This window comes from Aphis gossypii, chromosome X, assembly GCF_020184175.1.
Source record: "Aphis gossypii isolate Hap1 chromosome X, ASM2018417v2, whole genome shotgun sequence".
NCBI lineage: Eukaryota > Metazoa > Arthropoda > Insecta > Hemiptera > Aphididae > Aphis > Aphis gossypii.
The window spans coordinates 54464840-54609018 of record NC_065533.1 but is presented as its reverse complement, the minus strand read 5'-3'; the positions used below and the strand labels follow the sequence as shown (position 1 = coordinate 54609018).

The 144179-nt window shown below is 27.7% G+C and overlaps 8 protein-coding genes across 15 annotated transcripts; 4 read left to right on the top strand and 4 right to left on the bottom strand.

The window, feature by feature from the left end:
- Window positions 1–17058: 17058 nt before the first annotated feature.
- Window positions 17059–26359, top strand: LOC114129969 (chitin deacetylase 1). Of its 2 annotated transcripts, none has more exons than XM_027994843.2 (9): window positions 17059–17243; window positions 19710–19848; window positions 21226–21338; window positions 23023–23172; window positions 23259–23374; window positions 23796–24097; window positions 24633–24922; window positions 25006–25229; window positions 25655–26359. In XM_027994843.2, the coding sequence occupies exons 1-9, from the start codon at window positions 17180–17182 to the stop codon at window positions 25946–25948; spliced, it is 1692 nt and encodes a 563-aa protein (XP_027850644.2). In that variant the 5' UTR covers window positions 17059–17179; the 3' UTR covers window positions 25949–26359. The 2 variants fall into 2 exon arrangements, with proteins under 2 accessions (XP_027850644.2, XP_027850643.2); XM_027994842.2 differs by lacking the exon at window positions 21226–21338 and adding an exon at window positions 20600–20730.
- Window positions 26360–51337: 24978 nt separating this feature from the next.
- LOC114130879 (uncharacterized) lies at window positions 51338–56790 on the bottom strand. Its single transcript, XM_027995950.2, has 3 exons — window positions 55376–56790; window positions 52100–52277; window positions 51338–52030 (listed from the first exon to the last, which is right to left on the bottom strand). Exons 1-3 carry the CDS (start codon window positions 55483–55485, stop codon window positions 51773–51775), a joined length of 546 nt encoding a protein of 181 aa, XP_027851751.1. The 5' UTR covers window positions 55486–56790; the 3' UTR covers window positions 51338–51772.
- Window positions 56791–59830: 3040 nt separating this feature from the next.
- Window positions 59831–67936, top strand: LOC114130878 (glycerol kinase). Its single transcript, XM_027995948.2, has 13 exons — window positions 59831–60323; window positions 61437–61517; window positions 61629–61694; window positions 61881–62139; window positions 62596–62683; window positions 62925–63072; window positions 64962–65071; window positions 65640–65745; window positions 65845–65955; window positions 66320–66576; window positions 66884–67089; window positions 67278–67406; window positions 67517–67936. The coding sequence occupies exons 2-13, from the start codon at window positions 61464–61466 to the stop codon at window positions 67618–67620; spliced, it is 1638 nt and encodes a 545-aa protein (XP_027851749.1). The 5' UTR covers window positions 59831–60323; window positions 61437–61463; the 3' UTR covers window positions 67621–67936.
- A 461-nt stretch (window positions 67937–68397) lies between these two features.
- LOC114130881 (52 kDa repressor of the inhibitor of the protein kinase-like) lies at window positions 68398–71918 on the top strand. Of its 2 annotated transcripts, XM_027995953.2 has the most exons (4): window positions 68398–69144; window positions 69228–69391; window positions 69680–69772; window positions 71631–71918. In XM_027995953.2, exons 1-4 carry the CDS (start codon window positions 69047–69049, stop codon window positions 71678–71680), a joined length of 405 nt encoding a protein of 134 aa, XP_027851754.2. In that variant the 5' UTR covers window positions 68398–69046; the 3' UTR covers window positions 71681–71918. The 2 variants fall into 2 exon arrangements, with proteins under 2 accessions (XP_027851754.2, XP_050061291.1); XM_050205334.1 differs by lacking the exons at window positions 68398–69144; window positions 69228–69391 and adding an exon at window positions 69400–69574 and having other exon boundaries at window positions 69653–69772.
- Window positions 71919–72533: 615 nt separating this feature from the next.
- Window positions 72534–74933, bottom strand: LOC114130880 (geminin-like). The gene is made up of 5 exons (XM_027995952.2): window positions 74736–74933; window positions 74551–74651; window positions 74344–74477; window positions 74093–74265; window positions 72534–73149 (listed from the first exon to the last, which is right to left on the bottom strand). The coding sequence occupies exons 1-5, from the start codon at window positions 74766–74768 to the stop codon at window positions 72991–72993; spliced, it is 600 nt and encodes a 199-aa protein (XP_027851753.1). The 5' UTR covers window positions 74769–74933; the 3' UTR covers window positions 72534–72990.
- Window positions 74934–78525: 3592 nt separating this feature from the next.
- Window positions 78526–83451, top strand: LOC126552766 (poly(rC)-binding protein 3-like). Its single transcript, XM_050207673.1, has 9 exons — window positions 78526–78987; window positions 79756–79812; window positions 79874–79990; window positions 80049–80306; window positions 80896–80976; window positions 81048–81132; window positions 82037–82214; window positions 82717–82842; window positions 82976–83451. Exons 1-9 carry the CDS (start codon window positions 78865–78867, stop codon window positions 83262–83264), a joined length of 1314 nt encoding a protein of 437 aa, XP_050063630.1. The 5' UTR covers window positions 78526–78864; the 3' UTR covers window positions 83265–83451.
- Window positions 83452–89205: 5754 nt separating this feature from the next.
- On the bottom strand, window positions 89206–120877 carry LOC114130882 (retinoic acid receptor RXR-alpha-A). Of its 3 annotated transcripts, none has more exons than XM_050206183.1 (8): window positions 120213–120877; window positions 97198–97324; window positions 93210–93362; window positions 92978–93143; window positions 92126–92278; window positions 91919–92051; window positions 91615–91839; window positions 89206–91541 (listed from the first exon to the last, which is right to left on the bottom strand). In XM_050206183.1, the coding sequence occupies exons 1-8, from the start codon at window positions 120229–120231 to the stop codon at window positions 91276–91278; spliced, it is 1242 nt and encodes a 413-aa protein (XP_050062140.1). In that variant the 5' UTR covers window positions 120232–120877; the 3' UTR covers window positions 89206–91275. The 3 variants fall into 3 exon arrangements, with proteins under 3 accessions (XP_050062140.1, XP_050062139.1, XP_050062141.1); XM_050206182.1 differs by lacking the exon at window positions 120213–120877 and adding an exon at window positions 113988–114475; XM_050206184.1 differs by lacking the exons at window positions 97198–97324; window positions 120213–120877 and adding an exon at window positions 95527–95851.
- A 4337-nt stretch (window positions 120878–125214) lies between these two features.
- LOC114127862 (EH domain-binding protein 1) lies at window positions 125215–139777 on the bottom strand. 4 transcript variants are annotated; one of them, XM_027992202.2, is made up of 23 exons: window positions 139238–139776; window positions 135991–136127; window positions 135209–135416; window positions 133936–134117; window positions 132660–132751; window positions 132465–132569; window positions 132277–132391; window positions 131465–131534; window positions 131168–131346; window positions 130687–130862; window positions 130452–130623; window positions 130228–130378; window positions 130090–130160; window positions 129965–130025; window positions 129818–129904; window positions 128790–128897; window positions 128434–128616; window positions 128238–128345; window positions 128044–128164; window positions 127872–127971; window positions 126649–126722; window positions 126476–126590; window positions 125215–126389 (listed from the first exon to the last, which is right to left on the bottom strand). In XM_027992202.2, the coding sequence occupies exons 2-23, from the start codon at window positions 136092–136094 to the stop codon at window positions 126308–126310; spliced, it is 2664 nt and encodes an 887-aa protein (XP_027848003.2). In that variant the 5' UTR covers window positions 136095–136127; window positions 139238–139776; the 3' UTR covers window positions 125215–126307. The 4 variants fall into 4 exon arrangements, with proteins under 4 accessions (XP_027848003.2, XP_050062498.1, XP_027848004.2 ...); XM_050206541.1 differs by lacking the exon at window positions 139238–139776 and adding an exon at window positions 139123–139234; XM_027992203.2 differs by lacking the exon at window positions 128790–128897 and having other exon boundaries at window positions 139238–139777.
- Between the last annotated feature and the right edge of the window lie 4402 nt (window positions 139778–144179).

The window sequence follows — 144179 nt, the reverse complement described above, 5'->3', positions numbered from 1 at the left end:
AAACATTTTTTTTGTGATGTTTTGTGTCTTTACTTTTAAAATATTCGCCCCGTGTATAGATATACCTAGGTGCGAGTATTTATGTTATAATGACGGAGTTATTTTATGACAACCTACCTATAATCATGATAATATGCGTAATAATAATACCTACACATGCGTATTATATACTGCTATTATTATTTACGATTCACTTTGCCTGCGAGGGGTCGTTATACCGACGATGGTGAAAAACGAAAAGTCGCGTCACTCGTCTAATGGCGGTGATATATTATAAATATATTAATATCTATTATTATGATTATTATAATACGCGTATACACAATAACATCGTACTTTCTCCGAAGCGGCTGTCAAGGTTTACCGCCCCCGGTAAGACGTCGAATAATTGCTCATCGCGCGTAGTTGTAGGTATACCTATCTCATAATAATATATACACTCACACTTACGCTGACACGTCGTATTTATTTCGTCTATTGTTATTGCTATCATTATTATATGGAGTAAATGCGTTAGGTTAGGTACCACCGCCGTCCGCCGACGACTTTGGATATTATACGCTGCCGCAGACGTCGTCATTGAGTTTGCGCAACAAACTATTTAAGCAAAATAGATTGTATTTGAATAATACGATTTCGCGTCGGTCACAGATTTGTATGATGTGATTGGCTCTACGACACATACTTGTAGTATGTCTATATAAAATCTATAACATAAGAGTATTATATTGTTCGTGTATACAGGGTGACTCACTAAGCGTACCCACCCATTTTCTTTTAAAATAATTAATTTAGATTTTAATTTTTTGGAAATTTCAAATATATTATATTGCTTTATTAATATGACTATATTTTGAATATATTTTGAAATTATTAAGGTTTATTTATTGATGATGATCCAAATTGCTGTTTTGTGAGTGAGAATCTACTTTTTACAATGTCAACCATTTTAATGGATCTTTTTTTTTGAAAATTTTAATCTAGGTAGTTCAAAATTTAAATGAGTAATTGTTCAGTTATTTAAATTTTAAGAATATAAAAGTCCTTAAAATGGTTTTACAAAAATATAAATTCGATATAATAGTGAATCAAGTATTTATTATGCTTGAACCATTTTTACAGATTATTTGGGTATGTTAATTACCTAATTATAGTATTATTTTATTTTATTTATTATATTTATGTCACTAAAATTTTCATAGTCCCTATATTTCCCGATCGTATTATCACGAACATATTTTATCCTTGATAAACAAAATTGAATAACATAAAAACTACTCGTTCAAATGTTAATCTCCACACGTTAAAATGTTCAGAAAATGATCCTCTAACTAATTTTCTATATAAAATAAAAGTTCTCATTTAAAAAAATAACAGAAGTTTGTTTGTATAAAAAAATCTCTAAGCAATTTGAAAATACGGTGTTTAGTAGGTATATGTTTAAAAATTTCAAAAATGATAATAAAAAAGGGACGAATATGCTAGTTGAATCACCCTATATATTATAAAATGTGTATCATGTATTTATGTTATGTGAAATAATACCTGCTAAACAAAGCATGTGTAATTTATCCAAGGGCGGTACTTAAAGGTGTATATACAAATATCATTGTACCTATTTATATATTATGATATCGTTAGTTGTTACACATCATACTGACATCATTATTATTATTTTAGTTTTAAGTAGAGCAATGGATGTATTAGTTTTAATATTTTAACAACTACGTGTAATTTTTTTTTCAAAAGAGCCAAAATATTTTGTAAATTAACCTAAGTCTATAAATAGTGCTAATAGGTATAAATAGTCGATGAAAATATATACATTCTTTGTTTTTCCGTAAGCTGAACGCCATTATCAATATAAAACTAAAATGGAACTTTAACTATTAACAACTGTAAATAAGATTAAAGATCTAAGTATAATATGTAAATCTCGTGCTCTTCTTTTTAATAACCATATTGAATCTATGTTCCTGTTTAAGAACTTGACTTTACTAAACGAACGTGTGGTTTTACGTGGATCGGAATTTCTAAAAATTCTATTTTTCCCACAAGTTCATTCTATCATAGAATTTGTATTGATTTTATAAGGATGTATTTTTTCTGTTGTCTGATATCTCCTTCATTAGATTTAAAGCCTAAAAGTTTCAATTTAAGAAAACATAATAAAGGTTAGGATTAAAGTTACAAGATTTGTATAAATTATTATTGTATAGTTAAAAATGTAATATTATAATATTAAAGACTTAAAAATGTAATGCTTACTACCTTTATCTTTCACATAAGATTTACATATAGCTACTTAAAAAAAAACAAGCACAATTATTATTTTTTATAACAGTTTTATTTATTTGATGTTCTAATTTTAATGGAATTACATATAAAATTGTTAAAAAACGATTTCTCAATTAAACTACAAACTTCCATTAATACTTATAGTACTTATACCTATTATTATTATTTTATATGTCATTTTTAAAGTATTTGGACTAATTTTAAGCTATTTATATCATGAACCTATTAACATATGTAGTTTTACAATATATATATATATATTGATATTTACTTATATCTAAGCTATAAGTAAATAAGAATAACATAACATGTGATAAAGGTTATAATGTTATAATAAAAATTACGTAATGTTTTTGACAAAAAATAGTTTAAACTACTATATAGTGCCTATTAAGTACTAAAACAATAATAAATTACTAAATAGTACTTGTACTTACCTAATATAAATAAATTATATAAAATATTTTTAAAAATAAAAGATGATGGTGTGTCCTGCTCAAAATCATTTTTACTATTTATGCAATCATTTAGGTATCATTGAACTTGAAATAAATTAACAAGTACATTTCAGTGACCTACTCAATGACGAGTTAATCTAGTAATCTACTATACAGCAGATAAACTTCCTCAGTTTTTATTATGATACATTGATACTTTTTTTAACATAAATAAATAAACATAGTTATAAATTTGTATCTATCGCATCATTATAGTTTCAATGGAAAAAACAAAACCTTGGAATTTTTTTTAAAAAGTTTAACAATGAATTGTGATTAATGCAATTATATATTTATATTATGTTCGGTAAATTAGCTAATACTCATTACCTAACACTTACATATTATGTTAAGTAGCTGAATAAATTAATAATATACTTAGTTAATATATATATATATATTAGTAAACGATCATTATCATCATCGTCCATCAAAAACGAACAGATAGTTATGAAATTGTTTTTAAATATTACCATATAATCATTTTATTACTTGTGGACAATCCAAAAGCGTGCAGTACCCGTCATTGGATAGGTTTTCAAATTAAAGTCGACTTTCATACTTCTTCCAAAATTTAATTAACAAACGACAATCATATATGTATCGATATATATTAAATATCACTACATTATATTTTGGTAATTTGTATTGAATAAACATAATATCTTAGTTTTGAATTTAAATATTGTTAAATTTATAACTAATTAGTAATTATTTATTTAAAATTGCAGATGTAGTTCTGAAATTAATCAAAAAGGTATTATTAAGAAATAAAAATGTATACAAAATATATATATATGTCAAAGTTAAAATTATAAAAAACTAGCGGCCTGTGAAGCCAAGACTGTATTTCGATCAATAAAATAAATTAAAAGTTGATGTTCTGAAAAAATATAGCCGGTCAATCTTTACTAAAAACAAGTTTAGGCTCACTGTGACTGCAAATAAAATATATGATGAACATAGATTAGTTGAAATATACTTATATTTTCATGTTTTTTGGTATTTTTTACATTTTAGTTGTAAAATCAAATATATAATGAAATACGTATAGTATAATTTAAGTATATACATTATACATTTTTGTACAGGGCGTAATTATCTATGAATTATGATAATTAATGTTTATCTCTATTAGTTTTTATAACGCTTATAATGCGTTCTAAAATGTAAAATGTTTGATAGATCGTATGTATTAAAATTATGCTACAGTTTAATAGTGTTTCTCGTTTGAAATACCTATAATATAAAAATACAAAATAATGACCTAAGGGTGGAATTGAATTCTAGGATACAAATAAAAAATAGATATTATATTATGTTTGGTTCAAAGATCTTATAAAAAGACTGTACAATATTCATGATACAACCATGAATTTGATACTCATCTGGACATGGCTGTCAAGAAATATTGTAAAAACAAGACTGTTAGTGTTTGAAAGAGAAATTATAAGAATTTATGCACCATGTATTGACTCTAACACTGGGGAATAGAGAAAACGTCACAATAATGAGCTGAAGAACAACTTGTTTCAATGACCATAACAAAATAAATTACGAAAAAAAGACTATCTTAGACCATACTTATGTTTTGAAAAAAAAAAGACTTACTCGTAAACACTAGGTTATTAATGATGATCCGATTAGAAAAAGACTCTTAGGCAGGCCACGCTCAATGTGTGAAAATTAGCATAGATATCAAAGCAACAGAATCTGACATACACATACAATTGAGAGAAATGGTAGAGTATTTGGATGGATGATGGAAAAATGTTTTGAAGGCTGGTATTGAGGTTGAAACCGTAGAAAGACGCAATAAAAAAAAAAAATAATATTAAATAAATAAATAAAAATGTTTGAAAGATGAGTTTTTTTTTTTTTTTAATAAAAATTTAAATAAAGTACTCGATATTATATACTATAAGGACATTATTGCAAAAAAATTTAGTATAGGTCTTAAATGTAAAACATTTCAGAAAAATTATTTTTTTTTATCCGACACTCGATCGTCTAAAAAAAACATTTTTGTTGTAGTTATTATACCGTTGTTAATACTTTTCAAAATATGTTTTCGTAAAATATTCCATTCTTGGTTGGCGTATATAAAGTGTAAAATTTAAACTATACTCAACATTTATCTGACGTCTCAAGTATCTACATGCAATAAGTATATTATTCTCTATTACTTTTAAGGGTCGATTTGTTTATTTTGTATCACACATCGCATTACACTGCAATCAACGCGTATATTATTGATCGACAATTATGGACTTTTCGGCACAGTTTCTAAACCGTAAAAAAATCGCGCCTTCGGCTCTGTAGTTCTATTTATATTTAATAAAAGTGCCACGCTTGATGGCGAGGGCATCGAGTGTTTTACATTCTATCGATCAAAACCTATAGTACGCACTATAGGGCAGAGCGTTAAAATTAGTAAAAGATAATAATGTATACAAGTGCGAAACATATATATATATATATAGAGAAATATATAAGTACAGCTGACTACGATATTACAGCTACCCACCTGTATAAGTATATACTCGCTCGTGTAGCTGTACAACGCTCATTGTGTGTGTATGTGTATATATACATTGTAAATATAAAATAAGAGAAAGTGAAAACTCGCACAACACGTTCTCTCTATAGCGAGCTGTATCCATACCTCGTTGTAAGCAGCTCTCCGCATGTTATCGATTCGTATAATAATATAATAATATATATATATATAAGTATATTATTTCTTTTATTATTATTATTTTCGTTATTATCGCGTCGAGGGGGTAAGAGGAGTACTCGCGCTCGACCGGTCTTCGCAATGCGTGCTTGCGTGCCGCCGCAGACGTCGCCTCCCGGGTCGTGGCGCCCACTCGACGGCGGCGGCGGCGGCGGTGGATTCGTGCACGGCCCGAGATATGCGCGCGATATATTATATTGCGGGAAAAATAAATTACCTAACAAATCGTCTCCGAACGACTATACGCGCGACCACCGACTCTTATAATATTCGTGGGGACCCAAAAAACCAAATGGAATTATCTGCAGTATAGATGGTAAACGTCGTATATTATTATAATAATATATATATATAATGTACGGCGGAGGGCGGTTTTCGTATATCAAACTGGTACACGCAGCAATTAATTTATTTTGAATATTATACATATACAGCACTCCTTCACTAAAAACATATATACATATAATATAATATAATAATAGTAATATATTTTTATAATATTATTTATATTGTAAGATTAGCATAAAGCCCTAGAGGCAACCCAAAATCGATTCGTCTGCAGCCCCATAATAATACACTCGGCCAACTCTCGGTTTTCAACAGATCGTGCAAGGCGTGCGGTACAAAATATAATATTATATCGAACAGGCGTATTGACGTATTGTCATGTATGTTACACTATACGCTTAAAGTCATTAATTTTTTTGTGTATGAGCCACGAGAAGTTTAAACAGCTAGTGAACGATATAGTGCACGTTTAGTTGATAATAATATTTTAGGTTTAAACACACAGTATGCATGAATTGTGTTTGATCAAACAACACGACTGCATGTCTGCAGTGACAGAAAGGACGCTTTCAAACAATTCAAAAACAACGGGCCAAGTGGTATTTGACGAATATTATACTAAAATAACTATATAGAAAATGTACCTGCTAATATTGCAGGAACGAAGTGTTATTATTTTATATTGATTGGATTCTGTTTTGGTGTTTTTTAGAATCGATGGTTTTATTGCTGGATCAACTACTCGTCTCATTATTTCAGGACTAAAGAGTTTTACTTACTTTACATTCAACAAAAAGTTAAACACACTTTTGATATTATAAAAATATTACCTATGTTTGATTATTACTATTATTCGTATGTTCAAAATGAATTTGTATGTTGTATGACAGTCTATTGTACAATACGCATAGGTACGTTTATGATTTTACACTTTACGATAAAGGAAACCTACATTTTTAAAACATTATTTGTGTTATTGTTATGAAATTTTTTGAGATATTTTTTCAAGTCTAGCGACTAACCACAAACTGTTTTATCATATTATTCGTATTTATAGATACCAACTTTAAATTATTATCCACCCCGCTCCAGTACAACAATAAATTGTACCTACTTACCCGAGTTCCATCAATGATAATCTCACGATAATTATAGAGTCAAGTTGATTTATTTTAATAATATATATATTATATATATGTATCTACTATCTATATTCTATAGCCTATTAACTATTTTACATGTACCAATCTGAATTACACTTCTTCACTCTTGAAGACACTTCTTTCGTATTTTTATCTCACAGTTTAAGTATAAAAAATAAGTTACAGAATCCATGAGTCATTGTCGATAATTTAGGCATGTAATTTTTGCTAAAACAACTAATCCTAAATTATGTTTACCAATTGTTTAGCTTAAAGGTATGGATAAAAAACAAACATTTTTCAAATTAGATTTTAAATATTTTTAATGAATAATTATAGCCTATAGGTAAGTATTATACACACGCACTTTATTGTACCTATTATACCATAATGCATTAATACCTATAGCTTATAAACAATTTTAATCAATTTAAATAAATTAGTCATGAACAGCGGTAATAATTAAAAACTAAATTATATTTTAAAGCTGTAGTATTCCATCTCAACAATAAATTCATTAATAAATTGTAACCATTAAATAGGTACTTGATGTTTTAATATTTTTAATTGTTATTGAAATACATGATGTGGACTGTAAACAGTGTAAACACTGATACACTAAATGATACTAAATCAAAATTGTATTCAATGCTTAAAAATTATATTTTATGATATAATCTATGTAGATAATTACGATAGGTAACATAAAAATAAAATATACATATCTACATAAACATAAACATACACGCATGACACATTCACTCATCATTATAGATTACTGCTATGAGATCATAATTATATTAAGCAGGTACCTACATTGGATTAACCGCAATTAAGAGTCATATATAAGATTAAAACTATTTTGGTACTTCCCTCTTCGTTCGTGTCCATCAAGGTTTCGTTTAAGACTTTCACTTTTATAAGTCGCACATTTTTCAATATACCTAACCCTAAGTATGTAAATATTTTCTCAACATTAACAACCATGATTTTTGAATATAAACTATAATTTTAAACAAGCCGGTTCAGGAAAAGACTATTTTTTTTCACGTTTTAGAAAAAAAACTGAAACTTGTTGAATTGCCCTATTAATCAGTATAGGTAATGATATACAGGTATAATCAATGTATTGTTATAGTTGTCCGACACTTAGGAGCAATCTGACAGCAAGACACGGGCCCAGCGGCGGCGGATTAATCCGACCGAGAGCCCCAAAAAACCCGTAGAAAGCGTACGTTAACCCCGATAAACCGCACGTCGTTTCTCTACAGGCCGCCACGGTCACTTTCGGTGACGCGGGCGAAAGTCGATTGATCATAAACTACCTACATCGAGCGCGTATGTTTATGCGTGTGTAGTGTGTGTGTGTGTGTGTGTGCAATATATACAGCTTGTCTAAATGGTTCTTTTAGTCAATAAAAACACCACGAAAACGTTTATTATGATATAAGGTGATATGAGATAATACGTTATCTGTAGTGTGTTCGAATAAGATATTTATAAAATTAAATTAACAAAAATCTTAGAAAAAAAATGTTCAAGCTGTAATCAAATATACGTTTTTATTAAATTCGATTGTATCCAAAACAAAAATTAAAAATTACCCCCGCATATTTAAACAAACAGTGTTTCGACAAATGTTTTTGTAATTTGTTATTTTTAATCAGGCTATCTGTAGCTAATACTGAAAAATAAAAATAGCTTATTTATAAGTTTTTTAAACATGATTATAACATATTATGATGTATTTAATATTAATAGCTTTAAAAAAAAATTTAGTCGAAAATGTTATAAAATTATTATAATACCGGATTATTTCTAATTTCTAATGTATAATATTATTAGTATATTCTCAAGAGTGACATATTGTTGTAACTCCATAAAAATTGTAATAATTAGTAACGAAGTAATATTTATTGTTTATTGTTATACAATTATTTAATTATATTATCTAGGTATAAACGTAGTATGATTTAAACATGTTATTGAGTTTATTGACATGACCATTGACCATCGATCACGTTATGAGATAGGTACACCTTATGTTCTTATAATTCACATATTGTATATAATATTCTGAACACGACAGCATTATAAACCGTATGAAGTTCAATTTTATTAGACATTTATGATTTATTCATCTAATATAACAAAACGGTTTTCATTATCAAATTGGCCGATTCAGCTATTTTAAATTTTTTTAATTCAATTTTATATTTCTAATTTAAGATAAAAAATAAAATTGACCAAATATTCTACAATAATCTTGCATACCATACTTCGATAATATGATATAGAGAGGTAATCACTATAGGCGTTGACTCAATGTCACAAGTTCACAGTACTTTTATTCTTGATGATTATTATTCTGATTTTACACTTAATTCTTGAGATTAAAAATTATCTTCAACACACTACCTATGACATACAATTTTATATTATTATTTGAATCGACAAGACACCATCAAAATATAGTTGTATTTTTTTTCCTCTGATTACCTCAATTTCATATTTTGTGCTCTTCAATAATGTATCTACCGGCTGTTTATACTTTTACTATTTACGCTATAATAGTAATAATATGATCCAATACTTTTAGTAATTTCATTATTTCATTGTATTCTATAATGTAGATAATGAAATAGAGTGAGTTAGTGGGTATATCCTATCGAATAGGTACCATAAATAATATGCTTTCTAGATCAATGTTATTATTAATTCGGAAAAAACACAGTGTTCTTTTCATTTTCTATCGAATTAAATATAGGCGCTATACTATATAATATTATACATATATTATATATACCTATACTAATCAGAACGTGACGTAGGTATATTATCATTTAAATTACAATTTTTTTGGTAAATGATATGCAATAAAAATCTTGAATAAACTGATAAATTTCAAATGCGAATTACGTGACATACTGACATCGCAGTAAGTAGGTTGTACAATAATACATGTCTGCAAAAGTTAATTTGAATAACTTCTGATAATACATTATTTTGAGGAATATGTTAATATCCAAAAAAAAAGAAATCCATACAAATGTGCACATTACGAAAATTCAAACGATTATATTGTTTAATGCAAATTAGAGTAGGTACAGTTTCTCAATAGACACTATAAGCAGTGTTTATAATATTATTATGTTGGATATCGGGCTAGCCCGTTTTGTTGAAATTAAATAAATATTACGTGTTATATAATATTATGCGTATGTCTAATTAATTTCACCCGATTCGGAGTATATTATAATAAATTTACATCAAACAACATATACGTAGGTATTGTATAGTGAGTTTCGTATAGTGTACGAAAGAACCGAATTAAATGGAATATAATATACGATCGTTGAGCAATCGTCTGCAGGTCGCGTCAAAAGTTCTCGCGGGGATGTGAGATTTAGCTCGTCATCTTCTCGCCAAGGTCGGAGGCCATGCGTTATTTTCTATCACGCCAAACGGCAACGACGACAATATAAATAATATATAAAGTGTGTACTAAAAAGTAAAAAATAAACCCACAACGATAAATAATAATAATTTCATACGTCGACATTTTATGCGCCTTCCTTCCTTTCTTTCATTCTTATTATTCTTTTTTCATTTCTCTCGTTTTCGAAACATCACCGAACAGCTCCCGCGTGTAATTTTTTTCGCATTAATAAAGGTAACTTCGTGTAGGTAGGTACCTACAAAATATTGTATTGATGAATACCTACGAGCTGATATAAAACACCATATCAAGTCGAGACCAGAATTTCTACAATAGTGTCACAGCTATCACAATACACGGGCGTATACTATCTATAAACAATATATATATTTATACATAATATTGTAACACATTATGCATATAATAACAACATTATTATTATATATTAGACAACCGTCATAATCGTTGTGGCCCGAACCACGTGGGCGCAACCGACCGATATATTGTCGACGCCGCTATATATTATAATATAATATTATAATGTTATTATGCTGCTGCTGCTGCTGCTGCTGCTATTATATGAACGTACTACCTATATACTACCTTCTCTCTGCTATTGTGCATGAGATAACTTAAAAGAATAAAATATATCTTTTTTTGTGGGCAACACGCGGTGTGCGTATATTTTATACACATATATAGATTTACAGGCATTAAGGTGTATGGGTAATGAGCAACGACGTGTTTATGCCAACAACAGTAGGTAACACTTATATATATATATATATCACTATGCATAATAATAATGATAATCCTGTTTTTTTTAACACCGTATACTGCTTACATACGCGGTTATCTAATAGAATTTTTTTTTTCAATCTCAACTAAAAACCACCAAACGTGTTATGAAAACTTGATTAATTCGCACTTTTTTACGATATTCAAACGACAAATACCCTAACGCACATATTACCTATGTATATGGTCAATAAGTTGAATATCGCCCAAAAACAGTTCTATTGTCCAAGGTTATAAACACGTTTTTATCCATGAAATTTAATGCATAATATTATGTATGTTTAATTTACGTATTTCATTTGAAATCATAGCAAAATGTAGGTAGGTACCTAATTGAGTATAACACGCCATAATTAATAAAAAAAAAAATATGATTATGATAATAAAATCGAATATTAAACATACCTATTAATAGTTATAACTATAGTTATCAATAAATCGTAAAAGCTAAATTATTAGAAATTAATGTGAAAGTATCCCTATGGTAAGCACTATGGTAGTAAACGAAAGTAGATAAAATTGGTAAAACTATAAAGAAAATTGTGGGTGAAAGTAAAGTAAAATACAAAAATTTGGATGTAGCCAATGACTATGAAAGTATGAAACATCAAACAATTAGCAAAATCGATATTATGCGTGTGACATAATAGGTATAAATGTATAACAATTAATAAATATTCTAGTTTTATTAATATTTTATATAGGTAGGTAATCAATATAAATAGTTTAAAAATTAAAGTTTAAATTTGCTTTAACATGCGTTTAAAACTTTTATTTTAAACCATGGTACATCTATTATCCATACGTATAACTAAGTTAACTAACCTTACTCGCTAATATTTTGCTGTAGGTAATCAATGCGCACGATATTAATTGGACACCATTTATGTTCACGCATATTTATTTTTACATGGTACTTGATGAAGACTATCTATCGAAAAATATTACCTTCGCCCTTTAACCGCTGTCCAAATGCGAAAGTGCACTTTATAATTGCTTAACAACATGCAAAGCTATGTTACAGCATATTGCAACAATTCACAGGATTGTTTTTTTCTTATACAGCAACGTGCAGTTAAATGACCCTGAATGGCTGAGTGGTATTTTCATGACTCATTCAAAACCTTTTCTGAAAATTTAACAAGTATTTTAAACTGTTAAGATTTCATATCTTAACCTTAACATTTAATTGCAAGACGCAAGAAATTACTCTGAAATTACAATTACATATATACTCGGTATACTCATGTCTCGTTATTTTTTTGTATTTCAATTGGTAAATCTTGGTAATTTTAATTGTAAATCATAATACTTCCTTAATATTAATTTTAATTTTAATTATATTAATTTAAAATAATACCCAATACAGATTGTAAATTATTGTAAATAATATGTTACTTTATTTTTAAAATGTACATTCCTATAACCTATACATAATTTCTATAGTCATTATACTTTCAATTTGCATACATCGAAATAACTTTAAAATACTTAAAAACAATTAATTTCACTTACGATGACATTATCGCTAACTTAATGTCATATTAATTCCTTACTAACTTTGTATCAGCTTGAGTATTATACTCGTGGGTTACAGGTAAAAATAATATTATTGTAAGGTATATAATATACGTATATTATTATGTTTTATATTTAAATATAAACACGTGTTTGTCGTTTGACATAAAATGTTCAATTAACATGAGTATATTAAGTATAATGTCTTGTAAACAATGTTTAACAAATATTTAATTTTAATTATTAATTATTTTATTTATAATGTAAGTTAGTAAATGAATTATTGTAAGTATATTGGGTTAATGTTCATTAACTAATGACTATATAATATAGTCCTAGAGTTCAAGTGCCTACAAACCCCTACTACCTACATTAATCTAAAAAATAGTAAAAAATATTCGATCATTGATTTATACGTTTGAACATTTATGTTGTAAAATCATAAAAGGTAAAAATAAATCAATGCTTTTAAAACTACTTTTTTGTCTATGAATTTTACAGATGATCGGAATAAAATATTAAGTTATTGGTTTATAAGGTATTTGAGAGAATTAAATGGTATTTTTTTGTAATTTTCACATCCTTATAAATTAATGTCCATAACAATTATTAATATTCTATAATTATATTATACATTGATAATTGTCATGTAAGTTTAATTATTATAAAACAATTGTATTCATAATTTTTAAATGGATGCTTTACTTCAGTTCTTCACCACACCCTGCATATACGTATGCAATACATACTGTGTATATCTTATAATAATATTACTATATTACATATTTATACATGTTTTTTTATCTATTACTGCATGACTCGTATTCACGGTAGTACATAAGACATATATATAAATATTACTTATTACTATAGTAGTTATAGGTTTATATTATTATTAGTCGATACTTGATAAAAGGGCATACGTCTACCAGGAAGCAGTATTACCTATAAGTTATAACTCACTATATATTTATTGTCATGTATGGTGTACACATGTTTGTATTAATTAACAGAGTCAATATTATAAAATCTACACTACTGGTTTCGCCCATCACATATTATATTAGTGTGCAACTGCTTTTTATAAAGTAGGTAGCTCAATAGATGAAAAAATATATAAAAATACAATAAAATAAAAAATAAAAAGTAAAAACCATAATAAGTTGTAGATAATTATGTATAAAAACATCAGTAAACAGTTGATGAACATTTTTCTTTATTATTGAATTAAACCATTTTAAATGATAAAAAACATTCCGAAATTCCCTTTGTACAATATATATTCACATTTATTATATCTACTTTATTTATTCCATATGTACTGTACATAATTAGAGAAATATCAAAAGGGTTAAAAAATAATATGCCTAATGCCTATATATTATGTAAGTATACCGTACACGTTCCTAAATTCTAAAGTATAATAATCGGTGTCATACAATACTAAAATATAGGTAGGTTACATTTTGGCTTACCAAATCACGTTTGAGTACCATCTATATATATTTTTTTTAATGTCGCAAAAACTCGTAACACATTTGGAGGGCACTACAATGTATAATATAAACTATACATATATGATATATATTTAGTATATAAAATTTATATACTAAATACATAAGTAGGTTTTTATGCACGTAAAGACTGTAGTATGGTAGTAGTTAGAAATTATATATTATCATGAATATGAATAAGTAATAGCAATTTTGTAAACACGATAAGCCGACGTTGCACACAAACTTTACGATGTAAATCAAAAAATTCTGTAAACCTATCATACACACGTAGCTGCTAAACAGAACTTACTATGATTATCATAGTAAATTACGATTAAATGTAATAAAGCGGGATATCAAAAACAAAATCGAAGATTCATCTTATATATATTTAATTCTTATTATATTTTATTAATTATAAATTATAATACATATTTGAGGTGGTAGTGATGCAACATTTTTCACGTACCTATGTTTGAATAGTATCATAAATATTATTAATAGATACCTTATTATATATTACGTACTTACAAGTTATGGATGTCTTCAGCAGTGCCCTCACCACTAGCACACTCTACTTAGTGCTTATACTTATCTAGCACCTTATTAGATATCGTTAAATATATACTTTGTTCAAATACCATGAGATCGGAAACAATGAGTGCTGAAAAACATACTCACTTTAGGTGCTCAAAGATGTGCCAGATTTTCATATTGATATGATGGAGAGAACTGAGACTCTGAATGAAGCTGAAGAATCATATGTTGAGTTTTCTACAAGTTGGTAGCAAAAGTCATCTTATCTGTCAAAGAGGATGAAAAGCGTGCTAGACAACTTGTAAAAAAGCGAATTTAATGAAGCTGGACAATATTGCTATCATGATAATGTTAAAGGTGCTAACCAAGACGTTTCTTCGACCCTTCTCATATGACAACACGGGTGATATGACAATCGCGGCAGATTCACATAATATAGAAATTTTTACTTCATTAAATTATATACTTATACGTACATATGTATATATATTAAACGAATAGGTTCCAGCCACTACGGATCATGTATTGTAATTATTTATGAAGATAATTTTGTATAATTTGGCTGTTATTTTTATGCAATAAACGATCTAAGTGAATTAAAAGTAATATTATCGTGGTTTCTGCCTCAGTTGTGATACTGCAAGCAAAATATATTCCTATTATAGTATAACATATTTATAAATAACATATGTGGCTTCTATAGTTCCCAACAAAAAATATATACTTATTTTATTTTAATATACAAACGTGGAATCTATTTAAAGGTATTATAAGCGCTTAAACGTTATGTGGATTTTGAATACCGAACAGGTAAACTTTATCAACCGTTTAATTACATCGCTAAAAAATTTTGCAATGTACATACGAATGGCACTATAATTATTAATTACTATTTAGTTATGGATATAATAATGTGTTATACGTTTTTTAAAGAGATTATATAACTCAATGTATTATTTTTAATTTAGAATTTTAAATATACCGAATACTGTTGATTTATATAAGACAATTTTATGCGACTAGGACCCTTTGGTAGTTAAATACTTATATAATATGAGCTCTGTTTTATAAAATATATTTTATTTGAAATATTTACTGATACAATTTTATTAGGTACTAAAAAATATAAAATAGCTATTTTTTTAAATTTAAGTAAAAATTTAGAATTAAAACATTAAATATTAAGTATGTACGTGCAATAGTAGCTGATAAATGATAATATTATATTATATACAAGTAAATATTCTGACTTTATGTGAAACATTAAATACCTTTGTTATATTAAAAAAGTCACCAAGTCATAAATTTGTAGCTTCGTTAGCTATAATATTATTGTGTTAATTATTCGCCCTGTAGTTAACAAAAGTGTAGTTTTCGAAGTATACTATATATAAACTTGCGTTAAAGATTATAGAACATAGGTGGTACTTTCAGTATACCATAAAATAACAGAGTTAGATACGTGTAAGACAATAAAATATATTAACGCGTTTAAAAATACCAATCTATAAGGATGATTAGAGCATGAATTTGTATTAGCCATACTTTAAGGATATTTTAAGGCGTGTTAATGTTTTTTTATTTAAATATTAGTAAGATTTGTATAGGTATCGACATAGTTTTGTTATTAAAGTTTCACAGTAAGTATATATATATACGTTTTGAGTATATTATCGATTGATAAGTATATTATTATGTACTCAAACGTTCTTAAACTGTGCTTTTCTTTAATCCGTAAAAACCCGTTAAAGTCCCCGACTTTGAAAACATCGCTCCTAGCGCGAAAAGTTAACCCGTCACACGTCATATATATACCTACGCATATAACATTATTATAATATTTTAACTACAGACCATCGCCGGCCGTTTGTTATGTACGTAGTTATGAATGTTATGATATAGGTATTATATTCGTGTATAATATCGCGTCACTCGTAGAAGCAGCAGCAGCAGCAACAGCGACGACGACGACGACTACAACAACAGCAGCACAGTAGCAGCAGCCCACCGCACGTCGAGGCAGGCGCCTCCGCGCGATGGTATACCTAATAACAACATAATAATAATATTAATATCGTACGGTGGTCAAGGCGTCGCGGCGGTGAAAGTGCTCGCGTGCTGGCGGCGCATGCGCGCCCGAGACGGCGTGCGAAACGCATTCGCGGCAAACGGTTTGTGGCGGGGGAGGCGAAAAAGACCCCCCGTCAGCGGGAAAATCGGCCACCGAGCTGCTTCCCCACCAGCTAGGCGTACTTACCATCGTGTTACACGGTGTTTATATACGTTGCGCCGCTGGTATAATATCGTGACGCCGCCGCGGAGAAGACAGGGGAAACGGCGAACGGATCGTGACGGGACCGAGGATATCTACCTATACACCGGCAGTGTTGGTCTGCGTCGCTCATTACACGAACCCACACGCAGTAGCGATGACGGGAAAAGCTGCTCTGGCCGTCGTGCTCCTGATGTGCCTGTCGCAGGCCATTGACAACTGTAAGTATATAACATGCATCACATAATATATACATAATATATTGTTATAAATACGTATTATATAAGACGACAACGGTTCTATATTATATTATAATATAATATTATAGCGAGGATAAATGATAATGAGCGATAATATAATATTATACTTGCCTACCTATATATTTTATAATATATACACGATATTGTACGATATTCGATTTTTTGCGATCCGAAATCACAGAATCCTCTTCGTTCACGAGATACCTATATATATACTATTCGCCACTGCAGTAACATGATTGATAGATATTTCAATCCAGCTATACAATATAATACTTAAAAACGTAGTATAGGTTCACGCTCCAAACGCGTTCAAAAATTTCTGTCCTCTACATATATTCCCCGGCGGTCACAGCGTCGTCGTTATTTCTGTAGGGCATTTTTCCGAGCACAAGACACACATTTTTAGTACTTTCTGACATCTACATAATATAGAGTACAAGAAAATCTAACGTGCGAATTCTGCAAAACAAACTGTTGCAGTCGTCAGACGACATATGTTTATATAATATAATATTATACATATTTTTATCGTTTTCGATTCGCAACGAACAAAATCACGAGATAGTCTGATAGTTATAATTATATGATGACCTATAACAAAGAAAATTTTAAATTTTACATAATATCAATAAAGTGGTCTAAAAAGAAAGCAACTCGTGAGTAAAATAGAAGTACCTAGTAGAGTTCGTTGCTCTCGATCGTTTTGTTGCACAACTACGATTTATACAAATATATTATTATCGAATACACACGAAAACAGGCACTGCAGAGTTATTCAAACTATTTGGACATTATTTATCGTATACACATCATTGATAAAAAGTTTTTTGTGCGATCTGTTTTCATAATTTCTATCTGTTTTCTGAAAACAAATGTTGAGTTCCATACATTCCATATTATATTGAATTAAAATATTGTGTTGCTCATGTTTCCTGTATTTGATTATTACGTTTTTTTTTTTGTATTATACAACTAGTAGCCGGGATCACTTAAATTCTCGGAAATACTAGATGTTGTAAACAGATTCCCGTTAAAATTTCATTTTTTTTTTTTAACACATTGAATTAATTAAACACGAACGCTCGGCTCGTATAATATGAGAGAAATTGTGTACAGATATTAATTATAAATCATTTTTCCATTATGACGTCGTTTACGATTAACATGTACGGGAGTCTGCAGTGCAAACCTGTCAGATTTTTCCACCTCATCGTTCGAGAAAGTGGTCCAAGTTGGAATGTATCGATTTAATTTATTTATGCATCAAACACAAGCTATAATATATCATATTATTTATTTTAATATATACTATAGCAGGTATATCTGATAATATACACATATTTGAGTGGGTCTATCTGGGAGTATGATTTGTATATGACGCGCGATTCGGCCGATTATTTTCTCTTTTCGTCACTACTCGAACCACATATACCTATACCGGTGTAATATCAACGATTTCCAACGCCTTTTACTTGCGCGTCGCCTGAACAATGGGCACCACGGTCATACTACGTGACTTGGCCGCTACACGTTCAATGAGCCCAACCTGCAGACTCTACATATAGAACTGTACTATTATATTATTATTGTGTTTTGTTCTGAGAAATAATAATATAATGACACTCTTGTATATAAAACAGCTGAAATACAAAGTATAACATGTCAAACGCACCCACACACGACTCACACACACACACACACACACACACACACACACACACATATACATTATTAATACATACACATAATATAATGTTCACGTACTTATTATACGACATAATATTGTAAAGTATATTATAATAATTGACGATTTGTCAGAACTCGGTGTGTATATAATATGATATATAGTAGAATTTATTAATGTGTTATCTATTCACCGCGTGTTATTGGCACTGACGCCAACGGCCAACCTTGATCAGTAGACTTAAGTCTTGATCAATTGTTTTCTTATAAGTCTTTTTGACTTCAAACAGTATATTATATAGAAATGTCTTTATACAACTATGCGTCTGTATACGAATCACTATACACAGATCTTCGTCCTGAAATGCAATAATAGGTATATACTGACGACTGATCCGATTAGCCACGCGCACCACTGTGTTATCTGTGTGACTTTAAGAGAGCGAGAACTTGCGAAGTTTATGAACAGCTCATGTTATATTATTAAGTCGTATTAGAGTAAGATGTTTGTAACATTTCAGCACTTTAATCAATAAACTCACTCTTTTTAATACTAAAATCATAACGTTGTCACTGCGAATAAACCTCGGATCACTTGGAATTCCGAGTGGAGGGATAAATGATAGATTAAAATTTTAATATTTTATTTCATTTAAATAGTATGACATAGAATAATTGATAAAATCTTATACCTTATTTGAAAATTAGTACAATAGAAACATTGAATTTCGTTTTATGCAGGCAATGGATTTATGATGCCAAGAGAGAAACGTCAAGCTGATGAAGGTGACGAACAATCAGTAGATGAACTGTGTAAAAACCGACCAGCTGATGAGTACTTTCGTTTAACCATCGAAGGTGACTGTAGAGACGTCGTGAGGTAAATATTTAAGATTGTGATTAAAATGCATTTAAATACATCAAACTCGTGTCTAATAAATAATATTATTTATATCAACTAATAAATTGTAATAAATAGATGTGTCAATCACTTATAACTTTATGTGAAATGTTGAAAACATTGAATAATAATTATTTATCCCGTTACATCATCGTATAGCTATGGCTATACCCGGTGAACGTAAACTTTACCATGACGTCGTTTTTACAATCGATTAACCTCAAAATAACGTCGACAGATATACTATTTGATTTTTAAAAATGTCTTTTAGTTTAAACAGCAAACACGTTTTGCTTTAACTTAATGCAAGTCATTTTTACGAGAAAAAATTAATATATCTATATAGTATATAATAATAAAAAACAAACAGTAATGCAAAGGTATTAGAAATTTCAACAGCTATAATAAATACCCTAATAAATTATATCCATCTACATTTTAATGATATACGAATTTAAACCAACTTTTATATTTAGTTTTGTTATTACAAATTATTTTTTCTTCAACATTCGTGTTTATTTTATCAAAACATAACTATATAACTATAAATATTATATAGTATAATACTTACTAAAAACAAACAAAAGATTTGTTAGAAATTTTTTATTTTTTTTTTTTGGTAAATCTTACCAAATTAAAATTAACTGTACGTTACACGTAGGCCGATTCAGTGCATGTCCAAAAACTTTGTATTTTTTTTATTGGTATGATTGATGCCCTGATTGAATAGGTGTGATCAAGCAGGCGAGAACGGCATTACCCGTCTCGCAGGCGTCCGATGCCCTCAAGGATTAGCTTTTGACATTGATCGTCAGACTTGCGATTGGAAAACTCGTGTGAAAAATTGTGACAAATTAGATAGTAAGTACGACGAACGGTCGGAGAATGTGGTCTACGGGCTTTAAGCGATACACGTATCACTACTGTTGTTATTTGAACCAATATAAAACAAAATTCAATTTGCCCTGGTGCTAATCTTAAGTCTGCGCAGCTCGAAATACACATCCATACTATATATATACTAAGGACATTACTATATAGTATTATAATTGCCTCGAATATCATAAATACGCCTTTGCCCGTGTTCGTTGTTTTTACTAACAATACCTAACATAACCATTATAATATAAAGTCGATAGGCATAATATATGTTTTTATATAATATATAAATATATTATATTTAATGGTGTCTTATTTACATGAACCTTACATGCATTGCATCTGTTTGTTTTGGCTAAAATAAATTAATTTTCAGCATATCACCGATTGAACGTCATAAAAAAAAGTGAAATTAAGTTAAACTTGACAATGTCTTTTTTTAACATAAAAATAGCATGAACGCATTTTTTCCTTCAGGTGCACTAAGGCTGGTATAAAACAAATCACTTGTCCGTCTGGTTTGGCGTTCGACATAGATAAGCAGACGTGTGATTGGAAGGGTAAAGTCACCAACTGTAACCGTTTGGACAGTAAGTGGTGATATCACTGTTTAGAGGTGAAGGACGAGAGTGTGAACTGTACATTGCAAAAAAAAAAATAAATAAAAAAAATTAACATATCATAATATGTTATTATTATATCTATTATTCTATGTGAATGTATGTGGTTTACCAAAGAAAATTAGTTGAGTAGTTTTGAAAGACCTGTGCGCCAAACACAGGTAGGCTTTTTTAAATTAATCCCGGAATCGTGTTTTTCTATCTTTTTTTAGAAGATGCATGTAGCTTTAGTATGTATAGGTATTATTATTTATCAAATTTATTTTTAGTTTTAAAACGGTTAATATCTATTTATTTACTTTGCATGTGCTTTATTATTATTAATCTAACAATTGTTTTTATAAATAAGACTAACAGTAACATGGCTTATAGCTTGCTACATCATCATTGCTAAATCATGATTAATAATTAACTATACATAAAACATTCAAAACATTACTTAATGTTCAAATTTTTTTTTACAATATGAGGTATTGCTTTTTAAAAAATAAATGTTGATATCAAAAATTGTTTATCAATAAAAAAATAATAACATTTTTCCCTTTAAATATTTACATGAATACAAGTATCAGTTATATATATTATATATGCATAATAAATTACTAATATACTTTAAAAATCTTAAGATCACGATATTCAATCAAATCACGAATCTCGTGCATGCTTGAACGTGACTTACATTTTTATGTAACACATAGACAGATACGCAATCACATAAATCCAGTTCCATTTAGTTGCTTAGAGAAAAAGTTAATTAAATTAAAAACGAGTTTTAAAAATAAAAACAAACTTAAATCATCGAATTGATCAAACAATTAAAAGTGTACATCGATTTCTGGTTTTTAGACTTTGGTGTTTTATGTCATGAGAATGTATTATATATTTTTCGAAACGATAATTATTAACAGCACGAAAATATGGCAACACAACAACCGGTCTGTAAATTGCATAAAAGTAGATACATTATTCTTCAATTACTTTCAGTATTCCTGTTTACAAAACAGATTAATATTGAATTATTAACAGCTATAAGTTCAGGATAGAATAAGAATATACCTAGTTACTTTTTTCAACAGGTACCTTGTAAAAATATAACTACCGATTATTTGTATGATAATAACATATTTATATTTATAGACTATACAATATACCTACTGTAGCTAATAAAATTAAATTTGTAGTGCTGGATTAGTGGTGGTTAGCGCCTTTTGTAAAATATTCAGTTATTAGATACCAACTCCAATCAAAACTCCTGTCCATACTTTCATAAAATTTAAAAATGCTTTTAGCTTACATAGAATGTTCTTGCGTACTCGTTTATCTATATTATTGCACTTATTAATTATTATAGTTCTATCCATCGCTTTTTCTTAATTAGAAATTTTAGTAATTACTAGTAATAATAACTACCTACTACAGTTAAAATAATATTCAACGCCTTTAAATATATTACTATGAAATTATAGCTTAAAATCTTAAGAACAAATGCATAAATCAAGTATAGAATAAGAAAGAATTATTATAAAATCAAATTTTTCTCAAAGCATCAAACGATGAAACCAACTCTTAAATAAAAAAAAAATGCTCATTGGCGTTGAATATTATATAAAATGATTTAATTGAAATTTGAGATCTATAACTAAACTTTTTTCAGAACCCAGAAAAGCTTTACCAAATTTGAAAACAGACGAACCAGTATGTCCAAAGGATCAACTACAATGTGGTAACGGTGAATGTATGAACAAAGATCTTTTCTGTAATGACAGATATGATTGCAAGGACGAGTCTGATGAAAACGCTTGCAGTAAGTGTTATCGGTTGTAGTAATTATGCAATTGTTGAACTGTAACGTGATCGATTATCGTTTACAATTTATGTTCGTGACTTTAGGCGTGGAAACTGACCCGAACCGTGCACCAGATTGTGATCCCAACCAATGTGTGCTGCCTGATTGCTTCTGCTCAGCTGACGGTACTAGAATACCCGGTGGATTGGAACCTAGTCAGGTATGTAACTACAAAAGAATAATATTGTTTACGAAACTCTCAAATCGATTTTAATGTGTTTTTTTTTCAATCTTTATTTTTGGCAATTAATATTTAAATATTTAGCACACAGAATTAAAACAATTTTAACAAAATATTACCTATATTAATAAATTTTTTTTAACTAATTGGAGTCTACAGACATTCTGTTTTTCCAAAAAAAAAATTAAAGAAAAAATTATGATGATCGTCGTTTCTTGAATAAATAAAAATATTTATTTATCGTTATTAATTATTATTAATCGATTTTTATAAAACAATAAGTAGGTACTATAATATTATGTATTATGTACTTTCTAAACCTATAAATTGAAAAAACACATTTAATTTAACATGGTTAAATAACAAATCGGATATTAACGTTTAACATAATCATGTATAGGTACCTCAGTTGATTACTATTACATTCAACGGTGCCGTAAATGTCGACAACATGGATTTGTATGAAGAGATTTTCAATAACGCGTTGCCCAACCGAATGAACCCCAACGGTTGTTCCATCAAAGGAACGTTCTTCGTATCACACAAGTACACCAACTATGCTTTCGTACAAGAATTGCACCGCAAAGGACACGAAATCGCTGTGTTCTCATTGACACACAAAGATGATCCTAAATATTGGACCGGTGGATCTTACGACGATTGGTTGGCCGAGATGGCTGGAGCTAGACTTATTACAGAAAGGTATACTTAATATTATTTAATATTTACCACGTTTACATATTTAGTGCACCTACTAAAGTCTAAAGTTAAGTATATTATGAAACCGTTGTAACACTTGTAACCAATTAGAAATACCAATTACTAATAGTAAAAATGTATTATTTACATTTTTTATTTCTGCAATCCAAATATTTTATTCAACGATATAAAAAATAGTAAAATAGTATATTACAGTATAGAATTTAAGAAATCGAAACATTGGTCAATAATATTTATATTTTAATACGCTTTGAGTCGTTTTTACGAATTTTTCAATCCTGGAATAATAGCAATTCGATTTCACAAAACCTACTTTAATATTAAGTACACTTTAGTATTTCGTTTAATGCAGTAGTATTAATGTGTATTAAAAGAAAAAATGTGTTTATGCACGTTACTCATATAAAGGGTATGGTTGATTGCTAATTAACAATATAATTTATTTAAAACAATGCCACGTCATGGCTATACACTATTGTACTATACAGTTATTTATTTAAAAATTCTAATCCAATAGATTCGCAAACATCTCTGACGGTTCAATCGTCGGTATCCGTGCACCATACTTAAGAGTCGGTGGCAACAAACAGTTCCAGATGATGGAACATCAGTTCTTTGTATACGACGCTTCCATTACCGCTTCCTTGGGCCGAGTTCCCATCTGGCCGTATACTCTGTTCTTCAGAATGCCACACAAGTGTAACGGTAACGCCCAAAACTGTCCTAGCCGAAGCCATCCAGTATGGGAAATGGTCATGAACGAGCTTGACAGACGTGATGACCCAACTTTCGACGAGTCTCTGCCAGGTTTGTGACTAAATTCTGTAGAAAAATAACAGATGAAACGGTTGTTCACCTAATTCAATCCGTACAATATATTATGCTATTAGGTTGTCACATGGTCGATTCCTGTTCGAACATCCAAACTGGCGAACAGTTCGGACGCTTGCTCAGACACAACTTCAATCGCCATTTCTCTACCAACCGTGCTCCGTTAGGACTACACTTCCACGCTTCGTGGCTTAAGAGCAAAAAAGAATTTAAAGACGAACTTATCAAGTTCATTGAAGAAATGTTGAAGAGAAACGACGTATACTTCGTCAACATGTTGCAAGTAAGTTTGAACTCATTTATACCTGTAGGTTAGGTAAATAAAAATACCTGTACCTATAATAATTTATTATAATAAGTAATAACATATGTATATTATGTATATGTATTATGTATATGTTGTCGTACAGCAACAACTAACGAATAATTATACAAAATATCTTATGGTTAAACAGATTTAATATGTATTTATAAGTACAAAAAAAGAAAGTCACTACATAATAATTCTGAAAATAAGTATCTAATAATTTTAAGTAATATAATGTTCACTAAATACAATAGGTTAACTATAATGCAAACGATATTTTTTAAGTATTTATGCGAATAAAATAGAAAATGATATAGTCATTAATAAGATAGGTATTTAGCTTTGTAACACAAATTTCAGTGGTAAAAAGTATTAATGTATAATGGTATTTTGCTTTAAAGGTTATTCAATGGATGCAAACACCAACCGAATTAGATAACATGAGAGATTTCACAGAATGGAAAGACGAAAACAGCAAATGTGATGTCAAAGGACAACCCTTCTGCTCGCTATCAAATCCTTGCCCATTGACCACCAGAGAACTCCCCGGAGAGACTATCAGACTGTTCACTTGTATGGAATGTCCCAATTACTACCCATGGATTTTAGATCCTACTGGTGATGGATTCTCTACAAGGAGAAAGCGAAACGTCCACTTGAACTTTAAAAACAAAAGCAAATATCTCAACATCTAGTCACGATTCAAATTCAATGTCAGTTAAAACAAAGACATCTCATTTGTGATTTATTCTGTTTCGTGCTCTACATTTCATTGTTTTTATATTCGATAGAAAGTAAATTTGAATGTAAAAATAATATTCTAATAGTTATTATGAGTACAATATTATTATAAGATTACTTAAATTATTTTATTCATTTTTTTTTCTATTTTTGTATTTTTACATTTAATTTTGCTCATTTGAACAAATTTGTTGTATGTGTTTGAAATATTATATGATTTAATTTAATGAAAATTAATATAATTGTAGGAAAATACTTTGTAAAATACAGAAGAATTCGAGCAATTTGAAAAAATTTATTGCACTTTTTATATATATTGTATAATTAATTTTAGAAGTGTCAATAAACTATTATTTTTGTTTTTACTTTTATGTTTTAAAAATATTTTACAAACACAATCGATATGATTTGTTAAAACTATAATTGATATAACTTACGATGCATCCCACCACTTATAATAATCTACATTTGTCATCTCTTCACTTATAAGCAGTGCCGCATTTAGGGGAGTACAACGGGTACAATTGTACCGGGTGGCAAATTTTTAGGGGGCGACTATAGTTTTTAGGAGCAGTAGTAAAGAGGCACAAAATATTGAATTAATTCTGATAATCGTGATGGAAAGAAAAACAAATAATTTAATAATTTAAAAACTTTATAACGTTTAAACATAACGCGCATGCCGCATTGATAATCACTGTTCATTATTGTTTATATTATTTAGTCACCATAGATTATAATAATTTTGTCTAATATTATTTTATCACGTGATAAGTGATTCTATTTATGAAACAGACTCGAATACTCGATATTGAATGAATGACAAAATTATTATAATATTACTTATTATTTCTTAAGAAAAATAATTTATTATAATATGAGTTATGATTTGCATAATTTCTGTGAAGTGTAAATAAGTTTGCTATTATACGTTATAAAGGGTATATAATATTATATTATATTGGAGTACTAAAGTTATTTTAATATTATTATGAAATGTTAAAATTCATAAGTTTATTTGTTTCATTAAATTATTCCTGTTTTATAAAATTTAAAAGTAATTATATTATAGTGTATATTTTATATTTTCACGGTTAGGGGGACAAATATCCAAACATATTCTCCCTAAAATATACCCTAGAGGAAGGGGTGGTGAACGATTTAATTTGTACTGGGCACCAAATTCATAAATGCGACCCTACTTATAGGTATAGGTCATAGGACATAGGTATAATATAGAGTGTAATATAACAATACCTAGTATAAAATTTTAGGCATCTCTCTACTTATTTTGAGTCACTTCGACCACTGATAATAATAAAACGACACGAATTAAAATTTCAATTTTCAATCCATTCAATATCCAAAATATTGCACCAAAAATATAGAAGAAATTATTTTTAAACATATAACTAGATATTTTTATAACCTATAAATTAAAATTATTAATTATTAATTGATATATGAATATGATGTATCCCAAAACAAAAAAAATCGTTGATACTTGAAAGTTATATCATAACTACATAAGTATAGTATATATGTCTATACAATTTATCTTGTAATCGAAATGTATACAAATAATATCTATAGAGACTATAAAATTTGTTACTATAAATATTTGGTGTAAATTTCAATCAATTTGTTCTTAATTATATATACCTACCTATTTTAAAATATTAGCCCTTCCAATAATATTGTACTCGATTTCCGTCAATTGAAACTTGGATCGCGAGATTTATAATGCACAGTGCACACCCACCTAGGTACTTACCTTAAGTTTAACATTATTGACTATTTTCCTGGGAATAAAGGTTATAATATGTAACCTTGCCTTGGCCTATAAAATATTGTAAATTAATCTATTTGTAAATTTAAGAGATAAGAGTTATCTTCGTTTGTTTTAGTATAATACCTATGCCCTATGTATTATATAGTTAGTACAGTTAGTAACGAAAAACTACCAACAATACAACACCATCGTGATAGTATGGTGAAAATTTAGCAAAAATGTGACCTACTTAGTTTTTTCAAATTCAATGACTACCTATTAACATTGCTTTAAACATTACAAAAAATATAAAATAGTAATAAATAATAATAATTTCATAATCTATAAGTATATATACCTGGGACCTCTGCAAGTACTTACTATTTATATTATAATAGAATCTGAGTGAACATGAACTATCTATTCATTTTTTTAACTATTATTCATATGTAATATAAAACAAAAGTCTACGAGTATCCTTTTTAGTATCAATATTTTATATTTTACCAATTGTATCAACTAACCCATTTATTTGACACCGACTTACTGGTATAAAACATATTAATATTCAAGATTTCAAAATAGAATGTTAAAGGTTTTCTGAAAATGTTTTTTTTTTTAAATGAGTCATGACTATGACAAATTCAAATATATATTTACTGATGTTCAATCAGATTATTCAGATTATTAGAATAGGTAACTATTTGATACGAATACGTATAATATATAGACATAAGAATATAAGTTAGATCAATTTTGAATATTTTAATATATCTAATAAGAGTGCCCATATTCTAAAATCCAGAGACACTGATTTTTTCCAATAATATTAACCTTTCTGTTAACCTATTTACTGCTATATGCAAGTTTATGTAACATAATATTCTACGATTTAATGATTATTTTATATTCATACAATACTATTAATCAATTTATCATCATAACTATATAATTATTTATAAAAAAAAGACGAGTAAGTTTTTCAATTTCTAATAAAGTATAAAATATATAACATAAGTAATGTACTTACTTACTTTATTATTTATTTAATTCAATTAATTACTATTATTAGGTACTTAAAAAAGTAAAAAAACATTTTATTACTAAAGATAAACGTTAAAACAAAAACTGTAGCGAACATTATGATTATCAATTTTCTTTATTCAATGTATCAATTATAATATATTATGTTTAAATGTATAATAACACGGGAAACCAGTGGAGGAACATGCCCCCCTGCCACCAAATAAACGCTCTTGAATATAGGTACTTATTATATAATATAGATTTAACTAAATATCTATAATCACCAACTATGCCAAATAAATAAATTTTTTTTCAACATAATATGTTTAATCGTGTATAATTTCAATAGGTATAGATATTATATAGTAGACTATCAAAAGTCCGAGGTAAAGAAGTCCAATACAGTATGTAGAACTGAAATTAATAATTATCTTAACTTATGTTTAATAAATAATTTAAATATTGTTGAAAAGTTTTTAACATTACTGCTAATGAATTGACGAGGCACATAACTAATAGTGCTTTGTACATAATATAATATAATTAAAGAAGATTATTTTTATATTTTATTAAATTTTTATAAATTAATTATGCTATTACTATTATTTTCATGATTGAAGTTGGTATTTTGGTTATAATCAAAAATAGAATTTTCATGCAATAAAAAATTGTAAAATATGCAATTTAATTTTTAAAAGATACACACAAAAATATAGTTACAACAAAAATGTTTAATCATTGAAATACATCAGTGATTAGCAGATTGTCTTAATGTAATATAATTGAGATTAAAAATGAAAAATTATTTTTTTTCGAATGCGTTAATTATTATTTTAGCAATAAAATTTATAACTCACATTCAATGTTAGAAATACATGTGCTATATGTTACGAAAACAATTTTTTTAAATTTTCGATTTCAAATGATCTGCGAACGTAGTATATTGTAGCAGCATAGGATTGTATTTATAAAAATAAAATTTATGTTTGAGCAAAAACCAAGTTATATAATTTGATCAGTTTAATTATTATCAGCTTAAATACAATAAATACGATCATACTAAATAAAATATGCATTAAGCTCAATTTATGCGAAAACATATTGTGAAATAAATATAGTTCCATTTTCATCGGAATTATATAAATTACGGACATTATACTCACTAAAACTCCATTTGGACGTAGTAAAAAAACATGCAACAAATCCTAGCACTGGCACGAATAACCAACCAATAGCCAATAGGCAAAGGTACTTATACTATTTTATTAAATTCAATTATAGATATTATAAAAAGTATCATTGCATATGAAAAAACAATTCGCTGAATGTAAGTATACACCAAATTATTAATTGATAATTTATCAATTATATTTATAATAGTAATACGGTATGCTAAACAAATTGTTGCCTAACAATAACATCGCAAATTTAGATAGATACCTACATTAGGTACATTACATTAATTATTAAAGTATTATAATTTTATTTTTAATAAGAGTTAATACGTAGGTATAGCAATACTGTCGTATCTCGTGAAAACGGTATAAATTGATTATTGATTAGTAATATAAGTAATAGAAACAGTTTAAAGTAATAAAACTAAATACATTTACATTTTCATTGACTATGCATAGAAAATATTAATTCACGTAATGGCGTATTTTTTGAATTTTGATATTGGTAATAAATAATAACAAATAACTAAAATTAAAAGAAGAAATATAATTTTTTTTTCATTTTAATTCCCAATTTTGACAACATTTTAGTTTTAAACTGCAATTTGTATTGTTATTATTATTTATATTTATTATATTGCAGCTTTGGTATTTTTTATATGTTTCTATTGCTGTAATTAAGCAGAACTTGCTAGAAATGTTAAATTATATTTTAAAGGTTTATTATCGAGCCTTTAATTTTTATCGACAAATTCGTAAAATTGAAATGAATTTTTACGCTGCATCAAAAAATTATAACAGAAAAATTTTCATATATTATTGGAAAATAAATACATTTTTTCGTACACCCTGAATCTAAAATATCTATCTTACGAAAAATTACAAATAATGTAAAAAATATTATCGAAAAAACATTTTTTTTTTTTAAAATAAACTGAGTGCTAAGAGTGATTAATCTTAATGTTAAAATTGCGTCATCCCTGTGTGTCGTGAGTTGTGACAATATGCGTGTGTCATACCAAATGCTATGATTACGCAGATTTTGGAATTCTCGGTATAAATTATTGATGTGTATTGTGTGGGAGTCCAACCCTATCATTCTGCATTGCAATATAAAACATATGTGTATTTATAACCACTTGTATGATATCGCAATGTAGATTAATAGGTAATGAACTCCCAAAGCAGATATTTCTTCGGCATCGTATTATAGACTATCACTGCTCACAATCCATACCAGCCATGTTAACACGGATGACCGTAAATAATTTCGTTGATAACTAAAAATGGAAAAAAAGTAATTAAATAATACAACGGTTGAATTTTAAACATAATAGTAAATCAATAATATCGTTGCTTTATTTGACTTTATAAATGTTAAAAGTCCATTTTGTCGTTAAAATTACAACGTGTTAATAGATCGTCGAAATAGCGCCATCTCGTGTCACCGATTAAAACGACCCATACACTTGACGCGTATAAACCTTATACGAATAGACGCCAGACGGTACCCAAATGGTAGTAGTTCCGTCGTTCACATGTGAGGGCGCTGATCACCACGTATGCGCACAAGAACTATGGGATTGTACCACAGAATAAAAACAATAATAATTATAATAATTATTATTATTCTGTGATTGTACAGTCATTGTAACCGTGCGCCTTATCAATACACACACCGCGTACTATCACAGTTAGAAAAGACGCACCATCACGGACTAAGATTAACAGGACTGGAAACGAACAATACTGCACAATATAATGAAAAGATCCACATCTGTTACGGAAAGTCAATGTGTACAAACCTTACATCACAGAATAAAACAATGCTTACATGTTACTTGTTATAATAAGATATTTATTTTATACTTTTATAGTTTAAATAAATTTGTTTTTCATCAGCTTCATGAACTGTATTCAGTATTTCAGTGATTTGTTTAATTTTATAACACTAGACAGCGCCACAATCGCTCATCGACTTTGCATAACAGATCTTGTTCAAATGATAAAGGTTCGTTTCCAGTTCGGTTAATCTTAGTCCGTGCGCACCATCCACTCAGAATTCCCCGTCTATTAGTTTAAGGACTATTTTATAAACGATATATAGCACAGACTAAGATATACATTCATTCATTCATATCAACATTTATCACATGTGTGTACAAGATTTTAATTTGTTAATCGGTCCGCGATGAACTTTATAAATTGTTTTACTATAATGGCACACTATTTGTAACTATTACAAATCATATATATCAGATTCATTAAATCTGACATCAATTTTATGTGAGCTGATAAAAATATAAATTTACTCGGTACCTATTTGATAAAACGAGTATAAGTAAAAAATATCAAACGTCCAATAAGTACTCGCATTATTATGCACAATTTAGCATTTTAGATAAAATTTTATATTTTATTAAACATTATGCAATTAATATGAAATGAACAATTATTGTAGATAGATACCGTCTATGTTAAGTTAAAATCATTTTATATGAATGTTATAACTATTTTATATTAAGTTTACTTGGGTATACGTCTCCTTATTTTAACTTAATACTTTTAGAGTACCTACAATCAATTATTTGAAAACCAAATAAATTATAACTTGACTAACTCGTGTGCGTTTTCATTAACTTTTCCGCCTTTAGAAATACTAATATCATTGATTTATTAATTAACACTACTGTAGTTATTCACATTATAATATATTATAGAAAAAGAGACGGGCGATGAAATTCATAAAAATAAAAGGTTTGTTTTGTGCGTCACGTAAACGATACCATGATGGCGTGATGCTTACGATGGGATGTAATATATTAGATGAATCAAATTAATATAATACTGTATGCACTGTTATACTTACAACGAAAACGCCGTCTGACTAAATCGCTTCTTCAGTATTAGATTTATTTACCGTCCGTTTAGGTACTATGCACACTATCGACTACCGTATACTAATAATTCAAATGAACAGTAACCCTTTCGAAATTTCACATTTATGTACAAGATTTTAATTTGTTAATCGGTCCGCGATGAACTTTATAAATCGTTTTACTATAATGGCACACTATTTGTAACTATCACAAATCATATATGTCAGATTCATTAAATCTGACATCAATTTTATGTGAGCTGATAAAAATATAAATTTACTTGGTACCTAATTGATAAAACGAGTATAAATAGAAAATATTAAACGTCGAATAACGATAATAATCCATTTAACTCGCGGTAGTATGCACAATTTAGCATTTTAGATAAAATTTTATATTTTATTAAACATTATCGTAGGGTTTGGCATTTGTGTATAGTATAAGACGTTTTACAAATCCTCATAATTATTTGAATAATGTGAATTGGTAAATGTGAAATCTATAACATTTTGTGTTATTTGCTCTTTTCAGATAAACAGTTAAATGCGCCGCTTGGTACGACTTGTTAGCACACGCCACACAATAGCACAACGCATTTTATTACAAGATTAACTTATATTGCTATAGAATATTAGAAAATTGATAATTTGTTCTGATAATACAATTACTTTATGTAAGATCAAATTTAAAAATAAAAAATATGTGTTTACACGATGTTATCGTTGTGCGCAAACGAGTAGCCAATTTAAAATATTCAGGTAAAACTTAGGCAACGAGTTGTACCGGCGCCGCTTACCTGTATTCACACTAATAAATATTATGAAAACATTATCAGATAATGGGAATTTAAATATAAATCATTCAACACTGTAGCGTTTATAGCTTCTGTCGCTTCTGAGAATCGATAACCAATAACAATTTTCCGGGACCCGCAAGAAGCGAATGCGATGGTTAAGCGATATTAAAAGTCGCTCGTTATAACTATGATCGGAATACAAAAACTAATAAGGGAGAACACAATAATAATACTGCCGCCGGGGCGATGATTTTAATTGGTCGACATGTGTACGGATTTCGCACATGCGTGTGTTTATTATAATAATATACTTTGTGCGGTCGTAAACTCGTAACATAATAAATATATAATATATTATGTATATTGATTTATATGTATTAAATGGTTTTAATTAATAAACTATTATTAATATTATTTGTGTTCGATACTTTCCATAAATAAGCAATTTTATATCGCCCTCCCACTTTCAAATCACACGAGCCGCCACTGATAGTACTAACTATTAGATTAGTTTTGTCAAATTATCTGGGATCTATTGTATTCAATTTTTATGTTTTTGAAATATATTGTTTGCTTTATGTTAACATTATGTCATCCATGGCTAAATATACTGGTATGTTCTCATCTTCGTTCTGCGCATGTATGCTAGGTCACTCTGTCCACATTATCCGAGAATACGCGCCAAAATTTAAATTAATATAGTTAGTATAATCATTGTAGATTATAAACATTATAGGTTCACTTTTGCATGACGATGACTGTCAAATAATTATTATCTTTCTAAGAAAATTTAATAATAAATATTATAACTTTATATTATATAATATAATTTTTTTTTATAAGTGCTTAAAGTTCGAATTTATACGAAATATATCAAAATTGCGAAAATTTACAAGTAATTTTGTGGTTGGAAAATCGTAAAAAATTTTTCTTTTATAACTAAGTTTTGAAAATTTGGTACAAGGTTCTCCATAAATTTTTCTTTAAATATCTGTAAAAAAAACTACCGGATTCAGACAAAAAATTTTTCCAAAACCGCATTAATTAACGGTTTAGCCTCAAACGATTTTTGATATTTGTTGGTATTCAAATAGTAATATATTAGTGCGGGGGCCAATACCTAGCGATTTATCTTAAAAATAACAACCCAATATTATATTCATATTTGAGCGTTGCGCATCTGAATGGTTTGAATTAATTCATAAACCATTTTTATCATAAATTAATGTTTAAATTATTTTGTTGGAAAACAAACCAACTACCAAGTGCCCGCCACGAAAAGTAGACAGGCTTACGTCATATCCCATGGAGTAAATGACTAAATGATTATTATTCCATGATAAATACTGCCTGCGATGACCGTATAATATTTCATCCAAGTTGAGAACATACCAGTATATTTAGCCATGATGTCATCCTCATATACTGTGGGTTGGAATTATTAATATATTTTATGTGGGAAGTCATTCCCTGCTATGTGTAGAGAAATGTCTATGTTAATGTGTATCGATAATCATAAAATAGACATCGAGCTACACATTGCAGACAATGAATTCCCAAAGCAGATATTTCTTCGGCATCGTATTATAGACTATCACTGCTCACAATCCATACCAGCCATGTTAACACGGATGACCGTAAATAATTTCGTTGATAACTAAAAATGGAAAAAAAAAAGTAAAATAATACAACGGTAAAATTTTAAACATAATGGTAAATCAATAATATCGTTGCTTTATTTGACTTTAAATGTTAAAAGTCCATTTTGTCGCTAAAATTACAACGTGTGAATAGATCGATGAAATAGCGCCATCTCGTGTCACCGATTAAAATGAACAGTATACTTGACGCATATAAACCTTATACGAATAGACGCCAGACGGTACCCAAATGGTAGTAGTTCCGTCGTTCACATGTGAGGGCGCTGATCGCCACGTATGCGCACAAGAACTATGGGATTGTACCACAGAATAAAAACAATAATAATAATAATAATTATTATTCTGTGATTGTACAGTCATTGTAACCGTGCGCCTTATCAATACACACACCGCGTACTATCACAGTTAGAAAAGACGCACCATCACGGACTAAGATTAACAGGACTGGAAACGAACAATACTGCACAATATAATGAAAAGATCCACATCTCTTACGGAAAGTCAATGTGTACAAACCTTACATCACAGAATAAAACAATGCTTACATGTTACTTGTTATAATAAGATATTTATTTTATACTTTTATAGTTTAAATAAATTTGTTTTTCATCAGCTTCATGAACTGTATTCAGTATTTCAGTGATTTGTTTAATTTTATAACACTAGACAGCGCCACAATCGCTCATTGACTTTGCGTAACAGATCTTGTTCAAATAATAAAGGTTCGTTTCCAGTTCTGTTAATCTTAGTCCGTGCGCACCATCCACTCAGAATTCCCCGTCTATTAGTTTAAGGACTATTTTATAAACGATATATAGCGCAGACTACCATACACTTGACGCGTATAAACCCTAACCTTATACGAATAGACGCCTATACTATATAAAACTTATTTTTTTATGACTTGATTATTTTATTTTGTGGCGACGTGAACAATACACAACGAGCCGCCCAAATTATTTACGATGTCGACAGCGTACAATAGGAAAAACCCATGTTCTAGAATATTCCACGATGGTCTCGCTAGAGTATATTCGGGGATGTTCTAGAACAAAGCGGAGCCTATAAATACCAGCTGATCAGATGCTCAATTTTCATTCCGTCAGTGACTACGTATCGCGACTTACCGTGTTGTTCAGTTCGCAGTAATATTGTACGCGTAATTGGTATTTGTTTGTTATATTTCATTCTTGTACATACATATCACAGTAATATAGTGCTTAATATTTTATAAATTGTGAGTGATTATTTATTACCATAAACCACAAATTGGTGACCTCGACGTGATGGAAAACAATGAATCGTCAGTAGCCAGAGTCGCGGTGAAAATTCCCGAGTTCATTTCGTCGGATCCCGAACTTTGGTTCGCCATGGTCGAGGGATGTTTTGCCAGCGCAGGTATCAAGATCGACAGTACGAAATTTGGGTATGTTGTCGGCGCATTACCACCCAAATATGCGGTTGAAGTGAAAGATATCATAATGGCACCACCATCGGAAAACAGGTACGTAAAAATTAAACAAGAATTGGTCAAACGTCTCAGCGCATCCCAAGAAGAAAAAACTCGCCAACTATTGGAACGGGTCGAAATGGGTGATAGAAAACCATCGCAATTTTTACGCCATCTTCAAAGCCTAGCTGACACCTCCATTCCGGAAACACTGTTAAAAACGCTGTGGATGGGCCGACTACCGAAAAGTATTCAGGTAGCGCTTGCGATCGTCAAGGACTGCAAACTCGAGGACCTTGCAACACACGCAGATAATATTGCAGACGCGTCTGGTCCTATGCTACCTCAGATCGCGGAATCAACCGTGAGTAATACTCTGGAAGCTACGTTAAATCTTAAGCTTTCACAGCTAGCGCTAGGGATTAATCAGGAAATCACGGCGCTGAGAAAAGAAATCGCTGAGATCAACACCCGTCCTGCACGTGGGCGAAGCCCCGATCCTAGTGCCCATCGTTCAAGATCTCGATCACAAAGTCGTAATTCACACGGTGTCAATGGAATCTGTTGGTATCACTGGCGTTTTGGATCCAACTCCCAGAAATGTGTAAAGCCATGTACATATAAGTCGGAAAACTAGAAAGGCAATCACTGATGGCGGCCAGTGAGCTAATGCCATTTCCACGCCGCCTATTTCTAACCGATCGTGTCTCACGAATACAATTTCTTATTGACACTGGAGCCGATTTATGTGTATACCCACGCAGTGTGGTTCAAGGTCAACGAGATAAATCGGACTACTCCCTATCAGCAGCCAACGGGACGACCATTGCTACGTACGGAACTATTACATTGCTCTTGATTTCGGACTTCGTCGAGTTTTCACTTGGAGATTTGTGGTCGCGGATGTATCCAAGCCTATCATTGGTGTGAATTTTTTAAACCATTATAATCTTCTGGTAGATATACGTAATCAACGTCTCTTGGACGGTCTCACGCAACTCACTGTACACTGTACAGGGTCAAGCTGCGAAATGCGACATACAATCCATCAAAACAGTTGTCGGAACGACAAGGTACCATGACTTATTACAGGAGTATCCTGAGATAACCCGACCTGTTGGAGTAATCAAGGACATCAAACACAACACCAAACATTACATCCAGACGACACCAGGATCTCCCGTCGCGTGTAAACCAAGGCGTCTAGCCCCTGACAAACTCAAGGGAGCCAAAAAGGAGTTTGAGACTATGCTAAATTTGGGTATAGCTCGACCTTCTAAAAGCCCTTGGTCTTCACCACTCCACCTGGTTTCAAAGAACACTACGGACGCATGGCGACCCTGTGGAGATTATCGTGCACTTAATACTCGAACTATCCCAGACCGCTACCCAGTTCGTCACATCCAGGATTTCACACACTTCCTTCACGGAAAAAACATTTTCTCAACAATCGATCTGGTAAGAGCCTATAATCAAATTCCTGTAGCAGAGGAAGATATCAATAAAACGGCCATAATAACACCATTTGGACTTTTCGAGTTTCCTTTTATGTCTTTCGGACTCAGAAACGCCGCTCAGACGTTCCAACGTTTTATTGACGAAGTACTCCGTGGACTTGAGTTTTGTTTCAGTTATATCGATGATATACTGGTAGCTTCTATTTCTGAAGAAGAACATATCAAGCACTTACAGATCATTTTCAATCGGTTACGTGAATACTCTCTAGTAATCAACCCTTCCAAGTGCGTTTTCGGACAAAAAGAAGTCAAATTCCTAGGTTACCTTATTTCCACAAATGGCACACGTCCTTTACCTGACAGAATCGACGACATCTTGAAATACAAGAAACCGACATCAGCAAAAGGGTTACGACAGTTCCTGGGTATGATAAACTTCTATCGAAGTTTTATACCCGGAGCTTCAGAAGCACAAGCACCATTGAACGTCTTACTGGTTCCCAATCTCAAAGGCAAAACTCCTATCAACTGGACACCTGAAGCTACTGCTGCTTTCGAAAATTGTAAAGAGAAACTTGCCTCAGCCACGTTACTTGCTCATCCTCGCGACAATGCACCATTGGCCATTGTAAGTGATGCTTCTGACACCGCAGTGGGCGCGACTCTCCAACAATTCGTCAACACGGGATGGCAGCCTCTCGCATTCTTTTCAAAAAAACTTTCAGTAACTGAATCTAAATACGGAGCCTACGATCGTGAACTCCTTGCTCTCTATCTTGCTGTCAAACATTTTCGACACATGGTAGAAACTCGCAATTTTACCATTTTCACTGACCACAAACCCATCACTTTCGCCTTTCAGCAGAAACTTGAAAAGTGCTCACCACGCCAATTTCGTCACCTAGATTATATCTCACAGTTTACTACAGACATAAGATATGTGCCAGGTAAACAGAACATCGTGGCCGACGCTCTCTCTCGAGTGGAAGTTCTTTCGGATACACTGGATTATACTGCCCTGGCTAAATCTCAACAAGAAGACGACGAATTAAAAACGTATTTACGGAGTGACACTGGACTACAGCTTAAGCAAATTCAAATGCCCGGCATGGATGTTCCTGTGTTTTGCGACACCATGACACCAACCGCCCGACCTTTCATTACAAAATCTTTTCGACGTGCTGCTTTTAATACTGTCCATCGTCTTTCACATCCAGGCATAAAAGCCACTACCAAGTTGGTAACACAACGGTTTGTATGGCCTTCTATCAACAAGGACTGTAAACAATGGGCCCGAGCATGCATCGAGTGTCAACGAGCTAAAATAACACGTCATGTTTCAGCACCACTTGGTTCATTTCCTCAACCATCACAAAGATTCGAACATGTACATTTAGACCTCATCATTATGCCATATTCAGAAGGATTCCGCTACTGCCTTACGTGTATCGATAGATTTACTCGATGGCCGGAAGTGATACCTTTGGAGAACCAAGAAGCAGAGACTGTCGCCCGAGCATTTTATACACATTGGATTTCAAGATTTGGTACACCTCTTATTATAACGACTGATCAAGGGAGACAATTCGAATCAAACCTTTTCAAGTATCTAGGATATTTGACTGGTACAAATCACCTTAGGACTACGGCCTACCACCCTTCAGCAAACGGTATGGTAGAACGAAGCCATCGACAGCTTAAGGCCGCTATCAAATGTCACCAGAACAAACGGTGGACTGAAATACTCCAACAGTCTTATTAGGCATACGAGCAGCTTGGCGCGAGGATCTGAAGTCCACATCCGCAGAACTTGTATTCGGAGAACCACTTCGTCTACCTGGTGAATTTCTCTCAACAAGATCAGATGACGCTAAGTTTGAGAACGCAGCAGAGTTCATCAAGGATCTTCGACACCAGATTCGCCAGATACAACCGGTAAATGGAACCTGCCACGGAGAAAAGAAAAATTTCATATTTAAGGACCTCGCCACCTCCAAACAAGTGTTTATTCATCATGATGGACCGAAAAACTGTCTACAAATGCCGTACGACGGCCCATACCCAGTTGTAAGTCGCAATCGGAAAACCTTCTGCATTGACGTGAAAGGGAAAAAGATAACAGTGACTATTGATAGACTGAAACCAGCCTACATAATTGCTGATGACATACACGAGGAGGTTAGCTCCAGAAACATGAAACATGCCACACCCGAATCTATCGCAAATAAGGAACCAAAAACAGAAGAACCGACACCTGAAACAAAAGACAGGAAAACGCGTTCCGGTAGGAGAGTCCATTTCCCCGAACGTCTTCAAATAAGTTCCTGCTGACTCCATCACTGGTAGGGGGGTGATGTGGTGACGTGAACAATACACAACGAGCCGCCCAAATTATTTACGATGTCGACAGCGTACAATAGGAAAAACCCATGTTCTAGAATATTCCACGATGGTCTCGCTAGAGTATATTCGGGGATGTTCTAGAACAAAGCGGAGCCTATAAATACCAGCTGATCAGATGCTCAATTTTCATTCCGTCAGTGACTACGTATCGCGACTTACCGTGTTGTTCAGTTCGCAGTAATATTGTACGCGTAATTGGTATTTGTTTGTTATATTTCATTCTTGTACATACATATCACAGTAATATAGTGCTTAATATTTTATAAATTGTGAATGATTATTTATAACAATAAACCACAATTTTATATCGAACATTTTATGACCATTTCTATGTTATTTAAAATTTATATCTACAAAAATTTACAATATATAATGATGGCATCAACTAGGTACACATAAACACTTAAAAGTTAAAAGCAATTTTTTAAACTTTTCACTCCTAACTATTATTTAGTTAATACTTTAATTAACAAATAACTTAATACCATAACTAGATAAAAACTTAGTATATGCAATTAATATGAAATGAACAATTATTGTAGATAGATACCGTCTATTTTAAGTTAAAATCATGTTATATGAATGTTATAACTATTTTATATTAAGTTTACTTGGGTATACGTCTCCTTATTTTAACTTAATACTTATTTAGAGTACCTACCTACAATCAATTATTTGAAAACCAAATAAATTATAACTTGACTAACTCGTGTGCGTTTTCATTAACTTTTCCGCCTTTAGAAATACTAATATCATTGATTTATTAATTAACACTACTGTAGTTATTCACATTATAATATAGGTATTATAGAAAAAGAGACGGGCGATGAAATTCATAAAAATAAAAGGTTTGTTTTGTGCGTCACGTAAACGATACCATGATTTCGTGATGCTTACGATGGGATGTAATATTAGATGAAACAAATTAATATAATACTGTATGCACTGTTATACTTACAACGAAAACGCCGTCTGACTAAATCGCTTCTTCAGTATTAGATTTATTTACCGTCCGTTTAGGTACTATGCACACTATCGACGACCGTATACTAATAATTCAAATGAACAGTAACCCTTTCGAAATATCACATTTATGTACAAGATTTTAATTTGTTAATCGGTCCGCGATGAACTTTATAAATCGTTTTACTATAATGGCACACTATTTGTAACTATCACAAATCATATATGTCAGATTCATTAAATCTGACATCAATTTTATGTGAGCTGATAAAAATATAAATTTACTTGGTACCTAATTGATAAAACGAGTATAAATAGAAAATATTAAACGTCCAATAACGATAATAATCCATTTAATTCGCGGTAGTATGCACAATTTATGTTTTTAAAAATTTATGTTTGAGCAAAAACCAAGTTATATAATTTGATCAGTTTAATTGTTATCAGCTTAAATACAATAAATACGATCATACTAAATAAAATATGCATTAAGCTCAATTTATGCGAAAACATATTGTGAAATAAATATAGTCCCATTTTCATAGGAATTATATAAATTACGGACATTATACTCACTAAAACTCCATTTGGACGTAGTAAAAAAACATGCAACAAATCCTAGCACTGGCACGAATAACCAACCAATAGCCAATAGGCAAAGGTACTTATACTATTTTATTAAATTCAATTATAGATATTATAAAAAGTATCATTGCATATGAAAAAACAATTCGCTGAATGTAAGTATACACCAAATTATTAATTGATAATTTATCAATTATATTTATAATAGTAATACGGTATGCTAAACAAATTGTTGCCTAACAATAACATCGCAAATTTAGATAGATACCTACATTAGGTACATTACATTAATTATTAAAGTATTATAATTTTATTTTTAATAAGAGTTAATACGTAGGTATAGCAATACTGTCGTATCTCGTGAAAACGGTATAAATTGATTATTGATTAGTAATATAAGTAATAGAAACAGTTTAAAGTAATAAAACTAAATACATTTACATTTTCATTGACTATGCATAGAAAATATTAATTCACGTAATGGCGTATTTTTTGAATTTTGATATTGGTAATAAATAATAACGAATAACTAAAATTAAAAGAAGAAATATAATTTTTTTTTCATTTTAATTCCCAATTTTGACAACATTTTAGTTTTAAACTGCAATTTGTATTGTTATTATTATTTATATTATTATATTGCAGCTTTGGTATTTTTTATATGTTTCTATTGCTGTAATTAAGCAGAACTTGCTAGAAATGTTAAATTATATTTTAAAGGTTTATTATCGAGCCTTTAATTTTTATCGACAAATTCGTAAAATTGAAATGAATGTTTACGCTGCATCAAAAAATTATAACAGAAAAATTTTCATATATTATTGGAAAATAAATACATTTTTTCGTACACCCTGAATCTAAAATATCTATCTTACGAAAAATTACAAATAATGTAAAAAATATTATCGAAAAAACATTTTTTTTTTTTAAAATAAACTGAGTGCTAAGAGTGATTAATCTTAATGTTAAAATTGCGTCATCCCTGTGTGTCGTGAGTTGTGACAATATGCGTGTGTCATACCAAATGCTATGATTACGCAGATTTTGGAATTCTCGGTATAAATTATTGATGTGTATTGTGTGGGAGTCCAACCCTATCATTCTGCATTGCAATATAAAACATATGTGTATTTATAACCACTTGTATGATATCGCAATGTAGATTAATAGGTAATGAACTCCCAAAGCAGATATTTCTTCGGCATCGTATTATAGACTATCACTGCTCACAATCCATACCAGCCATGTTAACACGGATGACCGTAAATAATTTCGTTGATAACTAAAAATGGAAAAAAAGTAATTAAATAATACAACGGTTGAATTTTAAACATAATAGTAAATCAATAATATCGTTGCTTTATTTGACTTTATAAATGTTAAAAGTCCATTTTGTCGTTAAAATTACAACGTGTTAATAGATCGTCGAAATAGCGCCATCTCGTGTCACCGATTAAAACGACCCATACACTTGACGCGTATAAACCTTATACGAATAGACGCCAGACGGTACCCAAATGGTAGTAGTTCCGTCGTTCACATGTGAGGGCGCTGATCACCACGTATGCGCACAAGAACTATGGGATTGTACCACAGAATAAAAACAATAATAATTATAATAATTATTATTATTCTGTGATTGTACAGTCATTGTAACCGTGCGCCTTATCAATACACACACCGCGTACTATCACAGTTAGAAAAGACACACCATCACGGACTAAGATTAACAGGACTGGAAACGAACAATACTGCACAATATAATGAAAAGATCCACATCTGTTACGGAAAGTCAATGTGTACAAACCTTACATCACAGAATAAAACAATGCTTACATGTTACTTGTTATAATAAGATATTTATTTTATACTTTTATAGTTTAAATAAATTTGTTTTTCATCAGCTTCATGAACTGTATTCAGTATTTCAGTGATTTGTTTAATTTTATAACACCAGACAGCGCCACAATCGCTCATCGACTTTGCGTAACAGATCTTGTTCAAATGATAAAGGTTCGTTTCCAGTTCTGTTAATCTTAGTCCGTGCGCACCATCCACTCAGAATTCCCCGTCTATTAGTTTAAGGACTATTTTATAAACGATATATAGCACAGACTAAGATATACATTCATTCATTCATATCAACATTTATCACATGTGTGTACAAGATTTTAATTTGTTAATCGGTCCGCGATGAACTTTATAAATTGTTTTACTATAATGGCACACTATTTGTAACTATTACAAATCATATATGTTAGATTCATTAAATTCGATATCAATTTTATGTGAGCTGATAAAAATATAAATTTACTCGGTACCTATTTGATAAAACGAGTATAAGTAAAAAATATCAAACGTCCAATAAGTACTCGCATTATTATGCACAATTTAGCATTTTAGATAAAATTTTATATTTTATTAAACATTATGCAATTAATATGAAATGAACAATTATTGTAGATAGATGCCGTCTATGTTAAGTTAAAATCATGTTATATGAATGTTATAACTATTTTATATTAAGTTTACTTGGGTATACGTCTCCTTATTTTAACTTAATACTTTTAGAGTACCTACAATCAATTATTTGAAAACCAAATAAATTATAACTTGACTAACTCGTGTGCGTTTTCATTAACTTTTCCGCCTTTAGAAATACTAATATCATTGATTTATTAATTAACACTACTGTAGTTATTCACATTATAATATAGGTATTATAGAAAAAGAGACGGGCGATGAAATTCATAAAAATAAAAGGTTTGTTTTGTGCGTCATGTAAACGATACCATGATGGCGTGATGCTTACGATGGGATGTAATATTAGATGAAACAAATTAATATAATACTGTATGCACTGTTATACTTACAACGAAAACGCCGTCTGACTAAATCGCTTCTTCAGTATTAGATTTATTTACCGTCCGTTTAGGTACTATGCACACTATCGACGACCGTATACTAATAATTCAAATGAACAGTAACCCTTTCGAAATATCACATTTATGTACAAGATTTTAATTTGTTAATCGGTCCGCGATGAACTTTATAAATCGTTTTACTATAATGGCACACTATTTGTAACTATCACAAATCATATATGTCAGATTCATTAAATCTGACATCAATTTTATGTGAGCTGATAAAAATATAAATTTACTCGGTACCTATTTGATAAAACGAGTATAAGTAAAAAATATCAAACGTCCAATAAGTACTCGCATTATTATGCACAATTTAGCATTTTAGATAAAATTTTATATTTTATTAAACATTATGCAATTAATATGAAATGAACAATTATTGTAGATAGATGCCGTCTATGTTAAGTTAAAATCATGTTATATGAATGTTATAACTATTTTATATTAAGTTTACTTGGGTATACGTCTCCTTATTTTAACTTAATACTTTTAGAGTACCTACAATCAATTATTTGAAAACCAAATAAATTATAACTTGACTAACTCGTGTGCGTTTTCATTAACTTTTCCGCCTTTAGAAATACTAATATCATTGATTTATTAATTAACACTACTGTAGTTATTCACATTATAATATAGGTATTATAGAAAAAGAGACGGGCGATGAAATTCATAAAAATAAAAGGTTTGTTTTGTGCGTCACGTAAACGATACCATGATGGCGTGATGCTTACGATGGGATGTAATATTAGATGAAACAAATTAATATAATACTGTATGCACTGTTATACTTACAACGAAAACGCCATATGACTAAATCGCTTCTTCAGTATTAGATTTATTTACCGTCCGTTTAGGTACTATGCACACTATCGACGACCGTATACTAATAATTCAAATGAACAGTAACCCTTTCGAAATATCACATTTATGTACAAGATTTTAATTTGTTAATCGGTCCGCGATGAACTTTATAAATCGTTTTACTATAATGGCACACTATTTGTAACTATCACAAATCATATATGTCAGATTCATTAAATCTGACATCAATTTTATGTGAGCTGATAAAAATATAAATTTACTTGGTACCTAATTGATAAAACGAGTATAAATAGAAAATATTAAACGTCCAATAACGATAATAATCCATTTAACTCGCGGTCGTATGCACAATTTAGCATTTTAGATAAAATTTCATATTTTATTAAACATTATCGTAGGGTTTGGCATTTGTGTATAGTATGAGACTTTTTTTACAAATCCTCATAATTATTTGAATAATGTGAATTGGTAAATGTGAAATCTATTACATTTTGTGGTATTTGCTTTTTTCAGATAAACAGTTAATTATTGCAGATAATACGTCATTATTACATCAAAAAAACGTACCCATTATTCATTTGACATTTAGGTAATTGATTTGATAGATAAAATGATTAAAGTTCAATCATTAATCCATATTATTAACCATCATTACCATAATATACTAACTCTCGTTTCAATCGTATTATTCACTTAGACGTTTGTTGTTGTCCGGTACGCATGTTTAAAATTGTAATACATAGTACTTAGGTTTTAACTGGTCTTGTTTTTAAACATAATAAACCATTATACCTACCAGAAGATACGTCGTTGGATCGGTTTGTTTCATTCATAACAATTGCAGTATCTAGAGAATTAGGTAAGTGAAATTTAAACTTTAAACCTGGAGTCTTCTATACTTGAAAGTTCTTTTCGAATTCTTTTTATTGTCTTTTCATATAGGTATAACATTTTCTATAGCTTTAAGTTTAATAAGTGTTCACGTTGATTGCAGTTCTTTTTATTGTTCATAATATTATTGTCTCCATCGTGTTAGTGGATAAATGATAATAATTGCATTTTTTTTTTCTTCTTAACACATTGTCAAAATAATATCACACTTTTATTTCTAAAATAACGATATTTATAGATATAGAACGCGAATTTATATATATATTAAAAACCAACCAAAAATACGCTTAATAATCTTAAATATAGATATAAATATATGAATGATAAATAGAAAATATCTATAAAAATTTAGCAAAAAGAAAAAATTATTTTTTGAACAATTATAGTGAAATAATAGCAATGGCCAATCATATTGATAGCAGTTTATACTTGGGATAACTGTTTATGCTTACTAGTATAGGTACATATTAATCTATTTTGATACTATGAAAATAAATTTTTTTTAAAACATATTAGACGATAGTATATTATCATACTATCGTACGAAAAAAAGTATCGAATATGCCCTAAAAAAATTTTATATTTTAAATCATAATGTCATGAAACAAATGTTGTGCTCACTTAACACATATCATACGAACAATCAGAATAAATATGCAAATCCGCGCCTATAGATGTAGTCGTAAAATGTAATGGAGCACAAAATTACTTTATTGAAAAGTATTCTATTTTGTCAAATAAGCTTTATGCATCTTTATCTTAGTGATAGATAATAAGCGATATGACGTATGATTTCTTTATGTTCTATTTAAAAGTATTCTGTAGAAAAATATTACCTACCTTATTTACAAATTTATCATATAAACAACTTTGCTAAGAATATTATAAAGATTTTGTTGATCAATGTTATTTTAATTTTAATAATACATTATACATTGTAATTTGTATTTATATAAAATATATAATCCAAATATTAAGTTATAAATAACTTTATTATGAAATAAATGATAAGCATCTTTATTTTAGTTATATTTTCATTAAGTCTTTACACATGGGTTAAGTATTGTGCAGATGGTTCATCCCCGTGCAGCTTTACCAATGAAAAAAGTAATTAATATTATTTATTTTCAATAATTTAATTTGTTTTATTTTTTAAAAAAAAATCAAGTTTAGAATTAGAAGAAAGATTTTTTCAGTGTCAATAAAATCAATAAAATCTGGTACATTCATTCACAAATCATTAATGCTTAAGTTTAACCCATGTTTTATTTTTCGTACAAATTACTTAAGACTTATGAGATATGACATTTATGGTTTCTTGAGTGGAATATAAAAGCAGTTTATCAACACTTGAATTTATAAATAAAATATTTAAGAAATTTAAGTGGGTAACATCGTCCTTACTACACCTAAGAGTGCATGTATTAATTCTATTAAGCTTTAAAACAATTTTTCTTGTACCTTTAATCAGATTTTTAAAAAATATCATTTGTACTTAGTAAAATAAATGTATTTTTATATAATGCAGATATCTACAAAACTACCAATTTGCTTTGCTATAACTAATAAAAATATTAATTTAATTTGAAAAACTTAATTATCTATTTTATTTTTTTTATTTTAAGTATTCACGTTTCATCTTCTCTGTTATACAAATATGTTTGGTTTTAAATACTATGATAGTTACTTTTTTATAGTACAAAAGCATATTATATTGATGTATGTTGTCTACAAAAAAATATTTATGTTTGAAAAAAAGATACATTATTATAATATAACTAAAATTTTAACAATTTTCTATTATTTATTATTAAGAGATATACAACTACTATGCAATTGTTTTTTTTTGCAATAGCCAATTAATTAGCTAATTGCGTTAATTTTTTTAGTAAATTTTTATCTATATCATTTTAATAATTTTAATATTTAAAACATCTGTATATATAAAAAAAATAGTTTGTCATATAAAAACTTATTAAGGTAATTGCCAATTTGAAAACTCATCAAAAACTACAGTTTATAGAGTCCTAACTAGTTTGCTACCCAACAAGACTCGATAGATTTTTGCATTTTTATCAAAATCATTAATGGTATTTTTATGTCTATTACTTTTATTAGAGCTAGTCTAACCAAAAAAAAAAATGCGGGCAAGTGAGTACCGCTCTGCTGTACATTAGGTGCCGTATGGATCATTATTATATATTATAGGAGTGTTAAATTTGAATCCAATGATAGTTATCATTGTATACGAAAAACGATTCTGAACAAAGATGATTTGTCAGCCTAGGATATAATTTCTAGTGGTTGGTGAAAAAGGTGGTTTATGTTTTAATGGCCTGAATATAACAAAATTTAAGTTCTTTTATAATAATTGTAAGCTAAACTTATGAAAAACCTTGTATTAAATTTTCAACTGTTAGCTACTTATACAAAAATTTTTATGAAATATACCTACAAAATAATTTGCAAATATTCATGGTTTTGACGAATTTTTGTCAATATTTGAACTTCAAATGCTAATAAAAAAAAATTGTGCCTATGTATTCTTATAATTTTTTAATCACTATAATAATAACTTATGAGGAACTTTGCATTAAATTTTCAAGTATTTTGATATGGCCAAAAAGATTTTATCGACACATAAAAAAACAATTTTAAAGAAAACGCGAATCTTAATAATTGGTAAAATTTTCAACTATCTACGATTTATACTTTTTGAGTAATAACAAATATTTAAAATCGTTTGAGGATAAATCGTTATCGTTACGCTATTTCGTTAAAATTTAAAATTCAAACGCACTTAAAATTCCTATACTTAATTTTCCTATAATGATGCTTCGAGTTTTCTCTATAGCTACTTGAAGGAAAACTTATGGAAAACTTAGTGTTGTATTTTTAATCCTTAGTTATAAACACAAAAAATTTTATGATTTTTCAACTTCAAAATAATTTGCAAATATTCATGCTTTTGACGAATTTTTGTCAATATTTAAACTTCAAATGCTAATAAAAAAAAATTGTGCCTATGTATTCTTATAATTTTTTAATCACTATAAGAATAACTTATGAGGAACTTTGTATTAAATTTTCAAGTATTTTGATAGGGCCAAAAAAATTTTATCGACACTTCAAAAATATTTTTTCAGAAAAATTGAAAATTTCAGTTGTCTATAAATAGCTCAAAAAAAGTCAAAATATTTTGAAATTTAAATCACGTAAAGAAAACACGAATCTTAATAACTGGTAAAATTTTCAAGTATCTACGACTTATACTTTTTGAATTATAACAAATATCAAAAATCGTTGGAGGCTAAACCGTTATTTAACGCGGTTTTGTAAAAATTTAAATTTCAAACACTCATAAAAATTTTTTGTCTGAATCCGGTAGAGTTTTTTTTACAGATAATTGAAGAAAAATGTATGAAGAACCTTGTACCAAATTTTCAAAACTTAGTTATAAAAGAAAAAAATTTTATGATTTTTCAACTTCAAAATTACTTGTAAATTTTCGCGTTTTCGACAGATTTCGTTAAAATTTGAACTAAAAACGCTTATAAAAAAAAATTGTGACCAACGATTTTTAATTTTTTTTAGCTACATTAAAAACAAATCATAAGGAACCTTGTATTAAATTTTCAAAACTTTTTGGTCATCCAAAAATTTTTTATCGACACTTTAAAAAAAATTTCTCAAAAAAATCGAAAATTTCAGTAGTCTATAAATAACTCAAAAAAAGTCAAAATTTTTTGAAAATTTAACTATATACAGATACCACTGACATCAACATTTGGTGAAAATTTCAAGTATTTTCAGTGATTAGTTTTTGAATTACAACCATAAAAAAAAATCGATTTGGTCGAAAACTGGTTTTGCGTAAAAATTGCTGTTTTTCCGTCATTTTTTTTTTGTTTTTCTCGATTTTTTGAAAACTGTTAAAAAATGTTAACTTTTTACCTCTATAATGCACCAAGGATATTCACTTTTACATCGGAAATCACCCTAGTCTACATTTTCAATAAATTTAGAATATGCAGCTAAGAAACTATTATATTATTAATAATATAATAACCAACAATTATATACAATTTTTAAATAGTTATATCAAATAACTACAATCATGAGCTTTTTAAAAATATTACATTGCTTACAATTACATATTTTTTTAAATTATAATATGGAAAAATAATAAAAAAAATTAAGATTGAGAAATATAAAAGTGAACAATGACTCTAGTAAAATATGAAGGAATCTTGAAGCTTACAAAGTGAGCAAAAGGGAGTATCTAAAAGGTAGAAAGAAATTGATAATAATTAACAGCATGTTGATGATTAGTAAGTTTGAACCAATCAAACTCTTAATTAATATATAATGAAATTTGCATTGGACACAAGACAGTTAGTATGAAGGATGCAAATCCAGATAAACACTTTAGATGGTAGACATGTTCAATCAGTAGGTAATCAGCAAAAGTATACAGATCTATAGTATAAATTCATATCCAAGTACAAGAATAAAAAAGGAAACCGTTCAAGAATTCACTAAACAAATTATTTAATAAATAATTTCAAATTAAATTTACATTTTTAACTTAACCAGGTTAGGTTAGATTAACTTAGCCAATATTTTCAAAGTGTTTTTTATGTAGATTTCTATATAGAACTAGACAGCAAACTCCCACTATCAGTTGAAGCCTGGTTTTTCAGTTGGCATTATATGGTAAATATTAATTATGTTGTATTGTATTTTATTATTTCTAAACCTGTTATTTAAAATAATATAAAAATACAATTTATATAAATCATTTTACATTTATTATTATATTTCACCATTAAAAACGATATTATTCCTAATACATTTTGTATAATAAATGTAATATTTTGTCAACTGACAAAATGGTGGACGTTTTAATTACGTAAAAAATGTTATTAATCATAATCATAAGTTCACAGTTGGATTTTTATTTTTATAATTATTTTTTGCTGGGTATATTCTTATTTATTAATTTTTTAAAAACTAATGGATTTAAGCCAGCATACAAGGTTCTTTTTTTTTTCTTTGGTTTATTTTTAACCATATTTTCAACTTTTTCTTCAGTTTTTGATGTTTTTTCATCGCTTTTAATTGGTGTTGAAACTTTTGGCAATTCTATAGTAGATTTTATATTTAATATTTTATTCTTCTTATACACAGAACTGGTTTTATTTAAGCACACCAAGCATTTCATTACCTAAAATATATTAAATAAATCAATATTATAATAATAGTATTATAATTAATTATATTTATAAAAATTTACCATATTAAATGATGTAGAATGCTTTTTTAGAATTTTACCATTTTTATATTTTTTTTTTGGAAGAGTTTTTAAAACATAATTGCCATACTTCCAAGGAGTTAAACAGTATTGGCAACCGTTTTCTGTATTCATAGATTTGATTTCATCTAGTTGACTGTTTTGATTGTGCTGAGAACATCTGTAACAAAAATATAAGATTAAGCTCATATTAATGAAAAAAACGGCCAACAGCTAACTATTGAATAAAAATTAATTTTTAAATAGTCAAATTTATATTATTATTTGTCTAAAAACAATACTAGGCTTAATATTTCTTAATTAAAGAAAATATCTTATTTTAAAATTATCATTTCAATAGCTCAACACATATATAGTTATAAAGTATTTATTAAAAATATATATAAATTATAAATAAGTACAAGTTTAAAATATTTATTTTATTATAGGTATATCAAGGTTATCAGCTCTAAATAAAAACATGTTTTTTAATTTTTATTCTATGGATAATATTATAAATTAAGATATACATATATATATATATATATTATACTATTTTAGATATATATCTTAATTCATGACATAAATACATATAGATATTCCTATTTATAAATGAATTGATAAATTGAAATTTTGTCTCCCCCTTGAGAATTTTCCTATAGGCGCCCTTGTTTATATTAAATAATTTTTCAATTAGTTTTATAAATATCAGACTTATGATTAAAGCTGATCTTTTTTAAATTAATATAATAAAATTATTACTTTTAACAAAGTTGCTTTTGCATGCAATTGAGTTAATTTTGAAAAGTTGTACTTTGTTATTTTGAGTAATGTATAAATAGTACATAAGCATTTTAAAATTAATTTTATATGCATCTCCCCAAGCAGATATTTCATATTATGACCAATGGCGTAATAAGAGTGTTACTAACATAGCACTTGCAACACAAAACATTTTTAGGTGTTGCAAAAGTATTGTTTTGCAATACCAAGCATATTCAACACACACACACACACATATATATATATATATAATATGTATGAGTAAATAGTGTTTTATCATGTTATTTATCTATAAATGTATTCATGCTATGATAGGTAAACATATTTAAAATTATTTGTATTCAGTTCAGAATTAATTAAGCTTTTAGTTGAATATGTTATATTATACAACAATTGTTTTTATACTTCAGTATCTTTTACACACATTTTTATACTAGAGAATTGAGGACAGAAGAGGGGAATTTATTTTATATCATAACATAAAAATAGTTTGCCATACCAAAAATGTGAACTAAATTATACCACTGCATGTAAGTAAACAGATTGTGTAAGTACAAAATTAAACATTTGAAAAATATTAAACAGTAAAAAGCTATTGAATTTTAATTAATTAAAATCATAAAATATAGACATAAAGCTATCAAATATATTTGTATTAAAGCAATTTGTATTATGAACTTTATTTAACTTAACATTTTTAATTAAAAAAATTCACAATTAACTCTAATTTTTATTTTTCAAAATCAAATATTAAGATAATGCTTTACAATAATATGCTATCTCTATCTTACAAGCATACTGCAAACAATATAAAAAATATGTATATAGTATAACTGATAGTGTGTACTGTGTAGTTAACTTTAATATTAGAGTGAATGGACATAATATGACCAAACTTGAAGGTTAGAAGATTAGTTATGTTTGTACAAAGAAATTTTGTGATATTTTAAATGTTTTTAAGATGGAACAACATAAGACTGTATAGTGTTTTCTTAAAAGAGAATTATCAACTGCATACTGTAAAATAAAATATTGAGCCTTCATACATAATAATTAATAAGTTATTAATTTATAAAAATATAAATAAAAAGCTCTAAAACAGTTATTTTATATTATTAACATCATATTTAAGAGTATTAAATTTGGTATTATTTATCAGTACACATTGACAAAAATCTTTTTTATAAGATTGTTGGCCATTGTGTATGCCATATTATTCAGTTTATTCAACAGACTATTATGACCAAGGACCGGATTTATATGCATTTGCATGTTTTTTTCTAAACAGTCTAAAATAGCTAGGTAAGCTATAAGTTTGAATATAGTCAATAGATCTGAAATATAAAGTTTTATTTTGCATATTTTTACATATTTTGTCATTTTTTGACATGTACTGTATATTTCTGTATTTTACGATTTTTGTATAGCATGTACATGGTTTTTAAATGCATAATATGTAATATTTTGCTTATTTAAATTTAAATAACGTATCTATAATTTTATTTATAGTCCATGTAATTCAACGAAGTCGTTTTCTTAAGAAAATATTATTGCAAAATGTACCTATTACATGAGAGAAATTACAATATCATTGTTTATAACTTTTAGTTTTAATACTATCAACCCAAGTTCTTTCACAATTTTTTTTTTATCTAAATCTTAATTTAAACTTAAATAAATGAAATACACTTGTATGATATCTTTTACAAATACTGAAATACCATTAAATTTAACATTTTAATGTATCAAATTTCAAATCATGTCTTATAAATAGATATCAAAAAAAATTTTTGAAATATTTTTAAAAAAAATAAAATAAAATTGAAATGTTTACTTATACTACGCACATTGGATATCCAAATTAAGAATTAAACAATCATTATGTTAATAAACAATTTCTTTTAAACTACATTGAAATTGCTATACCTATAACAAGCTTCCATTAAACAAAATTTTCTGTTTAACAAATTATTTTTGAAAACCATGACCTTCATTGTTAATCATGCATAAATGTATTTTTTTTTTACGAATCTGTTGTTTCTATATAATGAATAAACTATTTGATAATAAACCTGTTTTTGTATGTTTTTGATGTTGTCACTATCAAATGTTAATATAAATATTGTTTAAAATACCAATAATTTTATGTATCCGATAAAGATAAGACATTGGTAGGCAAGTAGGTTAATTTTACAGTAGTTCTATGTGTTATAATTTTAATACTAACGAAAACGTATTCGTACGCTCAATTTTATTCTACATACAAAAAAATGTTGAAACGTTAATGTTAATCAATTGTTAATAAATTTTAAATTCTAAATGAAGTCAATAAAGGTATTAAAAAAATATATTACCAAAAAATAAGATATTCCAACAAATTATGTTTCATTGCATAACAATACTTATTCCAACAAATTTTTTTCACATTCAATAGTTATTTAGTGATGCATTTTCAGATTGTTATTAGTAATACTTAGTTCTTGGAAAAGTACTTACAAAATAGAAACCCTTAAGGGCGCCATAGCTCTTTGATCGTTATGCAGTTGTTTACCCAACAAACTTATGTATTTGGAAACATAATCTACAGTGAACTTTTTTGCATCCATAATGTCAGATTCAATTCTACCGTCTTCGTACTTAAACGCAAGTGGGATTTCGTCGCAATCGTTTAGTTTTCGAATTTAAAAAATAGTACCTCCAATCCCCGGCATGGCTGTTTTCCGACAAAAACATTACACCTCAACGGTAGTGTTATTATCGTTTGTTTTGTTTTCGCGACGCGCATTATCATGATGATAAATCCGCGAGGACTAGAATGATTACGGCGGCTTCAGTCATAGATAATACAGGAACTTTTATACAATACCGGACACCCCTTTTTTTGGCCATTTTTTTGGGGGGACTTAGTCATTTTTTAACAAAAAAAACGTTGGTGAAGTCAGAATTGAGGGCACGGACTTAGTTTTTAAGTTATAGCCTTATGAAGTTAAACGCTTTTTCACAATTAGCTTATATAGTAGTTAGGTCGAAACTTTACGTCAAATTTATTTATGGCGCGGTGGTCACGGAAACTGTTCCCACGCGCGACGCTCAGGGTTCAACACCAGCACGGACAAAGTGTTTTTTTGCACTTTTTTTTTTATAAATTTGAGCTTTTATGGAGATTGCGGAGCGAGGTTATTCACTTTCTCAGGTAATTAAAAACAAAAATATTCCTCGATCTGCTATCCAAATCTACCTAAAGTAGATCACTAAGTTAAATTAAAAATGTATTAAAATTATATAAATAACACATTTAATTAGGGTTATTGTTCCATTAAATACCATAAAATTATAGATTAAGTAGTAAGTACATTCAAAATATTATTATATATTTGATGCATCGAATTATCGAGGAGTACCTCGATCGATTGTATAAAAAAAAACTACGAAAACTTAAATAATTATATAAATAACTCATTTTATTAGGTTTATTGTTCCATTAAAACACCATATGGCATATAATTGTAGATTAAGGTATACCTATCTAACGTATTATACATTTTCGATAACAAAAAATGTCAATTTTTGCATGATTTCATAACCACGTACAAAATATTAACGATCATTTCGTTTTTCTTTACTAACGCGAGTACATTAAAGTAACGTATACTATGGCAGCTGAAAAACATGTTAATTTATTTGACCTTAAAGAGTGGTCAGATCTAAACGACGGTTTAGGTCTAATCACAAAATTACAAGAGTATGGCATTTTGCCAACGGAACAAAAATGTCTTCGTGGACATTTTATGAAATTGGTTAAAGATCAATCCACGATTGACAAATATAAATGGATTTGTCGTGAAAAAGTTGGTGGCAAAAAGGGTAAAAAAACATGCAACTATAGGTAAGTACTACTACAATTTCCTACAATTTACAAAATTAAAAAAAAAGAATTTAAACAAAAATTAAAACTAAAACACAAAAATTAAAAACTAAAACTAAAAATTAAAGAAATTAAAACTAAAACTTAAACATATTATTATTATTTGTAGTCTATCACTCCGACATAAAACATTTTTCTACAAGTCTCATCTATCATTATTAACAATTTGTGGATTTGTTAATTTGTGGGCAATGAATTGCAAATTTCCAGTAATGCGACTACAGTTGAGAGTCACAGATAAGACCTTAACTGACTGGTCGTCGTTTTGTCGAGAGGTGACTTATGACATGATGGTCATTAATAAAACAAAATTGGGTGGATATGGTCATATAGTTGAAATCGATGAGTCAAAATTCGGACGTCGGAAGCATCATAGGGGCCATAGGGTAGAAGGACAATGGGTGTTTGGAGGCTACGAGAGGGAAACTGGCAAGTGTTTCATGGTCCCGGTTGAGAACCGCAATGCCACGACCCTTTTAGCAGTCATCAAAGACTGGATAAAACCTGGAACAACAATAATTTCAGATTGTTGGAAGGTAATATATCTTTACATACATTTAAATTATAAATATTATAAATTAAGAACAAATCTATAATTTAGCGACCTCGCAAGTTTTTGATTTTTTTTTTTTTTACAAAAAAAAAATCATTATTTAAATTTATTAAATAAGCCACACAGTAAATGAAATGAATTTTCGCTGCGCTGAATTTTCTCGCTGCGCTCGCTCGGACAATTAAAAACGAAAATATCCCTCGACTTGCTATGCAACGCCACCTCAAGTACGTAACACGGTAAATTAAATGCATTTTTGTTGCACCGAGTCACCCGGCGTGGTCACTCGCTCGCTGCGCTCGCTCGGACAATTAAAAACGAAAATATCCCTCGACTTGCTATGCAACGCCACCTCAAGTACGTAACACGGTAAATTAAATGCATTTTTGTTGCACCGAGTCACCCGGCGTGGTCACTCGCTCGCTGCGCTCGCTCGGACAATTAAAAACGAAAATATCCCTCGACTTGCTATGTAACGCCACCTCAAGTACGTAACACGGTAAATGAAATGCATTTTTGTTGCACCGAGTCACCCGGTGGGGTCACTCGCTCGCTGCGCTCGCTCGGACAATTAAAAACGAAAATATCCCTCGACTTGCTATGTAACGCCACCTCAAGTACGTAACACGGTAAATGAAATGCATTTTTGTTGCACCGAGTCACCCGGTGGGGTCACTCGCTCGGACAAATAAAAACGAAAATATCCCTCGACTTGCTATGCAACGCCACCCTAAGTAAATAAACTAAATTTAATTAATTTAGAAAAAAAATTAGAAAACTGCAGCGTGGGCGCTAAACTAGATGTATATTTTATTATACTTATTTAATTTAATTTTAGGCTTACAATACTTTAAATGACGAAGGCTATGTTCACATGACTGTGAACCATAGTCTTCATTTTAAAGATCCCGTAACAGGTGTGCACTCAAACACCATTGAGAGTGCATGGAGGCATTCGAAACAATCGATGTCTAATTATTGCCGGAAAAAGTCATTTTATGCTGGTTATCTAGCTAAATTTATGTTCACCAAACATTGTCGGTCACATAATTTGGACCCAACGACAGAGTTCTTCAAGCACGCTGGCATACTTTATCACGTGGATAATACGGAAGACCATACTTATGTCAACGGCGATGACGACGATGATGACAACGTAGACAGTGGCGACGGTGACGAAAACAGTGGCGATGATGACGATGAGAGTGACGACGGTGACGATGACAGTGGTGACGGACAAGACGAATAATTGTTAAATGTTTTTAAAATTAAATGTTAAATTAATGTAAATAAAAATTAAAAACACTTGTGATAATATTGTGACATGTAAATGAGGTATGGTTGTCCGAAAAATGATATCATGACTGATACCAGTGATCCAGCAGTGGTACCAATGTGAAAAAAAAAGTTTTTATAGTGATGCTCGCGTTGCTACTCGCATTGGGTAACCACCTTATAAATATAGCATATATGGGTAAAATCACGATGAATATGACAGCAGACAGCAGCTGCAGCAGCTAAGAACTTAATTGCGGTAACAGAATAATATAATATATTTAAAATATATAATTAAATTTTCAACCAAACTGCTTATTTAAGTAGGTTGTGAAAAAGGGTTTAACTTCACAGGCTTATAACTTGAAAACTAAGTCCGAGCCCCAAATTCTGTCTTCACTATCGTTTTTAGTATACCAAACTACATTGTTTCAAAAAAAAAAAATTACAAAAAAAAGGGTGTCCGGTAAAATATAAATATACCATAATACATAATAAATAAAATATATCAGATAAGTTTATTACCTACGGTTGTAGGTAGTCCGATTACAATAATGTTATGATCAAACAACGATTTAATAAATCCGCAGTATAGACGTATAAATTACGTAATATTTTATAATACCTACATCACCGTTCGCTTTAAATATTATATTTCATTATTTTATTATCATCATTTTTTTTTCCCCGTACACCGATTACATACATATTTACATCGTAAATTTCTTCAAATTGATAAACGCGTACAGGATTCTTTCACGGAATAGTAATAAATCATTATTATTATTATTATTCCGCTTGCGAGGTGGACCCATAAGTCCACCGCATTGTCTGCGTTTCTTTGTCGACGTGGACACAATAATAAATTATATTAAAAATAATAATAATATCGTCTCGTCGTCGTGAGTTCTTTATGAAAAACGACATTATGCTATACGATTATTATTATTATTTCGAATAACTCTACGCATAGATGGTATAGATAACGTTACACTGGTAACACGTCGTCTCAAGACGATGAATAATAATATCGTATAATATTATTTTAATACATTATACATTCAGAACGGAATAATATAAACGACACACACACACACAAACACACACACAGTCATCGTTGTGAGCAGGCTGCAGCTAACCCGTAAACGCTCGCGGTTATCTTATATCTATACGCGTGTATATAGATAACCGCGGTTGGTAATCGGTAGTGAGGGGGGAAAAAGAAAAGGAAAAAAGCCAAAAACACGACGGCCGGGTCGACAAAAAATACGATCGTGTGTTTGTGTTCCTTACATTTTTTTCAATAGGTACTACTGCTGCTACTGCGTCTGCTGCTACAGTGCTACTACTATTATTATTATTATTATTGTTATTTGGAAGGTATTGTCCTCGGGACCTAGGCCGAGATTTTATTTTCGCTAGCGGTGACATTCGTGTCGACGAGTGACTGAGTGAGTGAGAAACCGTATACACACAATTGTTGGAACCACTCGATTCAATCGTCGCCGAGACTCCGACCGCGAATAGTCGACTGGCAATCGCTAGGTACATGGAGATATTAGTTTGGCCCGACTCGACGTCCGTTACCCAAGTCTCTTTTGTGCGTGTCTCGCGTACGCCGTCGCCATTGCTGCGCCATCACAGATCGGGCACCTAACAGTCAGCACGCATCGTCGTTTCGCCTTCGTCGCGTGAGTATGATGGCGTTCGATTCGAACCGTACAGTATATCGAATGTACTTAGAATCTCTGATGCACACGTGATTCTTGATCGGTCTTGGGGCTTAGACGTTTAATATCGTGAACGATACGCGATTCGTTTAATGGTTCGCTAAAATCGAATAAGCCCATCTCGTTTGAGGTGTCTGGTTAATGATTAGCTATTGATTTGTTTAAATGTTAAGCGATTGTCGATGCGACTCCGTATAAGAGTGTTCGAATTTACGAAACAACGTTTGACGTTTCACAACGTCTTGCGCACTATTGTTTAATACCTATCTATTTATTATTTTATTCATTCGTGTATATTTTCAACAGCCTTGAGTTTAAGACAATGGCCAATCATTTTAAATGGTTATTTTTTCTAATATTCTGGCTTTTGAAATTAAACAAACTAGTTTTCAATAAATATTATTAATTCATTTCTTTCTAAATATATAAATATGTATGCTCTAAGAAACAGTAAAAATAATAATACTTACATATCTATTTACATAGGTTGAACATTTGACATTCTATACAATTTGATTTTTATGTTGATTATTTTCCTATGACATTTTAATGTATAAATCTAAATCAAATGAAAAAAAAAACATGCATCATAATTGATTTGGTCTTTAAAATTTCCTAACATGGCATTGTTGAGTATAAGAATTTGTGTATCCTTGTGATATTGTCATATTAAAATACTATTTCAACAATTATTTTGTAGCATATAAAGTTAATAGTCAAGTATAATTAATACTAATTATAGTAATTTATGATAATTGGAATAATATGAACATTATAAATATATATATATATATATAATATATTTATTTAATTATATTGGACCATTATTCATATGATAACAGTATGATATTATACAATGCATTAATTACAGTTTATCATTATTCCTGACCTAAACATTATTGAAATCGAATACAAATATGTAGTTATATTGGTCAATTATTTTAATATTTCTTTTTTATTGCCATTGGCTTCAAAATGTATAATACTAAGTAATTTTGTATCATATTCATTGTTAATAATCTTATAAAAATCAGAACACACATTCTAATTCATGGTTGTTTTGTTTATTAACAGTTAGATCAACGTCCATAGTTTGTTACAATGTCCAAAATACATAACTTAATCTGTTATAAGAAAAATAATACACAAAAATCGGTAGGTACAGTATTCATTGGAATATTTTAACTTTACTAATATGTTAATATACCAATAATTTGTGAATATTTGTCCTAATAATTTGTTATGTTTCATTTGTTTATATTAAAGATGTCTGCTGCTGAAGAAACATTTGTTGGTGCTATTGATGAAGGCACTAGCAGTACACGTTTTTTGGTATGTACTAAATATAATAATAATACAATTAATATTTCTTCAAAACTTATAAATTAACTTTTTTATTATTGCTTTAATATTCTTTAAAATAATAAAAAGAATTATATAGTTTATTATATGTTGTATACTACTACTAAAGGTTTATTTACTAAAAAAAACTCTAATTTAAAATTATATATTTTATAGGTTTTTTCATCTAAAACTCACATGCCAGTAGCCAGTCATCAAATAAGTACAACTAACATAAGCTTGCATGAAGGATGGGTGGAACAAGATCCAGAGGATATACTGATGAAAGTCAAAGAAACTGTAGCTGTAACATGCGAAAAACTCAAAATGATGAACATATTACCTTCAGCTATTGCTGCAATAGGTGTGACAAATCAACGAGAAACTACTTTAGTGTGGGACAAGTATACAGGGAAACCATTATACAATGCTATAAGTAAGTACATTTCTATACATCTAAGTAAACTTAATTAGTTATAAGTAGGGTTTAGAAGTTTTAGGAGTTGCATATTGTGCTATGTGTTTTTGATTTATAGTAGACCATGCTATACAATGGTAAGTTTAAAAATCAAACATTTAATCAATCACAAGTAAAGTGGTGAGAATGGTTTACTCGAAAAGTATTTTAGCCACCACTTGCTTAATTTTATTTTTAAATCATCAATATTCCCCATACCTTTATGAATTATAAATATTGATAAATGATAATAAATTCATTTTTTTATATTTTACATTTTTTTTTTTTTTTTTGTACATGTATTTTTATATTGTTTGTATATATTTGCATGCATATTTTGCACGTTTTAACTTCTACAACTTCTGAACCTTAGTTATAATAAATTTTATTTTGAAGTTAACAATATATAAATTTAAAATAACTATCATTTTATAGTATGGATGGACATGAGAACACAACCAATAGTTGATAGATTCATGAACAAAAGAATTCCTAACTGTCATACTCCGGATGAACAAAAAAGGTGAGTTGATTTAATATTTTTTTTATTTACCCAATAGTTTTATTCCGCTGAAAATATTTTCAACATAATTTGGTTTAATATTTACTATTTATCTCTTTTACTTTTCATTTTAAGATGAGTACCATCAAATAACAAAAGTTTATGTATTCTAATATAATCCATAATCTAATATGATACAGAGTTCTATTATTATATGCTAATACTAATATTTGCTTATATTTTTTTGTAAATTATTTGATAGACATTTACAATTCAAATGTGGTTTGACGATGAATCCATACTTCAGTGTATTCAAATTAATATGGTTAATAGAAAACGTACCTGAAGTTGCACAAGCTATTAAAGAAGAGAGGTGTATGTTTGGTACAATGGATTCATGGCTTATTTGGGTAATAACTAATAACCTAAATGGACTGTAATATAATATTGAAATAATGTAATCTAATATATTGTTACTATAATAGAAATTAATTTTGCATTAGTATGAATTTACAAACATTTAAATGCCTGCATTTTTATGAAAAACTTTAAAAATACAAGTTAGTTTTTTTTAGCTTTTATTTTTAATTATAGCTCAATAATTACATTAATACAAAAGTTATAACATTTTCTATTCTATTGAATGTTGGACAAGCAGATATAACTTGTAACTAATTGTTAATATTTATTAATTTTACTTTTATTAATGAGTATTAATTGGATTTATTCGCATTTAAAATCATATTATGTGCACTAAAGAATTTGCATTCATGCACCAAAAATTCAATTAGGTATATTTAATAAAAATGGTTATAATATTTATAAAATTTAAATTACAGCAATGTATTATTATTATTTTATAACTAATAATAATTTCTAAAAAAATAATAGTAAAATGCAAAAAAAAATATTGTAAATATTATAACTGGATGTATAGACTTTAAATTGAATTATATTATTTTCACTAAATTGGTAGTTTTTATCAAAATGTTTCAATTTTATTTTCTCAAAATGTTAAATAATTTTTTTTTTTTTAAGTTATAAAATAGGGGAATGTTTTTTAAAAAGACTAAATATTGTTAAATATATTTCAAAATCTGTAAATGTTGAAATATACTTAAAAGTAATTTATTTTAATCACATTTTTACCAAACTTATTGCATACTTACTTATTTATTATTCAGTACAATCAGTCAGTAGAAATATGTAAATCCATACAAATCCAATCCCCGATTATGAATTACACCTCTTATTTATGTTACTTGCTACCATCAAAGTATAGGAATAAACTTTTTATCAATTATATAGTAAAAAAAAAACAAGTCAAATTTTTATTTACAATTAATTAATACTAGATATAATATTAAGTACCAAATTATTCAGAAATTAAACTAAATAAATATAAAACTCACAAACTTGGTTTGCAACTCAACAGTCCATGTATTTCTTTTACTGATAAAACTGAATTTCTGGGCAGTATTTTATATAATCATATCTAGCAATAAACAAGGACATCTGGCCATTTGTTTTATTTAACTGTATTTATACAAATTCTCAGTTATCATAATTAAAATGTTTATATCTAATTGCTTTCATGTTACTACATGTATTGTAGCTATTAGCACAGTCTTGTGTGGAATTAAAAATAATATCTGTTTACTTACTAAGTCCTTAGTCCATACAATACTTATAAGTAATACTATTTAATATGTAATATTATTATTCATTATTCATTTTAATATCAGTCAATAAATTCATAAAAATAAAATAATAATAATAATTACATGCCTAATATCATTCAACTTTAACTGTTATTTTGATTTCACTTAACAATTGTATTGTATAAAAGCATAATCTAACAAAACAAACTCATTTATCTGTAAACAGTGAAAACAGAGTTAAAAAATCAGTAGTAAGTTTCTAAAATTTTGTATAGTTAGTTAGTACTTACTAATATTTAACCAAAACATTTTACAGTTCTGAAATTTTGCTTTTACTCAAAAAGCTATTGTTAACACTTTAATTTATAGAAATTCTTTATAGATCTTCTTTGTAATAAAAGCTTTACTCTGTTTACTAAAAGACAAAATTTAACTTCAATAGCATATAAATAATAATAAAAAAAAATAATGTATTAATTTTTTCTATTATTATGAATAATATTAAAAACTATTAATATATCTCTTTGATCTTTCTTAAGTTTGATTCATTATTGTTTTTAAATAAATTAAATACAATCTTTGAAAAAAAACTAATTGTACTGACTTATTATTAAGTAGTATTTATTTTCTGTTTGTAGAATCTTACAGGTGGTGTAAATGGTGGAGTTCATATAACTGATGTTACTAATGCTTCTCGGACCATGCTGATGAATATTCATTCATTAAGATGGGATAAGGCTTTGATTAGGTATGTATATTACGTTTAAATCAGTGGTTTCCAACTGGTGTGCTGTGAAAATATCTATTTATTGTTTTATAAGTATGTATTGACCAATATTATAATCGGTATTCAGTGATATTATACAGATTTGTGTGCCGCGAAAATTTTGTTTGAAATAAAGTGTGCTATTATTAAAAAGGTTAAAAACCACTGATTTAAAATTTTAAATAGATTTTATAATAGTATGTCCATTTATGTTTACAGCAATATAAATATGAATATTAATTGTTTTTCTTAAGTTTTGATAATTAAGAGGCTAATATTTGTTTGTTTTAAATTTAAATTTTACTTAGTTTTTTTTTCTTTTTGAATATTTTATAAGTTAAATTTTATCTGTACTAACCTAAAAACTGTTAAAAATAAAATAATTTACCAAAAAAATATTGAATTTTGAGTATTTAAAAAATGTGAAGTAAATTGTTTCTTCCTTCTTTATAATTATTTATTATTTTTAAAATAATCAATAAAGTATGAGCATGAAGGTATTATAATTTTTTTACTTTGAATAATTTAATATTATTGTAATTTATTTCAGTTTTTTTGAAATACCCAGTGGACTATTATTCCCTGAAATAAGAAGCTGTTCAGAAGTATTTGGTCGTATGACTGATGGACCACTTATAGAAACACCAATATCAGGGGTAAGAAATGAATTAATTTTAATTTTAAAACTTATATCACCCTCTATGTGCCTTTTCACTTTTTATTGATTTATTGTTTTTATTAATATATTATATTAGTGCATTGGTGATCAGCAAGCTGCACTTATGGGTCAGATGTGTTTCTTGGCAGGCCAAGCCAAGTGTACATTCGGAACTGGGTGTTTTTTATTATACAACACTGGTCGCAAGGTAAACATAATTTGTTTTATTTTTTCAAATTCAAAATAAAAAAAGCTAAACAAAATAAAGACACTTAGTATTGAGAGATTAGTTCTGCTTTGCTTGCTTTAATAAGAGTTATGTTGGTATTTTATTGAAAGCAATGATAAATTACTACATAAATACTCTGAGTTGTTCAGTAAATATGTCAATTTCTAAGAATTTGGTCATAATTCTTGTATATATTAAATAAATTATAATAATAGATTCAATTTTACTTCATAAAACTGCTTTTAACCTAAGCCTAGTAAAACTAATTTATTTTTGATTCCTCTATATTAAAAAATAAAAGTGTCATAAAAATAAAATTAAAAATCTATTTACGTTTATTCAGCCAGTGATTTCTACTCATGGTCTTTTAACTACCGTGGCTTACAAAATGGGGAAACACACCGATCCCATTTATGCGCTGGAAGGATCTGTAGCTGTGGCTGGATCTGCTACTAAGTGGTTGAAAGATAATCTATGTATCGTGGATAGTTACAAGAGCATGGAGGTAATGGCTGATAGTGTGGAAGATACAAATGGCATTCATTTTGTTCCTGCTTTTTCCGGACTTTATGCGCCGTACTGGAAAAGTGACGCACGTGGGTTAGTAGTATAAAAATAAATATTTATTTTTGTCGAACAACTTACAGTCACTGTTAAATAGATCCCTATTTTATTGAATTTGAACAATATTGTATAAGTTGAATATTGATTTTTGCTGCATAAAGGACAATAAAATATATTTATTAAATTAACTTAAAAATGTATATATATTATATCAAACTATTATTATTATTTTATTTTATTTTTTTTTGTAAGTATTTAGTAGTCATTTTACTATCTCATAAATTCAACAAAAATTGAAGAATAAAAACTGAGTTAATTTAATTTAATCTTTTTTGTTTAACAGTACAATCACAGGATTAACTATGGAAACAACAGATGCACATTTAATGCGAGCTACTCTTGAAGGAATCTGTTTCCAGACTAAAGATGTTATGCAATCTATGCAGTCAGACACTGGCCATCCCATTACAGCATTGAATGTAGATGGTGGTATGTCTACTAGTGATACATTTTTGAAGATTCTCACAAATGTTTGTTGTCTTCCTGTTGGTAAGTTACTCAAATCACAAGCACTGGCTACCTCTAGTTCTCCACACATCAAATCATTCTTTTACTTAACTTTATTTTACTATACATATTTTTACAAAATTGCATACTTTAAATAATTTTGACTGATTATTTATTTGCTATAACTATAATAGAGCCCAACTAATATTTATATTTGTTTATTTAAACAGTGCGCCCTAAAATGGTGGAAACTACAGCTTTAGGTGCTGCTTTGGCAGCTGGTTTTGCTATTGGCATATGGAGTATGCACAGTGTTAAATCAAACTGTGACACTTTTATTCAGACTTTATCAGAAGAAGGCAAGTATTTACTTAATTAGATATTTTATGATTGTTATAATAATTATTGCAAGTTTTTAAATATACACATATTAAATAATAATTAAAATTTAATATTTTCTTCTGTTTAGAACAAAAATCAGAGTATGTTTTGTGGAAAAAAGCAATAGATCGCAGTATAGGTTGGAACAAAGACGATGAAGAAAACGATTATGATGACTTTGCTGGTTTTTAGCCATTTATAAAAATCAAAAGTTGAATTATAAAATGTGTATGTGAATTTTATTACTATTGTGTTCAAATTAAAAGTTTATTGTAAAGTGCTAAGGCACATAGATTTAAAAGCAATATTTTATGTAATGTTTTATAATAAAATGTTTAAAAACTTAAAAATATAAGTATAAAAATAAAAATATTTTATTTAAAAAAAAATTTATATTTTTTGAAATTTCTAATGAACGATAATTCAGTTTAATTACTACCTATGCTAGAGTTAGTAAATTGTCAACATTTTGTAATCCAGGTTGAATAAAAAATTCATGTCTCATTAATATGTTGTTATTTATAATATAAAACTTATTTTTTCTAAAGATCAAATTAGGATATGTTTTATCTTATAACAAAAATGTCAAACATAAATTTGATATTTAAAAACATTTAATTCAGATCTCCTATTTAATTGGAACTTAACTTCCTTGCCTAATATATATATACCTATATTTTGATGTGTTTTTATTCCGGTTTATTAGTGGATTTATTTTTCACAATAGTTCAGTGTTTTGTTAATTTTTATGGAGTACGAGTAACATGAGCCATCTTCAATTTATTTCTGTTTTGATTTGATTAAATTCATTGTAAAAATGAAGTGACACATATATTAAGAGTATAGAACAAGTTATTATTCTTTTTTTTTTTCAAAGAAAAAAAAAATCCAAATAAAAATGTTATAATAATAGTTTTTTAGAAATGATAAAGAATTAATTCTCATTTAATGCAATATTTAATAACGAAATATAAGTGTATAATACAAATTTAGACGATACTTATCACCCCTAATCTAGTGACTGTGTTCCTAATCTAAGCGACTAAGCATAGTAAAACCAGGCCACGGACTAAGATTAACAGGACTGGAAACGAACAATACTGCACAATATAATGAAAAGATCCACATCTATTATGGAAAGTCAACGAGCGATTGTGGCGCCATCTCCTAGTCAACCAGGCTCTAGACAATTTTAAATGTTATCAATAATGAGCGACCATTTTTCTGGAGGAAAACACTATTATCAATGTTTTGTGATAATATTGTTTTGATATTTATTTGTTATTATTCTGTGTCACAGACAATAAAATATGTCCCTTGATTCAAACGGGACAGGTAGCAATTTTCGTTAAGGGTTCACAAAATGCGGAACCCTGCTGATCATATTTTAAAAAACACGCTTTTTAATTCCCAGCCTAAACTGTGAACCCCTAGTTTGATTAAAATCGTCACCTGGCTCGTCAGTATCGAAGGAAATTGTTGTTAATTCTAAGGGTCAATCTTTTGAGGTTGGACTCGTGAAAGTTTCGTGTTGTATTGTTATAACCAATAAATTTATTCTTTGTGTATTTCTGTTGACTGTCAGAATTTGGTCAGTTTTTCACTTTGTCACTTTATTATGGTTCTGATATGTATGGTTAAAAGTTGTATAAACTCCAAAACCACTACAAGGGAAAAAAAATGCAGCCTTTTTAGAGTGCCCAAAGATTTGGATCGGTAAGTAATTTATCAAAACGTCATAATGATTATATTAATTAATTTTTAAGAAATAGCTTCTTATAAAATAAATTAATTTATAGGTCTAAAGAATGGTTAATGAATTGTGGAAGAGAAGATTTGATTTTTAAATCTATTGTCAACCTTAACAAAAGTTATAGAGTTTGTATGAACCATTTTAAAAATAATATGTTTTCAAATCCAGAGAAAACTCGATTATTGATTAGCGCTGTGCCTACTCAGTTTGGTAATTTTAATTGTTGTTTTATTTATTCATTATAATCTAGAATCTAGATATTAGGTTAATTTTTATAAATTGTTTGCTAATATTTAATTTTTTTAATTTTGGTAATGCAAACAACCACATATACTTCTTCTGGCACTTCACCAATTGTTAATCATACAATGGATTTTAATTCACCATCTACCTGTAAGTTTATACTTGTATTTTTTACTATTTACTACATTTATAAGGTCTAATTCAACATTTGAAAATATTTTTATGCAGTAATGTCAATCTTTACTACAAGTGTAGACGAACAAGTAGATAAACCAAGTTCAAACCCAGTATTAACACAAACTACAAAGGACTTGACTTTAAACACCCCAAGGAAATCTAAACCTAAAGGTAAATTAAGTAAACTTAATAAAAGATGTACTATTCTTGAAAAAGAGGCTGAAACTTAAACAAAACAAATGAATGAAACCATGTCATCAATTTTTATGATGTTGTGATGTACATTTATCACCCAATTTATCTTTAATTGTAAAAAGTTTTGTTAAAATAGCCACTAAGAAACCTCAAGGTTATCGTTACTCTAAGGAACTTAAACAATTAGCTCTTACTATCTATTTTTTCGGACCCCAAGCTTATAAGTTTTTAAAAAAATTTTGCAATTGCATAGCACAAGAACATTGCATAGGGTTACTGAGAAGATAGACATAGGACCCGGGTTAAATAATGTCATTTTTGAATCATTAAGTTTTAAATAAAATAATTTGAAAGTGGATGCAAAAGGTTGTGTTTTGTGCATTGACGAAATGGCAATAAAAACCCATCTTTTTTTTAATTTGTCAAAAGATTATATAGTTGGGTTTAATAGTTCTTTTGAGCAAAAAACATATGAACCTGCAAACTATATATTATGTTTTATGTTAAGAATTTTAAACTATACTAGGAAACAACCAGTTGCTTATTTTTTTTGTTAATAATAGTTGTAGTGGTCTACAGTTGAAAAATGTAATATATGCGGTAATTTCTAAAATACAAAGTATTTCTTTAAATATAATAGGGTTTTAACAAGTGATCAGGGGTCAAATTTTGTTGAATTTGGAAACAAAATGAATATTTCACCTCAGCATCCCTACTTTTTTGTAAACCAAAAAAAAATATTTAAAATTTTTGATGTCCCCTTCTTATTAAAATCATCTAGAAATAACTTTTTCAAGTACCATTTAACGTTTTTGAGTGGTATAACAGAAAAAAACATTTAGTTAATTTTTATAAATCTGATCAAGGTCTTAATCGTCTTGCACACAAATTAACTGATGCATACAAACCTAAGTCATTTTCAAAAAATAAAAATGTGGTACACTAATCAAAATTTTAGTGCAACCGTAGCAGCAGGTATGCGGACTTCTATTGAAAGTGGTGTATTGTCATCTACTGCTGAAACAACTATTATGTTTATAGATTATATGGACAAATTATTTTATATCTTATATTCGAAACCTAAAGAAGGAAGTAAGGACTTCAATCCACCATTTAAAAACACTACATCCCAAATACAACACTTAATTTACATGTTAGATGCTTTTAAATGTATGCGTGTTTAGGAAACCAAAATTGTAAATGGTGAATTAGTGTCTAATGATGGTAAACATAGAATTAAATTTTTAAAGAGATGTTAAATCACTTTAAATTCTTTGTTACAATTATGGGATGACATTGATAAACCCCTTCAATATTCACTATGTACTTATAGATTGAATCAGGATTGTTTAGAAAATCTATTTGGTAGTTTTCGCAATCAAAATGGCAATAATGTGAATCCTACCCCTATTCAATTTTTATGGACATTTAAAAAAAGTTTTTTTTAAAATTATTTTAAGCATTTTAAGCATATAAATAAAAATGTTCTTTCTGCTCCAAGAAAACATCATAAACTTGATATTCTTTCTCATTTGTAAATTATAATGTATTCATATATGTATAATATGTCATAGGCTGTATGGAAAATTAGTCTTTTTACAAAAAAAACTTATTTTCTCTATGGCCTACGACATATACAATATTTAATACATTACAATTTACAATTATGAAAGAGGTTCAAATAAATTAACACTACAATTAATATCAGGAATTGTAATGTTTTATATAGGTATTGAATTTATTTATTTAAAGCAATTTCATGTAGATATATAGTATATGATTTAAGCATTATAGAAAAATAATTTTGTAATATTTTTCATGTGAATACTTGTAGTGTTGCTGCGAGTATTGTGGAAAAAAAAAGAAAAAAAAGAAAATTCATAATATAGTTCATGTAAGTAAATTAGTACCTATATATTATTGTAATACGACTAAGAATTAAACACTTTTGTAACAATTTAATACTAAGAAAATACTTATTTTTTTATAAATTAACTATACCTTTATAATTATTTGAATATTTTAGAATAACTATTGATTATGTAAAAATTATAATAATTATTTTGTATTATTTTTTAAGTAATTACTTTAAGCTGTAATGTGAAAAAAAATCAAAACCTATTAAATAAATATTATTTGTAATAAATTGTATGAAGTTATTTATTTTATCTTTTTCTTTTATTATAACCACTCAAATCACAAAATATATTTTTCTTCAGAATTTACTCAATTCTGTGATACTTGTTAGTATAAGTAGAGTTATTAAATCAAAAAATGATATTTGGATAATTTACTTATTTACTGGAACATAATATTTTTTATGGTATATGGTCATACTGATTTCCTCCAAAAAATTGGCGAATTCATTCATCAAATTTCCCTATGCTTCTCATCATAGACATAAAAGCAACAGACTAGATAGCGGGCTGCGTATTACATTCCCATGAGAAAGCTGAAGTCGTGCGGCCATAATATGCCAACAGGGCAATGTTTACAAAATAACTCAATGGATAAGATAGCTATATTGATAGTAATACAAATAACAAACTTATTTTCATAGTATAAAATTTTTTAAACATTGCCCAGTTAGCATATGGCCGCTGACTTCAATTTTATTGTGCAGTCCGCTATCTAGTTGGTTTATATGTTTATGCTTCTCATATAGTTCTTTATCAGTTTCTATTCTGTGGTAAAACTAATTTATTTTTGATTCCTCAATATCAAAAAAAAAATAAAATTAAAAATCTATTTACTTTTATTCAGCCAGTGATTTCTACTCATGCTCAACACCAGGGTAACTGTTATTACTTATAAATAATAATACTAACTTATGAAAATGTACATGAAATAAATATAAATATATTTTTTGAATAAATGCTGTGTTGATTGTACAAAATCATTTATTCATTTTATGATGCCATAGTTAAAAATATTTGGCAATTAATTTTTTATACAGTATAAACATAACTATTTAGTCTACCTAATTATATCTTACTGCAATACAACAATTATATTATGGTTGAAAGTGAAGTAAAAAAAACATACTTATACTATTTTTTTAAACAAAATTAATATAATACCCTTATAGAAATAAATAAATTACATAAACCTACTAGAAACTTATGACATATTTGTTTAAATTATGTAATTATTTTAGTAACTTGGAACATAAGTATAGATACAAAATGACTCTTTTAGTCGCTATCTGAACAATCATTTGAATCTGATGTCTTCATTTTCTTATGAATATGTTTTACACTCGAATAACTGTCTGGCGTGCTCAAACCACTGTCTCCCTGTTCATTACATGGCTCATCATCATCATCAGAGGTCTGATTTTCATTCATCACTTGCTGTATAAAAAAAAAAAAACAAAAAATAGTTACAATTAATAAAGTTTTAATAGATTTAAATGAAGTCAAATTATTTAATTAATATTCAATGGCCAAATTGCATGAAGATAAATGCAATTAGTGTCTGGAAGTATGAATAAAATGTATGTGCATTCAGGGAAATTATATTTTTAATGTACCTATGTACATTTGATTAAAATTAAATTGAATATAAAAACTATTTAGAAATTTTAGGAAGAATATTTCCATAAGCCTGAATTATAAACAAAATAAATAGTAGTTATAAGAGTTAACATTGAACTAAAATAAATATTCAACTATGATAGATACCAACTAAGATTTAAAAACTATTTCTTTAAAATAAAATAATATTTACATGACATTATAACACTGATAAATGAATCTAGGATGTCTTGTTTTTTTCAGAGATATATTTATAAAGATTTTGTAATTTTAAAACATTTTTTAAGTTTTTTATTACATATTAAGTCCTGATATACCTACATATTAACCTAACCTATGGGAGTTAGTAGCTATACAACTTTTAGCCTTTAGTTCATTAATTATAGAATTTTAGGTCTCCCAATTTTTATTAATTGTTTTAATAAAGTTTAAATTTAAACAGTAAGAAATAGTATAAAATTCCAATTAATTCAATATTGTTTCTTTATTTTTGAAGGGTTTTTCTGACTTTTATTTTTTATTTTTCTATTAATACTAAAAATTACAATAACCAGTCTTATTTCCATGTTGACAGGTTATAAACAAAAAAAAAATATGAAGGACTTAACATTCTGTAAGTAATAATTTGTGAGGACTAAATGTCCCAACTTTATATTTAACATAAATAAAATGTCGGTACATTTATTTTTTGACAAAAATAAACTAGGTATCTGTTTACTTAATAATTAACTAGGTTTAATTGTCAGAAAATATTCTTTACCTTAAGTGTGTTGACGAGTTCAGTAGTGTTTTCAATCAATAACTTGCAAGTCTTGTTTTCTTCTTCTAAAGCAATAATCATTGCTTGTAATTTTTCATTTTCTTCCAATACTTCTTCTAAAGCTTTTCTGCGGCGTTCAGCAATCACTTCCCAGTATTTTTCACTCGGGCCAGCTATGACAAATACAAACAATTAAAAACATAGAATTGATTTGACTCCACGAGATGGTCAAAATGTTTGTAAATACTTACCTACAGAAGTAAGATCTTCTGTTAACAATTTTTGGTACAATGACGGATTCACTTTAGAAACAGAAGATGTTTCTTGAACGCATACTTCTGTTTCATCAAAATTCGGTTCAGATTTTATGGTTTTTCCATCGATCCTATTTACAAAAAAGTATGAAAATATATCTTATAAACAATTATGAGCGATAGCGCCATCGCTAAAACACTCACGCAATATCCTGCGGTGTCCTGCCAGCACCCACCAAGTTTTCTTTGCCAGCACTTGAAGGCTGCAAATTGTGTAAAAACTTCCTCATGCCTTTTTTGGAAGCCTGAAAAAATGTAAATAACAAAAGATTATTGCAACATTACTTTTGTATGGGCGTGCAGTTATCTCAAAGACAGTCAAAGCTTACTTCCTCGTTCGCAACAGTGTTCAATGTTTTCATTATTAGCGATTGACTTTGAATTGGCCAGACAAGTTTATATTACGATTTTATGAACAGGCGAATAGGCGAATAAAATTTAATACGCTAACATTCTCCAGTTACATTACGCAGTAAGCCGTCGAACGATTCGAACGAATAAATCGGTTATCACCGTTGTCATTAAATATTTGACAATACATTTTTATAACCGTCTGCCGGTCATGACGTACTTGATACGGGCAGTGGTGGTATACTTGTTCCAACGTACACTTGGTCTCCAACTGAAACGATTTTCGTCATTTCGTCATTCGTACCAGCCGATAATACAGAATGAAAACGTCATTTACGTTCCAAAAAAATTATGTAAACTAAGTACTTAATACCTAAATGCTTTTTTCAGTTTTCACTCCATATTTCTATAACAGTATATAATATTCACCGACCTAATTCTAATTAATTGTTAATTTGACAAAATTGTATCGTAAATAATATGGTTAAAAATTACAGCGACCAGCGAGCGCGAATGAAATCTAAATAAAATTTGTTAAAACCGCAAACGGAAACGATAGCGTCTATACCTATAGTCAATCCAAGTATGGGAATTACGTAATAATATATTTTTAAAGTATTAAAAAAAGATGTAGATAATATAATACAATACGGTTAAAAATAGAAATACGATAATAATGATCGCATAGATAAATTTAAAAAATTAATACGTAGCGACCATTTAAATAAGAAAAAATATTATAAAAAAAAATGTGTGCGTCAGAGTTTGTATCTGACGCAGTGACGCTCAATATTCAATATTGATGTGTTAACATCTAATATGGGCTCGCCGTTTTCTTTGCCGCTGTGTAGCACTCTCTGGAGATATAGGTAATATTGTATTAAAAAGATACCTATTATATTGTAAGTATACATAATTTTAATAAAAATAATTTTTTTTTTTTTGTTTTTTACTAATGAGATTTCAAAATTATATTATTATATTATTATATCCACGAAAATAAATAAAATGAAATAGGTAGACAATAATGATCAATTCTTTTTATACTTCCACCTTAATTTTTTTTCTATGTAGTATATTATAATGTTATGAAGACGAAAATTACGTTTTCAATATTTTTAACATAAAGCTAAAGTATTACATTATATTGATACCTATTAATTCGCACATAAAATAAATATCGATACATCGAAATATCTATATTTTTCGTCTTATAAAATATCGTTTATCGATATTTTATACATCGATATACCGGTACATCGATATATCGATGTAATCTGGTTTTTGCGCATCCCTAATTGTAACAAATTATTGGTGGGCAACCATTAAAACTTCCGTTACAATTTTTCGTTTCATCGAATTTATACCAATTCACTCTAGATCCATCTTTTTACACACACTTTATTTTTTTTATTTTTTTTTTTTTTGGGGGGGGGCGTAAAGATGTTAATACATCAATCTATGTGAAAACTTTACTGATGTTTTTCATTTTTTCATTGAACAGATGACAATAATGCAGCAGAACACATGATAACTTTCACGTTTTCTGCTGACCAAAAACCTTTTTATAAAAAAATCCGTAAATAATACCAATTATATTACATATAGGCATAACAATAAAAGTTAAAAAAACACTGAATAATTAATAATTAAAATGTAACAAAACAATATAATTGAACGATCAGTGTCACCTTTTAACGTACCCCTATTTTTAGTTAAGAAAAGACGTATTTGTCCGGTCCGGTAAATTTCGAATTGTAATTGAGTTTCGCTACTAAATTTTTTCCATATTGGATAATCCCAATTGGCAATTTGTTACTCTCATTTGTATTCAATAATTTTTGTTATGATTATTACAGACATTCTAATATTTTCAGTTAGTAAGTGCCTATCTCAAATTATGAATAATTTGTTCAGAAATAATTTAAGTACGTTCACATATAAAAAAATTCTGTAGTTTTCTATAACATACATAATACATGTTATAAATTATAATGGTATAATACTGTTCAAAATACTTTTATTATTATAGTAGTATAGCTGTTGCCATATTTATAATAATTAACAAACAAAAAAAGTTATAAATTCACATTCTTTACATTTTAAATCTTAGACATTATTCATTAGTTATTAGTTATTATTTATTACGCATTGATAGCGGAAGCCAGAAGACATTAGGAGGCTACTATAATAGCTGTATTTTTAATTATTTGTACAAAAATAAATATTTAAATTATTTATAAAACACGACCATTTCCATTTCTGTGTTGCCGTGTTTAAATTTCTTTTAGTGAACTGTGTGTTTTGAATTTGAGTAATTATTTATTTCTATTTTTTCGACAACGGCAAATAAAGGAAAAAGTTAAAATGGAAACGGTAAGTAAAAAATAATTGTCTAGTACGCCTAAGACCTTAGTACCCTCTAACCCTCATAATACAAACAAATAAAGTAACTAGCGAGTATAGTATCTATATTTAGAAATTTAGATACTTTTGTTATTAATTTATCCTAAAAATAAAAATAGTAAAATGAAATAAAATATTTATATTTTGAGCTCGACCAGTAATTCAATAAATAAATAAAAATAACTTTATTCACTATTACAATTTACAGTTTAACAATTATTATTAGTTATATTATTGATTTTATAAATATAGTGGGTTTCGTAATTCGTAAATATGACTATTTTCAAAGTTACAAGTACGTTTATATTTTATTGTAGGTACCTAGTTAATACTTAATTGTCAACACCGATAAATTAGAATTTTGAAGGTTCCTCGCTAGTCTAATAATAGTACATTAATAATAACGTTACTTTATTGACTGGACTCAGTATTAGAATCATGGTTTCTCCACACTACGTAATTATACAATATGTCAATATGGATTATATTTCGTGAAATGGATATCTTAACCGTCATAGACGGAACATATTTCTTCATTTGGATGTCGATATAGCAAAAATTAAAAATTGTTATATAATATTGTTCCTAAAAAATCATTTATAAAATTATAACTAATTGGCGTGACATTGTGACAATAATTTTTATTTGTTCCATCGTAAACGATAGTCACAGTATTATGTTTAGGTATTATTCTCTGTGTTACAAGCATTATTGTCGGTCAACAACCGTCGATAATCTTCGACAATTTGATCATGTATAATGCATAACAGTTTTCATTTTGCCAAGTGATTTGAAATAGAAAAAAAAAAAATAAAGCGATTAGAAATCATTTATAATTAATTTTACAAATTTAATCTAATTATTGTTTTTAGGAAAATATTTTACCTACAAATAAGTACTTTAATGCAAAACTTTTATTTATTTAAACAAGGTCGTGAATAATTATTATGGCAACAAGAATTACATGACATCGCACACTTTAAAATAGTCATCACCAATCAGTCGAAACGATATAGATACCTATGCATAATAATAATAATAATATTTAGTTGTAAACGTTGTAATAAGTATATGAAAATTATCGTAGGTACAGGTAACTTCCCTATTATTCGATAATTATTTATGAATTCGCCTAAACGATCGGAGAATTTCTCGCCCAAACGAAGGACGCTCGTGTTTTAGGCACAAACTATGTTTAATTATTTTAATTAATAAACGAATGTCCGAGATCGTTTTCACGCTTTTCATTTTCACGTTTTCAAGATCTACGCGACATAGCGACAGATCTCTTACACTGGTCAGTGGTCAATGGTCATCGTAGACGATCAGTTTATAATAGTATGGTCCACGGCCTTAGACTATTGGCAAATACTATAAATTTATAGTATTTGCTATTGGTATGGTCATACTGATCGCAAGACAAACCGGAAAGCAGGCTTCGCTGCCCCTCCCCCCCCCCGACACGTCCTACCGCAACGCAGTTATCGTACGCGGCGCGCGCTCAAATTTGTCAGCGTGTTCGCCAGGGTATCGTCACGCGGTAAACGGTTATTGTACATTTGTACGCCTGTACGGTCGTCGTTCGTCGGTTCTCGTCCGGTCCCGCGGCAGTTGTGCGTCCGATCGCGTTCGCCCGATCGTTATTAATCGAATAGCTGTTACCTACGTGTATTTATAATACAATTACACTCTCTCGACGTTATGTCTGTCAAGGCGAGAAAAGAAAACGAACTTCGAAGCAGACCCTTCGGAGGAGGAGGATGGTACGGTTACAACAATCGCGACGATGTCGAATTGACTGTTCGCATTCTGATTACCGGTGGGGTATGTAACTAAGCACAAAAATATTGTTTTGTTTTACCTATTGATATTTTATTCGCTCGAAAGCGCCGTCGAAATTGTAGTTGTTATTACCCGCGTAAATGATAATAATATTATTGTCTATTATTACGCTCAGAAACCAAACATTAGGCGTTATTATTCGTTTTTAATCTCTCGTTTTTCTCGGTTTTTTTTTTATTATAATGACGCATAATTATGATTTCAATGCTCGTTACAGGCGATGAACGGATGAAAATTAACAATTCGTATTTTTTTTTTATAAAATATTGAGTAAATAACGTACATAGCACAGTTTAAAGTAGGTACATCAAATAGTTAGTAAATATTTTAAATGCCGTCTTGCAAGTATTTGTATTCTAATTGTGAAATACTGTAATGCAAATATTTTACGAAATTCAGAAGAACTATCTACCTATTCGTAATTCTTCAGATTGTTTTTTTGATACCTAATCAAGTATGGTATAGTACCTTTATGATCAACTAGAGAGTACAAGTGAATTTACTGTCTGAAGTTTGATAATTGGTAAATCTACTTTTATATTTAAGCCAACAGAATTTGCATAATCTACATGTCTTGTGTATAACATAAAGACAACATATGCATGTGTGTACCTATTTAGGTAATATTAATATTTATATTAGGTATAGAGTATAGACAATAATATACCTATTTTAAAAATAAAGTTAATCTAGTTAATTAAAGAACATTTTATTTTTATGATTAAATCTGTATTTTTTTTTCAACTTTAGGAAGTTGCAAATATTATTGGCAAAGGAGGCGAAACTGTAAAAAATATAAGAAGTCTGGTAAATAGTTTAACTTCTTATTAATACCTATTATTAATAATAATTTAAAATATTTGTTTAGTCTGGTGCTAAAGTTAAAATCACTAATGGTTCATTACCAGAACGTATTGTTCTCATTACTGGGAATAGAATTACAATTTATAAAGCTACTGAACTTATTTGTCATAAAGTTGAAGAAGTGAGAATTTTTATAAAAAAAAACTAAATTTTAAATTTACATCTTTAATTTATTTTAGTTTTTCGAGAGATTACATGGTGACTGGAATGGCCCAAAATCACCTTTGACACTTAAGCTAATTATGCCAGCATCTAAATGTGGTTTTATAATTGGTAAAAGTGGAAATAAAATAAAAGAAATTAGAGAATCAAGTGGAGCTACCATATCAGTAGGATTGGATTTGTTACCTTATTCAACTGAACGTATAATTTCAATTACTGGTAGTACAGGCACAGTATCTCATTGTGTTTATCTAGTCTGCAACGTAATATTAAATGTAAGAAAATTTTGAATATTTATTTTAAACTCTAAGTAAATTGATAAATTGAAGTATTGTGTTCTGGGACACATACGAGATATAAAATGTTTACAAATATTAAATAATGATAGAGAATATTTTGATTTTTAAACTAGTATTATGTCTTTACTCTACTCTTATAAACTATTCCAAGATAAGAACTGTACTCAGTGGCCATTTTGGGCACAGAAGTGTGACTCCACTACATAATAGACTCAATTGGTGTGATGGACTGAAATAACTTCACTGTTGCACCACTGTACAGTTCTTATCCTGAACAAAATAATAATAGATAGTTAAGAGATTTATGGAAATTTAACTATGTATGAGTCTTTTGGTGCTACTTACCTAGTGTAGTACTGTCATATTTGTATATTTTATTTAACTAAATAGTAAAATTATTATCAATTCTGGAAATTAGTATCATAATAATTAATGTTCATATTGTTTTTTTCTTTACTGTACAGCTAATTTTTCATTATATTTTTGTGTTTCTTATATTATTATAGGTTTAAAATAATGTAAGTGTCTACTCGGTATCTATATAATACAATTTTTAAATTTTCAGTCACCGTGTTCTGATGCATCTATCCCTTATGATCCTTGTAATGAAATTTCAGGGTTTGCTTCTTGTACAATTTTTAAAGATGTAAGTTTTTAATCATTAAAATACTGATTTAAATCTAATTAATTTTGCTTAATTAACTATTTTAACTTTAGTATGGAAGAGAATGCAGTATTCCTTTGAACAATCTTGCAGCTCTTGGGTTAGGAACTAAATCAACTGCAAATATTAAACCAGCTGGTATGTACTAAAATGATTTTCAATTTTAATTCAACAAAAGTTAACCTACTTAAAAAAAAAACAGAATTAATGTTCTTACACTTAGAATACACTTTGGTTAGCGAGCAGATTGTTCTCTCCTGGGACAGAGTTTAGATACTTGAATCAAAATAAAATTTTATATTAGCCATATTAGTTTTTTAATAGCATTTAAAGTTAAAATTGTAAAATTTAAATTTTGAACATTAAAAGTAAAAATTTTTCTTCAAATAATTTTAATTATTTTGATGTAACTAAAAAAAATATATATATATTCACTGTAAAAACTTAATATAATATAACTAAAATTATTTTTTATTCAAAATGAATATATTTATAAAAATTTTAAGCTAATCATATGAATTTTAAGTTTTTTTTTCCAATTATGTTAATATAAGCATTTACTTAGTTAAAAAGTCGTATGTTTAATGAAAGGTTCCTAATAAGTTGATTTTATACTAATTTAGAAATATAAAAAACACAATATGTACGATTCTATTTTCACTATCTTAAGATAATATGTTGATATTGATATATTATGTTAGTAACATTAATATATGTCATATTTTAGGAAAAATTTATTTAACAAACTACATTACTAGTAGAATAAAAATGTTAATTACATATTCTTTCAAATGACAACTAAAATAAAAAAAAAATTCATATTTTGTATACATTTTGGAAATCCACTTAGTGTAGCTAAATTAATGCGTTATTGTTTCATGGGAACAATTCTTTAACTAACTTTTATTGCTATGTGTTTTAAATTTAATCATATACTATAGTAGACTGATATTTTCAATACGATAAGCTTAGCATTACATAGTCTGCTTTTTGTATGAGTTTTTATTCTATTAGGTAAATATAATCAATAAAAATGCTTTAGATTTGGCTGCATTAGCTGGAAGTCAGTTAAGAAAAAGTAATCGTCAAAACCAAAATGTTAGTAGAGAACATAATAATCAAAAAACCAAATCAAATACTGAGAAAATATCAATGACTGTACCTAATGATTTAATTGGGTGTGTTATTGGTAAAAAAGGAAGTAAAATCGCAGAAATTCGGTAAGTTGTAACTAACATATTATCCTACTCAATATGAAAATACCTATATATAGATATATATATTATTAATTAGTAATTACTGATCGATAGATTTATGGTTAGGTTACCTTTGTCATTTATGAAATTGTTTTTCTAATTGATTAATTTTCTATTTTATTTTTTAATTATATATTATATAATATAAAGCATTAATTAGTCTAGTTATGACTTATAATACATTTTTACTGCGAACAAATGTTTTCTATTACAAAATAGTTTATTCTATAAATTCTTATTTAAAATTCATATTGATTAGAGTTTAAGACTAGAAAATTAAATTATAGTTTTTTCTCAATTTAAAAATAAATTTATACACTTGTAACTAAAATAAATTCTTTTACTCAAAAATACTTTTTATTTAAAATCTAAATCAATGAATGGTAACATATGATATAAATTGATTTATAAAACATAAAAAATATTAAACAGTAAATAATATATTGTATATGTTTATTTTATGTAGACAAATAAGTGGCGCTTCTATATATATATTTAAATCTGAAGGATCTAATGAAAATGTAGACCGTCGTATAACTATTGCAGGAAACAAAGAATCTATTGCAGTTGCCAAGTACTTAATTGAAATGAGGTACAACTTAATTGTTTTACTAATATAAAATATTTCTGGGATTATAGTTGAGAATGAACCTCTGGTGTTATCATTAAATTCCTAGTATTGTATTATGTATCCTTTTTATCATTAATTCCAATTTCTGCTCTAGTGTACAACTGCAAAAAGCCAATCTTGGGGAGGAAAAATTATCTTATAGTCCTGACAATGGTTCCAGCTCAAATTCATCTACTCCAACTGTGGTTGAACTATTTGCCAAGCCTCATCCTATTACTACCATATCCAGTTTATATGCTTATATAGCTTTAACTAGTGATGCCAAACAATCCCCTCCAATACAGACCACAGGTGTCCATCGCCCGAAAAGTTCTTTAAAAAGAAAGCGCAGTCCTTCACGTGAAAGAACTAATGCAGTAAGAACAAAATGGGAACATTACTGAATGATAATTGATTCCAAATCCACTAATAATTGCTATTCATATTCATTTTGATTTCTTTATTTTTAAGTAGTTTTTTCATTAACATTTTTAAAAATAACTTAAAATTTTTGAGTGAAGAAAATTCTAAGAAGCCATTTTATTATAATATAAAATAATTGATTTTGTTTATAGGGTACTCAAAACAAAATCTATATACTTAACAAATCTCTTTTATATGTGAAATTTGTGCATTTTAACAATTTATTTAACTATTTTTATTTAATATATTTTATCGTCTCCAATTAATAGTATCTCACTTTTTAATTAGATTGTTTCCAACACTTAATCTTTAGTTCTTACATTATATTGTTTTAAATCTTATTGGTGATAACTGATAACTGATAAGTATTGTATTCCTTATTTTATTTCTTAATCTTAAACATATTATCATATTAATATGATATTTAATTTGTTTTTAAAATTAAATTGTTTTTGCTTATTGTTAATTATTATTTTTTTTTAATTTTATATTGTTCATATTGAAGTATATCAGTCTTATTTTTAATTTATTGTTTCATTATTTTAAATGATTCCTACCCAATACCCAATAACATATAGAAATCGATAATTTTTATAACTTATGCCAACAAATAATACTCAGTTATGGACGACACTATTATTTTATTTTATTTATACCCAATAATGTATACCTTAAAAAAATTACAAAATATTAAATTATGGTTTAATTAGATCAGCACTAGAAAATGCTATTTAAAACAAAATTGATCTTGTCCAAAACTGGTTTTGCGTGCTAATTACAGTTTTTCCAAAAATTTGTTTTGTTTTTCTCAATTATTTTTAAAAAAAGTACTAGGAATGTTTTACTTTTTACTAACTCAGAATAACGGTTTTCATAGGGCATAGGATTACTCTCAAAATGTGTAGTTACCAGTTCTATAGTTAGAGAAATATAGCGAAGATACTATAACAGGTCCCAAAGTCTTAGTATTAATAGTATCTTCATATATTGAAGTTTATATTATTACTATACAATATTTAATATATGTGCAGAATGATTTTTTGAACTTAATGCTGAACATGTCGTGTTATTTATTCACATTATTATCGTACAAGAAACATTCATTGTTCAATATTATTATATTATGTAGGTAAATTCCGTGTATGTAAGTTTAATTTGAATGATTGTTTTTCACAAATTCTCAGTTTTTAAAATGTAGGTAGTGGATTCATATAATTTTATTTTATTAAAAGTATAAATATTGTTTGTGTTTATCAGATAAAAAAAAATGCATAAATAGTACAAATTATTCTAAGTTAAAAAAAAAATAAACAATAATTACACATAGATCCCGATACATCCGGGTGTGTTCATTGTCAGTAACTTTTTGCACATGCTTTTAAAACAATTGAGCAATTTATTGAGCTCTGTAGTTTTTCTTTCTAATCGCTGTAAATTTAAATCTAGTGTAATGATTTTTTGTTTTCATTTTAATAAAACGATGCGATTATCGCATTTTTCGATAATTGGGTCACAGAGTTCCAGATATGACGTACCTACTGTCATTCACAATACTGAAAAATAAATCGATAAGAAGTTAAAACTGTGGTAATAGTAGGTAACGAATTACATGTTTATTGAAATATAAAATTCTGGTCGCAGACAATTGATTTTGTACGGGATGTCGGGATTATCTCGTTTTTACATACATATATAAGCCTGTTATTCGGTATGTGTATAGTGTTTTTTAGTTTATGTGGAATGTACAATATGCATTATGCACGTTGTATAATAATAATAATGATAATAATAATATTACAATATAATAACCATAGGCGAAACTAGACAAATTTATTAGGACAGGCCAAGTGATAAATATGAGAAAAAAATTCTAATTACAACTCTATACAGCAATTTACCTTTTTTTAATGTAATGATTGTAATACCTACAATTACTTTGATATCCAGCTAGTATAAGGCCAGACCATTGCCTGATTCTCGTAGTTTCGTCTATGATTTTAACAGACTCAACACTCGAATGTGGACGTGATGGTTTCATGATGATTAAAATTTTCGTCATTAGGTGTACTAAAAATTTAGTATGATAGCATATAATAATAAATATAAGTATTTATAAATATAAATTACAGTATAATATACACAAACAAGTCGAAGTTTTAATATTTAATTTTGACAGTGCAATTATGCACTGCTATAAATTTTGTCTTTTATTATTTAGGTGGTTTGGTAGAAGCAATGATGATTTTTCAAATTTATCTCGATTCTCTTACCATTAGACGATTTAACTTAATATTTTTTTTATGCTCATAGATCTATAGACATGAAATAACCTTTATAACTTGCGTCTATCATCACTTTTAAAAAATAAAATATCGTAAAAAACCGTTGAAATAACAGATAATATATTCATGCCTTTGAGTTTGATAATAGGCCAATTTACATTAACATAAAAAATATTAAATAACAATAAAATATCAGTTTTAATAAAAGCACATTTTCCATGTGTACGTTTGTTAGACGGATACAAGACTTAAAAATATGTAATAAAAACCATTTTACTATATTATACAATATACATACCTACCTAATTATTACATATTCTTTAAATATTAACTGTTAACCTATTATATTTAATATTATAAACACTACAACAATATATATATATATATATATATATTACTTCTAAAGTTCCTACAAATTATGTCTCATAGAACTAGGTATATTGTCATGGCTAGAAACCAAAATATTTTACTTACGTTTTTAAAAGTATAATACAAAAATATATTTATAATAACTTATATGATAAATATTTTTCAAGACATGTCAGAAGGAGTCAAGATTCATTTCGTAAGTATGTTTTAGTCTAAACCGTTGTACATATTGTACAAAACTAAAATGAGTGATACCACATATCTTATGAGTAATGTACAATTTAAATGCCCTCCTAAAAAATGATGAAAATGTAGATATGTGCTATTACGGTTTTCCTAACGAAATATTAAACAGCATAAAAATAAAAAGTGATTAAAAACTAAGTTTCGTTCGACGATATTTTTTAAAACGTAGCATGTTACTCTATATTTTGCACTTTAATAGAAAAGTTTATGAACCATAAATGTTTTTTACGTTACTTGAAAAATATCGAGTACCTATCGTGCTATGTTGGAAGTATATCCAAAAATATAATCAAATACGACCATATACGTATCGTAAAATAAAATTATCATCGTTGACATGCAACGTAACGATGTCAAACAATTTAAAAAAACATATAATTATCAATAAATAAATAATAATAAATACATGATAAGTATCAAAAAAAGTTATATATATAGGTATACCATTATCTATATATATCTGTACCCAGCTCAAAAACATTAATATTAAAAAAAACTCAACGCTTACTATTTTTCAGAATCCCGGAAAAAACTTATTGGATGTAAAAAAAAAAACACAAGATCATTAAGACATTAAATGACAAAAAATAATAATACACTCTAATACCTTCGCAATTTGTCGTTGTTGGTGATAATTTAATTATATTTGAGACTGTCATATAATCGACCTAACGAGCATAGAAAAATCACTTTTAATATAATAGGTTATTTTATAAAAGATACTTAACGGCTAACATATAGGAACATAATTATTGTTAAAAGCTTACTGTATCATTGTGATGCTGTTCTCAAATTCACAATAATCTACAAATTAAATTTTTTAAGTAACATTAAAATACAAAACCAATTATCAACTAAATTACGTAGGTACCGTTTTTCGGTGGAGTGATTTGGAACCTGGCGTGTCTTGAAGAGTAATAGCTTCGGTAATACTTGAAAATAGATTTTTAAAATATTTACACACTTTGTGGTTTGGGCTGATCGATTATACTGTTATTGAACCTAGAATAACGATCTAAAACAAATGGTATACACGTTACAACCACGAAAACGAATACATACGCAAAAACAAAACACCAAGTTTGTTAATTTTTTTCAGTCTGCAAAAGGGCAAAAAAAAAAGTAGGTACATAGTAAAAATTGACACATTGAAGACTGACCATTTTTATTTGGATTTTACGTTGGTGGGCGAGCACCGTGTTTAACACGGCTATTGTTATATTATACATTTATACCATATAGGTAACTACATAAATTAGTAACCGTTTTCATGCAGACACAGATCGTAAAAATTGAAGGCGAGCCAAAGTCCACAAAGCGTTAAGTCGCGTGACGATTCCAAAACCATAATTATAATTATTTTCCGTCCAAAATATAATATATATTATACAGAATGGTACCTATATAGACATATAGTGTAATAATAATATATAAGTATAATAATAATACTCGTCTCCGTGGAATTTTGACATCTTCAAGGTTATAGCTGTGCTATTTTTGTCGATATTACTGTTTTGTTTAAAATAAGGATAATGAGAGAACTCCGCGTCTCCACCAATTCGTGTTATAATTAAATCCACTGTTTTTGAGCTAGATAACCAGAAATCACTCATACATTAGAAAACAGCAATTTATTTATCCAAAGTGATTTTGAAAACACCTAGGTATCGGTTATTATATTACTAAAAGATGATAATTAATATTTTACAAATAACAACAATATCTTGACGAAGTCAATCTACAAAACACTAATTATTTATATATTTTTATTCTCTTTTTGTTTTATTTTCAAAAAACGGATATGAGATGAGGCCGTCTCCAAAATAGTGTTTATTTTAAATTATTTAATTAGTGATTTAACTTTGAAATTTGCATCCAGCACTTAGTTTGTTAGATATATATTATAGGTATACCTAAAAATAAAATAAATATAAATTTTATCTAAATCCGTGAACTTGAGTAGTTGAGAGTTGAGACAGTTAAGTGGTTACCGGTAGATCGAGTTAGGCTCAACTATTTTCCTATGTTTTTTCGTTACAAATTTGATGACAATCCTTTATAATAGAATATAATGAATAATAATGTTGGGAATGGGAAAACGTGAGTGTAGCATTGAGATCACACTATGCATTAGAATAATATGTTTTAACCATGTAAGCACTAAGACTAAGCAGTCATATAGTTTTCTTTTTTGTTATTCTTATAACGAACCATCGCTGATTTTTGAATGCGCTGTGTCAGCGAGTCGTGAAGAACCAGCGATTCAGTTAAGTCTAAAGTATTGTATAATCTATTTTTTATTATACTTAACGGTGTTTTATTGTGTTTATTTTTATTTCATTGTATTAAAAAAATAAAACGTTTTAACATTGATGAACTTTTCTTCTATTAAGTGTGACAATTTGGTTCTCTTACAAAAAAACGCAAGAGTGTCCCTCGTATAACACTTTTTCTATAGATATTATCTTAATGTTGTGCTACAATCTTTTTATTTGTCAGTACTGACATTAGAGCATATTTAAAATACTTTGAAGTTTGAATTAGTGTATTTAAATAAATTGTGATCCAACATTTTCATTCTTTTCATGTTTTTATAAAAATTGCTATACTCTGAAAAAACATTTTTGTTGAAATAACCAGTAACGTTCAAACAACATCTTGAACAGATGTTAGTATATTGGAAGAATATTTTTATAGAATACTAATTATTGAGAATTTTCAAAAATGTATGAATTAAAATATAATCAGTGTTCAATTTCATAACTTGTTATTTTATTGCAATATTGCAGTCTATAAGTCATTGTCTCAAATGAATAAAAAGCATAACGATTACACAAAGTTGAAATGTCAGAATAAAACTGTTAGAGCTACTGAGATACTGACATTTTAAAGAATAAAGATAATCATTTGAATTCATTACTAAATGTGAAATATAGTTAAAAGATAATGTATTGAAACTATAAGAGTACAATGATATACGACCTTGTTAAATTTAGCATTTTACAAATAATAATAACCCATAAAATGAATAATATATTGATAATATAGTATATTATAATATGTTCCTTTTCAACTATAATTTTTTTTTATACATTTATAAAATTAACATTTATATTTTATATAACTTGCAGTGTAACTCTTTTATTTTAAAAATTTAATATTTTTTCATAAATGTATGAAATAAACTTGAGATTAAATTTAAAACACTTATATAAAAAAATATGTTCTTAAAAAAAAAAAAAAATATATATATCATTAAATTAAAATAAATAATAAGAAAACAAGAGTCACATAAAAAATACTAGGAACCTAAAACTCTATTAACTAACATAATTTTCATACATATTATAATACCGTAACCATCTTAATAATTAATAACTTACAATGTCATATTATAATGATTAGTATTTTATTAAAAATAATAGTAAATATAATAATAAGTTAAAAAAAATAAAATTATATACATTGAATAATAATAATAATAATAATAATAAACCATTATTCATTTTTCATTAAATTTTAAAATAAATTCCTAAACATAATGAGGTATAAAATTAAGATAGGTAGTACAATTTTGAAAATAATTACACATGGAACAACAATCACTCAATTTAATTTTTTTTATAACTAATAGGTCTTTTTTGGTTAATAGTTAAATATAAATAGTAATTGGTATTTAAAAACCAATACAGTGTATTTATTTTTTGAATTTAGAAGCGCCATAATGGAATTTTTTTTTTTAAAAAAAATTAGAAATTTGTTTTATTTATTATAGGAAAAATTCTTGGAAAAATATTTTTCATTTTTATATCAATATTTGTTTGTAAAAAATTTATATTTTCAGCAGTTACAAAAAAAAATATTTTTCTATAGTTAAATATTCTTACAAAACAAATTATATAAATAAACGATAATATTTTAGTTTAAGTAAACATTGTCAGTAAGTAGTTGGTTAAAATATTAATAACTTATATATTTATATTTAATTATGATAGAAATTTATTTAAGTAGTAAAATAATTATTTTCGAAACAATGACATTATACATTTAATGTTTTTAATATATTATGAAGCAAGATTATTTAAAATAATTATCATGGTTGATTTATACAGCTCGATTAAAAGAATGTTTATAGATAGTATGTATATAATAATAAAGTATACATATTGAGATAAATACAAAATATATTTAAACTATGTATTTAAATCTCAAGTCAAACAATAAATTAATCAAATTAAACTTCTAATAGTACTTTGAAATAAAACTTGATTACACTCGAATAATACTGAAAATTGAGTTAAAACTCCACTTTTATGTTTTCCTAAAACCCTACCTGAATATTATCATTATATTATTAATAATAAATTTTATTTAAAAAAAAAAAAAGTTAATATATACATTAATGAATATTTAATATAATTGTGACAAAGTTACGTGTTTGGATAATTATTTTTTACAAATTCATGATACTAATATGAGAAAGTTAATTTAAAATTAAAATTGTTTTAAAGTAAAATAAAATATTAGATTTTTAATAAAGTATGTCATATAAATTTGTGAATAGTAAATATACTACTAGGTAATAATAGATTTAATTAATAAAATAGAACATGTATGATGATAAAATTACATAGCCACATAAAAAATGATGTGTTAACAAAAAAAAATTATGGCAAGTTGTAAAACAATAATAAGGTGTGAATTTTAACGATTATTAAATTATCAAAATTGAACATACATTTATAATTTTTAACTGTTAGAAAAATAATAATCCATAAAAAAACAAATCTTATTTATTAAGCTACTTAAAATTAAGGTTAAGAAATGATAGTATTTTAAAATTAAAATAAAATAATATCTATCTTGTTTTAAATCAATGTTATCCAAACACGCTCTTAATCATTAATTCATATAAATTCCTTAATTGGTCAAGTGATCAATTGAAATAAATTGCTATAAAAAATGATAATTTATAAATATGAAGAAAATCTCTACAAACAATTCTGTATACATATTTTAATCTAGCCAACAAAATTTAAATGTAAAAACATAAGATACAAGTAATGGTATTATTATTTAGCAACATTGTTGGAAATCATGTAGCTACTTGAACGTCATGTGATGATGATTCAAGAACTTCCATTAAAAATGTATCAATTGGTGAATCTCCAATAAGTTTGTAGAAGAATAAATGTTCCAGACATTTTAAACCAATTGACCGTAATGAAGGGAGCCGAAGAAGTAGTTTAGCGAATCGTCCAGGTTCTTCTGGATGTGTTGTGCGACAATATTCTTCTAATGCAACATAAACTTTGTCACGTAGTACTTCCACTTCATTCACAGACTGTAAACCTTTTGAACCTAATATAAAAATAAAGAATATTTGTTGTTAAAAAGAAAAATGATGAATTGATATTCTTAATTAAAAAATTACCTGGATTAAAAAGAATGATAGTGCGCAAGCAGCCAAGTTCAGTTCTATCCATACCCATATCTCTCATTTTAGCGACGAGTTCAGTAAGTACACGATCAAATATAGCTTCAACTCCAGCTTGATGAGCAGAATCTCTGTCGACAGTAAGTCCAGTAGCTAAGACTATACCATCTTTAACACTGATCGATCTATGGGAGAATGCAGCAATCATCAACTCATTCCAACCTACAAATAAAATGTAGTATAAATAAAGATGTTGTATGCTACAAAAAATGTGGAATATGTGTAATGTATATTCACTAACCAGCTCTCAACAATAAAACTTGATCGCCCAGAGGTAAATTTTTAAAATGCGGTATATGCTTGGCCCATTCAACAAGTTGTATTAATTGCTTGTCAGTTGCCTGACAAATGGCGCCAACAGTATGTTGAGGATGCTGAAAAAAAAATGTTTTGTTAATAATTATACTGAGTTATTCACAGTATGGAGTTTAATAAATAAAATCCTCACTTGTTGCTCTATGTACTGTTGTTCAGTCTTTATAGCATCGGCTTTATTCTCAGCCCTTAAAATAAGTTCCACTGGCATGTCAGTATTAGAACTGCTTGTGGGTTCAACTTCGACATTATTGTGATCTCGATCTTTTGTACGTTGTCTTTCTTCCTATAATATATTGAAACATATAGGTATTACTTATTATAAATAATGATATTTGATACATACAAATTTATGATTTTTTGTACTTAATATTATTCATGATATTTTAACCAACATCCTTACATATTATTATAAATAAAAAAATTATTTGATTAATTTTTTTGTGTAAGCATTATTTTATAAATATCAAACAGTTTTATTTGTATGATTCCATTTAAAAAGAATTGTTATTTTATTAACAAGATATACATGATTATGCGAAAAAATTTTAAATGTGCAGCACAATCATTAAACATGATTAAACTGATTAAATTTGATATGGATGTATTTGTGTGGGAATTTGTGTAGAATATTGCTGAAATCTGAACACACAGTTTTTTAAGTAATGTGTAAGTACATTTTGATTTTTTAGTGAATTTTGTTTGTTGTGAAAAATCTGACTGGGAGTCATATTTAGATGGTATCAACATAATATGATATTAAAATATCAATTTTTAAAAATTAAATAATTTTAAAATTTTAAACCTACAATTTTTTTTATAAGTTTTCAATTTATAGCTTCGAAATTACGATACCTGGAGGCTAGAAATATGGAATGTACTTACTACCTATAATACACCACTGATGTTATTATTAGTTTAATATGCCATTCATACGGTTAAATTATCTCAAGCTGCTTGTGATTAAAAACAAATAATAACACACCTGAACGGCTTCTCTTTTCATGCCCATGGTCAAACACTTTTGATACCTGCAGTACTGGCATCGATTTCGTTGGCGTTTGTCGATGATGCATTTGTTTTCTTCACGACATGCATAAGATAAATTTTTTCTCACAGTGCGTTTAAAAAACCCTTTGCATCCCTCGCAACTATATGGAGGCAAATTTATTAATTGGTTTTTTAAATTGAAAAAAAAAAAGAAACGAGAATATTACCTGTAGACTCCATAATGTTTTCCACTTGCACGATCTCCACATATGGAACACAGATGTTTTGAACCGCTGAGTGGATGGTTGGGTGGATAATTTGGAGAGTCTTGTACGTTGCAAGAATTATTCATCATATTGCTCCGGTCAACACTGTATAATCTATATAAAAAAGAAAAATGTAATTTATACTCACTACAAAATATCTAGTATACAGTATTACAGTTTTTTTTTTTTACTAAATATACTTTTTTTTAAATTATTGATTATTTTTTATAAATTCAAATATATACAAAGTATAGCTTTCTGGAATAGTATAATAATTATTATACATTACAATGTAAATTTACATTTTGATACTAGTGTGTTTACATGTCAATAGGTCAAAAATCAAAACAAATTAATTATTGAATAATAATAAATAAATATATCAATGCATATTTAAATATAAAACACACAATTAGATGTTTCATATTATTCCATAATATGTCCTAAAATTAATTTACAAATTTCGTAACTATTTCCATCTAATCTGGAAAATGTATTAGAACATATTCTATGCACTATTTATTATTAATGGGCTTTAGTGGAATATTTTTTTAGCTACAATAATTTTAGTATATAATATATAATCATTGATTATAATTATAGTAGTGTAAGTAGGTATAAAATAAAACATGTATGTTTAAGACAGCTAGCTTGCTAATATCATTAATTATGTTGGGTACTAATACTATTATTGAATCATCATTAAATATGGTGTAGGCACAAACTGTACAATATTCAATGAAAATAAATTTCAGAACAAAAAAAGAAACAAATAGTATATAACAGTATAGCATTATTATTGTAATAAATATATAAAGAATTCTACTTCTGTAAAATTAGTACAGCCAAAATTTAATCAGATAATTGTTACAGAAGATTTTCAAACTATCTTAATTAAATCATTGATAAAGTATAAATAGTGTTCTATTCTTTGAATTTCATTATAAAAATAAATAATGTAATTGATTGAATTACTTTAATACTCCATACAATGTAGGTATTAAATGGTTAAATGTATACCACTGCCTGCTTAATATTTATACATACCTATTTCTAAAAGTTTTATTGAAAAAAAAATGCAGACCTTTAAAAAATAAATTTTACAACAATACGACAGACAAAACCTTAAGTTTATATGTTAAATATTATAAAACTGTACATAAAATCAATTATATGATATCTATATAATCTAATTGATAAAAGCAAGTTTTTTATAAATTATGATCATATAATTTCATTTTTTAAGTATAATGGATCAACCAAACAATTTAAATTCCTATACAAAGGTAATAATCTCGAGTATCAAGACATTTGAAGTTTAAATGTTAAACATTTTTATTTATAAAGATCAATCACATCATAATAACTGGCTATTATATATTATATATATATATAGTATTTGGTATGTAATATTTATTGTACTTTACTGTATTTACTACACATTAAGACCTCTAATATAGAAATACTTAAGTGGTATGAGTAACTACTGATGATCCACAATAAAATTGCTTAAGAAGAGAAACAATAAATATTGTTTAAGTCTGATGAGAGCTTTTTAATTTTTACACTTTTTTTTTTATACATATATAATTCATTATACATCCAATAATATAAATATTTTATTTAATAGCACAGTTAAAGTACAAATACTATACAATTTATCACTTGTTTATAGCTTAAAATTATAAAAGTTAAGCAACAAAATTTAAGTTAAGTAGGTACTTAATAGGTTTTGACAATAACACAATACAATAAGTACTACAATAGACAACAAGTATACTAAAAAAATGTACCTAGTCTTTAATGTTCATTATATTAAAAAATATATGTATTATAGGTAGTTGAGATTGAAACACATAAGATACTTCTTTTAAAACGTTATTATTATAGTACTTAAATATTACTTAGAGGCAATAAACATCATAAAATATATAAGCACATTATAAAAAGTGTTTCAAACTTCATTTAGAATGTCTTTACAAAACCACAATAAATATGAACAAATTTTCTATAAATATACTGGTTTCTATTCAACCACACTGTAAATACAACTCTATATATTTATAATACTATATTAATTTATTTTTGTATTGCATAGCCTCTGTAACTTATAAACCTCATTTACCACAAAAGAAATATCTATAGACGATTTGTAAAAACGTATTTGAATAAAAACGATAAACAAATATTAAGAAAAAAAAAAACAATAATTTCATATAAGCTTCGTTCAATGTTTAAGTTTAGTAAACAATGCCAACCACCCATCATTAAAATTTACCTGTCACTCGAATACATGGTGTACGAATTGGAATACATTTTTAACGTCTTCAAAAACTCCGATTTAACGTGAAAACAATAATAACAATCGCCGAGAGACACTATTTGGACCGAACATCGAGTATATAACAAAGCCGAAGAACACACACTATTAAAATATTATGTTCATTGCACACTGTGCAAATACTGTTATATGATAAACAAGCACAAAATATTTGCCAGCCAAAATAAATGTTTGTCTTCGGGTTTACTGTGATATACACACGACGGACACTGCAGAAATATGTACCTACTATGCTAAAATTAATTTACAACTGAGACGCGCGCACGGCGAGAGCATTGCGAAATGTAACAGAACGAAATAATTGATGAATACGACTTGTTAGTGAAAAAAAAAAAAAATAAATTCGTATAAACACAACAATGACGATTTATATTGGATGTAATAATATTAGGTCATTTCATATGTTTGTTACACGTCGACAGCGCATTATTGATAATGTTAATAATATGTACATCGAGTTCGGCTGAATATCAGATAATATTATTGTGGTATTCAATATTTACACTATAATAATATATATATAAGGTAATATTCATTGTACAGTACCTATGTGGTATGGTAAATTGGATTTCCTAGATACTACCTATTTAATTAAATGTAAATGTATACGCGTACTTATATTGTAGTATACATTATACATATTTTTAAAATACCGATGCATATACATCGAATCAAACGAATTCAATTAAAAAAAGTTTGATAATGAGAATGTAATATATTGTATGGGAATGAACGATTATCAGTTTTTTATCGACCGGTTTTATGATTAGATAAATAAACACATGAGCACATTTAGTATTATAGGTACCTACATATATGTAAATATTATTCGTGTACGAGAAGGTATCAGTATAGATAAATAACGCAAGAATCCGGATTTTTATGAAAAAAAAAAAAAAAATAATAAACGTTTTATATAAAAGTCTATTAAGCGTATATACTCCAAACGAATAAAAAAAATATTTGAGTGAGACAAAACCTGTAGGGCTATATATACATGCACACGATTTTATTTTTTATACAGATGTGTATAATACCGTAAAAGTATTTCCTATTATGGGGTGATACCTAACCTGTGTAGGTATAATGAAATAAGAAATATTTTGGTTTATTACTGCATATTGTGTATTATTTTTGGAATTAATTTTGTCGGATTAAATCAGGTCAAGTGTTTAACTTGAACTTGGTAAACAAATTTGTAAGATTCTTTATAATTTAATAACTAATTGCAGTAATAATTGTCACAATTGATAAAAATAATAAAGCGAATGCCTAAGTAATTTAGTTTATTAATCTGTTTTTAATATTTGTAATTAAAATATTCTTGTATTGTAAATACCACATGCCCACCTCTTATCTACAGATAAACGAAATAAATGACAGCACAACAATTTAAAGTTTTGAAAAAATGTAAATAATATGTTTAACACATAATTATGTAATATGTTTTAGGTTTATCAGCATTTTATAGAAAAATATTTATAAATTGGTTATTATTCCCCTTTTATGTGAGTTACAAATATTTCCTAGCACATTATTTATCTTTTGTGGGCGTTGAATATAATGAATATCAAACAGTAAATGTATATTTAACTCGACTATGCTTACCCTGCGGGGCTTAGAGGATCTCCAGGAGGGCTGAAATTAACCATTAGAGTAGCCGTATCGGGTTTGAGGTCTAGAGGCGACTGAGGACCCATTGAACTCAGTGACAGATTATTGTCCAATCTTAAACCTGTAAACAACAATAATAAAATATTAGTCATTAAATAATTAAAAATATATAAGAATTAATATAGCTTAAATGTAGAAAATGATTATTTATCATTTTAATGTAAATTCACTCGTTTTCCTGAATAATATTAATGTAAATATATATTGCAATATTAGTTATTAATTATTACATAGCTACTGTTTGTTCAGTATTCATAAAGGAAGGGCGCCACAAGGATTAGCTTAACTACCCACTATAAACTTACGGTATAACATTTAATCTTATGTATAATATATTACTATGTAAACATAGTAATGTGAATGGGAAGAGCTTATAATTGCCGTTATGGTATAAAATATGAATGTATGCACAATATTATATGCGTAGGGTTCACAAACAATGTACCTACGCAAAACCACATAGACACATAGTACACAAATTACGAATTCGATCGAATTCCTGTTTACGAGTTACTGCAGTATTAATAGTATTATTTATTATACGTCTTTATTTATATATGTATCTATTTCATATGGATGTGGTATAATATATTAATATGTATATGGTGTCATTATAAGAGAAAAACATGTTATTTTGTTTTGTATCAAACGACTTAAAATTATATTTAAAAATGTTTTTTCAAAAACTTTAAAACTTTTCGATACGATCAAACAATAAAATGATGTTCGACGTCAAAATAAAAATGTAGAAATATACCCCTAAGACCATGACCATCGAAATAAACGATTTTTTCCAAAAGTATACGCGTACATTTGGACCAGCCTGTTTAAGTCTTGCAATAAGTGAATAAATCAACCAAATCGTGAGTGGCTTGAGTTCAATTATTAGCGATGACTTTTCAATTGAAATACAAATAAGGGTAACGCAGATGCATGAATTCCTACGACTGTCCACACTATATACAGTATATTATTATTTATTAATTATTATTATGACTAAAAATTAAACCAGCGTATCGAGACATAATATTATTCGATATATATCAAACAGTATAAGTATTGTTATATTTATCTCATTTAAATGTTTTCTTGGCGTATACGAGTAACAAAGATAAATCGGCGAGTGATTTTTTTTTTATGCATACATACACGAAGATCATTTCACGTACACACGACACGTTACAATAAATACCACAGCTATGAGTGAAGTTTTTTGAAAATAGCAACAATATAATATTATATTGTTATATACTACGATACTGTGAAATCGTAGAACTATAGAGTAACATTGTACATATCGATACATATTATAATGTAGTGTGCATAATGCATATTATAGTATTGACGCGTAAACTGAAATATCCATATGATAAAACGTATACGGTAACCTCGGTAAGGACTAAAAAACGTATAGTGTTCACACGAACGCGTAAAATTATAAAAATATATCTGCTAATAAAAAAATATAAGTATTATATAACCTATATATACCGTGTATATTGCAGATATGCATATTAATTACATAGGTATATTACAAAATATTCAATTAACACATTAACACACTGTTCGTGTATAGCAATCGAAAATATACATAATAACATCATAAGTCAACTACTGTATTATTCGGTAGTGGTGTTTATAAATGTAAATTGATAATGATACATTATAATTGTGAGGTATTATTCAACACGACACGACATAATAAACCATAACGCAGGCCGAGAACGTATACAACGTGTATAGGCAATACGATGGATATCAGCTAGTAACCTGGCAATCATAGAAACATTAGCAATAATGACTAGGTGAAGTACAAACTCACGATAGATATGTACCTATTGATAAATCGTTTTAACTTTGCAGTCTATTTTTAGCCTTGCCAAATGCGCTCAGGGCGATCGATATGATATAGTCGATATTACTATGTGTCACATTAGTGTCGTTCCGTTTTCCCCGAGTATATATACAGTATGTAGATATATTAGGAGCGAAAACTCTCCTCGACCTTCACCTCTACAAATTTAATGTAAAAAAAAAAAACACTGGTAAGTAGCATTATATGATATACGACCTTGAATACTTTTATTCACTGCATAATAGGTATCCTCTTTTCAACTGTTGACTTGTATGCCCTTGATTCGATATATATATATATATATATATATATATATATATAGTTAACAATAAAAAAATACGTTGAAAGAAAAATGAATAAAAACAAATTTTAATTTATATTATCGCATATAATATCATATACCTATTTATTTCTGTGTTGTATATATTCACAAACAATAACTCGACAGCCAATATATGTATATGTATATACCGAATAACATATTGTGTTTTAGGCAATGCGAAATAGGTATACACTAAAAATATATAGTGTTAATTAACACAATGTTCAAAGTTAAGGTTTTGATAAGTTCAAATGATTACCTATCATCATCATTAATAATATATAAGACGTCTGCGGTAATATATGTTTTATACGCAACAATATCGGATTACACTAATTGTTTACGAAGAACAGAGTCTAGAATATTATATGTAGTTAGGTATACTATCTATATAATATACTATTATACATTACATATTTACATGGATAAAGTTAAATACCTGCTATTCCTTAATTAGGTTTTTATATTCATATATTAGAATCAGATAAATTATACTGTACTAAAAAATTGTTACATTAATTTAAGTGTTCAACGAAATCAGTAAAAAAAAAAACAACTCATTCTAAAAACATAAGTTTTTTTTCGTTTTTAAATATCAAAGTGTAGCGATCTGGTAAACATTTGTAAAAAAGTCCGATCACATCGACATAAAAAATATCCCTAGCATCATAATCAACCAATCAAACTGTCTGACTGATTAACTTATTTTTCCAATCTATATAGTGAAAAATGCACGGGTCAACACTTGCACTCTCTCCGCATACTTTTTTGAAAGTCAAATCAAGACGTTTTTTTAAATTTTTCCAACCAACCCTCACTGGCTTGAAAATTTGTGTTACCTAAGTTGGTATAGCGCAAACAACTTAGATTTTTCTTTTAAAATAGGTCCTGATATTGGAATATTATTTTGCCTACATTGAGTAAACCAAACCATAAGACATTCTCCAGATCGGGGTACTCACATTTTTTCTTGTCTAATCCGTGATAAATAATAATGTGTTAATGTTTTAACATGGTCCTTTTGTTTAAGTATTGTCGGAAGCGTAGAAGCTGGGACACCAAAACGTAGAGCAACATCTTTTTTTTCACCTGCTTCAACTGCAGCGATCACTTTTTTTTGTCAGCTATCGACAAACATTTGTACTTGGGACCCATTTTGCGACTGACTACGTTTTATTTGCAATTTCAATAACGGTTTACCCACCATTGCAGAAGTTTATTTAGGTAAAATGATACGATTAAAGTTTAGATTAGGTAGGTAAGATACGACAACATTTATAAACTACGATAATATTTAACCACCGTCGTTATTAGTTTCATTACGAGTACGTTAAATAGATTGTAAATAATCTTTATACATATGAACTTACATATAATCGCGTTTAAAGAAATTCGAATTATAGGTTAGAGTGTGTCTCACCGACAAACATTTCGAATAATCGAGTGACTATTATATATACAAAAAAATGATTTAAGACCAGGGAACACTTCTACATATCATATTTTTTGTATACTTTGTCATTGAATAGATCATTATATAAGGACGAGATATATTTTTATTCAATGATAAATTATTGCATATGAAAAATGAAACGAAAGGTACTCACTGATCTCATTTTAGAGATTTTAATTTCGATATTTTGAAAGAACATTGAAGTTTTTTTACCACAGAGTAGCAATAATAAGATTTAATCTGCTACGAGAAATCACTTTTAAAGCTGAAGAGTTAAGCTTTTTAATGTTCTAAAATATTATGACAGACGTACCTAAAGAAAAACAAACCGAATTTATGATTATAAAAACAATACAATGCACTTAACTTCGTTTAGAACCAAAAGGAAGATATATAATAGAAGGCATTAAGAAGTAAAGCAAGGTTATAGGTTTACATTAAGAAAAAGCGATACACTCATTTGCTATATCAGAGTTTATCACTATTCACTATCTTACTCACAAATATAATATACTACATTATGATGCTCTACATTTTCAGTATATACCAATTTTAAGACGATACAATTATCCATAGTTTCTTCAATTTTTCTGATATTTTATGAGCTATAAATATAGCTACAATATAACAAACAAAAAAGTACTTATAAATCACTTTAAAATTGTTATTAAATTAATATTATATTGCTAAGTAAATTTCCGCTTGGCGATCATTACAGTATATATATATATATTTGGAAATAAGGAAAATAATATATTTAACATATTACGTTAATATTTTATGTAACTTAGGTATATGAGGGTAAGGCAGATAATGGACGCGTGTGTAATATGTAAAAAGTTTTATTATTTTATGTTTTTGTTCGATCCGTATAAAATGTGCGCTTATTATAATATAATATAATTTAATTGCAATATAATATAACTACAAATATTTCAATTGCATGTTAGGTTGTAATAGTTGTATGTGAGATTTAAGAGATGTAATTAATAATTATATATTACTTTAGACTTGTGATTTAATAGTGGTTTAGTCAGTCTAGTGAGTAGATGCAAAATCAGGGCTCTCTACTCGAGTATCATTTTATTACACTTATATCTCGACCCTCTCCTTTTGCATATTTACCTATAGTAATTCATCAAATGCAAATCACTAATTATTTTAAAAGCTATATAAACGCACTTAAGAAAATATTTTTTTGCATAATTTTTAGTCGTTAAACGTTACCCTTTTTAAAAGAAATTACATTTTATTCACTTTTTTGACGACATGTATTTTTTATTTCTCATTCCAAAGCAAAATATTTTTGAGAATACCTACTTGGATTCATAAAAATCGAATTTTAGACTAGTTATTATGATTTATTCGTATTTAAAGAATACGTATGAGCGGAATGGATAGTGATACAGGGGTACCTTGCAAGATATTGATCCATTTGTCCACTATAGTATAAACTCAATTACTCAAATACTTACAATAGTTATATAACTATATAAAACGCGCTATTAAAAATGTATATGTTGCCAATCATATAAGGATAACAACTATAAAAAACTAAAAATTTGTGAAAAGCGTTAAGTATATGTTCTGAAATAATAATATAATTGTCACGTAGTTATAAATATAGATCACTCCGTATATAAATTCTATTTCAGGTTAATACAATTATGATTTGGACGGAACAAAATATACGCTATGTACAAGTGGTACCTTCACCATATTTTACTGTGTGTATATACGTAATAAACGCATATCCACGGTTTACGAACCATTGACGGTGGAACACCACACAATAACGTATGGGAAAAAAAACACGTAGGCACATCCAAATGAAATTTTCACGTATGGGGGTAACCCAATCAAATCAATTGCAGCGAGGATCGGCCTTGACATTTTGACAACGTCTAATAATGGAATGAGCGGACGAGAGCTTTATATATATGTGTGTGTGTGTGTGTGTGTGTTACACACGACTATATGTTCACGTGTTGTACGTGCAAGTAGAAGTTAATTATTTACGAAATGCAACGAACTAACTGCAGCTAGCACCCGGACGGACGGAGTCGGGTGGGAGATTTCAATGCAGTTATAAGCATTTATGCGCGCGCGCGCACTACAAAAACGCACATCGAGCGTTCGTTTTATCGAATTTGCACAAGGTCAGTGCTCGCGCGACGATATTGGTCGACATGTCTCATTTCGAATTCGAATACAATACTAATTAGCCGATAAGTATCTAAATCGAAACGATACGAGTATAAGACGTATTACATATTATAAGCTAATATATAAATAAATACTGTCGTAATAAGTAACCTATAAGTGACTCTACACGCAATAAATAAACAAATAAATAATAAATCAAAGAAAACAGTATGGATATCTATTCTCTACCCTACACTAATAGACATTGACGTACGTACATATATTGGGTCATCGGGTAGTCGCGGTATATGGTATATACCGTATATACACACAGATTGCTAAATAGATTTAATATTATTGTACGACGTATAGGTATTAGGATTGGGTTACACAGAGCATTCAGGGTCAAAACCACATTTCCGCTTCAGATATATCTGTCTTATAATGCATTCCGTTTCTGATTTACCAATTCTAGACATGCGGTATAGGTAATACGTCTTATTAAGTACATAATATAATGTATGTTATGGACATGATGATGTGTATACAACAGCAGAACGATCGTTTTTAATTAAAAATAAATCGTTGTTGAAACAAAAACGTGGGTATTATACAAGTACCTAACTTATAAGTATAATACATACGTACGAGACAACAATAAAAATAAACGTTTGTAAGTTAAAACTCAATACTATATTATATGTATCATGCGCGTATTGTATATACCTACATCAAAGATGGTCGACTTAATGACGTATGACATTTAGTTCTTGGAAAATGATTAAAAAGTCAACTTTTATACAATCTAGACAGCAAAACTAGAGAATTTGATAATTTATCTTTAAGAAAGTTTGTGAGGCCCTTTCGTGGTATACATGAAAACACAAATAATATTATGTTTGTACAGTTACATATAGGTAGAGCATAAAATATAAAAAAATATTAGTAATAAGATTTTACGATTAGATTATAATATTGTACGTTGTTGTAACTTTGTATGTCTTAACGCCAAATTTCCACTGTTGTCTTCTGTTAAGTAAACTAAACATGAATAGGATTTCGTGAGAAAATATCACTTATAAATGATAAAAAAAATATTTTAAATTTAAAGGTCTCACAAAATGTCTTTCGAAAAGTTAGATTTTAATGTACTGATTTTTACCAACTATAATAAACACAAGACAAGTTTTGGACTCTTAAGGACTGACTTAATAAACCATAATTTTATATAGCATTCCAATGATCAAGATGTCTCGCCTTATTAAAAAAAAAAAACATTTTTTTTTTTAATATTTCAACTACTGTAGATTATAATACACAAATAATATAAAGTCATGTAGGTATAATACTATAAATTAATTTTAAGTAGTAGAATTTATTCAAACAAGATATACATAATCAGTACCACGACGGCATGGCAGTATGACTTTATGAGGAATGAAAAAAGAGATTTAAATATGTAAATACAAATTGAAATAAAAAAATATGTATGATGAACGTGACAGGTATAATATACGTATATTAATATATTAATCAACTAGGACTTCTGAGTTGCGTTATACGTAAAATGTTTGATCGGTACTTACTATAACGAATAACGATATCACATATATCATTGTTAATATTTTATAATAATAATAATATATATTTATGAAATCAAATCAATAAAGTTGTATGTAATAATAAAACTGAAAATAACTACGCTGATATACAATAGATGTCTGAAAACAAATAAGATGATGCAAATTGTATCTAGCACGTGTACCTTGTACCTATTTTACATCCATAGACAAATTTACGTTAAGAATAATTGATTAATTTAGCTTTGTTATTTTTTATATGAGAGTGAATTAATTTATTTTTATATACCTATAATTTATAAATATGTTTGAAACTCGCTTCAAAATAATTAAAGTATTAAAAAAAATGTTGTGTAAGACCTTATTATTTTTACATATACTTTAAATCTGAAAAATAGAGTAATTCACTGAAAAATTAAAAATAACAGAAAATGTATTCTAATTTAAGAATAAATTATTTACTATGTTCTGCAATACGCATTAGAAAGAGGTGGATACAAAAAATGCAAGTCTGTCGTCCTTTTAAGGAGTTTAGTATAGGCAATATAAAGAAAATATTCTTACGAGCCGGTTGAATGCGTAGTAAATGATTAGTCTTCGCCCATTTATAATAATAATACTATAATATACTCATTTTAGTAACATACTGTAAATTGTAAGAATGTTTTTTTTCTAACTGGTACATTTACATAGGTAATTACATAAGTATATTAATAAAAAATGAGGTCATTCTGACTTTTGGTTAAGTGCCTTATGACTTGTTTTATTTCTTTGATTATTAAAGATTAACTCTATACCTAGTAACATTACAATTATATCTTAGTTATGCCTATGGCTGTAATACAATATATTTTCCTACTCCAATATACTCTGCGAGTTTTTTCAAATATTAAGAAGTACAAGTTAACCATATTTTTGAATTTTATAAACTAATATGATGTAATCATGAATCAATCAACTAATTCTAAGCAAATAAGTAGTAATATTTTCTAACAAAAGTGATCAATTCAACGAGATGCGAAAATGGGACAATCAATGCATACATGCGTATATATATACGCATATATGCATTGATTATATATATTTATATTGATGGGAAATGCGGACACAACAATTTTACGTCAACAGTGTATTAACATTATATGGTCTAACGCCGTTCTAAAAAGTTCTCACATCACTATAATAATGAAGCATATTATTAGAAGGCCACATTCAGCATAATATTTAGTAGCATACGCAGAGGTAGGATTCTAGGGTTTTAACCACACTCGAAGTTTCTTCTTTCTCCTAAAAATTGTTTAGTTATTTTATTATTTATCTCATAGTGTATAATAATATGTTATTACCAAATATTTTATTTTAAACTTAAAAAAACGTTATAGTTATCAAATTAAGTATAGGATTTTATGAGTTAAGACAATTAATATAAAAATAAGAATTTGGAAAAATCATTATATGTTCTAATATTGGTGTTATTTGCTAATTCAGCTATTAAGAAGGGTGTGTGTGGGGGGAGGTGGAGCCCCCAAACGACCTTTTGATCAACTTATACTGAAAATCATAACGGAACTAAAATATTGTGTACGCTACTGAATAACTTATTCATTTAAGTATAGACGTATTGTAATTATAATTATTTATAGTTACTAACCATGTGATCGTCTAGATGTCTATCGCAGTTTAATGAGAAAAAAGTCTATACAAACAACAAAACTCGAATACACAGCAGCAGTTAAGTTATACTTAAACTATACCAAAGAAAACCAATTAAATTGGCAGCCGGTTGTCATATTGATTCACGTTTCGTATATTTAATACGTAGCTAAATGTTGGTAACATGTAAGTTGAATATAACGTAAAAAATTCTACATGACACTATTGTGTGCAGTGCACGGAATAGTCACAAATCTTGACTTCTCTGCTGCAATGAACTTTTTTTGTTAAATACACCTACGTCCTACAAAATTGTCGATTACATGCGGTAAAATATATAAATACATATATATATATATATTTATGATACATTACAGTGATCATGTGATAATCTTTGCAGTTAATATATGTGTGTTTAATGGTAAGTGTGGTAGAGGTTTAAAAATATTATCTAACCCCTATATAATGAGTCATAAAATATACTAACAGTTTCTTTAATATAAAAGATGAACTATACCTACACAGGATTAAATAAAAAAAAAATGGGTTTCAATTGCAAAAAATGTAATACCAGCGTCGGTAATGGAACGAGCATTTCAGAATCAATATTTTTATAATTATATGCATTAATATAGTCACTATATTCTAAGTGTGATAATGATTTTATAATAGGAATGATATATACATTTATTTTAGTGTTTTTAATAGTATTATTTTTATTAAATTATACATAAGGTTGATAATATTAGAACAGTATATTAATATTTCATAAAAAACAGGGAAAATAAAAATATACTTTAATACTTATATAATGATTTATATACATTATATTCACAAGATAATTATATTTCCAAATGATAGACTATATTATTATTAATTTGAATTGGAACTATACTTCTTTAAAAAATAGGTTAAGGTAAAACTTACATCTATAATATTTTTAAAATTATATCTTATGATGATAGAATTGCTAAACGATTCAAGCTCCAGGAGCAAAAATAAAATATTAAAAAATAAAAACTTTGGGCAATTAAATTGTCATTTTAACGATAGTATTTTAAAAGCCAGCCAAGAGAGAAAATTGAAATAGAAAAAAATATAGACTATTACATTTGAAGTGTTTGCCAAGGATTGAATTACTGCCACTTACTCGTAAAATGAATAAATAAACATTAAAAAATAACAGTGAACGAAAAAACACTCGTAGCTCGTAAATATTAAATATTCACAAGAGTCAACGTCGCAGCACGTGTGGTACGAAACGGCCGGAACACATAAAACAAGGAGGAGATGACGATACATAATATATATCAACATAAACGGTAAAAATGTAAGATAAATATGAGCTCGCTTTGACGACGACTAAAAATAAATTCACGTTTATCAAGTGCATAAAAAAACAGTCTGGTGAAACGCTATTATAAATCGTTTGCACGTGTTGTACCTTTGACAAGATAGATATATTGGTGAAACACTCGATTCAATAAAGGACACGCTAAAACTTATTCCGTTCTTTTCTCGGTCACCACGAGTACACAACGCAGGACTGTCACAGGTATTTTCTACAATAATGCAGTAAAAATATTATGTTTTGTAACGCTTATACGCAGTAGGTTTAATTTTTAACACCGATTGAAGACGTTAGCATTTGACAATCTTCCGCCGTCCAGAGGACACTTAATACATTTCCACAGACGGAAAAAATATTGTCCAAAGTAGATCAATATTCAATATACATATCGATATTTGTTGTCAAATTTAAAATATCAAATACTATATAGATATAAATGATGGTAAAATAGGTAAGTTACTCCAGTGATGTTCTACACGTAATAGTTCGGCGAATCTATAGACACCGAGATCGGCAAGAATACATTCATTAACATAGATTTCTGTAATATTGATAGAGGGCACAAAAATCCGATCTATTTTAAGTTTACACCAAATTGACAAAATAGCAACTAACTCAATTTGTAAATTTAAGGATAAATAAGAAACTGCGAAAAAAAACAGAAATTTTTCGTTTACATATAAAAAAATAAAAACACCTGCAGTTTACTAAATAAAAAATTGTTATGTAAAACAGAAATAAAACAGGGCATTTTTTTATGTTTTTCACTTTTGAGAGGACACAAAAATGTTTTTAAAAACATGTTAATTTTTATCACCAAAACAAATTCAATGTTGAGGAATTTAATTCACTTTGTTTCCGATTTATCGAGATAGGTACAGACGAATGATATTGACGACTTGGTCCTACGCACCAATAAACAATAAACATACAACACATTTTTCGGTGAGAAGTACTAAACTATTTCAGTCTCGGACGAGATTGAACCACATTGAAATACTACCTTTCTGTAAAAAAATTGTACTGTAGCCAATATCTACGTATACGAATAGACGTTTATACTATTATACTATATTAGGTATTTTTTGTTACACCTTTTATACAGTACCGAAACGACGAAACTGCCTCTATCGATATTTCGGTTAATTCATAGACCACGATAAACTGTATTGGCTGTAATCCACGGGGTCTAAATTCACTGTTTCTTATATGAACAACACGGTTTACCTAACCTAACTTACAACACTTAGATGGTCGTAAAAAAAAAATTTAAATCACCAACAATTTGTAAGTACTATTTCAGATTGGAAAAAATGTATTTATTTTACATAATAAATAATAATCACAAATTTAAATAGATAGTTTAAAATAGATATATGGTTTAATTGTAGATTTTATATTATATACAGTAGTATATAATACGTATAATCATAATAAAAAAATCAAAGGAAAAGTAGATTTTAGAAAAATACTAAATACCTTATATTAATTATGTCATTAGATATTTCTTCGGTCAAATGCGAGGCCAAATGTTAACTACTACACGAATAATCTTTATAAATATTTACCTGAAAATCAAAGATATTGTAATCTCCTACATGGACATTTTTACCTCAAAAAAATTGAGTATATTACTTGAATTCACGATTTTGAAATTGAAAAGCTCAAAAAACCAAAAATTATTAGAACTTGAAAATAATAAACATACATATAAGTATATAACATACAGACACTTGAATAGAGCGTATTTAAACGCTGTATGATGATTCTCGAAAGTTAGGTTATATCCATATTATATCCCATATTATATTATATGAGTATACGTTCATATCGGCACTTGCAGTACAAAATGTTTTAAATAGATCAGCGATAGTATGGTAACGAATATCGTCGAATAACGATAAAACATGATAATAATCTCACCTATATGGCTATGTTGGACATTTCTGAACAAATTGGCGTTCATTAAAGGTCTATTTCCGATATTGTAGTCCGCTCGTAACTGTCTCGTCGTTAAATATATTGTTTGAGTTTAGTCTTGTGAAATATATATTAAAATTAGAAGCAGTCATATAACACAACGTAGACAGACAAAAACAATTTCAAAACTTTCAACTTTTCAACTGGTAAAAACGTCAAAGACGATGTATCATTTTACACTTTTTTGCAAGTTGTTTACTTTATGTTTAATACTGACAAAAATGGAAAAAACAGCCCTGAACGCGCGAGTTTAATCTTAAGTTTTGAGTAATCCAATAGTCATAATATCATCTTCTACAATATTATATTACTCAGTTTATTTTCATCATATAAAGTGTTGGCGGTATGCAAATTAAGCAATACTCAGAAGTACAAAGTATCCGTTTACAGTTAGTATTTGATATTTTAGACAAAATAGCATATCGATAAGTTCACGGATGCCCGCTAGAAATTTAGCAGGGAACGGCATAATAACGTTATCAAATACCACAAAGTGTAATAAAAAAAAAAAAAAATTTAACCCTAGTCAAAATATCAATGAAACGTTTGTATTTAAACAATATTAAAGGTTCAAATTTAAAAAATTATATTTCGAGTCTAGGGGGCGGCAATTGCCTCGGGTAGCACAATACGGATACACGTCATTTGCAGTAAAGTGTATATTACGTAGGTATATATTTGGACAGATTATAATATAGTTTACAGCTGCCTACATCCGGGCTTAAAAAATCGTTTTAACCATTCGCCAAAGGTCATTAGGAGGTGCTCGCATCGTTATGTCATAACTACGCTTCAGTCGAAAATCAAACTCTCTGACGCGCAGACGCGATAAAAAAACGTTACATAACTCGACCGTTTTTTCTACCGATTATCGACACATCACACATCGCACATCACGCGGGCCACCGTCCGTCGTCACTGCGCGGACTAGGGTCATCGCGACCGCGGCTTTTGCCGCAAAAGCGTTCGATCGTTTTTTTTAAAAAAAAAAGACACGTTTTCACGGGTCCAAAAGCCCAAAGGCCGCGACGGCGGCACGTGACGGCAGGACGCGCACGCGCTCGTACAGGTGTTACGAAACGTGATGATTTACAACGATATACACGTAATTACAATTATTATTATAACAATAATAACACACATGTGTTTTTATAACGATTTGTTTGCCTTATCAAGCGAGGCGGGGCGAGTATTACAGTATTACGACACGGCGGCGCGGAGTATACTCGAGTACGCCGCGCGCGATGTACCGCCGCCGCGCGTGTCGTCATCGCGCCGGAGGAGTCGCGGGTGCCGGCCGAGAGCCGATGACGGGCCTACCGCCCGCGAGTTTTCCAGTCTGCACGCGCGCGCGCGCCAAACACGTACGCGATGACGGCGGCCGTAAAATATGATGCGGCGAGCCTCGTGCGAGATGTGACGACGACCTTGAGGTGCAAAATATAGGAAGCTCCCGGTAGGTCAGCGGAGCGGAGAGTACGGGGGCATTGCGGCGACGGCGACCTTGAAGGTGGCAACGCGCGCGCCGCCGCTAACGACCGTATCGTCGTCAATCATTTTTCACACTCCTTTCCCGAACACGCCGGTGAGACGACCACAACAGGGGCCCCCCCGACGACGGACATTATTATTATTATTATTGTCACGATACACATTACATTATTACGGGCAGGACAACGATATAATAATATACGTCACACACGTAGGGAATTGCAACGACGATAAAAAATGTGACGACCGCGGACGATGCGACGGTGAATCATGACGTATGATGTTATGTTATTATATTATTTACTACGATCGCATTATAATGCGATGTTGTGTAACATTGTAATACATTTATAATATGAATAATGAGCAAAGGCGTATTTCTGGGGCGATCCCCCCCTGAACCTCTGTTTTTAGTTCTATTTACTATACTTATTATAATATTTTCGTAATAAAATTATGTACACCGAATGGCGAATATAGTAAAATTATATTTCACCAGCAAGAAGGAAACTATTTTCACTTAGCTATAAATTAGAATTTAATAAATCGATTTTGCCTAAATTATTGGGTTTTTCTTTAAAAAAAATTGTATCAAAATTACCCCCTCTTGAAAACAGGGCCAGAGACGCCCTTGATAGTAAGTCGTATAAAGATTGATGCGTATTATGTAGAACACGCGCGAGCGCGCTCGTTTATCGTTACCTATTATAACTACGATGGTCGAGGGTATCTGTATTATAATAATTAAGGTACGTATATATACGACAACGCAGCTTAAATAATATAATAAATATAATATAATATAACATTATAATGACAGCGAAACACAATATTGACGGCGACACGCGGACGGTGATCGATTTTACTAGTAGTTTTTTTTTTCTGGCAACCTCGAGAAATACAAGGTGCCTACGATGGTTGTGGTTATACGTACATTGTACATACGCAATATTATTATTACCTATATATTATTACTACCTACGATTTTTAGACGGAAAAGTAGTTAGTCGAATAATAGTGGAATGTGAGTAAAAATAAAATCGTCTAAACCGATAGAGCTGCGTTTGACAAGCGCGCGGGATCGACTCAGGTTTTCCCGTCTATTATAATATGAATTACCATGTTTTGTAGTTTTTGGACTATATATAGATATATACGAAAGCCGCGATGGTTATTAACAAATACGATCGCGATACGTTTTCATAAAGCTTATATTATAAAATGTGATCGGATATTTTTTTTTATGACACTTAATAAATTCCGATACCGCAGAGTTGACGCGTATTTATCCTACACCGAATGAATATCAAATCAAATTCATATTATAAACGATATAATTTCATCTAAATGTATGCAGCCATACAGCAAAGTGGTTGAAACTAACGAGAAACGGTTTCGTAACATTGATTATTCCGTTTCTTTTTATCACGACTGATTTATTCAGCGATACGTACATTTTATGATGAATAAAATATACATTGAATTACATTAACTATAATTCTCAGCAATATAAAATTTGTATACACGAGTAGTACGATATAGATGACCCAAGTGAATAAAAATACGTATTGTGTATTATGCATGGTGATGAAAAGAACTCTCACAACTACCTTATAAATACATTATTATTATTATTATTGTATTGTACTATACTGTGTAGGTATTGATTTCAGTTAATAAAAACTTATATTAGAGTGTAGAGTCAAAAAATAAAAATTATTAAATTTCAATAATACTGAATTTATATAGCGTATAAAAATAATTTTAAATACAATACTCAATCGCACACAATGCAATAAAGTATGTATACTTATATATTATAAAGTTATATGTTCAAGAAAAAATGAGCAATTATTAAAAAATGATTGTAAATTTGAAATTAAAACCTTTTTACTAGGTATACTGCAGTTGCCTTTTTATTATTGATTGAAAATTCGGTTTGCCAATAAAGCCATTCGAATGTTAATAATTCTTAAATTTAGAACACCATAACATCACACTTAACATCAAATCATTCTCTGACAAACAATATAATATACAATCTGAATAGTTTACAGAAAATTATTATTTTAAGGTTTCCACAACTAGGTATAAACAGCGAATGGAACACCGGGAAAAAACTTCCTCCAAATCGTTTGGTAAAAAAATCGAGTTCCACATTATTATAATCGAAAAAAACTAACTTTTGTGGGCATAACAGAAATCGATGAGGACGTCGTGTCGAATAAACGAAAAATGAATGATACTGTTCAAATAAATGTCTCTGTCCTTTAGTAAAATTTTAACGAAACACATCGAACGATTCCATTGCACTGCAGTATTGAAATAAAATATAATGACATGTTGACATAATTGTAATTGACATATTCACGTGTTGCCTTACACACACAGAAAATAAACACGTAGACCTTTTTTCCTCGTTACGAACCGACAAGGGAAGCGGTTCCTTGCAACTGAATAAAACATATTTTAAAATTCGTTCGTATAATCCGGTGTAAGCACAAATAATACCAATCTTTTGACGTAAATATACCGGTAAATCGAGAAATCGTTAACACCACGTCGGGTATCTACCTAAAAAAACGTCAATGTCATCGCATACTACGATGTAGGTAGGTACTATATGCAATTATACATAAAATGCAGCGATATAATTTATAAGCACCACACTTACACCACCGGTATTACAAACATTTTGGACCGGTATCACTGCAAACGAATTTCTTTATTTTACAGGTACCGGTGGTAGGTATATATACGTGTCTTTTTGACGGGAAATTTATACCGGATTTAAAACGAACTGCTAATTTCTAGACGGACATACAATTTCGTCCGGTACGTTACACTCTCTACGAAAATCTAGGGCGACAAAGTCGGTTTTTTTTTTTTTTTACCTCTGCCCCAGTGGTGTGCGGCCCTGCTCTGGATGATGGCCGACACGGACATCATGGGTTTTTCTTTCTTGAACATGTTCGAGCAGCACTGCAGTACTCGGCCCGGACCGGCGGACGACTTCGGAAAAGCGCGCGACAATATTCACGAAAAAATAATATTCGACGGCAAACACAATAACGGCCACGAGCGCGCGCGATCGCAAAACGCTATGGCGATAAAAACAAAAAAAAAAAATACAAAATATCGTCGTACGGCGATATGGTGCTGTTCTCCGGACCGCCGCGGACGACCCACTGATCCCGCGAGCCGGCCGACGCACGCCGATATAACTATCAACAACGCGATGTACCTCTGCTGCCCACCCAGTGACACAGTTTTGGCGCGAGAGGCACACGCCGGAGCATCAGTCGGCGGCAATATATTACCAAGTGGCGACGGCGCGACAGCGGAGTAGGTACGCGCCGCAACGGACGGCAACCAAATAAGCACGCTGCTCGGTCGGCGGCCGGAGACGAAACTTCGCAGCCGCCGCCGCCGCCCCACCATTCGCGCCGCCCGACGCCAAACGAGTAACGCTGCTACTAGATTATTATTATTATTATTATTATCATCATACTTGTTGTCGCGTTTACCGGCGCTGCTACAATGTTGCAGTCTTGATAAAGTACGTAAATTCGTAATAAGTTCGTAACGACTACCTGTTATTACGTCATACGTCGTCACCTGACCCTTCGATCACCTTTTAATCACCTTTAACCTCCCCTTCCCCCTCGACGATCGCATAACCCTTTGACGGTAATGCTTATACCTTGGATGCTACCAAGGCATTGCCTGTTTGCGTTAAAATAGAAAATGAGGATTTTTACGCCGAAATCTCAAAATATTTCCAAAACAATAATATTAGTTGCTATATTCCACAATCAACGAATGACGAGTCACGAGTTATAAAAAAAATAGTTTTTAGTTTGAATTTGTCTATTTTACACGGTTAATTTTAAATGTCTATTGGTGGTTTACCTAATTAACGTGATATTGAACTATTAGCTGTTTCCTATATTTTGATTATTAATAGTTACCATAAAATACCCTATATTATTTATATGAACTTGCAGCGCAAATTGTTAACATTTTATCGCTCATACCATGGCTATGATAATTACGTCGCCGTTATTGATGTATAATATATATAATTATATAAATAATAATATAATATTATATAATATTATTGTTATTATAAATTACTGTATTGTTAACTTTGATTAGAATATCTGAACGTCATTAATAAGACGCGAATTTGTCGTCGGGATGAATTTCTTATGAAATTACACATTGTAAAATACGAAATATTTTACCATATGATATACAGAAATTTTTACAAAAACCGTTTAAAAAATCTTGAAGTTCAAGGATCAAACATAGTATCACCAGTATTAATAACACAGAAGCTTAATAATGTAATAAAATCTTTTTATTGACAGGACGCAAGAATTATAATAACAACAGGAAACTGCTCGAAAAGGCGATGTCAAATATGTATAATTGAGAATCCTTTGTGATCGTTTTTTATTCAACGATTTCAATAATATGTTATATTTTATACATCATGTTCATGTATATACTATTATGTATACCTATGCCAGTTATACAGTATACTCTACCCTCAGAAATCAGTCTAAACCTATAGGCCCTAGAGATAGGTACCATTATAATTCACTTTGATTGTTGTATAACAACTGACTTTAAGTAGGTACCCACACTTTTATTATAGTTATTATTAATGATTCTGTTTTGTAATATTAATTTGTATTTACATACACTCGTATACTATGTATTTCTTCACTTTTCAAACTATTGAACTTTTAATAAATTTAATGTTTTAAAAGTTATAACAATATAATAATTAATAATGATTAATGATTTTAGACTTTAATTATAATTTTTGATATACCTAACAATTATAACATACTGAATCAAATTATTGTACCAAACTTGAAACTAGGTCTGACATCAGAAGCTACTGATGCTAAATAAATGATTACTAATTAATTCAATATCTCCATAGTAAATAGGTAGCAATGTTATTAAATATTTGTATTGTGATTCTTTGTTTTCCTGCTAACATTTATTTAAGCTAAGTACATTCAGTAAGTTAGTAAGTTTAGGTCATAATCTAATATAGTGATAATACCTATATCAACTAATTAATAATTATAATAAAATAATATGAGATGCCTATTTTTGTTTCTCTATTTTACACATTTTAATATTTAATAAAAATGATCAAAATTATTTTACCAGTAGAGATTTGAGAGATTAACACAGCTTTCAATAGAAAAAAATTATAATACATTTTGTTTCCTTACAATACACACACGATATTATGTAAAATATAAATACAATAAATTCTAAATACTGATCGAAGAGATGATAAATAACTATAAATAACTATCTATTAATACGAAAAACTTGCATGGGAGTCTTACCTTGACACTCTCAGTAAACTGGTGACTTGTTTTGTCTAATCAGAAAATTATATTGAGACTCACTAGTATATACATTCGAGAATTGGCATTAAATTTTAATTTTATTGCAGTCAAGTTTTCTTCAAATATTAATTAATTTTTATTGAACAATAGTATTATTAAAGTTAATAAAATGTTTAACAATCATTAAAAAATATACTTATACATTATGTGCCTACAAAAACTCAACTTTGAAGGAAGTATTTTGCTAGCATGTTAAAAATATATACTGTACAAGTATCTACATCTATTTTTTTATTTAACATTGAACTTGTTTAGATAAATAGAGTAGGTACTTTGAACAGTATGTACTCTAAATGCTAATAAAAAAATAATAATTATTAACAATATAAAATATGTTAAGTCAAGTAATATCTGATGATACATAATAAAACGTAAACAAATTTTAAAAGGCTTTACTAATTTAAATAGTAATTAGTAATTATCAATTAAAAATATCCTATATTACTATTGTGTAAAATAAAAAAAATTTGTTTGATTATTTTACGAATTTTATAGAAAAAAAAATAATAATAATGATTTGGTAAATGACCATGTAAATTACCTATGCGATTAAAAGATTTTCAAATATTGTATTATAATAAGTAATAATTGTATTGTATTATTAAGTTACTGTTAGGTAAATGTATTATTATAGTAACATTATAATTTAAATACCTAAATATTATGTATTTTGGTTTATGAAATATTTACTCATACATAAGTGTGTGTACCTGATGTGCCTAGCCACCTCCTGGCATTTTGTAATTTATAGGAGCTCTAAAATTTAAGTCACAGAATCAAAGGATTATATTTTGTCTGATCTTACTAGATAAAATGTAGTTTTTCTAAAATATATTTTTATTGTTTACTAAAAAAGAAAATTATATAGGTACCTAATATATAAAATAAAATATTATATATTTTAAGTGTAAAAACCAATTATTGTATTATAACAGATAAAAGTTATTGGTTTAATTCTAAAAATCATAAATAAAATGGGAATTAATTACTGATTAATATTATGTGGTATTACTATAATATGTAATACAATTAATGATTATTGATTATCATCCATCGGTATATGGTACACAGGCCAAACAATTAAATTTATTTTATGCAATTTGAAAAATTAACTTACCTATCTATTGTTTGCTAGTTAGCTACAAATATATAAATATTATAAATTAAACATATAGATATTAATATAATTTAATTAACAAATACATAATGATAGGAAAATTTTTATATTCACTTAATTATTATAAAAAAAATTAGAAGGGAAATTATTAATTAAATGTGATAGTAAAAGTAAAAAAGTTCATATTTTGATTTAGATTCAGTTATTCATATCTCATTAGTTTAATAATTTAAATACAAAGTGCAGTGCATGTAATTGGAATTATAAATTTTTAATTGATGTAGTTTTTGGTACATAATATTAAAATATTAAAATTAATGTAATATATGTCTATTTATAATAATTTATTTACATTAATTGACTTATAAAGAGTGCCAGATTAATAAAAAGGATCAACAATATTGTAGGCACCACTTAAAATTCAAGTTAACACACAGCTATTTATTTACTTGTTTGTATTACAATTATTTATGTGTCAAAATCAAACAATTAAATCAATCAATAATTACAACTTGATGATTCAAATAAATCTGTTAAAGATTCTCAAAGTACCTAATCTGATAATTAATAAATAATACAGAATATATTATCAAATTTATTTAGTGTTTTAAAAATTGGAGTTACATGACCAATTCTACTCGAATTTCTAGTATGTTAACAGATATACGCTTTTTTTCAAAGCTCAAACTAATAAAAAAAAAGTACTATGTTCTCAACCATGGTGGCTTGGCTTAAAATTACATTGAAGATTTAATAATAATTTTATAAAAATCTCAGATAAAATCTGATAATGACAAAGCTATTGACAACTTTTCCACGTTACTTCAATTTAAAAACAAAAACTGACTTACTTATTTAAATACTAATACTATAATGTTTAATTTATCAACAAGTATATCTTATTACCTAAATGTCTTAACAGTGATGACTTAAACTTTTTGTTACATATAGTTATAAAATAAAATTAGTTTCTGAAAATTTAATTTGTTAATTTGTTTTACTTTAATAAATAAATAAATATTGTACAATTTGTTTAGAATAATATGTTAACATTGTTAACAGAATAAAAACATAGGATGTATAATAAATTATATTTCTATATTTCACATAATGGATATCACCAATTGGTGTCATAAACTAATTAATTTTATTTAAATTTAATAAATGCATTACAATTAAACTATTGGCTTTTTATGTCTTCTACATGTGTTATTTAATTAGTATGTGCAAGTTGTACATTGTCAAATTGATATGTTAACTTTTCAATTTTTAAAACCCCATTTTTTCAGGCAAAAATATAATATACAATTAATATATTAATAAATTCAAACTCAAATTTTAACTAATTATTTTTATAAATTTAGGCACCTATATATTTGTTTTAATCTTTTATATTATCTATCTAAGTAACAAAATATAAAAACTTGAACTAAAAATTTCAATATTAATTATGTCAAAAATTAAAAGAGTTCCAATTACAATATTATCATTGAAGAGATGAACAGTTTCTTTTATAAAATATTAAGTGAGCACCACAATGAATACCCACCATATTATGTAATATGTATTAAGAAACCACTAAAACAGGATATAGGCATGCAAATATTTATTAATTTAATACTATCATAACTACTAGAGATAATAACGTTATGTAGTCTGGTAAGAATAACAATAATTATTATGCTATCAGTTATCAGTTGTTTAGTATTTATTATTTACATATGTGATATGTTTGTTTACATATACTGAGACTAGGGCTATTGACTTTTAGCAATATCAAACCAAATTTTTTATACACATACATTCATAATAATACTAATTAAATGTTATCATAAAAATTACTATTAGCTGTTATAAATTATAATAACTGTTATTAATAATATAATATGTTACTAAAATGGGTAATTTACCTAGCTATACTTGAAACATGAAATTACACTATATTTAAATTTGAAAAACAATAAAATATAGAAAGTATTAAAACATAAGTTAATAAATACCTAGGTATAGGCTTAGTTAAAGTTTGATAATCAAAAATAAAAATTATTGATATTATAAGTAGGTACCTATGTACAATTTGAACATTTATAAAACACAATAATAAGAAAATAAATATCTCGAGTCTTTAAATAATAGTTAAAATTACCTAATGAAAACATTAGTATGCTAAATAATAGCTTGAATTATTGAATCCAAATGCATAATAAACTGGACTAATTTACAATAATATTACAAACATTAGATACCTGTTTAGAATATGTCATATAAAATAAAGGCGAAAAACTCTACACTTTAAGTGTGGGCATTGTAGAGTACGCTTAGGAATACATGACACGACATTACTTATGAAACGCATAATATTGAGGACTTAAAAATATTGCCGATAAATGGGGTGCGAATACGCTAGCACTAAGACTCCTCAGACCGACCGATTGTTGATATCATGCGGTCATTGCACACACTCTTTCCAAAGGGTTTGACATAAACATTCTTTCAAACATTCTTAAGATAGTATATATGCAGCCGTGTAGGTACTTTGAGATGAGCACAAAACGTCTTACCTCGTTCAGTGCCGTCCATGGTCGTTCGAGGGAAACTGCGGTGGCCAGACAACAGAGAGGACAACAATGACGAACCTCCGCCGCCGCCGCTGCTGCTGCTGATCGATGCTCGGACGAGGTGGTCCCCAGCGACAAGGGTAGTAGCGGTGTCCCAAAGTTCTTATCGGTCGCGAACAGATGCAAAACAATATTATGAAGTCGAAACAATATTATTATTATTGTTGTTTAGGTGTAAGAGGGGGGCGGACTGCCGGACGAGCGCGCGCGCGCGTTTAGGAAAACACACACACGAAAACAGATAACGCGTCGATGTGCCAAGGTTGATGAACTAGGTCATTGAGCCTTTTGGTGTTGCGCGCCCGAACGATTCTCGCACGTCGAAGACGTATAAAACGATCGATAGAAACAACAGATTTTTATGATCTTTTTTTTTTTTTGCTTTTGATAATACGGTAAACCGAAGTGGCGACGAAGGCGTCTTCGTCGGGCTAGACGATAAACGGTCCGAAATACGTAAGTCGTACGAGCTCAGTGGGGGCGGGGCGGGGAACGGGTGCCAGGTGATCGCGGTGAGCGCAAGTACGAGATTGTGTCGTGACTAGTGGCGTGCGCGTGGTGGAGGGGTGAGGGGGTGGCGGTTATCAATCGGTGTCGCGGTCGGAGAAGGAGATACCACCGCGGCCGACCTGTCGGACGGTCGTGGCCGTCGTCGCCGCCGTCGCCGCCGCCGAGCGGTACGCCGCGGTCGACGAGGTATCTGGTGGTCGGTATCGTGACCGTGTGGTAGCGCTGCGGTTGAGCGACGCTCGGTATCGACGGCCGAACGGGGAAGTGTTCAACAGCAGTAGTAGTGGCTGTCGACCCCGGTTCCTCCGTACCGTCATACCTACAAAACTTACTACCGTAGGTATAGTGAAACGACTATAATAATTGACTGCTCAGTGCTCACAGTCACACTGCTCAGTGCTCAGTCCCCTAACGGCGTTGTAGTCGTATGTCGTACACGACATTCGTTGCTGCGTTTCGGTAACCACCGACAGACGACAACATTTGTATTCAATGTGTTCTGCGAAATAGTACTATATAGTAAACGACATGGGCTTGTCATTTTGACTCACATGATGTGAGTCGTGTTAGTGCTATACCATTGATTATGAACGGAATTTTTATAATCAATAGTGCTGCCCACTAATCAGTGGCGGAACTGAGAGCCCGTAGACCCCGCGTTCGGGGGAGGGGCACGGTAATTTGGGGCCTTTGGTTTTAGGGTTATATTTGGTATGACAATATTTTAGGGGCCCATTTTTGAAAACTTCTTTAGCGGCGTTCTGACGTTTGACGAGAATGGAGAGTGAACTGGTAAAAATGTAACGTTTTGAGATTTCGTTACACGAGAGAAAAAAAAGATAAAAAAATTGTTTTTTATAACAATGGTTGCTATAACAATCCGATTTATGTGTTGACAAATTTATCACTTTATTATTACAGCTAATTATTATTATTATTATTTATTATTATTATAATAAATAACGCGTCTTCGTATACGCACACTTACAAAGTTTATGTGCGATAGCTACGGTTTTTCTAAATAATGAAATGTATTAAAATAACGATAAATAAAAATAAATAAATAAATAAATAATAGTAATTAACAATTTTTGCTGAGATGTTAAGAGACGGAAATTTCCATTCGTTTGAAGGCGAGATCACTATAAAAATATCGTCATCGCAGCCATCAACTGCACGAATATAGTATTTCAACATATAATAGATATTTAATTAATTTTTACGATGTATATAGAGATTTTAAAAGATAAATAACGTTCTATATTAACTGATCTCTACCTCGAAGACACTCTGCGCATTAGGTAGTTGTTCTTCAAGACTAAAATTCACAGTCTAAAAGTACCTTAAAGGTGCCAAATTTAAAAAAAAAAATAGTTTTTAACAAGAAATGTAATTTCTCTCATTAAACCTTTGAGTATAACATTGTATTATTAATAATTTATTATTATTATAAATTATATTATATTAAATAATTTACTCATACTGTACTTTTAACACAAAAATAAATACATTAATAATTATTCACTAATAGGTAGGTACAAGGTACTTAATGTTTTTTGTGGCCCTCGAAATTTTTTTTTTTTTTTTAACTATCTGGACTGCCATACAATTTAATTTCCGAACTTTGATTTAAATGATGCGTGGTTTGCGGTTATGTAGTTAACTACTTAAATCACACTATATTGTATAATTTAGAATTTTCTGCAATGACGGAAAAAACGTATACCTATACGTTTATTTAAGTGGTTATTCGCAGCGGTGTTGCCGGTGTTGGTGTATTGTTGTATATTTTACCTATTTGTATAAATAATAATTTTTGTTCAATTATTTGCTATTTATTCTCGAATTTAATTATGATTATAGCCAGCATAGGGATGAGAAGTTATAGGAATTGCATATGATATTATTTCATGTCTTCAATAACCTGTAGTTTACATAATACAGCGTTTAAACATAGAATGTAAAACGTGTACCTACGTGTACTTATTATTATTTACTAACTTATCGTATTATTCGATTATTACCGAATAGTATTTAATTGAAATATTTAATAGAACAAAATATAAAATATACTCATCTAGAAACTGGTGTTTTTATAATAAATTATCTGAGCATAACGCTCAATATAATAATATTTTTTTTCTTTCGCGACTATTAAAAATAAAATTTAGTTGATTCAAAATATTATGTTCAATGCAACAAATTTATTCACATTGATGTATTTATTTTTTTGGATGGTTGAAAAATTATTGTTTTCTACATATTTTGCAAATTTCACTTATAACTTATCATCCCTTATTATGAGTTATGAATTTAAAATTAATCATAATACGAATGTTATAACTTAATATTACATTTCATCGTTGGGCCTAAACTAGCTTAACCTAACCCTTGCGCGCGTTAGCTGCAATAGAATTTTGCTAAAGTGTTAAGTAGGTACTTAAGTTATAACTTATAAGTGTATTGACTTGAACCCCTGCGGGACATGCTTACGGCATAAATATTGATTTATTTTTGAAAATATTGCCAATTACAGACAATTACATCGTATTAATATTTTACAAAGAAATATACAAGTAGCAATTATGTCTTAATAATTGTACGATTAGCTTTTGAATCAATAATTTCGTTTGTTAAATTAATTTTATCGTTTGATCGCCTGTAGCAATCGCGTATTCCCGAAATCTTGTTCACTTATAGGTAATTCCTTAAAACAGGACTCATCCTGTTCAAGATGTTCAAAAGTAAGTTTTACAAATCTTGTAAAATTGTACAATTAGTTATTCGTACTTGAAATATATTGTATACAATATAATATATATAATACATATATGTATTAGTAAATGGTAGTTACTAGTTAGGTACCTTAATTTTTAATGAAAACTATTTTAATAGTTCTGATAATATCTATTTTTTTTTTAATCAGAAACTTATTTATATGCACCATTAATATTTAATTAATAACTATACATTTATATTATATTTTCATTTTTAAAACAATTTATATTCTTATACATTTTACAGGTTTATTACTACAATGAACAATGTATAATCGTAAATCAATGGTAGATGAACACAATATTGAATGTCTAATTATTATTTTCATTAAATCAATGCCTGCAGGAATACCCTAATTTGAATGAATTTGATTTGAAATGATTATTAAAAGCATTTTTAAAAAAAGCTGTCCATTGGTTTTAATATAGGTACCTTAAAGATATGTTTCAAAAAGTAAATCAATGAGAATGGTAAATATAAATTTCATAACTTGTTATATAATGAATCTTTTAACTGTGGTGATAAAAATATAAAATTACTGTGGATGATTTTTTTTTAACAGTTTTGTTATAAAAATATTAGAGTATTTGATGTTAAGTGACTATAAAATTAATAATACAATAAACTATAAAGTACTGTAGGTAGGTAGTTTTTATGCGTTTGCTAGATGTCTTAAATTTAAACTGGTGACAGTTAAACTTTAACATTGTTAACGCTCCTAATTATTCTTTTATCAAAATTCTATTATCTGGTTTTGATAACTATATAAGTAATATGAAAAAATAATTCATAAAATGTGTGTTTTAATTGAGGGAAATTTTTAAGAATAGGTACCTATCCTAAAAAATAGAAAGAGCAAAATAAAAACCTGATAAAATAAGTATCAACAATTTGAATAGTAGGTAGGTATTAGTTTCAAAATTGAATTCAGGGAAACTTAATTAAATCAAATATTAAGATTCTGGAAAAACTAAAAACATCATTATCATTTGAAACTAGTTGTACATTTTCTAGAAAATTAAAACTAAAAAAATTGAATTACACATTAACTATATTATTGAATTCTTGATATAACACCTATATCAATATTGTAAAACCAAGGAAGTACCTAATGAAACAATGTCTTTATGTAAGAAAATAAAACCAAATGCTTAGCTAAATTTATCTAACAAATGATGATACTTAATACAATAATGTTTTTGCATAATATTATTATTTATATTAATACTGTACTAATTTATTATATTATATTTATATATATATATTTTTATTATTTTATTAATTACAGACCTTTAATGCAATTCAAAAATATTTGTTATCAGGAAATTATAATATGTTTAATTTTATTTTTCAAAAGTTATAAAAATGTTAAGTAGAAAAATATAAGCTATGATTAGCAAACATACTTTTGATTACAAAGTATATTTATGTGTGATAAATTGTTAATAATCACACTTTACATTTTAGTATTTTACATTATTATATTATCAACTTGATAAATAATATAAGTATAGCAAATCTTAAGAAAAAAAATATTATTATATATTGACAAACCTTAATTGACTAAATTATAGTTATAATAAACCATATAAAATCTAAAAAATTGAATCAAATTAAAAAGGAATGAATAAAAATAGGAAAAAAATTTCTAATTAAATATATATTAATTTATCCAATATTCAATTTATTTTCTTCAAAACAATATTAGATTAAAATGATATTGAACACAACCCACTAAGACACATAGTTAGTGGGTTAGGTTAGGTTAGGACACATAGTTAGGAAGAAGAAATTACACACACATAAAATGCATTGAGTAAAATCAAATGAATGTTTTTGATCAATTAAAAAGTGTGAAGAGTACATTTTACCCAATATTATTAAATTAAAATAAAATAACTTTAATATGTGATTTGTCATCACTTTTAACAAATAGAAATTTTTTTTGAAATAAATTTGATCAAAATAAGGTTTTTAATGATTTTAGGAAACCATATTTAGACAAAGATGTTATATAATACACAGTTATTAAAACAAACATAGTATAATATTTATAAGTAATGGTAAAAAAAAAAAAGTTGTATTACAGAAAATCATGGATTGTTAGTAATTAAGTATAAAACAAAAATACATTATTGAGCAAACCTCATTCATCAAATTTGACTGAATAAATATTAAAACTAATCGACATTAAATGGCTATAATTTAAATCAAATCAAATAGGACTACTGACTAGATAATTTTAATAAACTTAAACTAAATTAATTAATTGAAAACAATAACAAAAAATTATACGAATAAATCATTTGATGTAAGTAGAATAATTCACATTTATGATTAAGATGTCAAAACATGCATAAACATATTATGAGTATATTCAATGTTTAAAAAATATTAAACAAGCAATATTTGTTTTTTTTTTTAACAAAAATATACTCAAATTAGATGTTTGCTAATAAATAAAAATATTCTAAATGTCACAAGAACACCATAAAAACTATTTTAAAACATCAAATAGAAATCGGTGCAGTTAAAATAAATCAATTAACAGTATTAAGTTATGTAAGTTATTATAAAGATAATAGTATACAGTATACTTAATAAAAACAATAAATACTTAACATAGGTAAATCAAAGATAAAAAAAAAACTAAAAGATTTTAAAGATATAAATAGCAAAGTATAACAATTTCCACAAGATACAAGATTTCACTGTTTAAAATATCTAATAATATTCGTATATAATATGTATTACTGTACAACACAGTTTTTATTTTGATGAATCAGACCAGATCTATTAAGATCCCTCACAATTTTATCATCTTCTTCAATTCTGAAAATGAGAAGACATTTTTTTTAATAATATTTTATTCATGTACTTTAATTATTTAATCTCTAAAAAAGACAAAAATTACTCACGCTCTTTCTTGAGAATCTAAATGATGTACTAACTCATCCCGTTTATTGACAATATTTACTAGTTCTGCTAACAATAAATTTTCACGACGTCTTTGCTCTTCTGTCTTTTGCCAATCTAGAAAAAAATTACCATTAAAATAACCATTTTTACTGAATCGTTAGTCAAATCATACCATCAATTGCAATTATACTTCGAAGTTCTCCTATAAGTAATTGGTATCTTCTTTCTAAATCATCTTCTTTTTCTCTATAAAATAAGTAATCATATAGTTCACTGTTTGGAAACTTGTTTAAAATTAATTCAATAACATAGCTATTAACAATCTAATTTATATAATTTATAATTTTAAAAGAAACCACTAATTAAGTGTAAGATAATGTAAAAAATTGTTATCTATTGGAAATCAATTTGATCACCATTTTTGTAATTTAATTTTTAAGATATACTATATCAGTTGTCATAATAAATATTATTATAAATAGTATCTAAGAATATATAAAATATTCATTGTATTTACACAATGACGTTAAAAATTTAAAATATTGATTGATATAACTTAAATTACAAATACACTTTTTTTTTTTAAATGCTGGTATAATTTATAGAAGGAAAATAAGTTATGATAATTTTATTTCAAAAAATCTTATTACATCACATAATTATGTTTCAATTTTCTAGGTGATATGAACATATTAGGAAGTTTTGAAATTGAATAAGAGAAATCAATCTCATCAAGAATTTTTGAACATTGCAGCCAATTAAACAGAATTCTTAATAATTTTTCTACTAAAAAGTGATAAAACAGTTGGAATTAGATTAATGTATTTAGCCAGAAGGGTCTTAATTTTAAACTGTAAAGGGGACAAATCCTTATACCTTTGAATTTTAATATTTAAAGTGAAAAAATATTGAATGACGAGTATTAATTTTATAATGTCATGTTTATAACTTATACTTAAGTAATAATAATGATTTTTGTATCAATTTTAATTTACTAAGAATGCAAATACTTTAACAATTCACAATCCGGAAATGTAAGTAAGAATTAGTTATTTAATACATTTTTTAGATAAATAATTTATTTGATTATTTTGATTGAATTTTATGTTAAAATATTATAGAACAAACAATTAATTCAAGACTAATGGCAACACATATTTGATATGCTTAATTAAAATTTTTAGTTAACTTTTTTAACTATAATTATTGTCTATCATAGGGTATCTTAATTTTTAAAAGAAATTGACTGCTTTTGACTCAAACATCTATCCAAATATTTTTTTTATAATAGTCATGATTATTGATTTGTATTTAAATAATATTATAAGACATAAAATCCTATGATAAATTAAACAGGTTAATCACTTTAGATTGATTTTATCCTGGACCACTTACAAAATGTTTAGCTGCATTTGACGACGCAATAATGCATTTTTCTTATTAACAAGTGTAAACCATTCTGTCATCAGAAATTCTTCCCGTTCTCGATCATTTCCTGTAAAGAATAAAAAACCATGTCAATCATCCAACAAATTTTTAAGTTCATAAATATGTTTTGTTTCTTTACCTGTATTCATAACTCTTCTTAGTTCTACTTCCAGTTCATCTGCTTGGCAGTCAATTTGTTTTTGTTCACGTTCTAAAGATTCCATTTCATTTTGAATGTAATTGATTTCATCTTTAAAGCTCTATTAGCATATAACAAGAAAAACCATTAAATATAAAACCAGTGTATAACAGTATTTGCTTTTTATATCTTACATCTTTTGATACAGAACTTGCATCCAATAAAGATGTGAAAGATTGTAGTTTTTGAGGGCTACTTGAGTCTAAAGCTAAAGTACTGCTATTTTTACTGGACTCATATGACTGTTCAAAATATATAAAAAGAATTATAAATTATAATGGTTAATATTCCTAATAGTTGAAATTATAAATCATAATGATTAAATTTTACCTTGTCAAGGTTAAACAAACTAGTTTGAGATCTATCTGAAACTGGAGATACTGAACTTCTAGCACTTCCATTGTTTAGACTTGTAATTGGAGATGATGAGTTTGAAGTGTTAATATTTTTACGAGCCTCAGCTATTAATTTTTTAGCGCGATCTCTTAGCTGCTGCTGCCTTTCTTCTTCATTCTGACAAAAAATAAATGATATACTATGTTAAATAGTTTAAAGCTTATATAATTGATAGTTAATACAATTTTAATTTATAAAACTATATACTTTTATATTTATTTAAAACTAAAAAGTTTTAAAGCATTCAAATATATGTGAGGGATAAAAAAAATGATGTTATTTACACCAACCTGATTAGGTATTTGAGGAACAGATCGTCTAGCAGCTTCTCGGCGAGCTTGTTCTACAAGCTGACGAGCTCTTTCTCTAAGCTCAATATGACGATTAGTTGTTATTTTCTACACACATACAAAAAAAAAAAAAAATCATGCAACTCAATCATATTAATAACAACTACAATTAATTATTAATTAACTCAATTAATCATCAATATAGGCATCTTAATACATTTTAAATTTTAAGTATTCTATAAACTATATTATTTAAAAAAAAGTAACACATTGTGAATATTAAGAAAGGAATTTTATTAATTTAAGCTCCTGAACACTGAACAAGAGTGCTGAAACTTACTTTTGGATAAAATGCTGTATTTTTAAAATGTTTAAGAAGAATTAACAGGGTTGTAAATTTAATGCATTTGCAAGTTTATTTTTCAACAGCACATAAGAAAATTGATTTGGCCAAAATTTGTTTTTTGTAATTCAAATACAAAATCTTATTTTGCATATTTCACGGATTAGGCCACATCAATGTATATTTTCATGATTTTTAAACACTCAATCTGAACTAAATTTACATTTATGTAATTGTTTAAAATATGACTCATATTAATAAAAATATTTTATTTTAAATCGGGTATAAATTAGTTATTATATCTAATTTTGCCAACTAATGACCAAGTCAACTATTATTGTATAAATATTAACCACATGTAACTATGTATAACCAAATATAATCATGGTGATTAGAGAAACTTTAAAAATGTTTTTGAATTAGTTATTCAAACTTAAATAATTAAATAAAAAAGAAACTAGATGTTTATGATATGTAAACAAATAACATTTAATTTTATATAAATAAATTTATATATTTAATAAAATGTGTTATTAAAGTACTATTTATTTTGAGGGGAAATCATATAGCAAAATAAATCAATAAAAAAAACATTATTAGACCTTTAAAATAAATGTTATTTAAAAAACAAAGGATGAAAAAATATAAAAATTGTTATTTAATATAATAATGTATATAAATATACCTGTTTAGAGGAACCATGGTTTTTATAGGTTTCTTGTAATGACTTTGGTTCACTAGTTCTGTCACCTGAACTTGAACTTTTTAAGCTCTAAATAAAAGGTAACCATATTAAAATTTAAATATTGTTATTTTAAATAAAACTTTATACCTCAATAGTTGATAGAGATCTTGTTAATTTTTTACTTCTTTCACTAGAATTTAGAGATAAGCTGAAATGTTAAATATAAAATTAGTTTGCTTATATTTTTAAAGAATAATTTAATATTATCATACTTGTCTTCATCAGAAGTTAAAGGATCAGTAAGTTGCCTCTTAGTTATCTGAGATGTTTTTGACGATTTCACCTGTTTAAATGTTTAAAATTTTCAAGTACATTATGGATTTAATTAAAAAAATATTGTTTAAACATACCTTAGGAAAAGATAATTTTTCTTTAGATGGAGATAATACTTTATCAAAAATACTTTTTGAACCATTTAAAATTTTATCTGTTATATTATCTTTTGTAGATGTTATTGAGGAATAACCATTATTCAGATCATCGACAATATTATCTTTTTTACTAAAAAGTATATAATAATAAATTGTTTGTATATTTGCAAATAAAAAAAATTTTTTTTTTCCAAAAATCTTACTTTATATTATTTTCAAGTGAATTTTGTTCTTTATCATTAGAATCATTTGTCCTAAAAATCTCTTTTTCAAATAACTTAAAAGATATATCTCTATCAGGATTATTGAATCGGCCAATCATATATGATGATTCATCTGCTGTTTTACCAATTTGCTGAACTTCTAACTCATGACCTAAAAAATTTTAAATAAGAATTAATTCATAATTATGTTTAAAAATCAACTATTAGTTTTTACCAGTAAAATGAGCTCTTAATTGATATAAATATGTCATAACAGCTAATTTATCAGGAATTGTTAGAACACCCATATCAGAAGGTTCAATAACACGGGATATACCCAACTGTTCTCCAGCATCAAAAGCAGCTTTACAGTTTCCTCTAATATCGTGTGGTTTTAGTGCATCAAATTCACTGAAATAATAACAAATACATGGTCATCTAAACATTTTTATAATAGGTAAATATACATTTAATAATAATAAGCTTGTTCTGTAGCTTAACAATACTATCAAAAAAATTAAAATTTATTGAGACAAATGTAACAATTAAAAGTGATTTTAAAGTTCATACTTTAAAAGCAGATAGAAATATTTTTTGATTATTTAATTCGCACTTTTTAAAAAAAAAAAAAATATTATGTAGAATTTTTAAAGTCTGTTGGCGTTGTTAAGCTTATACCATTTTAATGTTCATGAATTATTATTGTGTTATCTCACAGAATATCAGGACGGAAGTAATGAATTATAGCACAAAAAGCAAGGCCGTTTCTCCAAGAAGTTGTAAGATTGGTAACTTTTACTCCAGGATATCCTTTGGTAATATCTTTGCACCATTCAAGTAGATCTTGACCAGGTGTAGTAGTCTCAATACCTTTAGAAGAACTATCAGTATGAACCTGAAAAAAAATAATTATTACAAAATATAATATCATACTTCAAAACCGAGTCTGTGGTTCAAATACTTACAAATAATGTAATTGATTACATTAATATTTTAAAAATTATTTTACTTACATCTTTCAAGTTTAATGGTTTTAATGATGCTCGGGTGTTCTTCATGCCTTCTCCAGAACCAGGACTATTTCTTTAAAATATATAGAAAAATTAATTTTTATGCAATACAATTTTTAAGAATGTATGTAGTTTTAAAATTATTATAGGAAATTATAGTACCTGCTATAGAGTTTATTACATAGAGTACCTTACATGACAATTTTTCAATTAACACTCATCATTTCAAAATATATTTATGTTTTTGAAAATATTTTTCTTACATAATTACAGTAGAAATAAAACAATATTTTTTTTAAAGTTTTTAGTTTTTTAAACGATGACATAAATTTTAAATTCTTATTCTGAAGCAGAATTTTTTACACAGTTTTTCAATACATAAAAATCGAAGTTTAGACAAATAGTTTTTGAGTCATTAGAATTTAAAGTTTAGTTTAACCACACAAAATGTTAGTCTACTACTCCACTTATCCTATAGTACAATAATAATAAGTATCTAAATCAGTCAGGGTGCCGAAACTTTATTAATTGTGAAATAATTATTTTATTATGTTATTTATAGTATTAGTTATGCAATAATAATAAAGAATAAAAATATATAGTTAATTTTCAGTATAAAAATTTGTTTTATAAAATATAATATGTGTATATACTATATATACCTATGTCTCACTACTTTTGTTTATACTTATGCACTATTAAATAAAACCAAAGTAGTCTATAAAGTGCTTCCAGATTTTAGAAAATGACTACGGGTGCCCTAAGTAAAAAAAGTTGGGAACCTATGATCTAAATAATGTAAAAAATTTTCTTACGTGTAAGAAAGATTATTATATGTAGAATTATTTTCAGAATTTGAATTATCGTTGATTGATAAGTTAAAATGTTTGTTATTCTCTGATAAATCTCCTTGCTGTGAAGAATCATTTCCTAGTAAGAGAAAAAAATAAAATAGTTAACTTGTATATTAAAATTTAAAATACCATCAAAAGAGACAACTTACCAACAGAACTATCAATAATTTCCGGATCACTTAAACTATTTGTTAAAAGTTCAATTTTGTTAGTCATAAATGATACATTGTTCATATCTTGTTTGAATGAAGAATCTAGAAAAACATTAAAATAAAAAGCATAAATAAATATATCTTTATATATATATACAAAAAACACCAAAAAATAACTAAATAATAAATTACCTTCAATATCTTCTTCGTCAAAATCTTCAAGGGGGGCAATATCACTATTATTTGTACTCAGAAGACTAGCCATACTCATCATATCTTCATCCCTTAAAAAAAAAACACAAAACTAAGTATCTACAATGCACGCAATTGAAAACATATTAGATTTACTATCTAATTCAAAGTTACAGTTAAAACTAATGTAAATTATTATATAATCAAATTTAAGACTTAACCAAATTCATTAAATAACTTTAGATGGTTAACTTAAACCATCTAAAGTTAGTTTAGCTGATTCTATGAAAACTAAAATGCAGAAAAAATTAATATTCAACTGGCTCCCAATAATATTGGTTGTCAAATTTGAAATGAATTTCATAAAGTTTTTGAAAAAAATATGGATTATAATAAAATACAAATAGTTTAAAAAATATTAGAAGATACACTAAACAATCTATCTAGTTTATCAAATGATATGAACATCATCAATGTTATTTTAACATCGATCATATTTTAAATTCATCACTTCACAAACATTGAGGTAGAGAGAAGTTTTTCAATTAACAAAACACTTCTATCAGATAATTGTCATTCATTTTTAGTTTGAAAACACCTTAAATTAGAATGCTGTTTTTATTACAGATGAAATTATTTTTTAAACTTTACATTAAGAAGTGTATGCTAATATTTTTTTTTCAAGTGCCTATTTATAAATATTATGTATACCTATATAAAAAAAATTTATTAGAGTATATAATATATAGTTTTACTTTGTTAATTTTTAACTAATTTGTATCAAAACAATGTTTATTAATTTTTACAGCAAAATAAACAATTTTAGTATTGTTTTTTTCATATTATTTTATGATTTTTTTTTTTTAATTAATTTTTTTAATATTTTAAAATCATTAAGTTCCAGGTTCTAATTATAAATAATAAATTATTATTAAAAATAAATTTTAGATGCTACACAAATAAAACAATAATCTTATAACTTGTAGGTTGCAATAATAAGGTTTACTCTTATGGAAATATTTTAGGAGAATACAATTAGTGTAAATAATAAAAAAGCAATATAAAAAAATGTTTGTATCCAAAACAATGGTAATTTTAAAGATAGCGGTGGAGTCATATCTAAATAATTTTGGATAAGTCAGCTCAAAGTAAGATAATAAATACATTTTAAGAGGCAATAACAATTCTTAGGAGATTAGTTACAACAGAAGCAAAATTAAAGGAAGTTAAAAATTTCATTAAATCTAATATATTGTTATTATTGTAAATAACTTACGTAGCTTTTCCTTCTCTCAAAAATACACTTGTTATGGTCATTTCAAGAGATGCAGAAGTTATTTTTTTTGAAGTAGGTTTAAATACCAATGTTATTTGGTTTTGTGTAGAATCTACACTAGCATATTTTCTCATATTTAGCATGGCAACTGCTATTTGTCGATGTTTTCCTAAATTACTCACCTAAAAATAAAAATACATTATAAGTATTATTGTACGTAATTTTTTGAACAAGATAAAAACAATACAAAAGCAAAAAATAATAATATTGTCAATATATTATATACATATTTGAAACAGTATTTGGAAAAAAATGTGATGATAATCAATGTAATAATCATTTTCAAATTACATTGACACATTGTATGGCAGTTTGATTTGTACAACAGATTAAAACAAGTATTATTAGTAAACAAATGAACAACCATCTCAATTCATTTTTTTAAGAACTTAAGACATATTCCCTTTTTAATAAAAAGTAAATATAATAAGAATGTTTACATTTTATGCTTATTTAACGTTGGCTACCATGAGGGTGCTCAGATTCTCTCATCGTTCCCGCTTTAGTGTACCATGGCAATTTTTAAATACCACAGATAGATAGAGTATATTAATGACGATTTAACGCTATTTAGTACAATTTTATAAAGTAGATGGCGTAAATGTTAGGTATTAACACAAGATATAGCAAGAGAACCCGGGTGCCCTCACGATACACAACGATAGACCTAGTGAGAAAACTCGAGTACCCTCATGGTACAAAAGGACAGTTTTTAAAAATTAGGCTTGGTAGTCAACGTGTTAAACCAAAACAAATTTTATTATGAATTGTATTATCTGAAAGTTGATAAGAAGCACAGTTTTTAATACTCAATGATGAAATAATCAAGCAAGCTTAAAATGATTTTAATATGCATTATTGTAGATTCAAACCAGTCCACGGGTAACATCACTCGAGATAAGCAATTGTTTTGGAATAAAAACCACCTCATTCCTAAATGGCATAAATTACAAGAGCCCAAATAAAATATTCTATTGAACTAGATTTTAAATTCTAATATCAGTCAAATGGAAAAAAAAAACTTCTTAATGAAACATAGTTATTATTTTTTATGAAATAATTGTTTATTGATACTCAACTATTGTACTAAATCTATAAGTTATAAGTTGAAAAACAATTAAGTATCATAAATCAAAAATATTTAAAATATTTAAATAAATCTTGCTTTAAATATAACAGTATAGCTGAAAATACCTTGTTCTTTATTACTTACATCTTCAATAGCAAAAGTCCATTCTTTGTCTTCGTGCTCATTACTCCGAGGGTCTTTGAATAATGTTACGGACAGCTGTTTATTTTCTGGAACTGGCCAAATTACTACTCCTCTTAGTGGGTCTCTCATTGTAGGTTCCCATGGTAATGCTTCACTGACAAAACGACGACTTCTACGACTTAGCACAACAACCAATTTGTTTGGAGTCCTAAAATAATATAAAAATAAATAAATTCAAAATACAGTGGAACCTTGATAACTCAAATCAATTGGGGACGAAAAAAAAATTCAAGTTATCAAAAATTCGACTTATATAAAATATATATTGTAAGGCAGGGGTCAAGTATTCCAACAAGTTAACAAAAATTTGATTTATAGAGGTTCGAGTAATAGAGGTTCCACTGTATATAATGTTATAAATCGTAAAAAATTAATAATTTAGAATCATATTAAACATTTCAAAACATTGTTAAATAAGATTTAGAAAATAAATTTATATAATATTTTAGTATTTTTTAAATAAAATAGCATTTTTTAATAAGCTCTAAGGTAATATTTTAAAGCTTCAATTTATAATAGAATAATAACATTTATTAAATCAACCTGTTAAGTGTAATACAAATAAATTAACTTTAATTTAAATGTATTATACCTACTACTTAAACATGATTTGTTATACTTGATACTTTAACTTAATAAATAATTTATAAATAATGTATAACTTAAAAAATGTAGGTATGTAATAAAATATTAAAATCTGCTATACAAAAAAAATAGCTTACCATTTAGAAGTAGTTTCACATATTATTTGATGATATGATAGTGTAAATTGAAATTTTGTTGCTCTTTTATTCACTCTTTGAAGCCGTTTCCACACTGAAGCCATGTTTATTGACACATTGGATATTTTTCTTTTTAACTTGAATTTCATCATTATTAAAAAATAAAAAAAGTTTTATAAAAATTATTTTTTTAAAATAAAATATTAAAAGGCACAAATTATTCAAATAAAATTTGATAAGCGAGCATTACTGTTGCCTAGGTGTTAGTGACACGAATGTACTATCAAAACTAAAAATGTATAATAAATAATAAAATAATTATGAACCAAACTAATATTATCTCAAATGACCTTTGACCACTAATAAATTATACATTCTTTATCTGAATTTCTGTTTTCCTCTTTATTATAGATAAACATTTATTTAGAATTATTCTTTTAATTAATATTTATATAAAATGCTTTTTTATTTGTTTATATTTATTATTTTATTATTATTATTATTATTGGGCTTAATAAAATTTTGGTAAGTTACTTTTAAAACTTGTTTTAGTAAATAATCAATGAAATATGTTGAGATTGATATACATACATACATATAATACATATAGAATATAGATATATAATTATTATATATATTTATAAATTAAAATATATATTAAATAATTAAATAATGAAAAATTGGTCTGTGTAAAATACCAATTAATGTTTTGATTGTTATAGTTTAATTACTATTTATATAAACTAAATAGATTAATTAGAAACACTAATTTTGATAATTAATTACATTAAAAAAATAAATACTTTTGATTTTAATACCTATTTTTAAAGTTAAAAGCTTCTTTTTTTTTTTTTTTTGTTATTAAATAAATAAATAATATACATTTACAGTACATTATTCTTAAAATACTTAAAATATAAACATATTTAAATAAATTATATTAAATGTATCAAAGTTGTTGACAATTGTGTATATATTTATAACACATTATTACAATTTTAGTATAACTATTGAAATAACTTTAACAAGGATTGAAAGAACATTTACATTAATGTTAAATTCTCAGTTTGATAAATATTCATATATTATAACTTCTATAAAATTAATATTCAAAACGGTGTAAAAATAAAAATATTCATACGTGACTTAAAGAGGTTAATCAATTTGAAATATTCATATAAACTGAAATAGGTAATCATGTAAGATATGATTAACACACAAAACTATAATAATAAGTTTAGTTTCTAACTTAGTTTTAGTAAAATAAACAATAACTTCCTATACAATTACTATAGTAATTTTTAATCTTTGATCTAATCAAAAATAAAGTTCTATTTAGATAAGTTAATTACTATTATTTACTAATATATTAAGTAATTAATTTTAAAATATTAAACATTTAAGTACTCAATTTAATTATTATTAATTTACTACATCTTACATATCTTTGTATAATATTGAATCATATAAAATACTATTTGAAACAATTTCTATAAATAATTAAAAATTAAAATGTACCTGTATTGTAAAAAATAAATAATATTTAAAATTATGTTTAACATTCTCAGATTTGTAAAGTACAACAATATATTCTGACATGTTGGCAATCTACCAATATAATAATCATAAATGAAATACACATACATGTGAACAAAATAACAATAATAATTTGGCAATAACTTGACATATTCATTTATAAATAGCTGTTCTGGATGCACATTTAAATCTTAAAGTTATAGATAATTTATAATTTATATATTTTATTCCAAATTAATTTGTTTTCATACAATGATTGAAATATATTAAAATATAAATGCACTAAGAAATAAGATAGTTAAGGCCTAAGTGACTACTTTAATAATACTTAATAAGCATAATTTACTAATTGTTTTATTAATAATGCAAATATTTATGAGTATATAAGACATAGACATGAATTCAATCAAAACTCAAAAGGCATTTTTAGAAACATAATTTTGTATGCTAAGGTTATAACCTTAAAACAAAACATTAATAAGTAAATGTAAAAAAGCTTATATATGAATATATAAGTACTAAGGCTGGCCCACCTTTTAGATCAATATTAGTATGAATAATATTTATACAATTGATAAATTAATAACTTTGTGTTTCACCATCTACATTAAATACCAGAGAATTTACACTCTAAATTAAATACATAGGTATTTACATTGAGCTATCTTATTGACCTCTTAATAAAAAATCTAATTAGGTAACATTTTTTTATTAAATACGTATAACACAAAAAGTAATGATATTATATACTAAAAAAAAATACGTATATTTAATTTATCAATCACTTATCCACAGTTAAAATCATAGGTATTGGTATTCACAAATCTTATCAGTAGGGATTGGATTTTAGTAGGTATAAAAATAAAAATACCCATTTAATAAAGCAAAAAAAAATGTATAAAGTAAATATAAAATAAACTATTAATTAATTATTATATCAAAGAAAATACTAAATAATATTTTAAAAGTAGGTATATTTTATACTGGTAAAATTAACTTCAATTTAATATTTAATCAATAATAATAATAATAATAAAAACAATAAATTATAATTTTTATAATTTCAAAGCCATTAATTTCGGTATCAATCATTGGTAATATTCCGTTTAACTAATTGTATTGAATAATACTAGATAGGTAAATTTCACTTTGATATAGTTCAATAATATTTACTTCATAATTCATTATATAAAATGTAAAAAGTTAAATTTAAGGTGAGTATTTAAGTGTATTGTATTTCTTGTAACATACATCTCCATTATTATTTTAATACTGATTTCAAAGAAGTACAAACACATACATTTAAATAAGTGACGAATATGTTTAAAAAAATATGTCTTTTGTTGTTAATTTCAAACTAATCTAAGCTAGGCTATTTTTTCTTATTTAAGTTTAAGCATAAAAAATAGGTATTGATTAATTATTTTAAATTGAAAATTGTACTAAAATTATACTATGATATTATACATAGAAGTATTAATTTCAGTACTTATATTTTGTATTAAAGGTCTGAGTAAGTATTTTAAATAGTGAAAACGATATTTTATTAAGCTAAAAATTATTCTCAAATGTTGATAACAGTAAGTAGGTACTTACAACCTGCCTATATTTAATGGACAGCAATTGAATTGCAATGATATGATGTTTTATTACCTATATGCGCCAACCTAATAAAAATTGTCAACAGTTTAACAAAAAGTGTGCGACTTACTCGATAGATATGATTTAATTGGTCTGTCTCTTGAGTTCTTTTGATTGTTTACCAGTCAGTTACAAGCCATATGATAAATTCAGCATCTCATCGATTTATTATGTACACACCCATTGCTATCATCGCATTTTAATCACGATACGATTTTTTTTTCACGGCAGAACTACGGAAAGGACGCTAAACAGCGTTATTATAAATTATTCATTTTTCTTCGAGGTGACCTATGAGTATTGACAACTGAGGAATAGGTAATTTCGATTTTCGTAGGAAAATCACAGACACTGATAACGATACGAATTGATTAGCAAAACGAAAGGGGACTAGAGCCAACTGATCTACCGAGGGCCAATAGAGTCGCGACAGTTGTCTCTACCGTCAATTACTGCTCCCCCTAAGGCCCGATTAGTCATTACTTCATATTAGCCGTGATGCATAGTCGTTTCAAGGGTACCCACAACTTACTGTAAACTATACACCTTCAGTAAGTAGTATATTATATTGAAGTCTACGCGGTAAACAGTCGTCGTACTGCGTTACCTGCCGCACCTAAAACTGATGATTATTTAAATAATTTTTTTACTCAATGCTCAATTACTACCTACCTACTCGACACACGACGATATGACGAAACGAGGTCGCACTGTCCCGCCAATATCTTATTAAAACTCACAAATTTAAGTACTTACTGTAAAGAGTTATTTGTTTAGGAGGTGGCACGGGTATCTTGGAAGTATACGTTTTCGAGGCCTGTGAATAGGACGTATAAGCTGAGCTTTAAGGGCAATCTGTATCTTAAAATGTTATCAATCGATAGTTTATATACCTTATGGTACTTTTCAGTTTTCACAGATGAACCTACATAAAAACATCTGTGGTACTTTAGTATGAAAATCATTAATAATTTTATTATTATACCAATTATTTGAAATTGGTACCTATCTATAGGCCGTTGGAACCAAAGTAATTTACAGTTATACCTACTCTTAAACTTTCATATAATTTTCGTTTCAGTTAATTATTGTTAAAAATTTAAACTATAATTTATTTCATATTTTAAATACATACAACATATCTACATAACTACAGGTAGGTACATTACTTTATATACTAAAATATAATAATGTTGCGTTTAATTGTTATGTTTTGACTTTGAACATTCACATTTTCGTATTTGTATTTTACTTTATAGTTTATACTTAACGAGTATACTGAGTGACCGAAAAATAAAATCATCGTGTTATTTGTACTTAGCAAAACATTTTTTCAGCTCCTGCTCTCCGTAAAATAATTCGTAATCTAAATTTATCGAAATGATTTATCCACATTCCACGCTTAGGAGAAATATTATCAAAAATTAATCATATAATTATATCTATATTAAATTATAAATTATTTAATTAGCCTAATTAGTTATTAGTTAGACATCCTATATAACATGAAAAATAGTTTTAGGATATTAACACTTTGTCATATACTTATTTTAAAATGTTTCATTAGGATTTAGATATTGTTGTAAATAAGATTAAATTGAAACGAACGTTTAATGTAGGTACTTAAAAGATTATTCAGGCCACAAACTGAAAGTCTTCATATTTATTTATAAAAAATTAATATCTAAGCATTCTAAGCAATATGTTAATGTATATACATTATTATAGTAGGTACCTACACTTTTAATTATAAAATAATGTCTAGTGCAGAAACTATTGCCTTTGCGTGATTGCGATTTATAGATTACTGAGTTTAGAATGTTATATACTTACATAGTATCTATATTATAATTAACACACTAATGAGTAACAGAAAACTGCTTATTTCAGTTCTAACTATTAATCATTACCTATATATAAATAGTAATTGGTATTTGGCAATAGAGCTGATATAGTGATGTATTATACAATTTTTCGGTTTGCAAATTTTTATGTATTTAACGTTGGATTTTGTAACATTGCGTTGGTCTATACTATTGTAGACTTTATAAAATATACATTTACGTCTTACATGAGTTATGACTCATGACTATACATAAATATTTAACAACTAACGATTTGTTCGATGGTAGAATTTTTTAAACAATGTATAGACAAATAGCTTACTCGTCACATGTAGATTGTATGCACAGTACACATTAAAAATGTAATCGCAACGTAAATATGATATCGAAATATCAAAAAGATAAATAATATAAAAAAAAAAGTGATAAGCAAGATAATTATAACATTTGCAGCGTGTATTTACATAAACATAATCCATTATTATTATTATTATATCGTGAGACAAGTATTATTAATTGATTAAGTTATAAGTAGTATTCAATTGTGCCTTAGTGCCTTATTAATAATGAATATATTTTATTAAATATATATATATATATATATATATATTAATATTTCTTTTATTAATTATTTTTACTATTTACTCAAGCTATTTTCATGCGTAGTATAATAATTTATCATAATGTTATGTGTATAACATACTGTACTATATTAATTATACTTACATAAGTACATAACCACACATTACAATGTCATATAACTGTGATTATACGAAATACGAATAGGTAGATATTATTGTATACCTATAGGTTTAGTGGTATACGTTTTACCTAACGCAAGTTTATTTTACACTAGTAACTCAAAGTACAAAGGTAATGAAAGAATTTTAAATCATAGGTACATTTAGGTAATTTCAAAAATGTATTAAAGATTATGTACTCAGTAGGTACTCGTGCTTATTGTTATACTACTAAGGTGTAAATATTATGTGTATAACGACATAATTATAAATCATAGAGTAGATCCCACAGAATGATAGTGTCTATGCTAGATTTTATAATAATTACAGATCAATATTTTATGTAGGTCGTAGGCACATGTTGTTAACTATATGCGGAAGGTAGTTTCGCCGATGTTAAGTGGGTTTTGGTAGTGCTTTTTTTTTGAAAATGATCGAATCATCAGTTTTGATTTATCAATTCAATATACTTTATTAAAACTATACGCACTTTTAATATTTAATAAATTTATTAATGTAATTTTATTGAAATAAATTTAATTTATCAAAGTCAAATACATGCTGCCTCCTTACGTAAGGTGACTATTCTAGGGAATATAGAATAGTTCTTATTTAAAAAAAAAATGAGTGACAACCATAATCGAACTTTTTTTTTATTTGAAGAAAATGATAGCTAGCGGAAACGAACAGGTCCCAGACTATTTACATTCATATTAAATATTTACTATTCACTACAGTTTCACACATTCCACTCAATAAAATAGGTATGCAGAAGTCAAAGTACTGAACAGATAAATAATGTTGTGATGACTGATGATTATTTAGAATTTCATTGTTTCTTAATAAATTTAATGTTTGTATTAGAATACAATATATTCGAATACTATTTGAATTTGATAGGTTTATTATAAAATGTTATTAATTATGCATTCATCATATGGGTTCTAGGTTATTTTAATTAATTCAATTATAATTCCCATTTTAACAACTTTCGATATTTTGTCAATTTTCCATAGATTAAATTACTTAAAATAAAAATTCCTGGGATAATGCAGGCATCTGAAAGAAGCTAGCTAACATTTTTAGACAGACCTATCACCTATGTATGCATAATGCATATACAAGTATACAATGGATTAAGCATAGAAGAAATAAATATGTTAGGTATTTTTTATATGTTGTAAAGGAGGCGTATGTCCCCAATTTGCCATTATATTCATAAATATACGGCTGTATTAATTAATTAGGTATGATCATTTATGAACTTATAGAGTGATAGAGATATTAAGAATATTCTGAAATATTTTTTATAATTTATAATTTTTTAATAATTCAAAAACAAATAACATAAAGTTCCTCATAAATAGATTTTTATTATAGTTACCTATTTAAAATAATAATAAAAATACGTTATATTCGTAGATAAAATTTTTTTAAAAGACATTTAAAATTCAAATTTAGACAAATTTAAATAAAATAAAAATATTAATTGTTGTTTTTTAAATTTTAAATATTATTCGTGGAGACTTGAAATTTTTATGTGTATATATATATATATTACTATATGTAATGGCATTTAAAAATATTTAAATTAGATAATTTAAAGCTATTATTTCCATACAATTCTATCAACTTATTCACACTGTAGATTTTAAGGTAAGGCGGTAATAACTCGACATAAATATTAAATAATAATAATATAATTTGATATAATCATCATATAAACATATTATATTTATTATATTGATAAAGTGGTATACTTCTATAAATTGTATTAAATATTAATAGCAAAATAAATGCAGTATTTTCGGTAAAAATTAAATCAACTTACCTACCATAATACTATCTATATTAGTAAAATAAATTATTTTATTAGCAATATAAAAATGGATAAAAGTAGGTAACCGCTTTGTCGTGTAATAGCCAATATGTATGAGTGTTCTTAATAATGAAGTAAGTCACTAATAAATGTGCTAAATTTGAATTCACTAATAAACCATTGTTTAATTTGCATATGAAAGACAATTCTTAGTGAGGAACGACTGTTATCCTATGTTTTTAAATAGTATATTTTTAATTGTATAATATATAGGTATAAATGTTTATGTATTAAAACAATTTAATTCATTATTAAAGTAATAATGTCATTTGAATTAATTTTTGCCAAAAATATTAAATTTGAAAACATCGTTGTGTTTAAAATAATATAATAATATAAGTTAAAAGTTTCTACTACTCACGACTAATACTTTTGAATTTCATCGAGATACCTTACAAAAATTGTTATTCTTCATACATCTAGTTTCTTTCAATTAGAGTTTAAAATATCTACAAATAAAATAAATTAATATATTTTTCAAAATGTTTTGTTATCACTTATTATCAGTATGAACTACTTATGAGGAACATTGAGTTAAATTTTCAAATC

Coding starts and splice junctions, on each gene's coding strand:
- LOC114129969 (XM_027994842.2), top strand. CDS start 17,180: ATGACGGGAAAAGCTGCTCTGGCCGTCGTGCTCCTGATGTGCCTGTCG. Junction 24,923..25,005: donor TTTCGACGAGTCTCTGCCAG/GTTTGTGACTAA, acceptor TTATGCTATTAG/GTTGTCACATGGTCGATTCC. Junction 25,230..25,654: donor ACTTCGTCAACATGTTGCAA/GTAAGTTTGAAC, acceptor TTTGCTTTAAAG/GTTATTCAATGGATGCAAAC.
- LOC114130879 (XM_027995950.2), bottom strand. CDS start 55,485: ATGGATGCAAAAAAGTTCACTGTAGATTATGTTTCCAAATACATAAGT. Junction 52,278..55,375: donor CCCTTAAGGGTTTCTATTTT/GTAAGTACTTTT, acceptor TTTTTGTTACAG/ATGTTCTCAGCACAATCAAA. Junction 52,031..52,099: donor ATTCTACATCATTTAATATG/GTAAATTTTTAT, acceptor AATATATTTTAG/GTAATGAAATGCTTGGTGTG.
- LOC114130878 (XM_027995948.2), top strand. CDS start 61,464: ATGTCCAAAATACATAACTTAATCTGTTATAAGAAAAATAATACACAA. Junction 65,956..66,319: donor TATACAACACTGGTCGCAAG/GTAAACATAATT, acceptor ACGTTTATTCAG/CCAGTGATTTCTACTCATGG. Junction 67,407..67,516: donor TCAGACTTTATCAGAAGAAG/GCAAGTATTTAC, acceptor TCTTCTGTTTAG/AACAAAAATCAGAGTATGTT.
- LOC114130881 (XM_027995953.2), top strand. CDS start 69,047: ATGGTTCTGATATGTATGGTTAAAAGTTGTATAAACTCCAAAACCACT. Junction 69,145..69,227: donor GTGCCCAAAGATTTGGATCG/GTAAGTAATTTA, acceptor ATTAATTTATAG/GTCTAAAGAATGGTTAATGA. Junction 69,392..69,679: donor CGCTGTGCCTACTCAGTTTG/GTAATTTTAATT, acceptor CTACAAGTGTAG/ACGAACAAGTAGATAAACCA.
- LOC114130880 (XM_027995952.2), bottom strand. CDS start 74,768: ATGAAAACATTGAACACTGTTGCGAACGAGGAA. Junction 74,266..74,343: donor AGAAGATCTTACTTCTGTAG/GTAAGTATTTAC, acceptor TATTTGTCATAG/CTGGCCCGAGTGAAAAATAC. Junction 73,150..74,092: donor AACTCGTCAACACACTTAAG/GTAAAGAATATT, acceptor TTTTTTATACAG/CAAGTGATGAATGAAAATCA.
- LOC126552766 (XM_050207673.1), top strand. CDS start 78,865: ATGTCTGTCAAGGCGAGAAAAGAAAACGAACTTCGAAGCAGACCCTTC. Junction 78,988..79,755: donor GCATTCTGATTACCGGTGGG/GTATGTAACTAA, acceptor TTTCAACTTTAG/GAAGTTGCAAATATTATTGG. Junction 82,215..82,716: donor AGTAAAATCGCAGAAATTCG/GTAAGTTGTAAC, acceptor TATTTTATGTAG/ACAAATAAGTGGCGCTTCTA.
- LOC114130882 (XM_050206182.1), bottom strand. CDS start 114,063: ATGTTCAAGAAAGAAAAACCCATGATGTCCGTGTCGGCCATCATCCAG. Junction 93,363..97,197: donor GATCCTCTAAGCCCCGCAGG/GTAAGCATAGTC, acceptor TTTTTTATATAG/ATTATACAGTGTTGACCGGA. Junction 92,052..92,125: donor AACAGTACATAGAGCAACAA/GTGAGGATTTTA, acceptor TTTTTTTTTCAG/CATCCTCAACATACTGTTGG.
- LOC114127862 (XM_027992201.2), bottom strand. CDS start 136,142: ATGATGAAATTCAAGTTAAAAAGAAAAATATCCAATGTGTCAATAAAC. Junction 128,165..128,237: donor CAAGTTCTGTATCAAAAGAT/GTAAGATATAAA, acceptor ATATGCTAATAG/AGCTTTAAAGATGAAATCAA. Junction 126,591..126,648: donor AAGTATAATTGCAATTGATG/GTATGATTTGAC, acceptor ATTTTTTTCTAG/ATTGGCAAAAGACAGAAGAG.